The sequence below is a fragment of the Takifugu flavidus genome, chromosome 14 (genome assembly GCF_003711565.1).
Source record: "Takifugu flavidus isolate HTHZ2018 chromosome 14, ASM371156v2, whole genome shotgun sequence".
NCBI lineage: Eukaryota > Metazoa > Chordata > Actinopteri > Tetraodontiformes > Tetraodontidae > Takifugu > Takifugu flavidus.
The window spans coordinates 2786932-2908827 of NC_079533.1; the positions used below are offsets into that span (position 1 = coordinate 2786932).

Below are 121896 nucleotides of genomic sequence, written 5' to 3' on the forward strand. Positions count from 1 at the left end.
TGTTATTAGTTCATTCTTGAAAACCCAACAGGGAGATCTGTCAGTCAGAGCCACTGGAAGCATATTTCTCTCACTGATTAATGTAAATTGACTATTTTAGTTACTTACTGGTTTGATCATTTCTAATTCATCAGCTGATCCTCCGCTGGTTACAGTGCAGGTTCTTGAGTGCCTCCTTTGTCCTCAGACCCACACCAGCAGGGAGGTCCAACACCTATAGCCTCGAAAAATATATATTCTATATGTGTATAACACCTTGCTCAAACCGTGTGACTAAATAGGCCAGACCGGCTAAAGAGTGCAGCATCAAATCTAGATAAATTGTCTATTTAAATAAATGGATCATAGATTTGACAGTTTTGTGTAATGTTGAGTTACAGAAATCGGTTTTATACATTTTGTTTGAGCATAATTTGCATCGGCCTATTGCGTGTGTGTGTGTGTGTGTGCGTGTGTGTGTGTGAGTGTGTGTGTGTGTGTGTGTCATATCTCCCTTGGGCACTAACTGTAACTATGGCTAATGACTGTGTACCATGGAGTAAATTTTTAATTGCTGTCAAATAAAATTGAAATGCAAGCTTCCAGTAAAGTTGGCAAATTATTCTAATTTTGACATTTAGACTTCCACACGAGCCGCTGTCAGTGAGCGACTGAAGGAAAGTGAAAAGCAACACATTCTTCATCCTTCATTCCTGTCTAAAAACATTAATGGATAAATACAAATTTGAGCAGAAAATGCCATTTTAAAATTCTTATTAACATTAATAACATTAATAATTTGAAATAATTATTTAAAATAATAATTTCAAATAATTAAATGCCTCGTTCTCCCCTCACCTCCCTTTATTAATTGACCATTTGAAGGAAGGAATATCAAAAATAGTCTTCTCATCGAATGGTCCTTTAAAAATGTGGACCATTGTGATTTTTGAAGTCATTTTTGTTAATATTTTATAGTAACAAATAATGTGTGATGCTTTCAAAGACCAATCCTGATAATAAAATCATGACCATGCTGTTTTTATTTGTGTGTCAATCATATCAAGAGAATCAAGAGAAACTTGCATCTATCTGTCAATTCTGAATGGTATTTTCTAACACCCCCCTAGATTCAGAGGTCAAAGGATTTTACGGGCAGACAAAACCGCGGAATTATGAGCTGAATAAAACTGGAGAGTCCGGTGACGAGATGAAGTGAGCAGCGTAATGACAGGATGCTGAGAGCAGTGGCGGAGAGTGACAGCTCAGGAGCCTGATTAGCATAAAGCTATTTATTAGGCTAATTCTTAGTCTGAGAGCAGCAAGAGAGACTGGGGAGAAGAAAAGGTGTCCATTCCACTGGGGAAGAAGGCTAAGGATGGAAAAGTGTCATGGAAACAGGCTGGGGACTGATTTGAGAGAGTGGACATGCATTTAAACGGTGAAGGAGGGGTTAAAGGTCACAAATGAGATATAAATCTGGTGTGCAGACTTTTAAATTTACTGCAGGGAGGAAAGCACTGGTTCTCACAGGTGCCGTCCAGTGTGTGTGTGTGTGTGTGTGTGTGTGTGTGTGTGTGTGTGTGTGTTGGGCTGGCTCAGTGGGCGCAGGTCATGATAAAAGAAAGCCCCCTCAGTTGAAATGTTTGTGTTGGATTGGAAGGGGCAGAGCAGGGGGGTGAAAGGTCACACCCTCACACGGTGACCCCGGACTCATCTGCACACTTAACCTCTCATTCAGCGTGAACTCAGCCGTGTGTGTGATGAAGAGGAGGTGACGGAGGAAGGCCACCGCTCTTTGTGTGTTCATCGTGTGTAAGTGAGCCTTGTGCGACTCTATTGACCGGATTGATTTACAACCGAGTATTCAAACACTCGTTAGCACGTTAAAACGTGGGCATCTGCTGAGAAATGGACCAAAATTTATACTCTCAACGTGCACATAAATAATGGTTACATGGATAAGGAAAAGGGCGCTGTGGATAAAAGGGTTTAGATCTTTTAAGGATGGTTTTGGTTTATTCGTTAAAGGTCATGTGACCTGTATTCCATTTTTATGCTAATTTTCTGTGGGAACAATAAAACTGTGATTTACTCTGCAGACGTTCAGCAGTAATAAGCAACACGATTAAAAATGGCTGTTCAAGTCATAATTATAAAGAAATAACCTAAACTGATCCACTGTTCAGGGAAAAAGCTTTACAAGATTTCCAGGATTTCCAGGATTTCACTTCATGGTTTTGCATCTTTAGGATGTAACAATAACATATATCATCATGTTTCCCTTTTTGTTACACATTTAGGATTTCACACATGATATCAAAGAGAAGACAAATGTGACACCAAGGAGCCACGTGGATGCGAGGAACTGCAACCTAGATGGGGAGTTATCATCTCTGATCCGTAATCCCGCCCTGTCCCCTCACGTTCTTATATCTTCATCATGTCGAATCTCCTCCTCAGCTGGACAAATCCTCTTCATGATAGAGAAACGCGGCCATTAGCATACTGTACACAGACATTACAATACGCTAACTGTCTGCTGCCGACAAAATAGGCTCCCTGGCTCGACTTCTCTCTCTCCCTCCCTCTCCAGCCCCTCACCAGATGCGTCCTCATTACCATTCCGCTTACTTATGTACATAATTCTGCATATTATCTCTGACCAACTGAACGCTCAACTGAACGAATCATTAAACATTTCGTAGAAAGATGTTCAGTTATTCAGTTATGATTCAGTTATTCAGGATAACTGTTTAAAGAGTCAGTGTCATTGAAGAGTTTTACTTGTCATTGTGAATGTTACTCTGTTTTAAGATATATATATAATTTTTTTTTAGTGTCATTGAAGAGTTTTACTTGTCATTGTGAATGTTACTCTCTTTTAATATAGATATATAATTTTTATTTTACTGTTACAGTGAGTATTTATAATTTCTGACACTAGAATCAGAACAGGATCGTTGTCAGATTATAGTTCTGAAGAGAATGAATAATTGAACAACAAACCTCGTGTACTACTTGAGGCTGGGCGTCAGAATGTTCATCTGCTGCTGTATCTGGAGCTGCAGACACGACCGCCGTCCTCCCTTCGTGGAGAAACTGAGCCCCTCACAAACATTACACATTCTCTTTCTAGCCGACCACAAAGCCAGAATCATAACTACCCTGCCAGTTTCTTCATCATCACCATCATCGGTGCTGATGATGGTCCAGCCATCGCAGCTGGAAACACAACAAAGCCCGTTTCTGTGATCCTGCTGGATTTGAATCAGGGCAGATCAAATTTCAACCCTGTGACGGTCCTTTAACAAGATACCTCAAAATATCTGCACTTGCCAGGCCAGTAGGTGGCGATAGAGACCCAAACCAAGTGATTCCACTCTTTTGGTGTAGGTTCATTAGATGCTCCTGATTGAGATGAAACAATCACACCAAAAGTCAAGTTAGATTTAATGCCTGTGGGTCCAAACATACCAGAGAAAAGCATTTGGAGAGTAAGATGTGTAACAGTCAGGCCACAAATATGTGGATCAAAGTATTAGTTTATTGCTCACTTGTAAATCATAGTGTGCAACTGGTCTTGGACTCAGGTTCCATATATTCCCCTCTGCACGTCACTGACCTGCACAATCTACTGAGTTTCTCAGGACATCTGCTGATCACATCTGGCTATGAATAAAGATGATTGGCTCTCAGAGCGATGCTGAAACATCTGCACCGAGGATCATTTCATTCTTCCCAGTTTTCTACAGAATAAACAAGTTTGAGTGCATAAACATGTGTGTGTGTGAGAGAGAGAGATAAAGATAGAGATAGAGAGAGATAGATAGAGAGAGGGGGAGGGAGAAACATAGAAAGTGGATAATTGCTGCATATTTAGAGGTATGTATGGTTCCAATATAACTAACTATTGATTTACATTCTACATCTCTCCACAGTGCCCCAAAAACATTTACTCTTTTTGAGAACATTCAAAACTTGTCTTTATATTTTAAGTTAGCTATTTGTTTCTTTTTTTATCAAGGACATTTCATTAGCACTTAGTTAAGATTTTTAAGTTTTGTACTTAAAATGGGAGGTTGTTGTTTGCTAGCTCATAAACATTAATAAAATGATTTATCTTTGACTTTGGCCATAATGGCAAAAACAGCAGTTTTCAACACTTTCGTTGTTACGTTTGCCTTTAGCTTGGTGTTTGGTGAATGTCTGTGATCAGCCAAGCAGGAAACGTCTGATGCTAACAGGCCTGCTGGAGTCATGTCATCACGGCAGAGTCCACCTTAACCGGTGAATTGATCCGTCTCCCACGTGTGGATCAAGACATGGACGGTGGTCCAAGGAACTGCCGCAGGACAGCCATGTCTCACCTCAACTCCCTATATAAATGTCATTTTTTGGTCCACAAGCACAGCAGACCGTCAATAACACCAGTCACATGACCTTTTTGGTTGTTTTTTTTTCCTCCAGGTTATTTCACATCCAGGACTTGGTTAAACTGAGTGAACAAGGCTGTTGCCAGTAATCAGGTGATGGTGAGTACCTGTCACGCATTCATTAGCAGTCGATAGATAAAAATTTTGGTGTTGACACCTTACAGCTAGATAAATCAACTGTCTCTCCTCTCTTTCAGCCAATTGACCATTATTCTCCAAATTGGTTATTGGCCCGCATTGATTTTCCCATTGAACATCCCCAGGAGCTGCAGGCCGACCCACACAAGCTGCTGAGCTGCGGAGCTTCTCGCATGGATACCCACGGCTTCACAGCCTCCCCCCACGATGACTCAGCAGATAACAGTCAGTCAAATACGTCTCTATTATCACAACCAGTAAAAGTGTGTGGAGTATCAATCAGGTCCGTGCAGGGATGATGAAGCCAAAACAGTATTGATGGGTGTTGGTCTTTGTGTTTTCTTTAGCTGGTAATGCCGCGTGTGATCGAGCGCTGATCAGAATCTGTCTTTATGAGCTGGGCCTGCATTGATACCGCCGAGGTTAACGTCGAGGAGACGCCTCGGAGTATATGAAGCCACAGAGACAACGGGCACGTCTTTCCGTCAGCATCTGCAGCACATGCCTGGTCCCTGCTAACTTTCTCATCAGGCTGCTGTGACGGAGGTGAGCAGGGAACAATCTGCACTCCATTAGAGCTGCCGCAGGACGGGAGGGCGCGAGGACAAAAGACAGACGGCGCGAGAGGACAGGACACTGCTGCACACGAAGGTGCTGAGCAGGAACACACACCGACACTCGGAGGACACAAAAAGACTCAACCTTGGCGAACAAAGTGTTTGTTCAAATTTCCTCTCAACTCATTTTTAACTGTTAAAAAATCAGACTTTGTATTAAGTAAATCCAAAGTAAACACTTTGTCACTGTCGCAGTTGGACAGTTTATAGATTATCGCCTCCTCAAACCAAACTCTCATCATTTTTCTACGTCACATAGATGAATTAATCGTTTCTGTTCTCAGACTGGAACCTACATTTTTGTAGTTACAGAGCCTCTTATGGTAATATTTTATTTTACAAATACAAATAATAAATTAGAATTCATCTCATCGTAAAACCACAATTACATAACTCAAATAAATAAATGTAAGTAGGAGTGAACAACCGTAATATGAGCAGGTGCCTATTTATAATAATAATAACAAAAATAACTATATTAACTGGGTGTTACCTTCAAAATAATGTCAGCAAGTCATGGCGTAAAATGAACAATACAAATTTGAAATGAAAACCCAATAAAATAATAGAAAAAATCGAATTTTACGCTAACAGAAATGTTGATAATCCCCATCTGTACTCCATCTATCAACACTCACATGCATTGGCGTAGCCAAAGAGCAGCGCCGCGACTAACGGCGTTTATGTGACAGCAGACAGCTTCATCGGACCCCCTCACATGAGGGCCCAGCATGCTGCCCCCCTCCCCACCAAGGAGTTTTATTTATTGAACTTTTGAAGACTTTTTCTTTAACTGTGCAGCTTCAGCCCCACACGAAACATCAGCGGTCTGTAGAATCATTTCACTCAGCCCTCACCTCACTTCAGACAAAAGTTTGAACATTTTCTTTCCAAGCTGCATTCAAATGTCTATCAACATAACAAAAGAACCCCCCCACATGTGTCCACAAGCATCCAGGAATGATGAAAAATGAGTGTTCCTACCGTTGAAGCCAGAGAAGTTCCCCCACTCGAGCAGGGATGCGTTGAAAGAGGGTAGAGATGCGTTGAAGAAGGACTCGCTTCCATTGGAGGGGTTCCGGATGGTGTCTGTGAACAGGTTCATCTGCAGAAGGGTCTTGAGGAGGTAGCGCAGCATTTTGGTGGACCTGCACCCCCCCTCCCTCACCTGCACACACCTGGGTTTGGTTTATTGTCCCGCTCGAAGACTCGCTGAAGTAAAATCAAAGAGTTGAAACTCTCAAAACGCTCAAAGCAAAGTCGCTCAGAGGAGTCGGCTGGCCGTCGGTGTCGGATTGGGCCGGGGGAGGGGTGGGTGGGATTCTTCCGTCCTGCTTCCTTTTGTTCTGATCACATAACTTCAGTGGGCTGAACCACTGGAGCCTGGTTTCGCTGTGTGAAAGAATCCAGCAGTGTGATGGTGACCCCTCTGGATCTGCTGCTCTCCTCTCTCTGCAACCCCTCCCTCTGGCTCCTCCTGTGTCCCTCCCTCGCTCCCTCGCTCTCCCACTCTCCTCCTATCTCCAGTCATGGGGTCTCCGGGGGGTGTCTACAAACGAGAGAGAGCAGGTGCTGGCGGCAATAAATGTTTGATTATTAGATTAATAATCATCCCAGGGGAGTTTGATTTGGAGTAAAAAGAATGGAATTTTGTCACAGAGCGCTTTTTTGTTTGTTTGTTTCTTTATTTACAGTATGTACACTGTGCATGTTTCTGATTAAATCATTCTAGTGCGGAAGGAAGCTGTAGATAACAGGATGTCTTCAAAAGTCTGTCTGAATTCAGATGTTAATGTACAAAAATGACGGGAAAATGGGAATTCTAAACTCTATGGGTGCCGCTGTGGTTGCCCTCATATTCTAATGTTCAGAGTTTATGTTGTGTTTATTAAGTGTAACACATTTAAATATTCTTGGTCAAACTGTAGTAAACTAGGAATGTGCTTGCATAACTGCTTTTATCCTATTAGTATGTGACAGTGAATATTTATTATTGATTAATTACTAATAAACAACATTATTTACTGTATTCAAAGGTTTTTGATGTAGAAACCATCCTGCAAATGTTACAGTGTTTCTGAAAAAGATTCCTGAACAAGCTCTAGCCTCATTTACCTGCATGCCTTCAATCGTGCTAAAGCATTAATGTGCACGTATCTACATATCATGGTTCTATGGTCACATGTGGCAGCCTCAGTGTGACTCCCATTAGCCATGCCCGTCCCCCATCAGGACCCTATCCCCCTGCTCCATCACGGTGACAATGGGAGCACCCCATCGACAAAGTTGCCGTGACGACCCCCATCCCAGGATCAACTCCTGGGGTCCTGCTGCACCTCATTTCAGAGGGTCTTTCATTCATGGGGTAACTGTGCCAATGGAACATGGATGGAGAGTATGGACGGAGGGAGTGAGGGAGGGAGGGCGTCCACAGAGGACACCTCTGTCTCCGTCATGCTGCTCTGCGCCTTCAGAGAGCAGCACTAGTGATGCGCTCCGCGTGTGAGTAGAACTCGTGTCAAGCCGTCTCCTCCTCCACTATTCGCATCGCGACCTGTAAGCAGAGACTTTCCGCACAATTATTATTGACCAAATTTCCTGAGAACTCTGGTATTTTAATTTTAATAAGGTTATAATCTTATATAAATATTAATAATGGGTCCCAGTCCTCCATCTCTATATCTGTCATCATATCAACTGAAAGGTTTGACCCCTTTTATCAGTAAATTATTAAAATTTTAAGGAAGCCATTAATCCTTAAGCTGCTTGTTTTTCCAGCACAGCACTGATTGGAGCATTTGTAATTCAAATACAAAAGCACGACTGTCTGTGTTTATGGGATGTTTATAGACTGATTACATCCAGTGACGTTGTACTGGGAGACGCAACTTATCACAACATCATCAGCGGCGCAGGCTGACCATAAAGCAACAATAATGAGGCAGAGCTGAAGTGCTTCTCTAAAGATGAGGGAATGATTGCATGCTGCTCCGTTTCTGTCCAAAAACACTCTCAGTAATCACCCTCCTCGGTCTGATCATTGTAGCAGCAACTCCTCAACTCCTGGTTGGCTCTTCTGCATTTGCAAAACTTCTGCATAAACATCCGGCAGCATTTTCAGTCAGTTGACTGATAACTAAAGATATGCGGAGCATTATTAATGAGTAGTTACTTGTGGGGACGCAGTTGTTCTAGCTGCAGCTCTTATATTTCCTTTTTGCCATTGATATGAACACCATTGTCTGAAGCATGGAAATCAAATTTCATGCAAATCAATCAGCAGCCTGGATGGTGGCCTGTAAGTCCAAATGCAGAGGCCCCATTTGTCAAACAATGTAATAAATGGATGCCTGTCACACGTGTTTAAGTGTTTTAACCGAAGAAGCTGAATTCATCTGACATTATGTTCTCTGATTCCTTTACAGTTACATCTGCACTCATAGAGAACCAGACACAATCATTGTAAAGATTTCCACATTGCCAAATTCATAAACTATTATGTTGGATTTTCATTAATTACAAGAAGCTCCAGAATCTCAGGGGCTTAACAAAAGATAATTTTCTTGTTTGTGCTTGCTGCTACCTGCTGTTAGACCAGGAAATAGAACTGAGAGTGGCAGGCTGGTCAGTCTGCAGATCATGGAATGTGCAGAATTCATTAATATTTTGATGACTAAATGGCTCCTAAAATGATTTGGCTTGGAAATGACTTAGTGTTTATGTATTTTAAACAAACTTTAGGCTGATAACTGCTGGGAAATTTCAAATTTAATCTTTTTGGGGTACTTAAATTTAGAGTCAATCAATGGATACACAAGATAAGAAAATGCTGACCTGGATCGATACGTTACATCACCCTGAGCTGAGAATCGGAGCTCGTCAGGCTTAGAAAAACAGATTTGCAGACATCATCAATACTGAACTCATTCAAATTCACTTCATGTTCCCACAGTGTTTCTGGAAGCAACCAATCTGCGAAGTTTCACATTTATCTCGCTTTCAAAGACAATGTTGAAAACACGATGTGCTATAAAAAAAAAAATGCGTCAGCTATTGACACAAGCATTAATGTTCCAGAGTTGAAACTGCTGAAAGTTGTTGAAAGTGCATCCTTAATGAAGGAGCTGTAACATATCATGCTAATGCTATGAGCATTTTAGCCTCATTAAATTTGTATTAGAGCTGCGCAGAGCATGCATGTTTCATGACTGAGTGGGTTTGTCTCATCAGAAGCATTCTGTATCTAAAAAAGGCCCTTGTTGACTGATGTTGATTCTTCCTCTTTGTGGGAATAGAGAAAAAGTGATCCACACTTCACATGTTGTTCAGCAGAAACATCAGACAGAGAGTCCTAACCAAATCAAACAGACTTCCCGTCGGAGCTGATTATCTGGCTATGACAGAACCCGGGAAAACCGTCTGCCTCCATTAAGTGTGGCGAACGTCTGACCTGTCCTGAGCGCCGAGACCAGAATCATGCCAACAGTCTGAAGACCACACGATAGGCATCGATGTGACGTTCGCCGCCACGCCAAGCTGGGGCGGAACATCTGTGCCAGGCTCTGCTCATGTGCACTTCTGGGAGTGGCTGCTGCACCCCTGGGGGTTTCAGAGCCGGACGTCAATCCAAGCCTTCACATCCCAGCTGGAGAGAGGAGGGCAGGCAAGCAGCCAGATTAGCAACCCAGCCCGGCTGCAGGTGTAGGATTCCCCCCCATTTGGTCTTTGTGTAGTGACATACAACTGCCATCCAGACAGGCAGTGACTGGGAGGGTCTTTTTGGCAAGTACCAGCGACCTGGACTGGCGAGCAGTTGGCAGGGTCCATCATTAGAGCTGGGTCCTCCCTACTGCCCATATGCTAAAGAGCCATAATTGGCGTCTCCGTCCTATACTTTTACTGCGGAGGCCAGAAGGATGTTTCCCCTGAGCAAAATGGTTCCTGGCTCCCTCTGGAGCACTGTGTCCAATCACGCCGCTCACAAACTGTCTCTCCAGGAGACCCTGCCTACCATTCCCTCATTTCCTTCAATTGCCTCAGAACTTCAAAGGCAACTTCACAGCGTGCGGACCGCCTGCTGACCTGCTAAACCAAGAATAACCACGCCTCGGTCAAAGTAAGAAGCATCCCTGTGTCTCCTCTATAGCTGCTTTTCACGTGGACAGTTTTACCCCAGCATGTTAACAGCCACTGACGCAGTCAATATGCTTCAGTTTGGGGATTATCCCGTCTCCAGAGGCCGAGAAGAGGAAGCAAAACAAAAGCACGAGCCGCACCCCAAAGCCTGATTTTCTAAGCCCTGAGTAAACTCTGGATAATTGTCCAACAAAAGCACAATTAGTCATGACCTCATGGATATTAAGTAGGAAAAGATGGACCTGTCATTTATCCTTTCAGATATTTGCATCTCATGAATTTTCCTGCACACTATTTCATATTGTCTGACTTCCATTTTCAAGTGATTTTATTTTCAGATTAATGCAGATAAATGCAAAGCATTGTTTAAATATGCATTTTTGGAGATCTTCCTGCCTTCTTAAATAGAAGGTGGTAATTTTTCGAGACCCCCCAGACTATGTCTGGCTCCTGAGGTCAAACCATTTCCTAGACCTTCTCAACAACTGAACCAGACAACCAGGTTGGGGATGAAATGAGGTTTGCATCCTCCCCATCAAGCACAAACCGTCCAAACTGAGCTCATTCCAATCAGAGCTGTTGAGAAAGAACACTACACTGAAGTGGTCTGCATCATATTGATTGGAGCCAGAGACAGGTGAATTATTTGTCTTGAAATCATGAGGAGACTCAAACTTCAGAGCTTGATTGCTTTCCCACAGGCACCCATCTTCTCGTGTTCCAGGAGAAAATCAATGGCCACTGCCGCTCACTCAAAATAAGCTCTAACCAGGATTCATCTGCGCAAAAGGTGCAGTATTCACTAAATCTGGCTTTAATAACATGTCGTCTTATGCTTCTTTAATGGGTGCATTTGGCATTTATGGGATAACACTGACACTTTCCAGTTGTGTGAAATGTTTTCAGTTCGAAAGTTTTACAGTATCAACAATTATTTTTCTAATTAATCATGCTAAACAGCAAAATAAATACATGGTTGCAAAACTGCAGCTCTCCCCTTCAACAATCATTGGCCTGCTAAAACCACTTCAATGATCATTTTGGGTTTTGCTCATAAAAGATGCATAATATTTCCATCTGTATAAAACCCAAACAGTAAAATCTACAGCTAATTTGTTCATATGGTTGATTGATATATAATATAAACAACTTTGCACTGGAAGCTTGGATCCACTTGGATCAATTGGGCGTTTCAACTATTAGACTGATAAATATGCAAAATGTCTAAAACATCATCCTTAATACTTTATTTATCGATAGTTCAAAGTGAAAAATTACACCTTTACTACTTACTTTCAAAAAGGACAAGTCGGTCATTTATTCCAATATAACTGGACAACAATAAATAAATCTATGTGGGGGGTGTTTAAGCACCAGTGCCACCAATATGCCTTTCATCAATTGAGCTAAAACAGATTTGACAGTGGTGACAAACATTAATGCAAAGTTTTTGCGAGTGTAATGATCTAATTTAGGGTGGCGAATCAACCATATGGGCGCAAGGGATATTAAGCTGTGAGGACTCTTATTATATGTATAAAGTGTGTGTTCTGCCTATAATGCCCCGAAGGCTACTAAAACAACTGCATCATGCACCAGTGGACTTCCCCATCTAAGTGCCAGCATGGAACGGCCAGCTGGGCCCTCCTCCTCCCCCCCGATCAGAGGTTGATGAGCCAGGCACTGTAACAGGTAGACTGCCCAGGTGCTGAGACCTCCTCCTACCTCACTAAGCTAATGCACCTCGGCTTGGCAAAGCTGAGCTTAATTAGCCAAGGGGGTTGACCAAAATGCACCATGGTGAGAGTGCTGTCATAGCATGAAAGAATATAGAGGAGGGGGATCGAGGTTTTTTTTTTTTTTTAAGTGTGTGTTGGATGGGGGTCTACAAATTATGGATTGCAACCATCTGGAGCTGAAGGAGGGGTGTGGACGGTGAAATGATATGCCTGACGGAAGACTTTAACAAAGATGTGGCGAGAGAGGGGCGTGCCCAGATCACACGCTGAATTATTGCTAGCATGACAGGGCTATTGTGTGAGGTGATGGGTTGGTTATTCACAGCTGGGGCAGACCAAATTGTTCTTTTATATTCTTTTATTCTGCTTTATTGAAGCCAGAGGGGTTTTGGAAATGATTAACAGACCTCACAACAAGACAGCGCCATTGTCCTGCCTTCCCTCTCAATTAAGTCCATCCATTTGTTTACATCACAGTCTCTGTCATGCAAATGTCCGAGCTGGTTAACTGCCATCACTGGTCTTCCTCCACAGTAACTACCAATTTAACATGACCAACAAAGTTCTTTGGGATTTCCGAAGCTCTCACCACAAGCGTCGCTTCCGCCTCAATGTCTCCAGCTGTATGTCAGCCAGTCAGTCAGCCAACCTCCAGCAGCTCTGCCTCCTAGTTATGCTTTTCCCATCTGGTGTCCATTTTGCAGCTCACCTCTCCAAGCCTCTAGGGGGTGGGAGGCCAAAGCCAGCTTAACAAACCCTCTCAATGGGCACCAGTCCCTCCTGCCTCTCTATAAACACAACGAGATGGAGTTTTCATAGCAATTAGGCCAGCGAGCTGAGTGGCTCTTTTCCAGGCACCCGCTGGCCTTCCCCAGCCAAAGCTACCAAGCTCACACGTCGTTCGCATGATGCCATTAGTGCGACCGGCCTGCTGGCAGTGACTAATTACTGGCCTCTCAGGAAACGACCGTGGATCTGATCATTAGAGGCTCCGAGATCACAGACTGTCTGTTTAGTGGAAGCGTTAGGGACGCAGCAGATTTTAGGTTTATAAGTTTCAGACACCATCATTACAAGTTTGTGCTACCGACCTTTATTGTGGTTTGCTTGTAGTAAATGGGTTAAACAGATCCATCCATCCAGCTAAAAAGGTAGTTGTGCCTGGATCTGCCCACATGTATTTTCCCTGTCAAGTATGTACTTTAACATGACGCAAATTTTAGGTTGTTTTTTTTTAAGGTACTTTAAACGTGTTTTTTAGTGTTCCTGAACAGAGTTTGGTTGCAGCAGCAGCTGTTGGGCTGAAATACCTACAAGCAATAAATAAAGAAAATTAAATACAATTAAAACCTTTGCAGGGTGTAAGGATGAGAACTTGGCTGAAGAATTCCACAGCTTCTTCAGTGTCTGCTTTGAGCATGGGATCTGAAGTACCCCTCATCACTCCACACATTTGTCTCATTAAATCACTAAAGCATTTGAGTGACATCATTATGATGGTCTTGTAGAGATTTGATGCTCGATCAACCACACTGCATACAGATGCACTACAGCAGATCTGTACAGCATCACAATATGAACCCACAGCTGAGCTTTAATCTACAAAAGGAAGATGATTAATGACTCCCGAATAAAAGAAGGGCTTGTTCATTCGCCTTGTGTATTTTGCATTCATTTGGTGAACAGACGCAAGTAAAATTTTAGGAAGAACCCAGGAATCGTCTGCCGCCTTCAATCAGCTGCTGGAGGCTTCAGCATTCCCACATTCCTCATCGAATCTTTACTTATCAGCAATACTCCTGAAGAACTTACTGAACGCTCTGGTTAAACTGGTGTGCTCAGTGGGAAAAGAAGAGCTTGTGTTTGTCCATTCAGCTTCACCATACTAAGCTGTGAGCATTACTGTTCATTGGACGGGGCAGGCCTTTAATTAGGCAGGCATCTCTGGGGAGCCATTACTATAGGGGAATCTTGCCCCTCTTTATTAGCCAATTTTAATATTGACTGAGGAATACATGCGCAGAGTGGGGCAATTTGGCTTCCTCAGATGGAACACCAGCTCCTGTGAATATGCATGCTGAGATAGAGGTTGTTGAGGAGTTGGGGGTTACCAGGAGGCGTGACAAGGTTGATGGACGACGGTTGTTGGGCATCAGCTGGTAAAAGAACAAAAGGTTTGCGAGTTCCATCGGACTTAATAAAGTGTGGAAATGCAGGCCCAAACAAAAGGCAGATGCAAAGAATCCTCTACTTTCTCCGAAAAGAGCTCCTCTTGATGAGCTAACGCTGTTCCAAAATTGCCATTTAAAGTTTAAAAACACGTTCTCATTGTGAATATTAGGGAAAAAAATCATGGCTCGCAATAAAGGACCCGCCTGCAGAACTAAAGTTATTCCTGTCAAAGTCGTGCTGTTCTGTAATAGCTGAATGCATCAAGGTTGAGAAGGAGAGAATATCTCCTCACCTCTTTAGTTTTCATCCCTTCCCTTCATTGAAAGTGCCTTAGATTGAAAATCACACATTTGCCTCTTTGTGGGGCCATTTTCAATTGCCTATTATTGTTCCCAGACTGCTCATCTCATCAAGTGACGTCAAATCAAGAGTCACATCACAGCGAAGGATTAATTAGCAGCTGCACTGCATACATTTGAGTTAGTTCATTTTGAAATAGAGATTAGAGAAAACAGGGAAAGATGTTGTCAAGGTGCAACCTCGGCTCATATTTGGCTGCTAATGTGGCATCAGCGGCATATCAAGCCTTTCAAAATGTAATTATAGCAGGGGATTATGTCCCGGTACTTCACACTAGGATAAACCCAAATTAGCCACAGTGTGTGTCTAAGTGTAGGATTGTTGTATGTAGAAGTGGAAGAGGCTGTTATGGGCAGCTGATCCCCCACTGCCTCCGTTTCATCACGCATCAAGTTTTCAGACATGTGCATACAGAACATGGTGTGAAGGAGAGATGCAATCTGTCCTTTACTGGTAAGACTTAGTCATGGTGGAAGCTGGTAGAGCAACAACTGATTAAATTGTTTTTAAAAATGCATACAAAATCAATTCCTGGTTTTGCTTTTGACTGTAATTCACCACAAATTTTATGGACATCTCTAATATATAAAATCTCTATATAAAGTCCTTCGACCAAATTTAGTATCTACTTCTGCTTTTAATGACTGTTTAGAACTGCTTTATCAGGTTCTCTGTGTTGTTATATTGTCATAGCTGAAAATTAACAAATCTTTAAAATCAATTCAACTTAATTCTTTTGAATAAATGATTTGCTCAGTTGAGCAATAAATAATCATGTTACCATTATGTCAGGTGTGTTGCAGATATTCTTCATTATTTATCAATGGGCTTATAATGGTTTCATCAATACATCATAATAGAGATGTACAAATATTGATAATAGATCTGACAACAGAACAAATATCATTATTGTCACTTGGTGTATTTAGTTGCATTCATTTTGGAGTTTTATTGGAGTTTTCTTTAGAATAACAGGCAATTCTGACCTGCCAAAGATTCATTTTGATAATGTTTTAAACTAAAAATTGTTCTTGAAAAATAGGCTATTCAAACACACTTAAAATACTGAAATCACCGCGTTAATATTCAATCTTGATTGTTTGATTTTCTACTGATTTTTCACAAATCTTCCGGGCAAAAGAGCATATGTGAAGCATGTCTGGTTGGGGCCCCGAACGTCGCACCAGGAGAAAGAACAAAACCCTAAGTCTACGAAGGATTATACAGAGAGTGTCTGAGGTGCCACATTAGGCAGTGAACATCACAGGAAATGACAGCTCATTTTGTTTTTAATGGTCATTTCTGTCAGCCTTTCCAAAATCCAAACTTTAAGGGAGAGCAGAGCTTCATATGCATAAAGAAAAAAGAAAAAAAAGGCAGAGCCGGGTCACATGTGCGGCTGTGATGGAGGGGCTTTAGTGCTGCATGATAATCAAAGCACAGAATATAGAGGGAGGGGGGCAAGGACCCTCTGCACCCAGGGTCTTTTAATTAGGCTCACAGCAGGATGTTTGAGCACGACGTGTGAGCACGCACGCACGCACGGACGCCATCACGCAGGCACACGCTCACACTCACACTCACACACACACTTTCTGTTTCATTATTCCACACATGTGTCATTTCCATGTCTTGTCGGGGGTGTCAGGTTTTGTTCTCAGGTAATCCTACTACGGCAGGAGCTTTTTGTCTCGCAAAGGGATTATAGGTGACATGTTTGTTCATAGCCTCAATTTATGACCTCTAACTTAGCAGGGTCTTTAAAACACAGAGAGACAAAGAAAAGCAGCTAATTGGTATATTTGCTCTTTCTGTAATAAGTAGATGTGAGTTCTTTGCTTAATAAAGTTTTTTTTTCTTAAAAATCCATAGTCCCATCTAAAGCTAATAGCTAATTTTCATTTTGTATTAAAGCAAATTTGCAGTACTGTCAGATTTTTGTGATGGATAGGCTTTATTATTTCTGTTCATTAAATGTATCGACAGGATCAATTTTTACTTTTGAAAAAAGTGAAGCGCAGCTAACCATCTGCTAGATTTCCCGCATCTACTGACATTTAGTTAAGTGACCTCTAACCTCACAAGAAATGTCGTGACACCCAAAGTCACCCAGAACATCAAGGGGGAAAAACAGTTCGGTGCACTGAAACAGTGGTAGAGTGAGGCAGAGACTATTGGACATGAAGGTCAAAGTCATGTGTTCTTACATTCTGATTAAAGAGGATTTCAGACCAGAATCCTTTAACAGACTCTTTCAAGGTCATGTCTTATTTGACTTCTATATACATGTATGTGTTTGTGCGTGGGTGTGTGTGTGCGCGCGTACACACACATATTTTGTCCTAAAGTGTCACTCCCATTTTTCACCAGCCTCATCCCATCCTCACCCAGCACCTATTCATCCTTCCTGGATTTAAACTTTCATCAAGAATAAAGTCAAACATGCAGCATAAGGAAACATAATAGATGAATTAGATTACAGAAACTAATGTGGTTCATGGAAGTTTGTAATGTTGTCCTTTTATCCACGGGAGCAGTCGACGGTCAGCCGCTGTGGTGGGCTGCTCAGGTCGGCCTCAGAGACTAATGGGCTATTGAGCTGGGGACAGACTGCAGGTCAAGAGGCTCAGGTGGTTCAGCTGCCCCACACCTGAGAGCTACGCATGGAGATACGGGTGGATGATGCAAGCACTCCATCATGCAGCGGCGCAATTATCAATCACTGTGTCCATCACTTCATGAATGAACTGACAGTCTCTGAGGGCGCTGGAGATGACCATTACCACCCCATCATTCTTTAGTCTCCTTTGTCCTCACTCAGATCTCATATAGGCTAGTGGGAACCTAGATGGACATGCAATTAAAACAGAGGCTGGACATATCATTTGAGTGTGTGTGTGTGCGTGCGTGCGTGCGTGCGTGCGTGCGTGCGTGCGTGCGTGCGTGGGTGGGTGGGTGGATGATAGATAGATAGATAGATAGATAGATAGATATAGATAGATAGATAGATAGATAGATAGATAGATAGATAGATAGATAGATAGATAGATAGATAGATAGATAGATAGATAGATTTGATCATTTTAAACCACGTTCGTCACATTTGGGCCTTGATCATCCAAGGCAAGTTCTCATCATCTTTGGAGAAAATCTGCTCCGTCATTCTCCGTCAGTGGTCCTGAACTTGAATTCCCTCACTTTTCCTTCCTCATGGGTGAGTCTTGACCCTGACCTCCGGTTCTACCTGCATGTTTTGTTTGGAGCAGCTGGAGATCAGATGTTTGTGGTCATTACACCATCCCTCATTAGGGACTCTCATCTCAGCAAGCTAACCTAATGAGACAGTGTTTAATGTCCACTGTCCCTCTTCAACCTCTTATGAGAAGGTGTGTGTGTTAGAGCGCGTCTGGCCAAATTACCCCAGTGTTTCGTTTGGATGTGGCACCTGGGCCCCCTGGTTGCTCGGGGGAGGTTAGCTCAGCGCAGTGGAATCCACTGGGGGAAGGCAGCCGGGCCCAGCTGGAGGAACTTAAAGAGCTAAATGCTGATTGGAGCGAGGGCTTCGATCAAAGAGGCATTTGAGTTTGGACATCAAGAGAACCCATGTGGGACTCATGGAGGTTCTTTTGTTTGAGGACAGTTTATTTGTTGTGAAGTTTTATGATAGAATGTCAGAAATTGCAAAGATGTCAATGAACTAAACAACCAAGTTAAACACCTGATAAAACGACCAGACGGCGGATAAATGAAACATGCTGATGCTTCTTGAATGACCAAAAATGTCTGTATGTCAGTGACTGTTGTCATTCAGCTTAAATTAGGTCTTCCTTCAAGATTCAAGATTCAAGATTCAAGAGTACTTTATTGATCCCTTTAGGGGGTGTCCATCAGGGAAAATGTGGGTTCTGTGAGCTTTCAGCTCTGACTGACCGGGTTGGAATCCCTGATATTTATCCACTGTGCTGGTTTATTGACCACTATTGTTAGTTGACATCTGAATAATCTGGGGGAGGGGGTTAGTTCCAGCTCAGACGCTCTCACGGACCATTTTTGTCCCAGTCCAAAAACATGCAGACAGTCAATCGGAGACTTTGACCTGGGGAGTGTTCCCTGGAGAACGCTAGGATAGACTCCACCAACTCTCATCAGGAAGAGGAGACAGTTCGGAGACAGAAAATTTACAGAGGAACTTTCAATATTTTAACATCATTGTGAAACCCTCTGAATACTAGAAATGACTGATTTGTTTTTTTATTAGATGTAAGTTACAACATAGTAAATGCTGGAAATAGTATTCTTGGTGACAAACTTGGATTTTGATGCTAGAATTGACAGACAATAAGACAGAGGTAAATTAATAAATGAGATAAATGGAGAATGTTTATCCTTCTGATGAGAGTTAAAGTTCATTTTAACATCAGTTAATGCTTAATCTGGTTTGGGATCAAATAAAACTGGGATCACTTCTGCAGTTCGACTCTTGTTGTGACTCTTCATCCTCACAGCAGATGCTGCTGAGACATTTCATAAATTTATAATCTTCCTTAAAAATGATACGTGGTAAATTAACTGCAAAATCTGCATAATGATTTAATGAGATCATTTTCCTCACATCATGTTGGCTTAATAATTAATAGATTTCTTAAAATTATAACTAGAGGTTGATAAGAAATAAGAATAACTAGAGGTTGATAAGAAATAAGCAAACACCCTCCATGATGTGCAGTATTTAAAACTCTCAAAATAAATATAAAACAATGTTCTATCATGGAGGCAATTGGAGTCCTCTATTGTCTTGGATGTCCCTGCACAAAGTGCAGTCAGTCCAAGGCCATTCAGGTCTGGAATTTTCTTTTGGTATATCTGGATTCTTGGTCACTGCAGACAGACGGTATCAGACTTTGATCTCCAAATACCTCATCAGAAACACAGATGAGTGTTTGGTGGTCACATATGAGACTTCCAACAGCTTGCTATCAGCATCATCGTCATCTGAGGACAACAACCGGCAGAAAATAATGCTGTAAACACCACCCTAAACTATTTTTATGGAAATTTCTGTCTTTTCAGCCAACAAGATGCAGCAGTTCTTTGCCAGGAACTCTAAAAAAATGAGGAGGAGTTTTTCCAGTAAGGAGTGAGCTGAATTTGTTATGACATGGAAACTTCCAAAGTGTGCACAGATGCGTTACCTTTAAAAACACATGGAAAAGGACAACCTGTTCAACTTGTTGCTGTACATTTCACGCGGTGCATTAAGCCCAAGATGACCCCTCAGAAGGCGCAGACTGCTGCTTCTATGGACACAATATAGAGAAAACAGAACTGGTAGGACTATAGTTTGGATTGTCGGCACCACAAGGTTCACCAGAACATATAAGAAGAACAAATATAGAAATAAATCTCACATGGGGGAAAATACTCGCCTGAAGAAGAGTTTCCACTGGGCCAGAACATTATACCTACAATAAAATCCAAATCAGCCAATGTTGGACATTTATATTTCTCAGTGTGTTGGTCAATATGAGGGAGAGCAGAGGATGGTGGGTGTGGTAATGACTGAAGGGGAGGACTGTCAGGAAGTGGTGTGTGCTCGCCGTGGGTGGGCGCTGAAGATGAACCTTGATGCTGCGTACCACAGCGTGTGCACGTGAGACCGAGACAGTGTCAGCAAAGTGCCTGCTATGCATGATCATCAATAAAGACCTCGACAAAGAAGAACGTGTCCAGCGTGTCTCTTCTCCCTGCTGCTGGAAGCAGTTTGTTCTGGGCCTGACTTCAGCTCTAGAGGCCAATAAATCGTCGCTGTGCTCCTTGACAACACGTCTGGGGGTGAGAAATGGTGTTAACACTGTGATGTAATAGAAGAATAAATTAAATACACTGAATCATATCACAGTACTACTACTACTATTACTACGGATAACAACAACAACAATAATAATAATAATAATAATAATAATAATAATAATATAATAATAATAATAATAATAATAATAATAACAATGATAATATAATATAAAAACAGTGCTTAAGTTATGCACACCAGCAATCATGTTAAATCACTGATTAGGTGTGTTTACTTGAATATTAACAGGCAACTTGGACAATTAGAAAGGCTGCAGTATTGTACTCTGGATTTCAATCAAGAAGAATATTTATATTTTAATTGAACCTATTATGTGCAGAAGAGTTCAACAGTACTTGTTTTTCAGTCTTTATCTTGCGATGAGCAGAAAATGTTTTTTTGGGGAGTGAAATTTGCAAGCAAAAAAGACATTACTAGTTTTATTTTCAGTATTTAGCACAAAATGTGATGACCATAAAACCTATAGACATGGTCAAATATCATATCCAACAGCTTTGTTCATACGGCCATCAGCAGGATCTCTCTGTGACCAGTCCTGAATAATGATGTTCTCAGCAGCAGCACCTAAGAAAGCCCATTAAACACATGGTGGAGTGGATTTTATTGGAGAATTAAACAGAAACATTGATGAACTGTAGTGAAGAGGTGTGTTATTATAGCAGTCACCTGGAATGTTGATACACTGGAAGATATTTCAGGTTTCTCCCAATTTAAAAAGACATTTAAAAAAACAATTAAAACGAATGAACTGCTGACTGCTATTGCCCGCCTGTGTCTAGTCTAAAACGGAATAGAAAGTCCTGTCATTTTATAAAATCATCCACAGATGTTTTGAGGATTAACCCAGACTCCTTTGAGGACTCTACCAAATGCAGGTATCAACTAGTGACAGCAGGTGGCGTAGTTTACCAGGATTTACCTTATAATGACAATCATTTTTAAAAATCAAGTTTCAAGTCTATCTATCTATCTATCTATCTATCTATCTATCTATCTATCTATCTATCTATCTATCTATCTATCTATCTATCTATCTATCTATCTATAGGTGATAGAACCTGTCCTAGTGATTGTCAAATACATTTTAGTTATATCATTGTTGTACTAACGATGAACAGATGCCAATCAGCACGACTGCAATGCTTTAGTTAGTTAGTTAGTTGGTTGGTTGGTTAGTTGGTTGGTTAGTCAGTAACGGGTAACCTTAACTCCACCTCCGTCACGATCCACCCCGTGTTTTCCTCACGTCGCTGTGGCGTCACATGCACGTTCCTCCCCTTAGCAACAGAGGCAACATGGCGGCGTCCAGCCCTGCCGAGGGTTCTCCGGAGATCTCGACACAACTGAAGACACCAAAGACCGAGGTCCCGTCGCCTGAGTCTGAGGACCTCAGTGACAGTAACCAGAACCATTCCGACGCCTCCACACCCAACCGCTTCTCGCCTCTGAATGTGGGCTCTGGGCCGACGAGCCGGACGGTGGTCCCTTCTTCCTCGAACAGCTTCACCGCTTGCCGTGGGATGTCATGGACCCCATCCGAGACGAACGCTCTCATCGCTGTCTGGGGGAACGAGAGGCTCAACGAGGCGAGGATGCAACAGCTGGAGGTGGCCGGTACCGTGTTCTCTGGAAAGGCCCCCGGACCTGCCATGTACGAGCGGGTCTCCAGAGCCCTGGCAGAGCTGGGCTACGAGAGGACTCCGTCCCAGTGCAGAGAGAGGATGAAGGTAAATCCGAATCATGGTCATCCTCCAGCGACCCACAGTTCTCTACAGGTTATTTTAGCTTCAGTCAGAGTTGTATCTGCAGGTGTCATGTAGATGAGAACATGCATGATGGCGGAATGCATGTCAATAGCGACACAGTAAGATCTCTACTGTTTGTAAGAGTCATTACAAACCTTCTACAGAAGCATTAAATCTCACATCATGCACACATAAACTATGTGAGACCTACTTCCATCCTAAGTCTGGGCTGCCAGTAATTCAACAGTACATGCAGAATCATGAGGTCCATCATATTTTAATGTTGACAGATGGTTTATAACTAGTTTTATAACGGTGTTTGAAATGACAAAACCAGCCAGCTATCATATGGCCCATACATTGCTCTTTACTATATGTATATTTGTTGAAAATGAGGAACTGTAAAGTACAGAAATCTTTCACTCACAAAAGTGGCTTGATGCTGAAAGCATTTGGGAAATTTAGCAAGAATTTTTCTGCACGCCTTTTGCATCTCACATTAGGCCTTTGTTATATTATTATACAACAAATGTTCAGAAAAGCTTTTGAATTCATACATGAAAATGTGCTTTGAACTCTCACTGGGCAGTCTTTTACATCTGAATAAAAGTTATTTTCCAGCAAAAAAGGGAGTATTTGCCTCTTCCAAACAATAGCAATGCATCCCATTTTCATTACAAACTCAAATAAGCTAAAAAAATGCTTGAAGATGTAGCTTTTCTATATTACTGACCTGACATTTAGGCGTCTAACTGCGTCGTGTCTGTGTTGCATGGAGTTCTTCCACCTGTGAACGGGGATTGCAGCCCAGCCCATCTCAACTACATTCCACGATTCCTCTTGTTTTGTCTTTGAAACCACATTTTTGATATTTCCCCACATGTTTTCTATGTTCTGTTTCTATGGCTGGGCTGGCCCCTCTGTAACAGTAATCCTCTTGGTCTGGAACCAAGATGCTGCTTCCTCACTGAAGGGTCTGGGGAATTGTCTTGTTCGAACGTTTTGTCTTTGGAATAATGCAACGTGACCCCTTCAAGCATTTGCGTGTATTCAAATCGATCCATGACCTTGGTATGTGAAAACAGGCCCAGCACAACAGCCCCAGATCATCATGATCCACGGTCTTCACAGTGTGGCTTGAATTCTGGGTTTGAGGGTCATCTGATAAACTGCCTGAAGTTTTGTGATCTTGTCAAACTGTAACCGGCCCAGGAACTTTCATTTCTCCCATAATAAGTTTTTACAGGAGCTTCTGACTGATAGCTTATCTTCACGGGGCTTTTCTAGCTGTTACAGTAGTAAGAGGACACTTTAGACCTTCTTTAATCACTCAGGAGCAGATCGTTGCCTCAGTCTTTGCTATTTCTGACGCAACTTTCTGGTTTACGATGCCATGTGGACGCACTTCAGATTATTTTTAACTAAGTAGCTTTTCGTTGTCCACATTTTTTTTAAAAGGAATTATTTGAACCCCTCACTGCTAACTTTGAACAAGAAAGCATCTGATTTATTCACTTTTCTCTAAAATGATGTATAAAATGATGGTTTCTTTTCATCTTTTCTTGTTTTAGAAAAAGATACGCAACGCTCCTGATGTATGTGTGTGTGTGGATTCTACAGAATTGAGAATTTTGAGCTTTATTTCCTTTTTTATTCACGCTGCTCTCATTTTGAGCACAACTGTAATCTGCCTGTCTGTCTGTCTGTCTCGTGTGTCTGTCTGTCTGTCCGTCCGTCCGGTGTGTTATGTCATACAGACGCTGCGTCGTTGCTACAGCCGAGTGAAAGAACATGGCATTGGCAAAAGGAAGAGCAGCTACACCATCGAGCAGCTGGAGAAGGTGTTTGGACAGGGGGGCTGGGACTCCCAGAGCTGTGCTCCGGTGCTCATCAACAGCAGCGGGCTGTACCAGGAGATGGAGTCTGACAGCAGCACACTGGAGGACTTTTCCCAGGAGGACTGGTGCAACCAGGTCCTGGACTCAGCCTTCCAGGAAGGGGACATGGAGACTGGTGAGTGGCACAGTTCATCAAAGATACATCACATCAGCGGTGACTTTAAAACTGACACTTTAGTTTACTCGCAGAAGAACTCATGGTCCTGAAGAACCAGGCACTGCAGGTCCAGACTGAACTGTCAGAACAGAGCCAGTAAGTCATGCACCTCACACATCGTCAGGCAAACGTCGGTGTGGTGGCATCACTGGACACATCTGTCTTATTTCACATTGCTACACCCGATCCAAAACCAGCCATGTAACGTAGATAAACTTGATTTTTTTAATGAATTCAAAATGAAGTCCGAATCGGTGGAGCGTTCTTGTACACAGGAATACAACAATGCAAAGAAAATGTGGAAGGATGTCACATTCTTCGTCCGTTTTTGCTCAGGAAACGAGACATGATGCAGACCGTGATCCACATCCTGGAGTCAGTGCAGCTGAAATGGGAGCACTTCCAGACATGGACAGAGTTCTCACGGCTGCACCTCTCGAACAAACTCGCCATCTTCGGTGTGGGCTACAACACCCGGTGGCGCGATGACGTGCGCTACCACTACGCTGAAATCAGCTCCCAGGTGCCGCTGGGGAAGAGACTGCGTGAATACTTTAACCCCGAGAAGCCCGAGGGCCGTGTCATTATGACCAAAGTGCAGAAGATGAACTGGAAGAACGTCTACTACAAATTCCTCGACATCACCATCAGTGAGGCACGTTGCCTGGAACTTCACATGGAGGTGGATTGGATCTATGTAGCTCAGTCCAAACCAGCAGGCTGTGGTGCGGGAACTTCACATTACCTCCTGCCGACAGACATCCCCAAGACTTATGGACTGTACGCCATTGGCTACGAGGATCTGACACCCTGTAATGACACCAACCTGACCTCAGATCTTACACTCGAGGACCGCAGCCCACCCCCGCCAGAAAACGGGGCTCAACCGGATGAAGGCTGCAGGTCCGGGGTGAAAATCACGTACTGTTACCTGGGTGTGGCCGAGCACAGAACTATCCAGCAGTGCCTGTTCCAGCACTTCCAGGGTCCTGGAAAACACCACATTCACGGAGAAGCCTCTGGTGTGACACGGTTACTGCAGGAGAACAGCCGCCTTGACGGGGGCCAAAGCCCGTCTCAACGCGTCGCCATTTACATCAAGTTCATCGAGGTGGAGCTGGACTTTCTGTCAGCGGGCTCCCTGGTGGAGTGTCTGGAAACGGCCGTCGGATATTCCCTCAAATACAACAACAAACACGCGTCGTAACTGTGGCTTCGAGGCTTGAGGCTGAAGAGAGAACAGTTTTGGTGTTCTCAGTGTTTTACAGCTGGTTCATCACAAAGTCTCTACATGACATGGTAGATTCTGTAGTTTCAGACCGTTGTGCACTATAAAGGTTCCTGCTACTGTTTACTGCGCATCAATACTCCTTTAAATCAGTTGGTTTTGGGTTTGTGTGATTGGGAGGAGGTTCCACCCAGAACTAACAGCTGGTGCGCGACCGGTATTTCCTTAGGTTAAAGAGGTTTTTACTGGAATTGTTTTGGTTCAAAGAACCATTTCAACATGATATTTAATTAAATTCTTTACACCTTCTGATAGAGCTGAGAGAGAAATGTCGGAAACTGTTCTCAGGAAGATGTTCTTGGATTGTATTGACATCAGTTACGTTGATAATATGTGTTGATCCTCAGAAAACTCAATATTTAAGGCACCATATTAAATATAACTTTAGCAACTCTCATGTATACATTTTACATAAAACCATTACGTCGTAATAAAGTTCTGAATGGAGATCCTGCAGCTGAAAGATGTCAGAACATGCGGAAGATGTGGAAAGTGGAAACTGCTAGGAAGGTTTGGGACGAGATTCAGCAAGAAAACGGTCCATAAATGATCCTCTATAGAAGTCCTGATACCGCTACTCTAATTTAAGGTAAATACCAATCCAACGTCATTGGAAAGATTTCAAAAACGGGTCAAAACACATTTCAGTTGACTTCCTGTCTGATGAATCAATGCCAGATGTCGTTGTTAGTTGCAGGTGAGTATCAAACAAATGTGAGAGTATTGATATTTATGGGTATTTGGAGCGCTCTGCTGTCTACCTCAGTGGGATGTGTCAAACAGCAGTGAGAGAGCAGAATGTATATTTATTGTGTATTTTATGTATCTGCTTTTGTTTTGTGGGTCTTACAGCCGCAGCTGTTTCTGTGCACATTAGAGGGAAACTCAAAGAGCGACTGCAGCTTGGGTGATGTCGAATGTTCATGTCTATTTTGATAGTCTTTTTACAACCAGCCAATGTTTATCTGCCCCCAAACTTTTAGTCATTATTCAGCCTTTAAATTCACTATTGGGTGATTCTCAGAATTTCATTTGGTCTCATCGCTGTTACAAACTCTCTTTTTTTTCAGCTGCAATTACAGGAGTAGCTGTCAAATCTGGTTGTTGTAGCACAGTTGCATGAAACGAGATCCATGTCAGGCACCAACCACGACTGCACGAAGAGGGACACATTCCTCGTTGGGAATACGTCTCTTTTCCGGGTCACGCTGCAGAGATGACCTGCTGACAAGTCAGTGAAAAGGCCATTGGAGAAGGCACCATGGGAAAGCTCATGCGTTAGCTATGTCAGTGGTATCTGCCCAAGTGTGCTCTGCCGTGCACAGTGTTCTTGCTCGTGATCATGAAGTTACTGTTGTTTTACCTCTGTGTGTTTCTGTGCCAAAAAGAGGAGCTTGTGATAGTGGAGTAATCTGTAACTGATGGTGGTTGCACAGGCGACTCACACCTCCATCAGAATGCTTGTGTAGATAATGCATATCTGCACCGCTGGCGTGACATTATTACGTTACAGCTGTATTTTTGAGCTTATGTGCAATGTTGCAAAACAAAGGACTGGACTAGAATCCTCACAGACTCAAATTGGATAAGTTATAGCAAGAAATATTTAAGTGTTTTGAGCAATTCTAGCTTTTACTCATCATGTTGATATTTTTGGGTTTACTATATAAAGATATTTTACATGTTGACGCCATCTCTTGTATGTTGATTGATCGAAGGTCTTGTATGTTTACATGTTATAGATAATAAACAGACAATGGCTAATGTGTGTCACACTGAAAACGACTGAATGTATTTGAATTTGAGCTGATTTAAACAGGGACTCCTGTGGCGTAACAGTATTAATACTAATGTTAAGCATTATTATCAGTGCTGATATCAGTCACCAGGAGAGGGAATGTCCTGCATTCAGGTTTTTTCTTTAATACAATTTAATAAAGGTGAGGAAACCAAAGATATTCTCAATGCATTAATATGATTGCATACATGAAACTCGACTGAGATGGTGGCAGTAATAAATGCTTCACATCATCCCCAAGATCTGGGTCGGATATAAAGTTTCAGGCCTTGTAGAGATTTATTTATGAACATTTTGTAAAACTTTTCCATGGAATTCTTCATTTCATGTTTTACATAAACGCGCTCCTTAAAGGTGTAATTTCCTCGTGTGCCAGGTGGGGGCGACAGAGGGCCAAAGCTAACATTCCAAAAAACTCGTGCGTTTTAGTGAGGCACGTGCGGAGACAATGCTGCCGACCTTTTAAAAACTGACCTTTGGAAATATAATAACTTTTTTTTCTTTTTCCCTGAAAAGGAAGTCTGAACAAATGTGAGACATTAAGATTGAAAACAAGAGCATATATAGCAACAACTGATAACTGAATTTGCTCTATTTCTGGCATAGAGAAATCACTGAGACACAATGTGATATTGTTTGGAATACTGTCTCACTTTATGAATTTATTATATTACACTTTGTCTTCTAAGTTATTTAAATTCTAGGTGATACAGATGAATGCTTCAAAGAAACAAAAAAGGTGACGTATACATAATAAAAACATTAATCTTGTACAAAAGCATTTCTCATGTATATTTGATAAGCCTGTTTGCCTTTGTTCATATTCACATGTGAAACATTTTCATTCATGGAATTAATTTTTCACATATGAATTAATCAATTTTAAACCTTCAGTCAGTGCTGAAATGTAGGTACTAGCCTGAGACTTGAAGATGGGTGCATGGAAACCTTTTCTCCATTAAATTAGGAAGAAAATTAAGAAACAAAGAAATGAAGACAAATCATTTAAATGGACCACTTAACCAGAAAAGGCTCAGTTTTAATGGAAACAGGCTGGGCCGGTAGGTAGTGTCTGTTTAATCCAATTCCTCTTGAACTTGGATTATAATAAATGTGTCAGATAAACCAGTGGTGTATGATGTGATAATCTGATCATAAAGACGTGCATTCTTCTATTCTCTGGGAAATAATTGTATTAAATAACAAATCCCAAAGATGTGGTATTGACACATGAAACAATGCAGTTGAAATAATTAATTCATTGTAATTCCAGTGTTGCCCACTGGAATTTAAAAGATAATGTCATTGGAGGCACTGTGCAAATTTGTGTCTTTTTAATTTTATGATTCATTATAATAGTGTTAATTGTTTCCCAGATTAATCTACAAGAGAGATGTGATATTTTTCTGTGGCAATGATGTCATCAAACCACTGTTTTAAAGAAATAGGTGGCCAATCTCAGTGAAATTACATTAATCTGTACATGTTAAATTACATAAAAGCAGCATTAATTCCAACTCCATGTGAATATTGATGGCTAGTGTGTTATTTGAACTGTGGACTCAAGGTCTGATCACACTGGCTGAAGAAACGACTTTTAAATGAATAAATTATTGATCAGATTACTGACAAAATAGCACAGAACAAGACCTACATATAAATTACAGCTGCACCAGTCTTGGCTGCATGTGGTGCATGGACAGATGTTTTAAAAAGGAATAGCTTTTATATTCTCTTTGTAAGTCCAGATCATCTTAAAATGATGGTTAGATCCTGACAGAAAAGGTTAAAGTCCACCTGTAGATGAAGGACAAAGCAGGGCCAAAGTAGAGCCAGATATTTTGAGAAGGATGTGGAATTAAAGTAAAACCATTTTATAAGCACATAGGGATTATTTTATCAAGAGGAATATTTTAAAATATTTAATGTATTACTTTTATGTGTTAGTGCTGGTCACATAATCCTGTGCTGTGGGGTTAGACGGATAAGAAATAAAATAAGATACATTATTACCATCTGTTCATCTGCTCAGACTAAAACAAACAGAATTGATTCTCCTGAGGTTTGCACTGAATGCTGCAGGTTTCTTCAGGAACTCCAACGGCACAGACATCCTGAACCCTGTTACTTTGGATTTCATCTGCAGTATAACCCTTGCTCACCTCTCATAATTGAGCAATCCTCCTGCGTTAGTCTCAGCCTTGTTGCTGAGGCAACAGGGCGACCTCAGAAAATGAAATAAAGGGGTCTGAGCGCATCAGGTCAGTCTATGTTATTTCCATGTCTGTAGGGGGGAGTGAACCCACCTGGGGAATTCACATCAAGCTGAGTCCAGCCCGCCTGCGTGCTCAGATCTTGGCCTTCTTCTCACACATGACAGAGCAGCAGTCACAAACACTTTGTTTGTGTTGTTTTCAAATGTTCACAGTGCTAAAAATGCCTCTCCATATTTCCAACGTCCGCTTAACACCTGCAGAATGTTTCGAAATAAGGTCACAGCCATATTTAAACTGCAGATACACCTATTTAATTGAGAACCTTGCACTGACGATTATGGCTCTCAGAGCCACAGAGTGTATCGATACAAAGAAATATCAGCTATGGTGTTGAAAAATATGTAAAATTCTATATACATTTTTAAAAAACAGAATTCTAATATATTTCCACGATAACCTCTCGAAAGCCTGGGGGTTAATATCAGTAAGTTTAATGGATATAAGTACCACATATCCGTTTACACCCCTTTCAAAATAAGATGATAGGGCACAAAAAGCGCTCACTCATCAGTGGTGACTTTTATTTTTAAACTCTTGACCGGAATCTATTTTTATTATTTTTTTAATTCCACACGCCAACTTTCTCCTCTCTCCTTCCCTCTCCCTTTCTCTCTCCTTCTCCCCTCCTTCCCTTCCTCTCTCTCTCCTTCCTCCCACCTCTCTCTCTCCTTCCTCCCACCTCTCTCTCCTTCCCCTCCTCTCTCTCTCCTCTCTCTCTCTCTCTCCTTCCTCCCACCTCTCTCTCTCCTTCCCCTCCTCTCTCTCTCCTCCCCCCTCCTCTCTCCTCTCTCTCTCCCTCTCGCCCCCCACCCCCTCTCTCTCTTTAGTATCCCTGTATTTGTTGCTCGCTCTCCGCCGTCTCTCTCCATCAGCAGAGTTGAGCGTACACGCGCAGGAGCTCCAGTGTCGGCGGCGGCGGCGGCGGCGCACAGTTTCGTTACGGACCCCCACGTTTCCTCACCTGAAGTGTCGATTTCCCGCACCTGTCGAGCAAGAGGAGCTGAGGAGGAGCTCAGAGCAGCAGAGAGCGGTCCCACAGACGCTAAAGGTGCCTAAAGCAGTGGAGAGCATGATGGAGGTATGCAGGTCATGGAGGAAAGTAACTCTTCTCATCCTCACCTTCCTGTCAGGTCAGTGAATGCATCAATTTATTTTCATGGTCGCGACAGACTTTGATCACGTGTTTCCAGTCTGAGAGTTTTAAGCTGTAACTTTTAATTGGACATTGCACTGGTGCTGATATCCGTTTTCGTGAATGGGCAGAAAAAGCGCTTGGTTATTTTAGAAAAATCTGTTTTACTCCTTGTGAATTTGACTGGAATCGTCCTCCGTTTGTGGAGTTCCATCCTGGTTCCACGATAGGATTTAATGCTGAAACACCTGTTTGTTTGACACAGGTGTTTTACACATGATTATGTCTTCCAGAGAAGAGTAATCTCTTTATGTCTGCTGTAGCTTTGCCATCACTCTCTAGTAAACCTACTTTCACTGATATCAGTGCAGCAAACACACACACACACACACACACACAGTGTGGATGCGTCTACCATCTTTTCTGACTGAAAACTGGGGCAGGATGCAGCAGCTTGAGTGGTCTGAAAATGTGTTTAAGTCAAAATTGTTTCACACCTTATGATTTGTCTGTCGATAGAGCTGATCTTAAACAATCCTGAGGCCCTAAAGTGGAAAGTAATTCGACTGGATGCATTAGCACCGAATCAATGTCTGTAAATAGCAACAAGGGATTTCTCAGGAATTGTGAATTTCATTGTTTGTCTTGACTTTACCAAACCCTGAGCATCAACAGAGGCAGCACACAGGTGGATGGTGGGTCTGAATGCTCGTTGTTGAGTGGAAATATCTCATTCTCGTGTGGCTGAGCCGCAGATTTTTATTTATTTAGTCAGGTAGCTCCATTTCCGGTGAGTCTCCTGTTTCAGATGAGAGTGTGTTGGCAAAGTCCCTAAAAGTCAAGGTAACAGTGTCTGCGGCATTAGCCATACAGGTCTTCCTCCCAGACAAGTAGTCCCTAGTATACCCTTTAATAAAGATTATTAAGACCAGTTGAGGGAAAATGAAATTATTCCATTTGCCAAGGATAGTTTGCTCATGTAGATTAAATCTGAATCATAACAAGTTATTTTAAATAGATGTAAAAGAGTCAAAGCATCAAAGTGTAAGTTTGGTTAAAACATGTGACTGAACAGTCTGTTCTGGGTAGGTTAATGCAGTCTGACATTAGTCTTCACTTCTGAGTTTGTGGTTCTCCTTTACTGTTGCCAAAACATCACCTGTGCTGACACAGATGATGTGAGAGGGAGGGGCATAACCTGAGGAGACGGAGGTGAGCGGCGCAGTCATGGATCAGGGTCATGGCATGTAGTCAGTGTTTGCTGGCAGGTGTGTCCTGAGCGCACGTGATGGTGGAGATCCTGACAGGAAACATCCATGAATAGCAGTCTGTGCAACAGGAAAGCTGAGGGTTCCTCCAGCGTGTCAACAGGAAGTGAGCAAATATCCTCTGCAAAAGGAAAGAAGCCCATTTATATTGTTAGTTAGAGTACTTCAATCACAAAAAGAGAGAAAATACTAATTTCCTTCTAAAGTTATGCATTCAGAATTCTTCTCTGATATAGCAACCCCCCCCAAACAGACACACAAACAAGTGCACAATGAAAATACAATAAAGAACAACCACAGCAATGAATAAAAACAATAAAATATGCTTAAAGCCCACAAAGGTTAGACACTACTAGCCACATACCATTCATTTACAGCATTAACCTGTCCATCTTAGTCTACATGAGTAATCCAAATTAATCTGTGGCAATTTCCATTTCCAGAAAAGCAAAGAAAGGTCACTCAATTCTCATTTAAATGATTTTCATTTCCGGTTTAGCGTGTGCACCCAGCTAATTGTGACATTAAAACCTCTGCCCGTGCCTGTGCTATCTTCACACAATTATCGCTCACTTTCTCTGCAGTACAGTTACATAAATTTACCTGTTATTTGACTAAACTTGCATGAAGCCATTAAGACTGGCTCAGTAAAGTCGTGTTTGGATCAAATGATTTGAATAGCTTAGGTTCAGTGTGTCCACCTAACTGCTGCGTTCTCCTCATTTTTGAATTGGTCCCCCTGTTCTCTTCTAAAGAAACTAAACTCACTTATAATAGCCTGGGAATAATCCACCCTTTTATTGGCAGAATTACACTTAAGACCAGTCCCTGTCCTTAAAATGATAACCCATAAATAAAATGTTTAATCTTAGTTTAATCTATCCCTATAGATTATCTTATCTTCCCAGTAGAGCGCCATTGAAAGGATAAACACCATTGTATGTGGCATTAGAAAAACATTTCCATGTATGTTTGACCTAAGAATCCATTTACACAGAGTAATCTAAAGACCAGGTCCATGGCATTAGTGGGTTCTCTATTATTTTTGGACAGAATGTTGTAGCAGTGTCCTGAATTCCAGCCCCACTTTGAGACAAAAGGACATCGTCACTGGATTTCCAGGTAGCTCTCATTGTGGATTTTACTTATTCAACAAGGTCAGTCCATGTAGGCTTCAAAGCGCCTGTTTGGACGTGATCTTGATTCTTCCCGATGTAGAACAGTAATTATTAAATATGGAACCACCACCACTACCATTATAACGCCACATGTGTCCTGTTTACCCTTGATATCACAACATGACTCATACTGATTAATATAGAGCAATCGTGGCCTTTCCTGTATTATTACTGTCACTGTGGCGAGACGCCATTACTAAATATTATGATGTGTCCTTAAGACTAACAAAGGGAGGACCGTGGTAGGCAGTGGGCCTAACGAACAACTAATGCCTTATCTCTAATTGCCTATTTCTTAGAATAATACCAAATGGATGTTGAGCAGATCCCCTCTCCACTTTGAGCTGGGATTAGAGCTGGAAGCCTGTATGTGTCCCCAGCAACTAGTGCAATTTTGATTGACCATGGAGATTGAAGGATTTATCGGTACACACGTAATGACTAGGAAATACAACTGTGTACTTTTTCATCTCAGGCCAGGAATTTTACTGTCCAATCGTAAGTCAAATGTGCCAAATACCTCTGATAATCCATGTATATATACCCAGCCTGTTCTCCTGACCACGAGGTTCAGGAGAACAGGAACCTGAAGGTGGTTTAGTGCAGGTCCAGATTCAGTGATGGGTAAGGACATTCTTAAAAAGGAAGCAAGACATCAGCTTCTCAAAGAGTAGATTTAGAACCTAGACGACAAACTTGCATTTTGTCTCATCTTGTCTTCTTAAGCTTTATCCAGAACCGGGTTGCAGGGGCAGCATCCTAAAAGGAGGTTCACCTTGTGACTATGTTCTCTCTTCACCATGACGGTCTGGTACACCGGCTTCATAACTGCAGCGGCTGCACCGATCCCTCTGTCAGTCTCACCCTCCATCTTTCCCTCACTCATGAACAAGACCCCGAGATACCTGAACTGCTCCGCTTGAGGTAGAACTTCTCCACCAACCCGGAGAGGGTAAACCCCCCTTTTCCGGGCCAGAACCACGGTTTGGAGGTGATAATTCACATGGCGGCGGCTTCGTACTCGGCTGCAAACTGACTCAGGACATGCAGGAGGTTGATGAAGCCAACACCATCGGCAAAAAGCAGAGAAATCATGTGGTTCCGATTCTGGACTCCCCCCGGCCCCTGGCTACGCCTAGAAATTCTGTCCATTAAGCTTATGAACAGAACCGGTAAGACAGGGCAGCCCTGGCGAAGTCCAACATGCACCGGATGTTTTATGAATCTTTACATTTATTTTTAATGCATGTTTTTTTTATTATATTTCCATTTAGAAGTACCGTAGTAATTTTTTAAAAAAAGGGTTCTGTGAAAAAAGCAACACTTCAGTGTCAGTTATGCAGATTCTTAAAATAATGCAATTAGGCCCGGGGGCATGTAAATACCTTCATCTAATTATATTACCTTAATTAAAGTCAGATTCACAGGATTACTACTCTGATTAGAAATGTGGAGCGCTTCAGTATTAGCTGGGTATTTTAAAAGCTGCTTTGACCTCCAGAGACCACATGGGTCTAACCAGAAGAGCTGTGACATGCTGTAATTCCTGCCCCACATTCACTGAGTCAACTGACTCACTACTATTTTTAAGTGTACACAAACAGTCATATTTTAGTTCCAATGTGAGATCAGCTGTGGGAAAAGAGCTCAGGGACTGTGTGAACATACACTATGAACGTGTGAAGTTCCTTTAAACCTGATGGAGACAGACAGAAAAACAGTCAGACAGAGAGAGAGAGCGAGAAGATGGACAGACAGTCAGACATGGACCCACGCTAGAGTCTCACACGGGGAGGACTGGTCAAACACAAACAGAGACACACAGAACTTATGGACAGCAACTTATGGATGAAGACTACACAGACACACCTACAGACAGATGGACAGAGACGCTCAGAGCGTCAGTCATGTTTAAACAGCGATAAACACAGAGACAATCAGAGACAAATACAGACCAACAATGTCGGAGACAGAGACGATCAGCGACAGCCCAAGAGAGGCAGTCGAAACAGTTGGACGGACAAAGACGGTATCGGCGTTTCAGCAGAAACATCCATGTCAGGATGTGGAGGAAGACGTTCGTGTCGTTGCTGGACTTCCTGCGATGTTCCGTCTCTATCATGGACCCCTCAGGGGTCATGAGAAAGGCACTGGGCCACTTTCCCAACATCAGGTCCTGGCCTGGGGACTCTTAAAGGCACAGACACACATGACCAAATTTTCCTCTTCCTGACTGAAACATCAGCGTTGGCGCAGCTGGACCGACTGGATCTGGATATTTATAATCTGTTGTTGAGTGATTAATTCATGTTAAAATGCCTGTAAACTGAGATACAAGTCAGTAAACATGCACATTGTTTTTCAGAGTTATTCTCGGCAGATGGTAGTTTCCAGCTTCCTTCAGTGCCATGTTTAGAAATGAATGAATCGTATATAATAGTATATTTATAGAGGCATTTTTGGAGATCACTGGGTTCTGTTTCAACTGGTAATACTATAGTGCTGCCTCTCACCACACGAGACTCCAGTGCTGACTACACGCCTATTATACACATTACGACAGCTCATTTAGGTGGTGAGCCCCACTACTCTAAGTAAACACTGGCAATCTCCTGGGTAATCACTATTTTCCATCAACAAATCAAATACCATTATAGAAAACATGGGCTTTAAAGTCATTTTGGAATCTAGAGGCGCTGGTGATGGCAGGGTTTCTCCTTCCTGCTCCTCATGTAATAACAATGCCTTTTTATGGTCTGAGCATCTGAGTCAGGTGATGGAATTAGAACAAGGCTTCAGACAGTGGTGTCAGATTGATAAATTCTACTCTACGTGAATGTGTTGGCTTGCTCTTATTTTCTGCTGAATCTCTTTTAAAAAAAATGCAAAAATGCACAAAAATGTAATGGATGCCGTGGGGAAACATGAGGCGATCATCTGGTTTAAATGAACTTTGCCTTTGAGGTGAGAACCGTGAGCTCAAGCTCTGACCTCCACCTTTCAATGCACTTTTTGCACTTGTTGCACTGTAAGAATTTATTTTCAAAAATCAATAAGATGACAGAAAATGACCTGCACTAAATTAACATCTTGAGATTCTGGTTGAACTGGTAATAGCACCAACCCAGTGGCACCTTCTCCTCTGTGTGCTCCATCCTGTTAGTATCAATGTTGTCATGACATCAGATGATTAGCATGTCTAAATAATTAGTAAAATAAGGCTTTAAGAGATTCTGACTGTCAAGTATTTAGGATGTTGGTGCAAGAAAACATCATCGCCTTCTGTTTACAAAACACATTGAATCTGTAGCTTTTTTATTTTTGTGAGACTTTAAAGCTGCAGTTGGGAGGATTTGGCTGAGAAATGCCAGGAGTTGTCTGTATTCCTTAACTCTGCCTCATGTCATTTCACGCTCTTCTTCATACTTGAGGTTATTTTTTTGCCAGTGGTATTTACTGATATTTGCATGAATAGACATTTTTTTTGTTTGTTTTTTTTGGGAGGGGGGGTTGTCATTGTATCTGTTGACATTGCCTTTGATAAGCTCCTCATGCTTTTAATAAGGATTCCCACACCAGATGTGACTGAGACTTCTCCAGGCTGAGTTGACGTTTGATTCAGGACTCATGGATTCTTGTAAAAGCCATCAGAAGGAGTGGGCAGGTCCAGAGGAGCTGGGCTATTCTCACAGATGCTGTGTCTCATGTTTTTGTCGTAACGGTCGTTTTAAAACCACGGCTCTAACGTGACTTCAGCTGTTGCTTTTCTGGCTACGTTTATTCCCTGGATTGATATACAACATTAGGATTATTCTGACTGATATTATATTTCCGATCATAATCATTACTCATACTACTTCTCACATTTGCTCACATTAAAAACTCCTTTTGGGTCCTCATGATTTCTTCATTATTTTATTTGGTTGTTTTTTCCCCAGTTGTTTGTCTTCCTTCAGTTGTTTACCTGCATTACTTATTTACATTGTGGGGCTGCTTCCATGAGTTCATTTTTTTTCACTCCATTGTCACAGTACTTTGTGGATCCTGTTTTCTTTTTTTCTATATAAATAAAGGACTCATTATATAGTACATATACAGAACACTATGCATTATTCAACAAAAGACCCAAGTACTTGATGATAAGTTATATTTCCGCCTAAGGTCAAAAGAGCTTAGTCAAAAGCAAAGCGTGTGATGTGCTTAATGTGCGCAACATATCGTAATACAAATCGCATAGCATGTGTTTGTATGATTCATAAGACTTTCATTCTATTCAGAACATAAATGTCACTTTAATGAGGGAGCGCTTTACACGGAGAGGTCATGAATGATCCTGAGGACAGTATAAGATAACATGACACATGCAATGATCAGTTTAAGTCCAGATGTCGCAAGCTGTAAACAACTGGATGTGATCATATATCCATCTGACTAGCATAAAAAAAGATGTTATCTGCCCAAGATGTGGACAGACGGGTATTGAGGCCATGGGCGGAGTCTTAAATTATTCCTACTTGGAGGTACTTAGGTGGGAGTGGGGGTTGGGGGTTTAGAGCCTTCAGGCACATTGACATAATCCTGGCTTTCTTCTTGAAGTGTTTGGAAAGCTCATAATGACACTCTGCCAGTCAAATATCTATCTGTGAGCTGCTGCTGCGTCTTCCTGTAGTTATCGCGGAGTCTGAGTGATAGACACATATCATATTAATGCGCTCAGAAATCTGTGACAGCGTGACTATGGTGACTGAAAAACTGTCCCTCTTTTGGAGGTTTTTAAGTTTTATTTTCAGATATCACACCAGGGGCCACATTAGTCCGTCCTTATTACTGTGAAACTGTGATCAATCGTTCTGATCAAATATCCCCTTAAATTTTATTTTAACCAGCTGTGACTTCTATTTGTGTTGAGCTTTAGTTAAAAATCTAAACTTGTGTACAGTTCATGAAGTACTTTATTGTAACCCTGACGAGCAACAGCACAGATATATTGTAAATATTATTTTATTTTGTAATTATTTTCTGTTGTTTTCACATCCAGAGAAGTTAGACAATAGTTGCAAAGGCTGATTTGCGACAACTTTCTTAGCTATTTCACTGAAAATGTTCAATTATATTTCATTATTTTATTTCTGGTTTTTGACACCTGTGTGCAAAACTGTAATACCTGCAGCCCAGCGAGAGACACATAAAGTAAATGAGCGTAAAGAGTTGATAGCAGGAGGCAACAACGTGGAAAAAGTCATTATTGTAGAAACTGTTAAGCTGCAAATTGAAGTTCATCATTGTTAATGTTCTTGTGAGGCAAACCGTAGTTTGAAAATCCTAAAAATCCTAAATCCTAAAACTACCCACCAGTGTGGATAATTATTGTGCCTATTGGTCAATAAAAGTTTGTAAAATAAATAAGTTAATTTATTATTATTACATATATCTTAGATTTCTTTGAATTGATGCTTTTATTATTCGCTTTCTTCCTTTCAGGTTCATTTTCCTCTTCCTCTTCCTCTTCTCAGCCTTTCTTCTTTATCCCTTTTCTCATGAGTGCGGCAGCTCCAACATCTCATCAGCATTAGTGTCTCAGGTCAGCAGGGAGGGCCACGTGCATGTCTGTGCGTGCGCGCACACGTGTGTGTTGGAAAAGTTCTGCCTTTTGTGTGTTTGGACTTCATCATTGCAAATGATCTCTACTAGTGCTGGATGTAATTATGGAGTTAGTATCTATTATCTATTTTCCGTCACAGGCGGCTTCACTCTGGAGAATGCGCGGGTGATGTCATTATCTCCGTAATGGCTCAGAGGTTTCACCCCCTCATCATTGCCCCCCCACCCCCTAGCCCATATTCGGGTATAATTACTATTTATTGAAAATATCACCCCTGCTGTCTGCTGAATGATGCAGCACCTCAGTGTGGGGGAAGGCATGGCGTAATTAGATTTCTCTTTTCCGTGTGACAGCAGCCCTCAGAGAAAACATGGCTTTATCACATTAAGTGCTTTTAAGAAATTATTCGCATGCTTTCATGTTGAACACATGAAATGATTCCCGTTTCCCCAAATCGCAGCTGGAAAAATCATCCGTAATTACGAATGATTATGGATGTTACGTCTCCAGCAACGTTTTGACATTTCCTCAGAACATGTAGACAAAGATAATGATCTGCAGATAAATTAAACCCGAGGCGTCGCAACAGCACATGTTGACAGATCATCCTGCTCCTGATAATCCCAGGATCATTATTGAGGTGAGGTAAAAATAAGCATGAGAATCAATACTCTCATTTGGATGTCGAGGTAATTTTAGCTTTTCGGTGAGCAGGTGAGGATTGAGCCATGTCGAAATGATGCTGAATGTGATACCACTGCAATGTTCTGTGGGGAAATAAAAAAAAATAGCACTTCTTATAATAACCAACACACTTTGTGAGTGTTTATCTGTAATTGAGCAAATCTCATTCCACAGTCAGCTGTGTAGTGACATTTTCCACTGATTAGCAGCTCTCTTGCTCCTTTAAACATTTGAATATATGTTTGATGTTTAAAATATGACTAAAATATTAGTAAAAGTAGAATCAATGGTTAAAGGTCAATAAACCTCACAGATGAACAATAAAGCACTACACTGTAGCAGACATTACTGGTAAATCTACAAGAAAAACCTGTTCCTGTGGTGTGAACATGCCAAGAATTGAGTACTTGTAATAAATAGTTGTAAGAACTATTGAGTGCCAGCCTTCAGGTGACAAAGATCGTTAACTTTGAAATGATTGCATTGAATTTTGTACACAAAAGTCTGTTTATCTTTTGACCCAGCTTGAAAAACACTGACAAGCCCATGTCAACATGAGTAGTGGTTTTATATTTACCTGTGGCCTCTCACCACTCTGCAGCTCTACATAGGTGAACCTGTAGTTTTCCATCAGGGCGCTGCCTTGAGTATCCAGATCATTCACTCACATTCCCCTCAGCCGACTTACACCTTCTTTACCCAGTTGGGTGATACTTTCCTTTCGTTCCATCCTTTTATATCAGCATTAAATGATAATGGCACATTTGTAGGTAAACTCGAAATTAAGTTCAATCTATTTCATCATTTAACTACTTGCTGTAGTTTTTATCTGATATAATTGTCTCCAAGACTAAGAAAGTTTCTAGTTCAAACTCTTTGTTGCCTACACAATTGTTTATGAAGTGCAACCATTGAAATCAAATGTTAGAAATATTAAATCAAAAGTTTATCAAAATTCTTTGAATATACTGCAGAAAAGGAATAATGCTACAATGTGTCAACAGACAGGTAGTTCATGCTATTAATAGGTTTGTGATCCAGAAACTCCTAACACAGACGTGGCCACGTGAGGTCAGAAAGAACCAAGGTGCCGGTGCAGAACCACTCCCAGTCTGACAGTGGGTGTAAGGATTTCCTGCTCGTGAAAAACAGCAGTCAAGGTGCTTCTGTCCAACATGTGGAGATCTGTACAGGCCTCCAAAGACACACCTACCCAGATAATCACTGACCCACCACCATAGAACATCAGAACACCCTCCACACCGTCACATCATGTCCTCAGGATGAATCTGCTCATCCATGAAGAGAATTGTAATGCTCAGAAACTTTCTGTAGATGCTCAGAAACCCAAAGCCTGACCTGATAAGTCAGCTTTTGACAGTTTAGGGAGACCGATGCATAGAGTTGGCCTGTTGAAAGTCATTTTGTAGCTCCCGCCTGCTCCTTTTATACAAAGCAGTAGATAGCAATCCTGCTGCTGGCTCATCTGTGTACTTCAACCCCCCCTTCCCCCCTTTCCTGGTGTACTGGCCTGTCTCCTGCTATCTTCCCCATGGGCTTGACACTGTGCTGGGAGACAGAGCAAACCTTTGACCACTACGCATATGAATAGAAGAGCGGAACAACCTGAGCAAATTCTGGGAGCAGAAGATACATCTTTTACTACAACTCCTCCTCTTACAGCTGCTGCTGCTACTGCTATACTATTACTGCTACCAATACTACCAGTATTAATAAGAACAAAATATAATAATGCTTTTGTAGAACCTTGTCTTGCCAGATTTTTGTCATGTATTTATCATTCAAACATTACATTTCTGCTCCTCACCGGGCATTTTTATCTGTCAGCCACTTTCAATAGAAGCATTGTGTTCCTTGACATCAGTTTAAGTTTCCATCCAGAACAATGGACTGTGAAGAGTTGTGTAAAGAGACCAGTGGAAGGCACCAAAAAAATGATAACTTTGTGTAGCGTTGAGCGCTAGCTTCTTCCAAACATCCATATAAATCCCCCTTCATCCACGGTTGTATCTGTATGCAGCAGCGGCGCTGTGCACGATCATGGGCTGTGCAGAGGAAAGCCTCCATAATCTCCACCACACATGTGTTTGAAGAGGTGGAAGTCTTTCTGCTCAGTGTTAAACAGGATCTATTAGGATTAAATTTTATTGCTGACTCTGTTTTAGAGTAGAAGTGTGGAAATTCTCACAATTTGAAGTCACACGTCTCTTGCCTGCAGGCTTGTGCTGTATTTTTACAGCCCGTAAAGCTTCCAGCCGAGGATCATCATTGATGCTTTGGTTCTTCATTTGAGACTGGTCATTATGTTGCCTGATTTCCTGAGGCCAGCCATCCGCACGGGCCCATTAACCTCACACATTAAGACTAATTAGGCAAAGTGCTCACTTTAGGAGCCAATACTTTCACTCTGTGGCTTGTTTATGTGGATGCACACACAATATACTGATGGTACTTTGACCACTTATCAACTTTGGTAAATTTCCAGTGTTGTGATCCCCACATGTTTTTTTTCTGTCTAGCAAAAGCTCTTTTTCCATCACAGAAACCCAGAATTTGCACCTTTTCACCAAATTTACCTAAGAAAAACGTTCCAATTTTTTGTCCTATAAAAGTACCTAATGGTGGTGGTGGGGGGGGGGGACTTTTCATGTTCCCTTGAATTCTGGAAGGCCAGGAATGTGTGCTAAAGAATGAGTAGCCTTTATTTAATTCCTACAAGCTTCACGTGCTTGTTTCACCATTTCAGGTGAGCAACACAATGTGGAAACAGGATCCATCAGGAACAAAAGTCAGAGGGAGGGATCCAGACAATATTCACACTGAGATTAAAAAAGAGATAAAAGGATATATTGTAAAACTAAGACACAGTTTAATACTTGCTTAATAATTGAATATCTTTAAATGGAAACTGCAACTTTGTAGCCATGATTGTAAGTCAATTTGCTTTATGGTGTATTAATAAGTAATTCATAATTTATGACATTATATGCCATATTATAATTCATACTGTATGTACATATATAAAGACAGGGGCCTTATTTAATGCCTTAATCATGCTGTCACATGAAATGAAACTCCTCATTTGCTATTACCTTTTTTCCCCCTCATGCGACCCTCACTGCCCACAGCCAGCACATTGCCATCCATTCCCCCACTGGAAACATCTTAATTATGACTCTTCACACACACACACACACACACACACACACACACACACACACACACACACACACGCCGACTCCTCTGCTCTGTTCTGATCTATAATGGCTCTCTGGAGTCCCTCCTCCTGCTACTATCATGATGATCAAAAAAATAACGTAACAGAGTTTAATAGTCGCATTGACTCACTCTCAAACCACAGAGGAAAACTAGTCTCATCACTTCCTCTGACACTTTCTGTCACATCAGAGGTATCAGGCGCAGGAGACACCATCATAACTCCTCGGAACCTCCCAAACCTGTCCCTCATCTCTCTTCTACCTCCTGCCTGTGCTAAAAATAGCCCACGCTGTCAAGTGCATCCACATTTTTTCCTTTCTGTCACTCTTTCTATATCCTTACTCACTTTCCCCAGTTATTTATAATTGACGACTGCACTTCTTTTGCTCTCTGCAGGTCATGTGACACCATTGCTGACAATTATACATGTCTACTCATCAGCGCAAGCACATTGTGTTTAAAAAATAAGAATAATTTATAGGCGCCTCACATTCAAGGATACTTAATGTAATATTAAGTTTCTCTTTTAAACTTCATTTAAACTTTTTCAATACGCTTAGCATGTGGATATTAAGTGGCCCCCTACACCTTTTTTTAACCTAAAATTCATCCAAAAATGACATGTGCATTTTTGCACATGTGCATGAGTTTTCTGGCCTGTATTGCAAATAAAGTGCTGTTTGATTTTTTTTTAATCTGTGGGTTATTTCAACATCAAATTATTAAAAATGGATGGAAGGAATTTATTCTGTTTTAGACTTGCACTGAGGAGGATCATGACTGAGACTCGGCAATGACAACACAAGGTCATGAGCATCCTATGAGTGCTTGGTGGTGCAGTGAAACCACAAACAAGAGTCCTCATAGCATTTGAATTCCTGATCTGATGTCTGTCTACAGAGTTTCTGATGTCCAGACTCCCTTCCCACTCTTTTCTGAAGATCCATGGTCTCCTTGAAAAGATCCTCCTGTGCATATAATTTTCCCAATGCAGGATTTCTGTTGCATTTGGACCAAAGGAACAAACGTTGCCACCAAAGAGGGATTTTACACATTTTGACACAGAAGTGGAGCAGAATACCTAAAGTACTTAGATCTCTGCTGGTGAAGATAAAAGAAAGGCTGGAATCTCGAAGAAGTTAATGGAAGAAAAAAATAGAAGGAGATAAAGATTTTTTTTTAGCGTCTGGATGGTAGAAGGGTGGGCAGAGAGGAAGAGAAGAAGAATGAGGAGAAATGAAGAGTGAGATAGTGAGCTGCAGATTTGGCTGTTTAATCGAGTCGGTGAGGATTAGAGTCGGATTATAGAGCAGCAAATTAGCCCGGTAGCTTTAATCTGAGAGGCGGGCAACATATTCCACCAGACATCCATGTGTGTGTTTGTGTGTTTGTGCATGTGTGCGTGCCATGCTATTAAAACAGGCAGAGGATAAAACATTACATACATACTGCTCCAGTTTTGAGAGAAAAACAAAACACTTAATGGTAAGGTTGCTTATTTCTATGGATACATTTCTGTAATTAAGCAGTGACAAAGGTCATTTACAGGCAAAGGTTGGACGTCTAATTCTTTAAAAATGACTGAATAAGAAACACATTTGCACAGTGATCAATAATGCAAATGTCAGCCATTTTTACATGAGTGCAAATGATTTTGCTGCTGTATTAGTGACGCTCTACATGATACAGCACATCAACCTTTAGTCTTATTCACATTCACTTGAACATTTTGTAATAAATATGAACTTCTACTGGAGGTCCAGCTGCTGTGCTGTAAAGCACTGACCTGTAAAGTGAGCAGACGGAAGGAATTATTGTCCAGTCTAGAGTGAACTGAAGTGAATGCTTCAGTTCCCTGAACAGACCAGCCTGGATGAAACCTGATCGGGGCAGGTAGGTTATGCACCTGTGAGTCCCCCCCCCCCCCCCCCCCCCCCCACACACACACACACACAGAATGGGAAAAAGATATGAGCACTACAGCAGCTAGTTTATATGAGCTTTACTGAGGTTGGCATGTGGCATTAACTTTACACATCTGTACATTAGAGATGATGGTGAGGAGAAGGTTGAGCATTTTTGTTGTTTGTGCACGTGCATGTGTGCTTAAGCGCGCACGTGTGTGTGCCTGGGTGACATGAATGAATTCTCGAGCCTCCAGTAGCACCTTGAAATGTTTAACATTGTCTATCCATTGGTGGAAGCCCTCAGAGGGATTCATATAGGCCTAAGAGGAAGAAAATGTTGTTTTTCTCACATCAGTGAACAACAGTGGCAAAACATGCTAAAGGGATAAATCATCTCATATTTGCCAGGACAAACTTATGGTGCTTGTGGCTTCGGCTTTTCCTAAGACCATGCCAACACACATTTTTCACTGTTTTTTTTTTTTTTTGCTCTTGTAACCTATTTTTCATTTCCTGCTGTAACTGAGGAAGAGAATTTCACAAAGATGAGAGTCAGTTTTCATTTTAGTTTAGGTTGAACTGTTGAATATTTGGACAGTTCTGGGAGTTTAGGGATGTATTTTGTTCATATTAGACGTTAGGTGACCTCTTTTAAGGACATTACCGGTACTATCAGAATAATGTTAATCAGTGGTGACAATATACATACATGAAGAACGCCTGCATAGTGCTGGGACTCCCCAGGTAGATCACCTCCAAATGAGTGAGCTCTGTGAACACACTATGGCTCTGATAGCTGTCCTTAATATGATTATAACTCCTTCTCCGATGCCACTGGTCCACAAAGGGACACATAGGCTGTTTCTCTATATGTGGACTCCTCAGTCCTTCATTATGAAGGTTCAAATCCAAAGTTCACAACCTGCCAACAATGCTCAGTGTTTCCTGGAAGCGTACTTGCTCCACTCGTTTTGCTAAGTATGTGAGTTGTGCTGATTTGGGCCGTTAGGTATCCCACAATGCATTTCACCTCAGCCAAAGGCAGTAGCAGCAGCAATGGTGGAACATACGCACTTCAGGTGTTCTTATACAGAAGATCACAAGAGAGTGCCTGTGTACTGTGACTTGAGAATGGCAATAGGCTGTATGCCACCAAGGCCCATGACAGTCAAGAAGTGACATATTTGGCCTTGGCTACTCCAGAGTGCTTGTTTCAGAGGAAGAAGAGAGTGTTTGCATTATACATGCTGGCTGTTATTTTCATCACACGCTGCTGTCAGGCGCCATTGTCGTTCCTGCGCCGTCAGCACAAACTGCACCATTCAGATTGTTTCTTACCCTTCCCTCCTCCTCTCCCCCCATTTGTTCCATACTTTCACTTTATTCCATGCCTTATGGAAATGGAGTTGGAAGCTCCATTAACTGTTCCTGTTGTCAAGTTCCTGGTTGGGGGTGGGAGTGGGATGTACTCCAAAAGTCCAGCTGCTTGTTGTCACTAGACAGGAAAATGGCTGTAGAGCTCCATGCATTATTTCACACAGCAAGTGACACAAATACCAGCAGACACCAGGGTGTCAGCCAGAGGTGTGTGTGTGTGTGGTGTGTGTGTGTGTGTGTGTGTGTGTGTGTGTTGTGTGTGTGTGTTGTGTGTGTGTGTGTGTGTGTGTGTGTGTTTGCATGCAAGTGTGGGTGTGTGAGAGAGAAAGAGCGAGAGACGCAGTGGTAGGAGATGTTCACAATTTTTGTTGTCATTTGTTAAAAACAAGTAGTAAGTAAGTGATACAATAATAGTGAGTACAAGAAGAGTCCTTTTAAATACTCATAATCTACACAATCAAGTAAAAAAATTATTTATTTTGTACTCAAAACAATATCAAATATTTGCACCAAAATCGCAATCAGAACAAACTCCAAATGGCATAAAATACTGATAATGATTTTAAACACACACATGCATGCGTGCAATCTTTGTACAACACTCATGACAAATAAAAAAGGGGGAGATGTACAGGTAGAGGAGAGACTAGGCAGAGATCATAGAAATACATAAATTATATTAAGTATAATAAACTATTATTATAAACGATAATGATAACAGTATGATAGCAACAGTATGATAGCACAGTATCATAGCAACAGTATGATAACAACAGTATGATAACAACTGTATGATAGCAACAGTATGATAACAACTGTATGATAGCAACAATATGATAACAACAGTATGATGGCAACAGTATGATAACAACTGTATGATAGCAACAGTATGATAACAACTGTATAATAGCAACAGTATGATAACAACAATATGATGGCAACAGTATGAGAGCAACAATATGATAACAACTGTATGATAACAACTGTATGATAGCAACAGTATGATAACAACAGTATGATAACAACTGTATGATAGCAACAGTATGATAACAACAGTATGATAACAACAGTATGATAACAACAGTATGATAACAACAATATGATAACAACAGTATGATGGCAACAGTATGATAACAACTGTATGATAGCACAGTATGATAACAACTGTATGATAACAACAATATGATGGCAACAGTATGAGAGCAACAATATGATAACAACTGTATGATAACAACTGTATGATAGCAACAGTATGATAACAACAGTATGATAACAACTGTATGATAGCAACAGTATGATAACAACAGTATGATGGCAACAATATGATAACAACTGTATGATAACAACTGTATGATAGCAACAGTATGATAACAACAGTATGATAACAACAGTATGATAGCAACAGTATGATAACAACTGTATAATAGCAACAGTATGATAACAACAATATGATGGCAACAGTATGAGAGAAACAATATGATAACAACTGTATGATAACAACTGTATGATAGCAACAGTATGATAACAACAGTATGATAACAACTGTATGATAACAACTGTATGATGGCAACAGTATGAGAGCAACTGTATGATAACAACTGTATGATGGCAACTGTATGATGGCAACAGTATGAGAGCAACAGTATGATAGCAACAGTATGATAGCAACAGTATGAGAGCAACTCTCTGAAAACTGAAAAGAAAATGTTTTTGAGTTTAAAACAAAACAGCCTATGCAGGATTCCGGATAATTACCCCGAGAAACAAACTGAAAACGAGATTACTACGAAAAAAATGGATTTTGAGACAAAGCCACAGCCTTCCCTCTCCTGACTGGTTTCAAACCAGTTCTCTTTGACAGTCAGGAGACCTTCAGCTCCACATTGCTGTGATTTTCATATCAACCCTTTTTCAATTAATATAACTCAGATTTTGCTCCCTTATGTAGACAGGAAACCACGAGGAATGTGGGAAGAAAGCAGGTTGATAGTTAAGGCAGGAAGATGGGCATCATTAATCTCAGGAGGTTTGCCATATGCTGGCTTGCGCTCGCTCCGATGTGCTCGAGTGTTTGTGTGCTCCATCCACACCCTCTTCCTCTTCCTCTTCTGACATTCCACTTCCCATCACAGCAGCCTGCCGCGGCCAGATAAGGCCTCCCAGAACATTGCGCCTTCCCGTCGGCTCGCCGCTCCATCCAGCACCAATTCCACCCGCAGCGATCACTCATTCAGATAAAGGCCAGATAAATACATAAATAAATACACTTTGTCTTCGTCCTCTTTCAACCTAGGGTGGAGAAACAATCTGCGTGTGGAGAATAAAGTTACAGCTTCAGCTGTCCCTCTGTATCGGATGCCGACCAATCACAGGGCTGCTTTACACCATTTAGGTCGGCGGTGTTAAAATCTCAGTTTTGGACTCGTGTTTATTTTGGTATTAGCTTCTACATCAGTTACGGAACCAAGGTGTACCTACATGATGTTGTCAGTGAGCTATGATGGAGACTTAACAAAAGAGTTTGGTCACTGAACGCCACGCCCGTCCTTCCTGATCTGATTCCTTGCAGAGGCAGCAGGAGCGGATGGCGAGGTATCGGGAGGGTCGCTCTTTCTGCTCATTGGCAGGGCTTAATGCATGCGCTGTGTAACTGGAGTCGGGCCTCATTGTCCATTGTACTTGGGGATTGTGGGTAGTGGAGCAGGACACACAAAGGTTGGCTTTAGAGGCTCCTACCTGGGAAGTGTTTGCTTGTCCCCAAGCAGGACTGGATTTAACAGAAGCAACGTTTGGCCTTTGCAGGACAGTTGTGATAATTGTGTTTCTGAAATGGATCCCTTGCTTTGTTTATTACTGCCATCCACCTTTGAAACTTTGAACTGTCTGACATTTGAATTAACATTTTACACCGAGTGTAAACGCGGCAACACTGGACAAAAACGACTTTTCCAAATCCAATTTGAGCAGTCGTAAAGAGAGGAGGATCTCGCTTTTAATTAATGTGGCTCTTATTGATTCTAGTCTCTAATTCATCATTACTGCGACAATCATGAGTGTTGACAACATGCGTTAACGTGAAAAAAGCCAACATGAATGCTAATATGATCAGAAAATGTTTGACAGAATCTGTATTGGAAGGTCGAGTTTAGAGTTTAACGTCCTCCACATTTTTCAGTTTTTCTAATATGGGCGTAAACATGTGGGATTAAATATATCAATTGATCATTTGATCAAAATCCATTTAAACCAGAAAAATCCTTACCTTTTCTTATATGAGTATTTGCTCTTATAAGACAAATATCAACTGTTTTACACAGTTTTTTGTGCATCATTTCAAAATAACCTTTTTTTATATATTCTAAAAATAAGGTTAGTCCCCAAAACAGCTGTTTCTTTAATTCAAACCTTAATTACACCTTATGAAATCTATTCTGTTTACATTTTATTATGCCTTTGTTCATATAGAGTTATCAGAATGCTTTAAATATCACAATAGCATTCATGCATGTTGGGTTTCCCAGCAGAATATTGCCCAAAGCGTCCAAACCTTTCAACATCTTGCGTTCCTCTCATAATGCATCCTGGTGCCACGTGTTCCTCAGGTAAGTGACACACATGCACCAGCCGTCCACGTGATGTAAGATAAAAAGGAAGAAGGGGAACATGCTTGTCTCCATCCGACTTGTAATCATGGATTCATCTCCTGACAGTTGGCCTCATCATCAGCACCAGCTGGTTTTCACCATTGCAGTATAGCAACTATAGATGCGAGTTTGAGTTCCATCTGTCACTGCCTGCAAGAGAAGTAGCAGGTTACACACTTGAGCAGTTGGGTGTTGGTGTGTTGCCGCCATCCTCCAGCCCAGCTCCAGATGTGTCTGCCTCTGTGGGGAGTCTTACCTTTAACTCTGTCTTTGAACACTGATAGGATTAGCAGTGTTCAGGCTTAGCACACAGTCGTCACTGCTTCGCCATCTAACCCAATCAACTCAGAGTGCAATGGGAGCGCACACACACACACACACATGCATGTTTTATTCCCTCTATCTCTAAATCTGTCTCCATTCTCTTTGTGTTTACATGTTTCCATACATGGGTTGTTTCATATACACATTTGCCTGTGGGGTAACTTCCAGGTAATGATTGGATTTTTTTTGAAGATGTATTTAGACAGTAGTTAAGTGGGACATTTCATTCATGCAGTCCTACAAGCAAACACCAGCGCCAGTTCAAAGAGTAGACTTTCAGCTTAGAAAATTCCCACCAGAGTGAAAAGTCCTCCAAAAAAAATTGAGCTCCTCTCCTGACAATCATCCATATTCATCCATGTTGAATTAAAACAAAACGACTTTACAGTTTTACTTTATTTCAGGAGTGATAATCATCAGCATATGCCATGTTAACTTTATTTGAATGACTGTGTGGAAGCATTTAGTCTCACCAAAAGGATCTGAGACAGCAGAGAATAATCAGCTAGCATCAGCTAGCATCAGCTAGCCGAGACACCCCAAGCAGCAGTGTGATTCCATTGTCCGCTTTCTTTTTCAGGACTGATGCATTTAACTCATTTGACAAAAATGTCCCCACTTTTACGTTGTAATTTTCAATTATGGCATTAAACGAGACTTTGCTAAACAGGATAAACCTGTAAACCCTAATCAGAAGGATTCAGTCTGACAGAAGCCAATATAAGCTTAAAACTAAGTCTTAATATAAAAACTGTAGAAATCTGAGAGCACATTTCTCTAAGTAATTAATTGGAGTCTCTGGACCCTGTGCTGTGCAGAGGTAGCACCGATTTAGCATTATTATTATTACAGTGACTGTCCATCTCAGTAATCCTTCTAAAATCAGTCACAAACGAGGGGAGCTCCTCTGTTCCCTAACTTTCTCTTACAGGCTAATACTCAGCAGACAGTGATGCCATCAGCCAGTGTTTAATGTGCTCATGAGCTCAGTTTTTTTGCTGTACTCAGAAGTCACCAGAGACTAAATGGAATCTTTTCTCTCCAGAGACAGGAAACTTCAGAAATGCTTATTTGTGTTTGTTCGCAATAACACGAGGGCTCTGAGGGATCAGCTCAGATCAGATCATTTAAAAAAAAATAAAAATTGTATTGTCACAGGATGCTGATCACTGTTTAATTGAATAGTTACCAGTCAGGTCATATTTATCTCAATTACCATGTTAGCTCATCTTTTCCCAATGGCCAAGCGTAATATTTCATTGACACCCCAAAGCAGAGCTGCTGCTGTGCATTAATCTAAGCATTTGTTCATGGAGACGGAGCATGACACACATTTAATGGTTGACCTTTGAAATGTGACTACAATCAGCTGTGGCTGCACCTGTGACAATGCTGTACATGCTCTGAGCCTCTTTAACGTGGTTAGCCAGTGTAGGAAAGCAAGTAATGCTAATCTTGTTGTCTCCTGCTGCAAAAGATCCAACCTCTCCAGTTCCAGCTGTAAAGATGAGCTTCTTCTTAACACGTTTGCATTTTCAAAGAGGACAGCTTCCCCAGTAAGAATGCTTCCAAGTCTATATCACAAACTCTATTAGAACTTCACCACTCATAAGTAATCTGTTTTGAAGAGGTTTGGATTAGTGTGTGTATTTATTACCATCACTAAAGAGTTGTGACGCACAATCCACTGCCTTCTTTGAGCTGTGATACTTTTCATCTCAAATGTCTCTCATCTTCTCTTTCGCCTTTTTCTTCTGCTGCAGTTTGCTTCCGAGCCTGTAGTAAACACAGTCAGGCAGCTGCGGGGAGATCCGTGACATTTCCAACCAAGGACACAAACTTCACATCACGTACTTTAGGTCAAATTAGCATCTTGGGCTTTACTTCTATTTGCATGTTCACACCAGACAACCTCCTTGTGACACAAACCTACCTTATCTGTGTTTGTGCCGACACCAGATGAATGCCTCCTCCTTCCTTATCTCTGACTCTCTCCTCACCTCTCTCACCTTTCAAGGGTGTGCATGTCTTCGTTCTTAATTATAGACAAACTTTTTTTTTCTCCGTCGTAAGATAAGACTCAATCAATCTATCCGGATGAGAGAAACACTTTTAAGTTGCCACTCTCGATTCCAAAAATATTCCGATCCAATATTAGCAGAAAAAAGCTTCCTGATGGTCAACTCCAGATGTAAATGTATGCAAACATCATTACTGACATCTCAGAAGTTTTAATATCACCGAGTGGAACCTATATTCATCAATATCAGGGAAATGTTTGTCCCCCTCGCCGTGAACATCAACACAAACATCAACATCTGCTCCTGTTAGCTTGCAGAGTGAAGGGGCGGGCCCTCAGTGGCCTGTGCAGTGCATTATGGGAAGGCCGACCGTGTGGCGGTCATTATTCATATTCAGCCTGTCACAGACGTCAAAATCAATCCTCAACATCAATCTGCAGTAGATGCAGTACAAAGAATAACCAAATAATCTAATTATTCTAATTATTCAAACAATGTTCAGGATCATTTCACCGTTGTTTTGAGTTTGCTGCCAATATCAGTCTCCTTTAACCCCAGCAGGCCCAGTATATTAAAACGTGCTTTTTCTCCTTTATTTCTTTTTACACAATAAAATTAACCCCCTGAGAAAGAGCCAGAGGTTTGTAGAGCTTCATATTGATCCTGTACCGAACTCTACATTTAAAAGAAATCATTTGTGTGTCCATATATCTGCACCAATGAGCCACAGTAAAGTCATTAAACCAAAACTCCCGGAATTCCTGGAGGATCCAGCTTTTTAAAGCAGGATTAATCAGGTAGCTTTTGTAGGCCGAGCTTTTCAGACATGGTTGGTTCAGAGGTCTGAGCTCAGCTGCAGTAGCACAGTTGCATGATGTGTCCGGCGTGCTGCCAACACACACACAAACACACACACACACACACACACACACACACACACACACTGGTGTTGTCAGAGTCATATCTCTCCATTATCTCCATCACTGACTGTCTGGATTATTCACATCTTTGTTGCACCTCCTTAAGTGTGTGTAAGAGAGAGAGACAGAGACAGACAGAGAGAGAGACAGAGACAGACAGTGAGAGAGTTATTAGAATTTATTAGAATATACACAATTCATTTATTTAATTATTTTCATTTTGAAGTTTAAAATAAGTAAATGAATTCGTAATATGATAATTACCAAGTGTCTTTGGTTTTGTAGTTGTACATTATTAGTGTAAGATCATGTTGTGTTCTATATATGTCCTGTATAGAAATCTAAATAACTCAATTTGCAAAATATAACATTTGGTTTCAGTTCTGCTGCGGGCTGGGGAATCTGCCCCAGATTTAACTCCACTTTGCAGATGAAGATCACAAATCTATGGTGGTGTAACAGAAGTCCATCATCCAATCACAATCATATATGCCGGTAAATCTGAATTTTAGATAATGGTGTGGTCAGACCCCGTGTACGTTACTGACCTTTACTTCCTGGATGACCTCACTGCTTAACTTCAATTTATACTGAAACTAACAACAAAACACTAATCCCAAAAAAAGCTCCATCATATCAGGAAGTCCAGCTTTTTCCTCCTGTCGTTGTCTCCACAATTCACAGGAAGAGTGTGTGTGTGTGTGTGTGTGTGTGTGTGTGCGTGAGTCTGTCATACTAAATGCTTTTTTTATGTAGTCGGGGAATTGGCAGAGTGGACTTGAGCTGTGCAGTTTTTTTAGCATGGCTCTTTTGCCTAAATCTGGATTAAAACTGAGCCGTCATTGTTTCTCTGGCCTGATAAGATGGATGATGTTGGATGGATGTTTTTTTCTTTTTTATCAGAAGCGCTCAGTAAGCGTCTGGTGCTATGTTGGCTGGCACGTTCTCAGCAGTTCCCATGGTGTCGCCATCAGATGGACGGCAGCTCTAATTAACCCAAGAGCTCTGATCTCATTGAAGTGTGATCACTCAGGAATATGAATACAGCTGCATTAGAATGTGAGAACTGTGGGATCTGAATGAGAATTAAAAAATACTTAATAAGTGTCAATTAAGAACAAACACGCTGGAGGGGTCAGAGAGAGATTGTCTCAACATGTAACATGCATGTGGAAGAACAAACACGGGACTAACGTTCACTCATTTAGGATTTTTTTAATCATTAAAGACAATCAACAACATCATGTCAGCATAATAAACCAGTACATTAAAAGCTTCTTCTATGTTGGCCTCTTTGCCCCCATGTCCTTTCTGCCGGATAATGTTTCAAGGGAAACACACATTGATGTTTATCGTACTTGGTGTATTAGGATCAATTAGCACTAGAACACAGGAAGGATTTTGCAGCTACAACGGCTGTGCTGACCCTCAGTACTTCACACTATCTCTTCCTCCAATTAAACAGGAGCTTCCTTCTCTCTCACCTCTGTTCATCTGGTGGGAGGCTGGCCTGGCAGCTGGAGGACAGAGATGACACATTCAACAGATTCTCCCTGTATTTCTCTTTAATTACCCTGGAATCAGCAGCAGAGACACAACTATCAGAGCTCTGCTGAGGCCATTGACTCCCCTAAACCAGAAGCTGTGCATTACAGTAGTGCACTTCTGCCTTTGTGAGGACATAAACGGTAGCATTCAGAACAAAAGCAGGTTTTTATTCTCGCTGAAATAATGTAATGTCATAATGTCACGTGTGCATCGATATCAGGTCCACTTGGAGAGCGGGTGTGTGGTTTCACCTCTGGCTTTGATCTAGAAAATGTTCTTCAAGTTATACTGCTAGTCAGAGAGTGCATGTGGGTGTGTGTGTGTGTGTGTGTGTGTGTTATTTTGCAGTGACCGCATAGTGACTGTGGAGGAGTGCTAGAAGAGTGATGACTTTTTTGCATCTGTGACCTCTGAAGGTTCATCTCCATGTAGACTTCCATCTAATTACTATCAAAAGGATGTCATTCATCTGATAAACACATCTTTTTTTCATGCCATGACAACAGAGCGTCCTGTGACATCAGGATTAGTCCACCCAGGAGCCTGTAGTCATTTATCTCCATCACATCTCCGCCCAGCCTCCAGAGAGGTGACCTCCATCTTCTCAACACTGATGATTGGATCACAGTTGCCCCCGCGGTTCTGTCGTTAATGCTCCTGTCATCCATTCGCTGTCTAATGTGTCTTCTGAAGATCCCTCCTGCCATGTCGAGTGTGTTTGGATGTCGAATGGAAGCCATTCCATCTTTTTGTGCACGTCTCTGACAGTTTACTCCCAGTAGCTGATAGCAGTCAGGAAGTGGCCGGCCCACTCCACCCATCTCTGTAGCCAGTTCAGATGGTCCTCATCAAAGGCTGCAGCTTTATCTTACAGAGAGCCCTTACAGTAAACAGGGACAATTTAAAGACTTTCCTGCAATTAGAACACACACATACACACACACAGTCTCTGTACGGTGACTCTATGTTGCTCGTTAATGTGTTTTAACACTCAGCAGAAGAATTGAATGTAATTTTTGTGTCCAGTCAATGCTGATTTGACCTTAGTTTGTCTTGCAAATTAACATAATATCACATTTAACCAGTTTTTGGCCACATCGTACCCCATCATGCTCCTCCAGTTTTTAGATAATAGGTCTAATTTGAGAGGAAGTGTTATGAGTAGATGATGAGTTTATGCAAATGAAGCCACCATGTGACTTAAATTTGCATTAATTTGTATTAGTCCCACTTTGAAACCGGACCTCATTACAGCTATGTCCTTGTTTCTACTGAACCAGTTCACTCCAATCATCCATCTGTTCTACCATCAGTCAACATGCACTATTAAAAGCTCATCAGACCTGCAGAGTGGATTTCTGCCGCTCTGCACAGTGAAGAATAAACTGAGGCCATGCACTCGAACCATTCTTCCATGTCTCATCAATGTGGTCATCTTTTCCTCCACACTGTCATCTGTATCAGGAGGATCATTAGGAAATTTTAAAAGTTCTTGGCAAGAGCTTTCAAATGATGTACCCGACCTTGTGCAGTCAGGATAAATAGGTGAATTAAAGCTTGATCTTTCAACCATTTTCTCTAGGTAAAATACTGGTGGTCACATATCAGTATTACTTCATCAAACTCAATCAAATGATAAATGTTTCCCTTATGCATCTTTACCAATGTTTAGGCATACAACTAACGTGAATCTACGTAAAGTGCAATTACATAAATCATTAAATCAGCTGTTCTATATTGTTTTGTTAAAAGAAAAAGATTCCAAATGTGGTGGACAGGATCCAGCCTGTAAAAGTATACATCCATAAAAAGCACTAATGCTGCACTGTACATTATTTAATAGCCACGCGGTCAGTGCCCACTGATGGTTATTCCCTCACAAATCTTGGAATTGATGCTTTGTCTCATTTTCCAGATCCACTTGTGTCATGAACTTTTAAATTCTTGATAAATTGTTTATCAAACAGAAATCCCAAGACATTTGTGGGCTCATATGACAACAGGCAGCATCTGCAAAAGTCATGACATTCAGCAAGTTTCCTTTTTGTAGAGTCTTGCTGGTGCAGGGGTGGTGAGGACATGTGGCTTTGCATCTGGACAGAAGCACATTTGATGCCACCGACTCACACTGTGATCTTTCATATCATTGCATCACTTCCCGTGCATGAGAGTAATATACTTGCAACATAAATAATTCTTAATAGGAATCATAGCCTGCAATGGTTTAGCCAAAAAATCTGATATATTGCAACAGTGTAGAAGAAGATTAAAGACATAGAGGAAAACGCTATTTGATGACATTATTTTCTTAATCTTTTCAATGCTGTTAGACTTTGATCATTGTTTATTAGATGTTAATGACCAATAAGTTCAATTAGACGACTGATGTTGTAGTTCTGGAACTTAAATGACTTTAATTAACAGTGATTATTCCTTTCACACCATAAATGTCAAACATTGGTCATAATTGATCAATTTTCAATATGAAATATCCAGTTGCAGTGACGTCCATTCTCTGCTGCCCCCATCTGGACACTTACGGTCACTGCACATTTTGATGCCGTTATCATTTACAGCACGTCACCATATTTCGTGTTACTGTCGTTTTTTGTTTTTTTCTCAATTAAACATCTCAGATGAGTAAGTTTAATGAAGTGTAACACCTGCTTTCTGCTGTGCCTTCTTTCATCCAGACACATGGGCTGAAATCATAATTCCTCAGACCAGTATAGATGTGATCAAGGGGGAGATGGTGGTCCTAAAGGTCTCGTACAGGACAAATCCAAACCATGACCTGAGCACGGACACCATCCTCTGGAACTTTGTTACCAACAAAACGCAGCTGGTAAGATTCACATTTAATATTATAATCCTAACATATTGATAGTGTCTCGGAGGAAGGATGTAGTAATGTAAATTCTCTCATTTAATACATATTTAGATATTTAAATATATCCATCATCTGCACATACAATGTGCTAATGTTAAAAAAGGAATATCCAATAAAAAGTTAACCACATGGTATGTGTCTACATAAACTCCTCATTGATTATACAATGACAGTATTGGACCAAAGGTAGGAACATTAAAACGTTTATTAATATTTTAGTCCATGTGAAGGTGGTCACTAATCCAAAATGTTGCTTGTCTTTCATGTCTTTTCAGATCATCTCCTACACCAAAGGCTCCATGAGCGTGAGCAGCTCCCAGTTTAAAGGCCGGGTGGGCTTCAACAGCAGCATGCCATCGTCTGACGTCTCCCTGTACATCAACAACACCCAGGAGAACGACTCTGGACGCTACTTCTGTCAGATCATCATCCCTGAAAACCCTGACCTCACCGCCGAGCTCAAGCTCGACGTGAAGGGTAACACGCTCTTCCTCGGGAGTCTGATGGAGCCTTGCCTCATCTAACAGAATGATTCTTTCCCCAGTTCCTCCTGCTCCTCCTCGGTGTTCTCTGTCAGGGAAGCCGGCGCTGAAGGGAAACGTGACGCTGAGCTGCACGTCCAGCTACGGCAGGCCGGTGCCCATGTACAAGTGGAAGAGGACCAGTCCCACATCTGAGGTCTTCTTCTCACCCATGCTCAGTAAGAACTTCATCACAATTACGTCAATGGAGGCCTCATATCAGGATGAATAGTTAAAAAGCAAATAAATAGCTTCATGTCATTCTACACATTGACTCTTTTATCTCATTGGCTTCCATACGATTATCATTTTCACTGTCATGATTTTGACAGGTGCCATGTTACCATATTGGTGACTTTATAATATTTCTTGGATTTAAAAAAGTTAATTTTTAAATCAAAATTTAGTGCTTTTGGTTTTTAATAATGCCAGTTTTATACTCGGATTGTTTTTCTGCTGAAAGTATTCGAGTATTTATGCTGAGCTGTGTTTTGGCCGCTTTTTCAAATGGAATGCAGCAGCATTTCCTCCTAAACTCATCACACAACACCTTAAATTTTATCTACAAATGTTACATTCAAGTTTGTTGTTGCTGCTGTCAGCAAGAGACAGCAAGTCCACACCGTGAAGGTGGAGATCTTACTGAGCTACGGCCAGACTCCATCATCAATCAGAACTCTTTTTCAGCCATATTCCAACAGCATGTTGAACATCGAAGCACAGATGGTGTCTTCAGATGTGAAACGCTCAACAATACAAGCTAAATATGTACTTTAAAAACAGGCCTGCTGCCATTCCGCTCCCTTGTAATCAAAAACCAGGACTTGCATTGGATGAATGGATGGTTTATATCGCTCGCAGTCTAATGTGATTGCTCACGTTTTCTCCTCATGTTGCAGATGAGAAAACAGGAAGTCTGAAACTGAGCAACCTGAGCAACAGCATGGCTGGGACATACGTGTGCACAGCCAGCAACTCAGCTGGATCCAAGAGCTGCAACATCAAGTTGGACATCATCACTTGTATGCCACAAAATCATATTTCACATCTGTAACCAAAACGTGAACGAAAAACAGCAGAAATCTAAACATCTTTGAGTACAGTCAGAAAAAAGGGCTTTTGATGACACGTGTGTTCCTTGATTCCTGCCTTTAGCCAGCAGTGCAGGGGTGATCGTCGGCGCCACTCTGGGTTCGGTGTTTGGCTTCATCTTCCTCCTCGTCCTCTGCATATGGTTTGTGCTCAGAAGGAGGAGAGACAACGAAGATGACTTGGCCAATGACATCAAGTGAGTGAAGTGTACACATTCTGAATAAAGTGACGTTCAAACACAGCAGCGCATCACAAGGGTCGTAATGAGGTCGTCACTAGCAGACGTTTAATGTAGAGAAAGTGGAGTAAACCAGAGTGATGTCCCGTCCTGCAGGGAGGACGCTCAGGCTCCTAAACGTGTCTCCTGGGCAAAGAGCGGAATGGGCCCTGACATCATCTCCAAGAACGGCACCTTGTCCTCCATTGCCTCCAGCCCCCACCACAAAGAGCTGTATCACCACAACAACCACCACCACCATCTGCAGCAGTACCCCCAGCGCCCTCCTTCAGACACCGCCTCCATCATCACAGCCACGGGCAGCACAGCTGGCTACCGGCCGTCCCACCACCAACACTTGCACCACCACGGAGCCTCCACCCCGACCCCCACCCACTACAGCTACAACAACAGCAGTTTGCCTCGCGGGCCCCTCTCCTCTGAGACCAGCACCAGTGGGAGCCCCCTCCCCAGACCAGAGCGGAACGCCCAGCTGCCCCACGCTCAAGTGCTGCCGCAGACCTACAGCCAACCGCAGGCTGCCCCCTCCCCACCACCACTGCCCACCTCCACAATCACCACTGCCAACATCACCCGCATGGGTGGAGTGCCCATCATGGTGCCTGCACAGAACCAGGCAGGTTCTCTGGTGTGAAAGCCCGCAGAACATCTTCATCATCTTGTGTTCACCAGATTGGACTTGATGAAAAGACTGTTTTGTTGAAGCACACAGACACACTCAGACAAACATGTTCCCATTAATTTTATCCTCTTTTTCACTCAATTTGTATCGGTTAAATAATTGTACTGTGTGTTTAAGTGATGGGTGACATGAATTAGGAAAAGGAAGATTATTCCGGAATAACTCAGTGCATGACCGTTCAGAGGACAGCGGCGAACATATGAACACAGGGGAAACATACATGTAGTATTAAAATAAATAATAGAAAAGTCCTCATTTTCCTCACCTCAATTTGTGGCCCAATCTTTAAAACTCTTTAAACAGAGGGGAAATAAAGTCTAAAGCTGCACCGCTGACTTTGATTATTCTGTCCACACTTGTCTTCATTAGAAGATGTAATTATCATTTCTTATGCCAGTGTGGAAAATTAACACAAAATGATAATACACGTAGATACTGAACCAAAGAAAGATGAAGGTGAAGATGACGACAATGGATCACATGATAATGTCAATATAATCTTTATATTTTATTAAATATTGAAAATTTATTATTATTTCCCCATTTAAAACATTATACAGAATGTTGTATTATTAGCTATAATGTAAATCAGCATAATTTTGAATGAACTATGAGAAATACTCATAAATATGTAATTGCTAGATAGAGTTGTAGCTCATAATGCTGTATATAAATTTCATTCGATGTCATGAACTTCAGATTTCAGACTGAATGTACTCAAATGGCCACAAAAAGGATCATTTTTACATTCTCGCTGTCAATGTATATAGAAAAAACTATGTGTTGCATCAAAGTGATATTTCTGTTGTCATTTTGTGTTGTTGTGGCTTTCTGAAAAATGCCTATTTAACTTGAGAATTAAAAGAGGAACATTCTGACTATGCTGATAATAACCTGTTTTGCTGTGTTGTCAGGACACTGGAGCTTTTATTTGCATATTTTTGCTTTTTCACATCAACGTTATGATGAAACAGATTCTTTCATATGAAGTTTTAATCTCTATTCCAACTCTTTTTGTTCTTATTAGAACCATTCATAATTTCCATTTTTAAAACTTCCAAGAATAAAAAAGTGCTATTTTTCTGCAGGATCATAAACAGACAGATATTACTGATGTTAAACCTAATATGTGAAGGTTTGTGGAATGGCTATGGTTGGTCTAAACTCTGGATATTCATGTTCTCCATATTTGTTTGGAAACGTAACATTTCTATAATGTTTTCAATAAAAAAAGAAATGTTTTTTAAAGTTCTATTTTTGTGATATTTTCCCCCTCAGATATACATAGTAATTAAAATAATTCAAGCCAGAGGTGCGAGGTGAAAATATCACATTTACAATAACACTTAAAGATAGTATCTTCGTAAAGTTGTTTTATAAATTCAGTGGATTTACTGATTTTTCAATCAATGTGTAAATGAAAATTTATACACAGCATTTTCTGTCTTTTTTTTTTTCGATAATTCATCTCATTTCAATTTTGACATGTTATTATAGAAGCCATATGTGAAAATATATTTTCCTATAGGATTAAAGCAAAGCAAATGATTCAGCCCCGCCCTCTATTGACCATAATGGGTCACTACAGCCTTTATATTTTTAACCCGAAGTATCAAAAGGTCCAGATTTTGAAGCGGGTCTGAGTGGGTTCACTTATTTAACCTATTTTGTTGCAATTTAACAGGTTAATTGGAAAATTTCCTTGGTAATTGTTAATGTATTTTACATCCTGTATATTATAAAATAAGTGCAGTTTTTGTATTAAAAAAACAGCAGGGGCAGTATATATGTTTTGAGGACGTTTGTCACTGTAAAGGTGAAGAACACCATGTTGACAGTGTCATGTTCATGATTTTACATGCTATCAGAGCATCTGTGCTAACTACAAAATTGATCAGATGGATTAATGATCGGATGAGTTTGGACATGAAAGCCAGGTCAAGTTGTAGTTTAAGACAGAGAGAAGAACAAGTTTATTAGAATTTCAGATTAATGATGAACATTCATCTACATGGAGGAACGGAAGTATGCGAATATCCAAAGATACAAGCCTTTAATGAAATGAGCTTATCTACTTAATGACTGATTCCTCCATGATCCACCTCAGCCGGGCTGAGCCAGGTACAGCACAGAGGCAGTAAATTAAAATCTATTTCTGATGTAAGGAACCTTTAATATGTTTCAGTAACTACAATACCACAGTTTTCCCACAGTACCACTTCGGCACTACTGCAGTACGTGGGCAGACGGAGGTGCATGGCTTTTGTATTAGATTGTGAAGATATTGCGATTTTGCCTGAATGTACGAGGTCAGAGTTCAGTTTACTGTCACCCTTAAAAATAAAGAAAAGAAGGAATGTATGAAAGCCATGACAATGCTGTATCCCTGATATGTCACAGTACGTCATGCTCCGTTGGAAAAGTCCCTTTAAACTCATGCTTTTGAAGAATTCTTCAGCTGGCCGCCATTTTGGTTGCGGCCAAAACGTTCCGGTATCATGGTCAGCAAAAGGCAGCAGTCGGAGTCAAGGTGAGTAGGATGATGAGGATGGTGAGGGTCCATGTTGAAGATCATGCAGCTTGGTCAGAAGGCCAAATGGGGCGGGAGTTGGACAGGAAGTCTGAGAATGGCGTCGGCCTCGTGGTTACGTGGGACTTTAGGTAGGACAGAGGACTGGACAAGGAGGACAAAGGGATCAAGAAATGAACTTCCTGTTCTATAAACAGTGTTTTGGTATATTTAGTGTAACTGACATTAATAAGTAAGAGATTAATACTCCAGTCCAATAGTTACCTTTCAGTATGTAGTCAGTCAGCAGCACAGGCACCTTCTCACTGTCCTCCCTCATAGCATAAAGAACTGAGGCAAGAGAAAACATGTATCAGCTTTCTGTTTTAGTGATTTATCATTGCTGAATCAGCTGTTTGCTTACTCTTTGTGATCATCTGCAGGTCCTCCACAGAAAGAGGGCTGCCTTTCTTTTCAAATGGAATAACTGTGTTCAGATACTGAAAACAATATCACATGTTCAGTTGGACCTCGTGGTTATATGTTCTGAATTTATGTTTTAATACATAATTCAGTGTCAAAACAACCAACAAAAAGACAATTCAAGAAGTCACCTTAAACATTATTTTGTGGGTCACACCTTTGTCTTATTTATCTGCCTGACATTTACATTGACGCAGGTGAGTGTGTGACTGTGACTGTGTGCTGTGGTTCACACAGATCAGATTACACATTGATCAGCAGGAACAGCAGGAACGGCAGCACATGCAAACTCTAATATAATTTATGAGCCTGGTTCTCTAAATGTTTCGGATACAAACAGACCATGGGAACACACTCCTCAGGGGCACCAGTGGAAGAGAACATTATGTCACCTGTTTCTCGTTGGCTGTACTTCCAAATGTCTGCCGGATGCTGGACTGCAGGATGTTTGAGAGGCCTTCCATGCTAAAACGCTGCAGGTGAGAAGAAACACACGCACATATTTCTGATAGGGTTAAAATTGCAGATGTGTTGATAGATTTTTTTAAAATACATAGTCACATGTAGGACTTAAGCAGCTTAATGTTGATGTGTACACTTGGCTAGCACATATAATAAAGCAGCGCTGCTAACAGGAAATCCATTAGATGTTTGTCTGTTACTGAAGATGTTTCCTGGAAGGTGCTTTCGCAGCTAATGGACCTGAGCTGCATTATAGGAACAAACATGATAGGAGGAAGAGGAGTGGGGGGGGTTTCACCTAAAATCTGATAGAAGCAGCAGATCTGCTGCAGATCTATATATACACATACAACATGTGGAGAAGGACGTTCTCTACATTTTGATGCAGAGGATTGCTGGATTTTGACTTGACTCTGAGACATTTGAGGTGTATATTTGTTGATTTGCGTTTGAGTTGATTAAATAAGACAAACGGTTGCTGCTGGTCACCTTGGTGGGCATGCTCCCAGTCTTCTCTGTTGAGTCCGACCCTCCACCCTGCAGGCTCAGCGCCTTGTCCCGGCGCCGGCGTTTGCCACTTTCTCGTTGTTCCTTCTGCCTGTTCTGCACCTCCATCAGGGCTGTGATGAATGTATTCTTCACCTCCTTCTCAAACTCCAGCTCTTCACGCCGGGCCAGCTGACTGATCAGCTCCTCGGAGTATTCACGGATGGCAGACTCCACCCGATGCAGCAGTTCCACAAGTGCTGAACTCGGCATCAGCATCAGGCCTGCAGAGGAGATAAATCGTTAAACTCAATCAGGGCTCATCTTATAGAGAACCTGAAACAATTCCACCTAAATATAGGCCTGAAACCAGTCAGCAGATTCTAAGATCCACAAAGGTCACTGTTTGACTTGACTGTACTGTAACTGTTCTTTATCTCATGGATGCTGTGAAGATACAGTTTAGATTTACCTTCATGAGAACAGTTGTTATTAGAAGCCTGAGACAGCTGCTTGATCTCCTCCAGGAGGGAAGGGTTGGTCCTGGAGGAGCAATGGCTATGTTCCTCTTCATCTTCCTCTTCGGTTTCTCCAGGATCTGGAGAGTTCTCCATCATCTCCACAATCTCCTCAATCACCTTGAAGAAAGAAAATGGCACAGATGGAAAAACATAAACAAGTGAGGTCTTGAGGGATGCAAATGAAACATGGAGAATGAAGTAACACCTGTAGGTTCTCGACGTCTTATCTTGCCCCAGTTGTTAAAAAAAAGTTGATCTAAAAGTCATTTAAGAATCTTTAGACTTCACACTCTTTTCTAAAATGCTTCAGTTATTGTTATTGACTCAATTTTACTGTGGCCTGACTTTTGATATATGTGGCCGAGCACACACGGTGTTCCTCAGGGTTCTGTTCTCCATCTGTTAACATATTAATTATAGTAATTTTGAATTCATTTAATCACCTGATCAGCTGAGATGAGAGGTTCCTCGCTCAGGCAGCTGGCATTGTCATTCTTCTCATTCATCTCCTGTTCCTCTTTTTCATGGATCTGCAGAATATCAGAGGAAGTCTGACAAAGCACATTCAAAGAATTTCTGCAGGTTGTGTGTAAACATATTGTATTTCATGAACCCATAGTCCTTGAAACTGCAGCGTTCATGTTAGTGTTAAAGCGATTTATGAGGCGATGGAGATGTGCTCTGTCATACTAAAGATTATGAATATTAATATTAAGGATTAAGAAGGTTTAGAAATGGCCAGTTGAGAGTGGTATCTGTTGTATACAATACTATTGAGCCCAGATTGTGTAAAGTGATAGACTCCATCTAGGAGATGACTTTGAGAGCATTTATATATGAAGTTATGCTCTGGACATGCGATTGACTGCTGGTAATTGTTGGCTAATGGTGAAAAACTGTGCCGGATGCCGCATCCATCTGAATATGCACAGCGGTCTCCCTCCGGACAGCTGCTTCAGCCCTGAGCAGAAACATCATGGCCTGGACTGCTAAGTAGCTGCAGTCCAGCTACATCTGACACCCAATTAGAGTCTACGCTGAGCAAAGACGAGTCAAGGTTGGTCAAGTGTGTCTTGAAGTGTCAGCATCACCTCAGTTCTCAGAAACAGCGACCCGCTTGGCCTTTCAGTCCACCATTAGTACTCCTAAAAAGCCAGCTCTTTCTATTTTATTGGTTTTGTCTTCTAACGGATGGTGCAACAACTACAAATTCGAAGGAAGACAAAAAAAAATGTTCCAAGCGCATACTGGACCCAGATACCTCACTGTCCATCAGCTGTTTTATTCAGTATACCAATTATAAAACTATTATGATCTCCACAGCTAATATGAAGAAATAAATCTCAAAATACATCAACACAAGTTGTTTCACACCTTCTGTAATGTAGTGGGGGTTTTATTGAAAGACATTTGGAATGGTTACCTCCTGATCAGAAAGATTACCGTTGAGTCCCTCAGCGTCCTGACTGTCCCAGGTGGAGATATAGTTGTCAGTTAGAGCATCCCACACACTAAAACACACACACACATGGAGCGACAGAGATGAGCACAGTAAGACACAAAGACTATTTCTGTCCTGTCACAGCTGTTTCAAGCTGCTACAGTTAGACTGTTATATAAGAGAATTGCTGTTAGATCTCTGTAGTTAAAAGTCAGATCTTTCTTTAGCAGCAGCAGTTAATTAAAGATTCCATCATTCTACCAATTGGAAAACTCGACTACTGCTGTGTAAAGTGAATCCTTGCACGGCTGGCTGCTGATCTGACTGTGAGCTGGTACAAGAAAGAGAATGACATCGCGGGAGACAAGTGTCTTTGTGCGTCTGTGACACTGAGAGCATTCAGCTCACAGTTTACCTCCCTTCAACTCAAACACCAAGCATAGCTCAAACAAGCACTCTGGTCACTGACAATATCAACCGCTTTATTATTAAAACTGATATTGAGCAGTGGAATGACAGCATTTCATTTCCATTCCATTCCATTCCTTTATATTTTGGGTGTTTCTCAACACAAATAAATCTGATCATTAATCTTGGCACTATTCAAATATAGATCCAATCAAGCACAGCACACAGGTGCATGCTTCTTTTTTGTAACAGTTGTTATTTCAAGTATAGGTGTGTTAATAGAGTGGAAACTAAATAGAATCAATTGAAATGGAAGACCAGTGATTATAGAAAGCAGGGAAGGTTAAGGAACCAATCAGAAGCTAACATTTGGATAATTACCCTCCCGCATAGCTTCAACCAGCTTTCATTTTTGAAGAAAAAACTGATTTCTGTCCAAAACTGGCCTTTTCTCAGCCACAGACTATTTTTGTCCCTCAGCTGAGAATACGAGGATCTGGCAGCCAGTCGGAGATGACAGAGCCGCCTGCGTTCAACATCACTGCAGCTGAATTATTCAGGATGGAGCCCACCTCCTGCTGTGGGAGGGTGGGGTCCTGCTGCTTGTTTTGGGACGGCTGTGGAGATGGTTTGACTGCCTCGACTGTCCACATCCTACCCTCCTATCATCGGAGGTCATTTCACTTTCATCTAAACCGTATTAACTAGCATTTATCACCATTTACATTTACACTTTAATAAATGTTGATTTTAAAGCATATTTACGGATTACCACTACCATTTGTGTTACCACCACAGCAAACACCAGAGCTCCCAGTTACCTTTGCTGCTCAATCACTGCACTAAAGTACGTTTGCAAAGTTTGAGCTCACCTTTCATTCGTACTTGTGGAGCATGTGCAGATTATGTTTATTGGTTTATCAGCCCAGATTTCCCGCTATCATTACTTTTACAGGAGGGAGGACATCAATGTCACATCGTTCCAGGCTGGACAGGATCTGTGTCTTCTAACTAAAACTGCAGACCAGCTAAGATCATTTAGAAAGGTGTAGTAGTGGTGCACTCACTCTTCATCCTGCAGCCTCTCCTCATCCTCCTGGTTGTGTGACTGGTTGCGAATAGGCGCTAAAACCTCCGTTTTGGTGTTGTAATTGTGGAAACAGACATTGAGCTTCTCATCAAACTCATTGACAAGGTCCTCCATGGACTTGAAGCTCATCATCTCAGAGAAGTTCTCCAATTCTGAGAAGTCCTCACGGCTGATGGTGGCCAGTGGGACAGTGGTGGTGGAGTAACTGGAGTGGCTGAGCGCCGGGTGGTCCAATTCGTCCATATGGCATGGCCGCAGGTCATCAAACTCCTCATCTAGACACACAAGAGGGGCCTCCATGGTGTCCGTGGTTATTCTGCGTCCTGCACAAACACAGTGGAGATAGAATGTTATAACTATTTAATTATTTAATAAATCAAATCTACAACTGCAGCACAGCAGGAATCTGTGCCCATCTGGTAGACGGAGCTATTCGACACCACCTCAATCACTTCATGAAGAATACAGTCATGTTGTCTAGACAAAGCGGAGACAAGGTGCAGAAGGGGTCCAGGTCCCACAGGGAGCCTCACCAGTCACCACTGTTAATTAAACAACTCTGCTCAAAATGATGAGGAGAGAATTTTAGAGGAACATTTGTAGGTACATTCAGGTGTTTTCTGTAATTATGATGCTGCTCTGAACATCTTTAAAGCCTATGCAGTGATTTATTTTATCTCATTTATCCAAAAGCCATGGATGGAATTAAAAAAGACATTTGAAAAACAATTATAAAAAAAAATACCATTACTAATACCACTTACACTACTACTACTACCACTACTACTACTACTACTACTACTACTAATAATAATAATAATAATATAATAATAATAATAATACTTTATTATTATTATTATTATTATTATTATTATTATTATTATTATTATTATTATTATTATTATATGCCTTGAGCTGATCCGGTTCTCTGAAACAGCAACCAGGCCTAGAATTATTCCTTTGTGCTTTCTGGACAGCAGCCTGATTGTGAGTGACTGAGCACAGACATTTAAAAACAAGCCTCCACCTTACCGCAGCACTCTGCAAAGTGCAACAACAACAGGATATTGTTTTTCAGGGTCTCCTTCATCCTGCAAGGTTTTGTCTCTGGTGTCTTTATTTTGATTTCTGACATCTCTGTTAAAAAAAATGTTAAGGCCAAGAAAAGAAAGTGATGCCCTGATCAATGCTATTCAGCGCCATTGCATCACAATTAGGTGAGAGAACACAAATTCATTTACCACTTCTTAGTCAGACTGCTCTACGAACAAACACAAGCGTGGTAGTTGGGTGTGCACGTGTGTGTGACCTTCACATAGGTGTTGGTCTCAGGTGTGGTCCACTAAATACAGGTATAAAACCAGCCAATCACAGCAGCTGATCAGGGTTCATTTGGAGATAAATCACATTTTACAATGTGAGGGGAAAACGCACAACACAACGACAACCTGAGGGCATTCACAGCCCAGTTCAGATAAAGGTATTCTTATCTGTCAAATCATTGTCCGTGTCCTACATGAATTAGGAGTCAAACGGATTAGGCACCAAATTGTTTTTAGATGGTCCTGCCGAAATGGAAATGAAGCAAGTGCATGTCAGCATCTCATCAGAGAGGAGTGAAAGGAAGTGAGTGGGGGAGGGATAGAAGAGAAGAGAAGAGCAGAGCAGCAGGAGATGGTGGAGGAAACCATGGCTACAAGGATGGAGGACAGAGAGAACAGCAAGATGATCTAGTCCAGGAGGAAGATGGATTACCTGCAGTTGCTGCTGTAGTATAGGGCTTGATCTGTCAACTGACCCTCCAGAGGAAGAGTTCACACGTGTGTCTGCTGAAAAATCCTGGGATGAGCAGCTGCATTAATATTCATTCTACAGAGATACGAAGAGACGGCGGTGAAGTAAAGATGGCAGCGTGTTCCGAGCTCCCTTCCCTTTCACCCGACAGCAGCTCACAGCCTCCCTCTTCTCCTCTGTTCCAGTCAATACACAGATCCGTCACACTGCGTCTGCGCACTGGCTTCCCCCCACCTCTTCATTCTGCCTTTGTCCATGGCTCCTCCCTTCCCCCGTTCACACATTTATTCCCCAATATTCATGAGGACAAGAAAGGGACTGGGCCCGGTGTTTCTCTGGAACCCTGAACTGGAAGATTTACCAGAGAACCGATACAATACAATTTGAAACATGCAGCAGAGCATCTTGTGAAATATTAAAAACACAGAATAAATATTTGAAGCATTAGAACAATTGAGGAAAAGAAACATGCATGAGTTAATTTAGCACTCACCATCCACTGCACATGTTGAGAACCAAGGTCTTCACAGTTGGACCACTCCACCAAGGCTCACAAGGGTTCTAAGAGGAGCTAAAGTCAGATTATTTCTTATTATTTAAAAAATGATTTGGAATTCAAGAGTTATTTAATCCTTGTAATCTGAGTAAGAATCTGTATTTGGAACACTTTATTTTCTTTAATTAGTGTTATGATTCACTCTGGAACATTCTGGAAGCTGATTCTGTTTCCTTCAGAAGGCTGGATGTAACTCAAAAACAAGTTTTGGTTTTTACAAAATGGAATCTATCTATCTAGCTATCTATCTATCTATCTATCTATCTATCTATCTATCTATCTATCTCTATATGTATGTACGTATGTATGTAGGTATGTATGTATGTATGTATGTATGTATGTATGTATGTGTGTGTGTGTGTGTGTGTGTGTGTGTGTGTGTGTGTGTGTGTGTGTGTGTGTGTGTGTGTGTGTGTGGTGTGTGTGTGTGTATGTATGTAGTTGCAAGACCCAAAGACAGAGCACAGCCAACTTCCATGACCCAGTAGTCATCACCTTAGCAGACATCCAAACACGATGAAGAGCTGGACAGCACCAGGGCCCCTTAGGATTCACGCCTACTGGTTTAAGACTGCACTCCATGAAAGCCTGGCAGCACAGACGAACCAGCTGCTAACATCAGGGAACCCCCCAGAGTGGCTAACCCAGGACTGTAGGATGCGGCACACCAACCTGTGCACTGCCTGGATTGATTACAAGAAATCTTATGACTCAATGCCGCACACAAGGATACTTGAGCGCCTAAAGCTGTATAACATCAACAGGACACGAAGAGAGTTCATCATGAACTCCATGAAGCTGTGGAACACGACTCTGGAGGCCAACTCAGAGCCAATTGCATGGGTGAGTATCAGATGCGGTATATATCAAGGAGATGCCCTGTGCCCCCTGGGGTTCTGCATAGGCCTAAATCCCCTCAGTCAGATCATCACAAAGAGTTGCTATGGGTACCAGTTCCGAAGTGGAACAACTATCATCCACCTCCTCTACATGGATGACATCAGGCTGTATGCCAAGCGTGACATTGACTCCCTGAATTACCTCACTAGGATCTACCGCAATGATATCGGGATGTCATTCGGACTAGATAAATGTGGGCGGATGATATCTAGAAGAGGAAAGGTGATCGCAACTGATGGGTGGGAGACACCCCCGAAAATGCTGGAGAACAAGCAGGCCAAGATCCTGTTGGACTTCCAGATCCAGAATGACAAGATGGTGGTGGCCAACCAGCCTGACATAGTGGTGATAGATAAACACCAGAAGACAGTGGTGGTGATAGATGTACCAATCCCAAGTGATAGCAACATCAGGAAGAAAGAACACGAGCAGCTGGAGAAGTACCAAGGGCTGAAGGAGGAGATAGAGAGAATATGGGGTATGAAGGCAACAATGGTCCCAGTAGTGATTGGGACACTAGGGGCAGTAACACCCAAGCTGAGTAGATGGCTCCAACAGATACCAGGAACCACATCAGAGATCTCTGATCTAACCCAGGAGGGCGACGAAGAGATTTATATATATAAAGAAAGTGCCAAATCATCTCCAAATTAATATTAAAGTGTCCCACATATCCTGACATTGCAGGAAAATCTGTATTAATCCCTGTTTTCGGTCTGAGGCCAGTCATAAATTTATTGCAGCAAACACGCAATAACACAGTTAATACATTAGTTCACAAGTTGTTATCAGGCCCAGAGTGAATGTTGATCTCAGATATGAGGGAATGTGACAGATTAGGAGATTAATTTTAGAGCCTGATGGGTCTATAAGAACTGAGAGTTGGGTCAGGATTAATTCATCAGACCCTGTTTTGGAGCCATTTCACTGTGGATCCACTGATAAACGTACCACATGACATCATTTTTATATGTTTTGTAGATGAAAACAACACGAAAACATGTTTTCTATACCAGCTGATCCATGAAACAGCTGCACAAAAGACAGATGAACTCTGTCTTTATTATCTCATGCAGCTTCTCACTGCAAACATGCTGGCTGCCATAGTTACGGGGTGTGAGTAAAAAATGTCTGGACAAAAAGTCTGTGTTCAAAGTTGAAATCTTGAATGTAAAAGACAATATTTCAATAAAGTTGAATTTATTTAAATACTTGTGTATTACAGATTAAATCTGTAACAGATGTTATAAAATACACGTCTATCTTGTAACATCTAGTTATTGATGAGTAAAAATATACATTGAAATATTTAAAGCACTACTTTAAAAATCTTAAAGAGCATAACTCTTTTAAAAAAGCTCAAATGTGAGTTTCTGCATTTTTACACAGAATTTTCAAATTCTTAGAAGGAAGGTTTTTTTCTTTAAATGCATCCATTTAGTGTGACTAATTCTATCGAATTCTGTTCAAATGTTTTCATTTGAATCAGGGTTTTTCCTAAAATACAAGTAAAAATGGATTCTGTTTTGGCTCTGATTTGAAATATCTAAAATATCACAGATAAATAAGCAAAGCCAAGGCTCTCAGAGACTATTGGTGACATTTAGGGTGCATAAAATATCAGAGCTTTTGCATCCCCCTGCATTGCTCAGCCTACCATCATAATGATGTGGTGTGCTTACTTTTGATTTGATACTATCACTTGATAGTTAATGTATATAGTAAACTTGATACTATCATTTCAATAACATTCAATCCATACAAAGTTCTTCTGAAGCAAGTGGTCTGAAGAACACCACTCAAATTTGACAACAAAAATCAATCTTTATTATTCAAGCCTGGATTGAAATCATGATTGAAAAGGACAAGAAATCAGCTCATGAGATCAGTAAAATTGTATCAGTCATCATCTCCTCATAGGATTCTCAACTCTGAAGCCTCCTCCGGTAAAGTTGGACCTGTTGTTGAGGGGGGGCAGAGCTTCCAGCTGGTCCATCTGTGGCCTGGTACTGGACCTGTTTTGGCTGATGACACACAGAGTGAACACAAGAGTCTTCCTGTCCCATAGAAATAATGGATCAACATCACCTGTGAAGCTTCTTCTGACTCAGGTACTTCTTCTTGACATTAGTGAGCTCATCAGCCAGCCTCTGATTCTCACATCTGTACTCACTCATCCTGCGGTCCAGTACTCTCACCTGTGCTGTCAGTGCCTGCAAATATCAAAATCTAGCCGTGAATTATTTTTTTACTTACCTCAGTTTATGAAGCCATTGATATAAGGACAATTATTTTGGACTGTAATATTCTGCCGGGTGACCTTCAACTTTGAAGCTTTATCTCTGAGCAGCCACTTATGCTGCTGTAGCTGTTCAGCTGCCTCCGGACCGGGCTGGCGGGCCAGAATCTGCTTCAGTTCCACGTACAGCTTCTCCTTCTCCTTTAGAGTAACAAACGTACAGTGGTTGATGATGACCGATGCAGCTGTAGTTCACTTTATCTCACTGCTAACTTCCAGACCAAATAACAACCTGAACTGAGTAGAAATGTGGTGCATCTTTAATGCATTTAATGGGACTTGTAAATTGCCCTACATTTGCATTCATGGCATAAAAATGAATGCTACAGCAATGATGGGATTCTAATCAAAAGTAATCTAGGTGTAATTTCTCTTGCTAATCGAGAGCAGAAGTAACTGAGCAGAGAGAAAAAACCTACAAGAAGAATTCACTTTCCCACTTGAAACTTTTGAGTATAAGAAAAACACATCAGAAACCATTAATATGTATGGATGTGCTAGCCAATGCTTCACATTCTGCTTAATATATGATACATCTGCCTTTTGTCAGTTATCTTTCCAACCCTACCACAGTCAATAGACAAATGTGTAATTTATTGGCGCATTTGTAGTCGTGATTAATCCACAGATACGCTGTAAACAATCTGATAACAAATGTTTATCAGCCAAACAAGCTTTTTTTGTATCTAATCATGCTAAACCTACTTGAACTTTGTTCAACTTTTCCAAATTCTTCAAAAGACCTTGTTAGCTAATACAAGAAATGTGCATGACAGAACTGGAGAAATGCTCTCATTCATCCACTCAGACAGTGTGTAGTGTTTGTGTGTACACCTGTAGAAGGAGTTCACGTTCCTCCAACTCCTGACTTTTTGCAATCAGTCGCTTTTGTAGCGATTGAATCTTCATGATGAGCTCATACTTTCCGGGGTCACTGCCCTGGAAGGTTGATAAATATTAACTCAGTCTTTAGTCGGCATTTCTTTCCTTTAATGTAGAAGCACAAACACTATGGTGTCACCTCCAGACATCTCCATCTGTGAATGTTGACGGGTTTTCTCTGCTCCAAAAGGACACTGTTCCTCGTCCTCTCCCTCAACAGCTCCCTCTGCAGGTGGAATAGTTCTCGTCTTGTAGATGCAAGCAGAGCACAGAGCATAGAATATTACTGAATACAAGCAGAGTACTTCTCCCACATAAACATATATAAGTTTGACATTAAAATAAACACTGGTGGATCCAGGGTGAAGGCAGTCGTTCATGTTCTGTGGTTTACCTGAGGTCCTCTGTGTTGGGCACAGTTTTGTCCAGGATGCTCTTCTTGCGCTGGAGTCTTTTAACCTCCAGTTTGAGCAAGTGGATATCCTCCATCCTCTCTTTGTAGTGGAAGTCACCTTTACTGAGGATTGACTGCTGGATTTTGATCTTCTCATACAGAAGCTTCCGCTCCTCGTTGCGGTGAAGCAGCTGCTTGGCCAAGTTGTCCCGCTCTCGGCCAACCTTTAAACCGGTTTTGTCAGTGGTCAGTGGGGAAGGTTGTTACCTTTCCTCTCTACACCACAGCTTCTCTGACTTTACCTGTTCCATTTGCTTTTTCTGCTGCACATGCTGAGCGTCGGCATCGGCTATAATCTTTTGCAGGTTTTGCTGCTCTGCTTTTTGACCGTCAACACGCTGCTTTGTTTCTTCAAGCTGGAGCTTCATCTGTTGCAGCTCCCCCTGTAGAAGCACAAACAGCCGTTTAAACAGGAACAACCATCCTTAAATCACCAAATTTACACATTTCTATTCTGTTTCAACTCAAATAGAGATTCATCAACGGGCAAGACCTGATCCCAATATGAACAATGTTAAGAAGCCACACTGAGAACCAATGGCAGTACCTTGAGAGCCTCGTTGTCCTTGTCTAAACGCTTGCGTTCCTGCTCATCCTTCGCCAGGGCCAACTCCTTCCCACTGATTTCATCTCTCAGTCTGGTGACCTGATTGTTCATGGTTTTCATCTTTCTCTTTATTTCTGCAATCTCCTCCTGAGACATGGGCACAATTACAAGGATTGAAAGGAAAAGAAAAAAAATCCACGAATCCATGAATCTGTCCTCGAGCATTTGTTTGTCAGACTGATCCTGTACAAGCTGCACCTGAGCCTCAATGAGGTTTCTGCTGTACAGGTTCCTCTCCTTCACTGTGCACTCCAGCAGGTTCTCCTGTTGTGTGAGCTTGCACTCCACCTCTGAGACCGTCTTCCTCCAGTCAAATAGCTCCTTCTCTCTCACTTCAACTTCACTCATTTTTTGTTGGACCTGTGAAGAAACCAGACATGAGTGAAAAAACATTAAAAGAACACACACCTACCAGTTAGTTTGAATGATAAATGTGGACAGCTGCCTTCTGCATTAAGCTGTTGGTCTCATTGATGTAGCGGTCACGTTCTTTTTCCAGCTGCTGGATGGTCTTTTGCTGCCTCTGAGCCTCTTGACGGTGTCCAGTAATCTCATGTTCCAGGGTTTTTTTGTCCTGTTCAAGGAGCTTTACGAGATTCTGCTGCCTCTCCGTTGATTGGGTGGATTTGACCAGGTTCTATGCACGATATCGTAATTTTGCATAAATATATCATCTTAGTAAAAAGACTGTTTCTTAAAACATCATATGTATATTCAAAACTGGTCAGTAAAATTTATATTATGGAAAAAAAATGTAGAAAAGAAAATTTGTGTCACTGATATAGTATTATTTGTCTCAATGACTTATAGTTTATGCATCACTGTCACATGTACCTTATTTAAGTTGTCTCTTTCTCTGATCAGCTCATCTATGGCCTTTTTGTCCGTCTCAACTTGTTTGTGACAGGATTCTAGATCTACAAAGCAAGAAAGGATGGTTGGACGCTGCCATGAGATATTGTTTACTAGTCACACCCAAGCTCGCCACTAGATGGCGAAGTAAGTTCTGGCGGAACTATGAGCAACCCGGAAGCAAAACACAACTGTTTCCTCTTCGTTTTTAAATCGCAGGCGCGTTTTATAGTCCTCACATCTGCATTGTGATATCTCAGTATAAGCGATAATAGTGTTACGAACCCCTTTGGACAAGTTTGAATGTATAAAGTCCAATCCAGTCTCCTGTTATGGGTTTATATAAAGATTTTTAGCACAGAGACGCGGCTGGTGGAGACCGGGTACAGCGGGACAGTCGCAGCAGTTCTGTTCTGATCCACAATAAACTGAATGTTTGAAAGGATTTTTACTAAATTTTTTAAATATAATTTATGTTCCGAATGTATTACTGACACGGCCACCTGTCGTTAAGATGTAGAAACTCTAAATATAGTAACTTTTTATTTTTTTAATTATAGGAATTACTGAAGAAAATGTGGTTGCATGGTTCATAGCTGTAGTTATAAATCAGGTCATTGATTTGAAATGTCCTGTACTCAATATTCACACTGATCTGAGATGTATTTACACTGCCGCTGCTGTATCGTACCTTTCTCCAGAGCAGGGATCTGAACTTTTAGTGTATCTCTTTCCACCTCCACATCAGCTTTCTGCTCCTCCAGCTGATGGAGCTTCTTCTGCAGGACTTCCCGCATTTTTGCTTGTTTTGAAATCTTCTGCCTCATCTGGGTCACCTCCTCTTCTCTCCTCTGAAGCGCGAGGAGTCACAGGAAGAAGAATCAAGACTGAGAATACTGCTCACGCTTTCCTTCGCAACTATGATCTTTTGATGAATTCTCTGCTAACAGGATTAGTAGTGTTATCCCGAGCAGATGGAATCATGATGTTCCAAACACACTGAGAGGCAGAGGTGTGTTTGTGTGTGTTCACCTTAAGCTCATTCGTGTTCTGAAGATTGTCCAGAGAGAGACGTTCTTTATCAGCTGAGACTTGCTCACAATCCTGCTGCAACTTGCTGTTCTTCTGCTGCATCTGTTCCAGCTCTCTGCTGCAGCGCTCATTCAACAGCTGTAATCCAAAATATCCCACATTTACAGATACACTCATGTCAGACTTGACAGGCTTTAACATCATTGGACACACACTTTCTTTAAACTCTTATGGTTTGGGATTGAATAGAAATGACAATATGAATCATAATGTCAATATTTCAAAAAATCTACAATTGCAATGTTAATTAAAGTCATTTGTACCTTAAGAAAGAAACTGTGATGAGATGAAAGATGAAAATTATCATTTAGCCATAATCTGGCATGTTTTAAGGTAATTTCCTTTTAATTGTGTTCTCTCTCTTGTCTGTATTCACCTTCAGCTCTTTGAGCTGCTGCTCCAGCCTCTGCTGCTCCTCTGTGGCTCTCTGGAGCTGCACAGTCAAAGCCCTGATGTCTCCTGCCTTGGCCTCCATGTCTTCATGCAGCTTCTTGACCTCCTTGTCCAACTTCTCCTTCAACCTGGTTTCTCTGGAAATCTCATTCTGTTGCTCTTGGAGTTGTTGCTGGAGCTGCACGATGAATCACAAGTAACTTGCTATTAGAAAACACTAAAGAAAAAAACTCTGACAGTGTCAGCACACACACAGTGTCAGCATCCTAAAATATACAGTAGGTAACCCAGAAATTCAAGTATGAATCACATGGAGAACTGACCTGAGCTATGTTCTCTAAAGCTGCATCTCGCTGGACATCAATTTCCTGTTGTTTGCTGATGGTTTCTTTCAGTTTTTCTCTCAGGTCCTCAGCAGTGGTCAGCAGCTGATCCCTCTCTTTAGTCAACGCCTCAATCGGGTTTAATAGATCACTGTAAAGAAAAGTGGCATTTTCCGTCATCACAGGTGATTATTTACATGCTGAGACAATTTCAGGGCTTACATCTGCTCCTGTTCTGCAGATGGAACACTTTGTTTGGCCTGTTCCATGAGCTTGGCTATCTCATCTTTTAAATTCTTGATGGCCTCCTTGTCCCTCTTCTCTTTATCATTAGCAGCATCAACCATCTTCCATGCTTTATCTAGCTCCTGTAGGTGAAACAGGGGAAAGACAGAATCCCAAACATGCCAGGACCACCTGAACACATCCATGCGACATGTGTTATATCTAATGTACCCTCTTTAGGGAGGTTATGGTGGTCTGATCATCCTGGGACAGCTGGAGAGCAGCCGACACTTTAGTGGAACTGGACACGATCTCTGCGTTGAGCTCTCTGCATTTAGACATCAGCCTCTTTTCATTCTCTCTGGACTTCTTCAGAGCCTGGATCAGCTTCTCAAACTCCAGTCTGACCTGGTCAACACTCTGGTCCCCGACCAGTTCATCCAGAATTGTGTAGAACTCCTGCATGGACTCAGACATGTGCTCCTCTGCTGTCTCCTGAAAAGCAGACATGGGGGAAACAACCAACTCTCGATGCTAAAGATAAGGCTATTTATATAAATTTACACAGGACACACGATGTTACTTTAAATATCCTAAAATGAATCAAGCTGCGTGGCACTAATGGCGACAGACGAGTTAATGAAATTGAATTTATCAGACAAATTCATTTACCTCCATTATATCACCTGAAAACACAGAATGGAATCTGTAAGCCTTGACAAATACCAGAAAATAGATTATTTTTTTCCGCCTCAGTAGTATTGTTGACTGCGTTACTAAGCAACCGCGGTAGTCGGCAGTAGTAGGGATGTTGTCGCGTTTGTGTAATGGCATATTTTTGCCACTAGAGAGCAATATTTCACAAAAAAACGGAAATAGGAAAATAAAAAATAAAAAGGAAATATTGTCAGCAACGTGAAGAGTTATCAAATATACATGTTAGTGAGGTTGAACCAGCGTTGGCTGTATAATTAGCATGTTCACCCGCATGACTATGTGATTATTAAATGTGTCATCTGTTTTATATGTGCTATGTTAAACACAGGTTAAATTATGAGAAATACAAAATACATGCTTCTATCAGCCTCAAAGTGAGGCAGTGGCAGACAGGAGCTGGCAGTAAATCTGTGTAAATGTACCATGGTGCCATATTTTCTTGGAAGATTATTTTAACTGTCAGGGCCAATTTACATGCCCCCCTGCTTTATTTTGTAGAGGACAGACTGCCAGTGATTTGGCTGAAGGCAGGTGCTTTGCACTAGCAGCGAGCCTGTGAGCTTCCACTGACCTGACAGAGCAGTTAAATCACTTTCACAGGGCTTGCTGGATGCTCCCTGTAGGCTGAGACCATCATTTGAGCGTTTAACAAAAGGAGAATGTGTATTCTGTGCCGAGCGGGGAGGGGCCTGCTTTTTTCTCTCTGGTGTTCAGGCTGCGAGTGGCTGAAAACAGTGGATTAAGGGAAGGGTCGTGGCCTCGTTGATGGGATTTTTCTGAAAATATAGCCAAAGCCTGCAGTGGTGTTTTCCTTTAAAATAAATAAGTAAATAATGCCTGACATCACGGCAACATTAGCAAAAGTGTAGGAAAAACTGTTTAAAATCTTTTTTTTAAAAAAATGCTTTTATTAAAACCCCTAATGTATCTTTGACAGAATACAACAGAATAATCAGCAAAAAAAAAAGGATAAGAAAAGCACAAAAATTGCAGGAAAGAACATAATTACAAAACTGAATAGTTACAAAATTAAGGCATGTTTATTTTAAAACCTGCCAAATAATCCCTACCTCAGCTCCATCAAATGGATCTCTACTTTGTCCTGTAATTCCTACATATTCTGGTCTATTTTGCAGGTTGTTTTGAGATTTAAAGCTGTGACTTTGTCCCACATGTGATCAGAGATCTGACAGAAACTAAAACTGTAAAGATGAAGGAATCCCCTGGAGTCACCCTCGCAGATCTGACTGCAGCAGCTCTCAGGACCGATCCTTCAAACTTCAGTCGTTAAAATGTTGGTCTGCAGAGGAAACACCGGTGTGATGTGTAATCGCGGCAACAGACTCATCAGAGCAGGACACTTAAATGGCCAATACAGAATATAAAGGAAAATATTTAAGTCAGTAATGCCGTCCAAACCAGGCATGAATCTGCTAAATATGCATCGTAACAGAATGATGAATTTGATTTCATTTAATTGTATAATTAACCAATAATGACTCCTTTTTGTGCTGATTTAGTGAGACATTATTTTTAAAGAGGCTTACTTATTTCTTCATCAATTACATAACTAATGTTTAACATCAAAGGATGCTGTAAAGCCATCCCACCTGTTTCAACTGTTCACAGCAGCTGTTTCAACATATAAAAAGAGCTCAGGGAAACATCTGTCACATCAAATATTAAAGACACTGTTGAAAAGCTCAGTCATAACAAAGGAATTTGCTGCCATGATTGAATAAGAATATTTTTAGATTAACTGCCATCTGTTTCGTAATAATACCAATATATGATGGTCACACATCGGTCATCACTTTAATATTTTAGTATTTCTACAGTCACCATCAGCATTTACTTTGATATTTGTAGAATGTGAAAACACATTCTCTGGCTTATTAAATAAACTTAAATGGTCTGTAGAGAGAAGGAACAATCTAACTTCTGGTCAAAGTGTCTGGAGCTAAAAATTGTGTGGAAAATCCTCTCTGGATCCTCGTTGGAGACTGGTGTGCACCGCCGGCATTCCTGCATAATGTGGAGCCCGAACACACCCTCAACATTTGTCCACATTCACTCTTCCTTTCTGCCGCAGACATGCGCCTCCGACCTGATCATCCTCTCCAGTGGTATTCAGTCAAAGACGGCAGCTTGTCACTGCTGCTGCTTTAGGTTAGAGCGGTTTCAAATGATCTTATATGAAGTGATGGACTTCAAAACTGAGCACAAACAGGTTTTGGCTGCGATCGGGTAGCGGACAGATATCTGTGGACAGAAATAGAAAGGAATGAGGGAGGTTAAAGGAACAAACCTTCAGGGAAGTTGAAATACTTGTTAAAATGACTGCACTAAATGTAAAATATAAACAGTGTTGATAAATTTAAGATGTTTTCTGGGTGAAGTTTCCTTGATTCTTTCCAGCCCGACCCCAAAATATCCCATCTTTATCTCTTTTCACTGTCTGTATTTTATAAGATGATTAATTAGTAGACAGAAATAATCTGTATCTTCAGTGTAAATTAAAAGGTAGGTCCAAAAACAAAACATTGCATTTTTTAAAAATATTTTGCACCCCAACCTGATATGAAAGTCCTCACAAAGTTAGAAATACAAGGATGTGTGTGTGTGTTCTTGTATTACTAAATTTGTGAGGACAACACATTGACAAACGACCTTACGTGTGAGGACATTTTTACTTGTGAGGACATTTTCCATGGAGTCTCCTCACACTAATCTAAGAAATAGATTTCTAACTCTAAAGAGAACATTTACCTGAATGTGGGGGAATCTGCCTGTGTGGTGTTTGGATGTTCTCCCCGCATCCATCTGAGTTCTCTTCAGCTTCCTCCGCCAGTCCATAGACGTGCATTTGTGGGATAAGTGAATTGGCTCCTTTAATTTGACCTTAGGTGTGAAAGTGAGTGTGAATAGTTGTTTGTCTCTGTACGTTAGCCCTGCGATAAGCTGGCAACTTGTTCTGGGTGTACGCCGCCTCTGGCCCAGAGGCAGCTGGGATAGGCTCCAGTCCCTCTCATCTCAGCTAAATACAGCCTTCAATCGTTGTTCACTTGCAGCAGCTTTCATTCCAGTATTCGGACAGTCTTATCCTCTGCACATTGTGTCACAACATTAAGCGTCATGGTGTAACACGCCACAGAAGAGGAGGGAAATTACCTCATTATCTGTGCACTCGGGTTCACGTGTGAGACACAAACAGGCCTGCAGAGCCAATGAAATGTGAACACATTGGTGCTGACAGAAAGAGTCTGTTTTCACTGGAAGCATTTCGCATACATCTGTGGCTCCTAATTAAGCTCATTACTAAGCTAATTACTTGTTATGCTTGATTTTGGTTTAATTATCTCTCTACACAAGAATGTCAGCATTTTTATTTTTAGTAGGCATGTGTCAAAAATAAATTAATTTACAAAATACCTTCATCGGATAGCTTTGTTATTCTTCATAAAGGTAGCTGTTTTGAAAAAATTGTTTATTTAAAGATACATTTTGCGGAATATCTTTATCATTTCAGAGTATTCAGGACCATTAACAGGCACAGGGGTTGCTATGGTTTTGTGCGGTAATATTGATTCTGAATATTTAAAAATATCTACAATAACTATTCATTACTTTTCAAATGATCAGTATCAGAAATTACGTCCTGCCACCACTCAGCTGTTTGGGAAGGCTCTCCAGGAAAGGCACCGCATTCTTCTGCAAAGACTAAAACCAGGAAGAAATCTGCTGAAATCCATCCCTTTTATGACTTTGAAATATACACGCACACACACACACATGCACACACACACACATAGTTTTGGGATTTTTTTCAGTAAATCACATCTTAATTAGCGTGAAAAGACGCCGATGAGATTGTTATCTCATGACATTATCTGCTCGGATCACCTTGGTGATAAAGTTAAGCTTTTTAATGGAGCGAGAGAACAGCATCACAGAGTAGATTCAATCAAGACACAATCCTGGTTAATTAGCATTAGCTTATTGCGCAGTACGCCCTGTCCTGGGTAAAGGGATGGGGCACCAGAGCACACGGAGGCTGATGCCAGCAGTGTTTGCTAAAGCTTCTGGGAGGATGGCACCCGGCCCATTTGTGTCCCCGTGTTGCTAAGGCTCTCTCCTGGATTTCTGCAGATGTTCACGAATGGAAACCTCGCTGTCAGGTCCACAGGCAGGAGAAGCGGCTTCAGGCCACAGCAGAGATGTCTACATAGCGCTCCGTCATTGGGAAACACTCACTCAGACCCAACCAAGCAGGCAAATGCTTGGCCTGTATGTCCATGCATACCAGGGATGCTGGCATTTGTAACAGCTGTGGGCCCAGAGAAGAGACATTCGGTCAGTGTTGGCAACTGGAAATGAAGGACAGGTGGAGCGGAGCTCATCTGACTGAGTGCTGCACGCGTGTGTGTGGTGGTGGGGGGGTGATGTAGCGAAAGTCATATTATTATCATAATGCTGAAATCTAGTACACAAGCCCTATTAGATATATTATGATGCCTTAAAAGAGAAAACATGCTGGAGATGTTCCAACCAATAAGCACACATCATGAGAGGGAATTCAAGCTGGGAGCTTTTTACTGCAGGTCTACAATGTTTAACTGGACTTGAAATACTCATATGACACCGTACGAAACAGGGATTTTTTTTTAAATGTTCAAACCTGCTACACAGCTGATTAATTCTGGCCTTGGTGCTGCATCAGAAGGATTTTATTCATCCATTTCCATTCCCAGAATTCCTCAGGGTTCCTCTTTTAATCACGAGAAAGGCTGAAGAACAATTAGTTCTGCACTATCTCTGTAATTGTAGCTTTTAGATGTAAATGGAGGCAACAAGGTTTGTCGTAGCGCTTCATACCTTTTTCACTGTTGACGTTTTCTAGAGAGAAATGAGTTAAATGCCTCATGGGAACCTTTGGGCCCTGTTTCCTCCCACACACGGCCCAGATTAACTGATATCTTTGATTCATTCTTTTCTATTATCATCTTTAATTCATTTATGATCCTTGAACTGTTGACAACTACATGGAAACATGCAGCATCCGTCTATTTGTTCATTTTAGCATATAAATTAGCTGGTTTAAAAAATATTTTCTTATGTTTGAATCCATCCATCATCCACCCACCATCCATCCACCCATCCACCCACCACCCCTCTCCATCCATCCATCCACCAACCATCCATCCATCCACCCATTCATTCATCCACCCAACCACCCACTCATCCATCCATCCATCATCCACCACCATCCATCCATCCATCCATCCCCCCACCCCCACTCATCCATCCATCATCCATCCATCCATCCATCCACCCAACCACCCATCCATCCATCCATCCACCCACCCACCATCATCCATCCATCCATCCATCCATCCACCCAACCACCCATCCATCATCCATCCACCCACCCATCCATCATCCATCCATCCATCATCCACCCACCATCCACCCATCCATCATCCACCCACCATCCATCCATCCATCATCCACCAACCATCCATCCATCCATCCACCCATCCATCCATCCATCCATCCACCCATTCATTCATCCATCCATCCATCTATCCACCCACCCATCCATCCATCCATCCATCCATCATTCACCCACCATCCATCCATCCACCCATCCATCATCCATCCATCCACCCATCCATCATCCACCAACCATCCATCCATCCATCATCCATCCATCCATCCATCATCCACCAACCATCCATCCATCCATCATCCATCATCCACCCACCATCCATCCATCCATCCATCCATCCATCCAACCAACCATCATCCAGCCCTCCAGTCAACTATAATTTTGTAATCACAGGGGTGTTGGAGCCTCTCACCGCAGAGGTTATTTGCAGAAATACCCCCTGGATGTGTTATCAGTCCATTTATCCCCACATTCACACCTAAGGCCAATTTTCCATCAATGAACCAAACCAGACTGAGAGGAAACCAAAGAAAACGCAGGTAAGTCTGATGTTTCTCACATCACATGTAACACCTGTTTCGCTTTTAGTATCATATTGCTTTGTTTAAAATAATCCAAATTATAAAGTTATGGGATGATATAATAAAATGTGTCCTTTGTCATACGCTACACTTACAAGACATGGAATGTTCAACCCTGAATCTGCTGGATAAGTGATGATTCCAGAGTCACACTGCCAAAAGCATAAATGGATGGAAAGCTTCAGAAGGGATTTTATTTGTTACTATGTATAATTGCTGTATTCCTACAGTATCTAATCTGATAGAAAAAAATCCCACCAGTGATCATCATTGGATTTCGATCTGGGGCATGTTTCTCATTTTTCTCATTGCCCTGCTTTGTGTCTGGAGAGAGCAGGAAAGAAGAAAAAAATAGCATTATTGAACAACTGCACTCATCATCATCATCATCATCACACATTCTGGTGAACTATTTCTCTTTCATCTGACATTACTTTACCTTAATAGGAAAAGCCACAAGGGTTCTGCATTTACACATCCTAGATTTATTTATATGTTAATCTAACAAAGGAAGACATTATAAGAACACCGCTCTCCGAGGCATTCGCTGGCTGTTGTGATGTTGGTTGTAATTGCTATTTGTTCTAGTTTTGTACCCTGTAATTTGATCTTCACAAATTCTGGATGTCTGGATTGGTAAATCTTTGTGTTTAGCTTCTCGGGACTTTTCGTTTGGCTTGCTCAGCAAGTTTTAGCTCTATGCTGATAACTGGAATGAAACATTGTGTCAAAATGAAGGAATTTACTGCAATACTTTTCCATACAGAAGATGACAGATGTGAATGACTGATGTCCTGATGGGCAGATTAGTCGGGTTTGCTTTCTCTGCTCTGTGTGTGTGTGTGTGTGTGTGTGTGTGTGTGTGTGTGTGTGTGTGTGTGTGTGTGTGTTGAGGCTGAGCTCGGCCTGAACTGACCTTTTTTGCTCAAACTGTGTTGGTAAAGAGATGGTGAATAAAATATGGGGCCAAAGTCCGTCTTTTTCCTCTTCAAATGAACAATTGATGTCCATCCCGTGCACAGAAAACTGCTTTCACCCTGTTTGTCCATGTTTCCCACTTGTATTCCATCCACCTTTTAGTCAACCTGGCCTTAAAGTTGACCTTTTATCCCTGTGAACACCTACCTTCACCTTCCAGAGACCCTGAGCTAGAGAGATTCAGAAGTGCAGCTTGTAAAGTTTCATCAATCTCTCTGTGTTCTGGCTGGGTCACGTCTGCTGTCAGTTCTCATTACTTAATTGGAATTGAGATGCATCTGGACTGCGTTTTGTCTGCACTGCACTTCTGATGGAGATAACCCACACTCCCCCACCTCATTCCCTTCACACACACGCACACACGCGCACACACACGCTCTCTATCCTTTTGGGAGAGGTTTTATATCCATTCACATGTACAATGAGAAGATCACATCCAGAGCAGGAAGGCAACTCCTGCACATAATTACACTTAATAAGAGCACTGTTTAATTCATGAGATCTGTCATGCTACAGCAGCTTCATATTCACTGAAAATGTCCAACACCTTCCATATTTCAAAGTCTTCTGTCAGGATCAGTGACAGTGCACTTCTACATCTGTGATCAACGATGACATTTCTGCAGCCACATTTGCATCCATGCAGTGTTGAGCATCATCAGGCTGGATGTGATGCATCACCAGACACGAGAGCGCCTGAATCTCATTATCAGCAGTGATTTTGTCTCGGCCGTAGGAGATGTGGATAAATGAACTCTGCCTCTGTGGGAGGAAACATAAGCAGCTCATCACATGAAAATGGCTTATACAGAAGCTTGTTAGTATCCATTACAATAAAAGTCTTGGCAAATCTTCCCAATGTAAAAGCTTTTTAAGACATGTACCTAAATATAAGGATGTGTGTGAATTTGGAAAAATTAGTTTATATTCCCTTTATTTTCATGTAAATTGTGCATTTGCCATTTTGTGCGACAGTCCCCCCCCCCCCCCTTCCTAAAATACAAATACTGGTAAATGAATGTGAAAAAGCCACAACATGTGGGAGATGATTTCACAGCCTGGAAGTTTCTGTACTCTCTGTACTGACTGAACTACGCCATCTTTTCTCACTCTCCAAATTAAAGATAAAAACTGCAATTATTTGATATTTTTACTTGAGTCAGGAGATCGGAATTGTTTATCTTAAAAGAAAGCTGGACATTTAGTGCATTTCAAGCCCTGCAGTGAGTAATGTTCAGTGCTCAGGCTTGAATGCAGAGAGGGGTAGCAGATATCTCACTCCCATTCAACTGAGAATAAATGTGGAGCTGTGCATTGTAACAAAAGACCAACATAATTTATCCGATGCAAAAGGTTGAAGAGAATCCAGTGAGGCCCGCAGAGCACCAAAACATCTCCCATTTGGCAAGAGCAGCACATAATTTTTGTCTGTTTTCAGGTGCCTGTCTGCACCCATGCTATGTTTTAAAATTCCTTTTGTCAAATATCCTTTATTTAAAGTCTTATCAGGGGGCATGTCATGTGGACTTTCTATTCTCTGAGTTTAATCATACGGAAGAGATACAGATGGGGTGTTGTAAATGGAAAATGTGTCTTATCTACGAAGCTACGAACAATCTTCAAACGCGTGCAGAGCCCACACAACAAAGTGGCAGAGAAAACGACCAAATTCAGCCAAATTTATATGAATTGAAAACATAGTTTAGCTCATTCAAACATTAGAAACATGGTCATACCGTGTTTACTGCCAGGAGCTGTTCTTTCTGGATAAATAAGAGTACGTATTGGTGACTTATCATACTTATCATACTTAGGGGGTCGTCTAATCGTTAGGTCACATCTTAGCTATGCTGTTATAGGGCAAGGCTGCCGGGGTCCAGAAACATGATCACCTGACAGGCCTCTGTCACCCCACTGGGTCATGGTTTCCTCTCCTCTCCTCTCCTTTCCTCCTCCTCATCAAGCAGACTAGTTATGCTGATTCCTGTGTAGTTTTTCTGCTCCCCCCCCGTATTCATTTACAGGTATCACCGCCTTCGGAGCTGCATGACGACCTCCGGCCCCGCTGACCTGTTGTATAGTGTATTTTTGTGCTTCTGCGCTCTGTGCCTCTCCTCTCCTTCTCCTTCTCCTCTCCTCTCCTCTCCTCTCCTCTCCTCTCCTCTCCTCTCCTCTCCCTCTCCTCTCCTCTCCTCTCCTTCTCCTCTCCTCTCCCTCTCCTCTCCTCTCCTCTCCTCTCCTCTCCTCTCCTCTCCTCTCCTCTCCTCTCTCTCTACCCAGCCGGCCATCAGCAGGAGGGTCCCCCTACATGAGCCTGGTCCTGCTCAAGGTTTCTTCCTGTTAAAGGGGAGTTTTTCCTTGCCACTGTTGCTTGTCTGGGGTCAGGCCCTGGGATTCTGGAAAGCGCCTTGAAACAATTTTGATTGTATAAGACGCTATATAAATAAAGATTGATTTGATTTGATTTGACTTGTTCTATATGTTAGCCTCGCTGACCTGGTGACCTCCAGGGTGTACTCTACCTCTCACCCACTCCACTGACCGCATGAAGGGATAAAGAGGTAGATGATAAGCGACGGGTTCAAGAAATGTGGGCATTTTTTTCAATTTTTATGTATTATTTTTATTATATATCAATAAAAATAAGAAGAATGAACTTGTTTCCCTCTGTATCCATCCATCTACAGGTATCACTGGCGCCATAGCTCTGCAGAGACCTGCTGACCTCTGACCCCACTGACCTGCTCATCTCTTATACTGATAGTTTGTTGTAATTAATGTATTTGCATGATTTTTGTCTCTTCTCTCCTTATCTGTCCTCCCTCCTTCTCCTCCCTCTCTACCCAGCCAACCATCATCAGGAGGGTCCCCTCATATGAGCCTGGTCCTGCTCAAGGGTTTTCCTTGCCACTGTTGCTTCCTGGGGACTAGGCCCTGGATTTCTATAAAGCTTTTTAGATTCTATATAAAGAAAGATTAATTTAACTGATTTCAATGGTATTTTAAAAAAAAGACTTTGTCTGACCATTCCCTGGTGAAAAAACGTATGTGCATACAAGTGTACAGAGCGCTTGACTGCAACCTGACCACGACAGCTCGTCTAAAGCCGAAATTCCGCTGATATTGGCCCCATTTTTCTCTTTTTTCATTGCCATGGAGATGTCGCATTTAAGACCGAATGAAAATGGTTTATTTTCACTGCCAAGTTACTGATCAAATGTCTTCCAGACAGAAAAGTGTAACACAACCTGACACCGGTCATCAAGTTTCCGCTCAGCATTGCTCTGCCTCCTTTTGGCTCCCCGGGCTCCTCGTGGTCTCAGTCTGCTGACGGACAATTTCTTCATTTTCTTACGTCGTTTGTCAAATTGAAACTGTTGACAGAGTCGGGTATTTCCCCAGCTTTCCATTTGGCATCTTTCCCCTGGGAATCACTGCCAGCCACTTCCAGGTGCATCTGAATATATAGTTCAACCTGTTCAGGTGGTCCTGTTCTCAGAGACCTTTTTCTTTCTTTCATTCTTTTCTTTTTAAGCCCTGTAGTTTGCCAACCATAGATGAACTAGAAAATATGTATGGAAGCAGTTGGTATTATCAAGTATGGCACTCCTGTGTTCTTATGTAATTGTTTTTTTTGTTTACATAATATATGTGTAATACATATGTGATATGTTCCAAAAGCCAATTTCCATAACCGAGGATCGGACCGCCAAGGCCCCCGTCTTGGTCCGCCGCCCAGTCCACACTGCACCGGACCCTTCATGCTCCTCCTGCGGGTGGTGGGTCCACTGGAGACGGGAGTGTCCACATAGCTGGTTCGGGCTGGGCCCAGCCGGGCCCCATGGACGTAGGCCTGGCCACCAGGCGCTCACCATCGAGCCCCAGCCCCAGGCCTGGCTCCAGTGTGGGGCCAGGTACGCGGCTTCCCGTTTCGATGTTCCATGATGGGTCTTGTGAACCATTCTTTGTCTGACCCTTTACCTAGGACCAATCTGCCTTAGGAGACCCTACCAGGGGCAAACTGTCCCAGACAGCATTGCTCCCAGGCTCATCAAACTCCTCCACCACGATAAGGTAATGGTTCACGGATGGACACCTCACTTTAGAGGTGTCGCCTCCCTTTAGAGGTGTTCCGGCCATGTCCCAATGGGAGGCGGCCTCGTGGCCGGCCCAGGACTAGGTGGAGAGATTATATCTCTCGCCTGGCTTGGGAGTGGCTGGGGGTTCTCCCGGAGGAGCTGATGGAAGTGGCCGGGGAGAGGGCTGTCTGGGCATCCCTCCTGAAGCTACTGCCCCCGCGATCCGGATCCAGATAAGCGGGAGAAAACGAAACATATGTGATATGTCCAGGAGCAGTAATTAGGGATTCACCATGTGCTTGCTCTTAATGAAAAAAAGGCAGCCAAAGTACACATAGGAAATTAAATTCCCTCTTTCTTGCAGTATAATAAAATATACTATATGCTATTTTGATTTTTGTCTCACATTAAAGCCTGGACATGTCTCTTTTTTTATCACTGCATTGTACATTGGCACGTGATGATTTACTTTTCATCATGTTTCCTTCCTTAACATAAAAAAGAGAAAACAAAATCCATTTGATGGTAATGAGAGTGGTGAGGAAGCTCCTGCAGAAAAGACCTATTAACATTCCTATCTTCTACGATCTAAGTTATAGATGTAATAAAAAAGGTGGTGTGCGTATACAAATCTTATACAAATCTTCCACATTTACAGTTAATTGCCTTTTGTATTAAACCATTGCATCCTTTTTATTACTTCCAGTTTCATCTGTAGCTAATGTCTGTGTAAATTCTCAGTCATCCAGGTCATTGTATCCAAGGTAGTTTTCTCTGTCAACTGGACTGGGTTTCTTCTCTTGAAGATGTTTCGCCTTCTATCCAGAAGGCGAAAGTGAACTGAAGAAGCCTTCTAGATAGAAGGCGAAACGTCTTCAAGAGAAGAAACCCAGTCCAGTTGACAGAGAAAACTACCTTGGATCTGTAGCTAATGTAACATTCTTTGTAAGACATGTAAACAAATACAGAGCAGACACCATAAATGTGAATTTACTCTTATTTACAGTATTTGGCTATATATGCTATGTTATAAGGGTCATCTTCACACTGAAGTCATGTCATCCAAACACATACTCTCTCCTGTCTGTTTCAGCAGAGTGAGGGTTTCTTCTTACAGAACATTTCACAGTAAAAACCACTCAAGGACAAACTTCAAATCCTGTAGTGGGTTTTTATTAACAGGCAGCTACGTGTCAGAGGAACAGTGCATCACCTAAATAGTATAAGAGAAGAAAATGGCGTTCCACATAAAAAAAAAAAAAAATTCTCATCCCATCAGTAATACTAGTACTAAGTAAGGTCTACTAACAGTGTCTGTATCAGTGAGGAAAGAGGATAAAGGATGCAAAATATATAATTGGCTTTGAGCTTAGTCCCAAGGTTTAACTCTGCAGAAGCAGCTTAAGGAGTAGAAATAGTTTGAAAAGTTGTGAGAGGGTTAATCAGAGGTGTTCAGACAGGACTGAGACATTTAATGGTTTAACACATATTGTTAAATGTAATTTATTTATTTATTTGTTTGTTTATTTTTATTTTTATTTTTTTTAACCTAATGTGTAAGTAATTCATACAAATGCAGTAGACGGTTAAAGACGTGCAACTGTGAAGGTTATTTTAGGAAGTACCACTTCTGGTTTCTGTTAGAGGAATCTATTTATCCAGAGTCCAAGTTTGCGCAAGTTTCCATTTTCTCACTGCTTATCTGTGTAACAACAGCAACACACCTGCTCTCCGGGGTCATGATCTAAAACTCTGCTCTCTGGCTTTGCTGCCCACTTTTCTCTCCATTTTGGTCAATGCAGCTAATGATTTTCTGCTAATGAAACATCAAATCAGGTTAAATATATGCTTCCCAGGCAGATTTGAAACATGCCAATCTGTGATAAAGGCTTTACTAAATACCAGAACGAGAATCTGGCTATTGAGAGATTTAGTTGGTTTTTGTTGAGGTGCTGCTGATTGATGCTGTGGATAAAGACTGAACTGATCACTCTCGGTCAGTTCACAGGTTGGAGGGAGATGAACCTCCGAATAACCTCTGCATATAGTATAGATGCATGTAGTTTAACCACCTATTGGCCTGGAATGCCCTATTCAATGTCCAGGATCGAAATGTTGTGAGCGACTGCAGGTTGCTCCAGATAAAAATGGTGCATTCCTTTTTTATGATCTTAGGAGTTGCAACACTCAAGTCCTGAAAGTAAAACTCAACATGTCTTCTTTCTCAGCAGTAACGACTTGCTTTGTGTGAGGCAGTAAATGTGTTTGCGCATGGATGATCTCACGTAAGCTCACCGAGACGGCTTCACCCTCTTTATCCTCACAGACCACCTCTGATAGAGCCATCTGGCACCCCTTTCAAGAGGAGACATAGTCTGTATCTGCTTATTTATCCGAGAGGGTGTTTACACGGGTGACGCTGCCTGTGGGCAATGAAGCGAGCATTTTTCCAGTGTTATTCATGTAAACACTGGTGTGCCATGATTTATTAATCTCACCTTTTTCTCTGTGCACCCTCCGCTGGTCCAGAGGAGAGATGTTTCCCCAATCTATATTTGTTCATTTGTTGGGGGGATTCTGACAGGTAAACAAATGTAGGAAATCATCCCATCCCTGCAGACCTTCTATTTGTGTCCTATGATCAAAACATACAAGCAGATGTGCGTTGCTGAATATTTTATGACTGTATAAATATTTGCTGAAATTAATCACTCTCGGCTGATGAACTGCAGTTTGAATGAATATCTGAGAATCTAATAACAATTAGGAGCTTTAGTTGTGGCCGTAGTTTCAGTCTTGCATGAAAATATCCTTCAAACAATAAAAGCACGGCTGTTGTCCTAAGTTCTACCTCTTCACACTCGGTTTACTAATCTAATTTTAGCCCTGACTTGCCTTTTTCCCCCTCAAGGATCAGATTTTGCCTTGGGGTTTAAGGGAATATAAATAGTTCTGAATACAGTACTTACTGTATTATTACTGCGTGGTAGTGTCACATTTGATGTGTCCATGACAGATTTGCTCAGCATGCGAAAGGATTAATCTGGACTGTCCTGCTTCTTTGATTTCAATTCTTTTTATACTTTCTATTTATTTTCCCGGCCCAAGCTTTTCACTCCTTTAAACCCGACATTACGGACTCGAGTGGGAATTACCAAGAGTGGAAAAAAACGATGATTAACTCATGAAAATCCACGCGTCGCCTTTATGCTGCGGCTTATTTTTCCTTTTTTTTTGTTATTTTGGAGGAAGAGGTTACGGGGAAAGATGCCGCTGTGGAGAATTTGGTGTGACAGAAGCTTTCAGTTGGCCTGTCTCTCACTTCTGTAAGATGTGAGACATGAGGGATATAAATACACAACCGAGATACCCTCGTCTCCATCCTCCTTTCACACGCTTACTATGATTACAAACTGCCCACCTCTTGTGACTCCTTATAAAGGTTGGCGATCCAGGTCATGAGAGTGTTTCTCGCCCTATTATGCTGATAAAGACCTTAAAAATAGCCTCCGTCCCCTTTTACATCGGCCACAAACTGATGGGACAGTTTTGTCTCTATGTTGGACTCATTAGAGAAAGTCAAGCCTTCAGCAGATGTGCGACATTGCGGCCCGGCGATATTTGCTTCCGTCTCTGTCCGCGTCTCATTTGCTGGTCAAACATGTAGACAGCTGAGCTGAACAGCAAACAGAGACGCAGTGACCCAGATCAGACACCTGCGGCCAGGATATAGACCGCGCACGTATGTGAGTGGGAACACAACAGAAGTTCTTCAGTCCCCTAATGAAGAAAGAGCAGGTCAAAGGTGCCAAAAAACTGCTCCACAGCAGGAAAAAAAATAACACAATATATAGTATAGTATATATGAATCTCTACAGACAGTAGTATTTAAAATTTAAAATCTGTACAACTCCAAAAAGTTTGATTTTCCTGACAGACACACTGCAATTGTGTAATTACAACTCGTCATTCCCTGATGTGTCTTGCTTTTCCGACATTCCGCCTCCCGATGAGTGCAGGGAAAATGTTTGCTTGCATAAGTACGGAAAAAACAAAGATGCAGTTCCACAAGGAGCCAGTTGCAAGACTTTCAAGTGAACAGTAAGTAAGGAGTGTGTTTTAAGTGCTGGAAGTAAATCAGAGAATACAATATGTCTCTGGGCACTTCTATTATTCAGGAGAAACAGGATAGACAACAAAAACCAGTGTAGGAAAAGAAAAGGAGCATGTTGTGTGTATTGACGTGGATATGTGTGTGCTGTATAGCTCTTCTCCCCATCACAGTGGAAAGCTTGGTGAATTTGGTGCATAATTTATCTGAGTTCTATCTGCACTCAGAGAGAGAAGACGTTTTTTTCTGTGGCTGAATATCTGCGCTCTTACAATCTTGATTTTGTTTTCTACCGGCTGTAACCTTCCAAATACATCGGTTCCAGCATTTGCCTTAAATCACAGGCTGTCGTGTAAAAATGAAGTCCTTCCACTAAATACATTGATCAGAAATACAGTAGATGTGCTGTGTTGTAGGGCCATTGCAACATATGCAAACTGTATATTATGTTTGTATGCGCTGTACACCTTTTTACTATATATATGTGTATACTTGATATTTCAGTTTGATATTTCAGTGTGTTTTTGTTTGATTTTTTCTTTTTTATGCAGGTCAGGTCTCGCAGCAACATTGGAAGAATGTGCTGGTTTTTCCATGCTTATTTGTCCTCATTTGACAGTGTATGTGTGGGGATGTGAGGGACCTGGGAGAACATTAGTTAAGAGGTGTGCAGGGAAACATGTCAGCTGTGGTTTAATGAACAACATTACTTTCCCATCATGGTTTGTAGCATATCAAGGTTAGAGGTGCGGGAGCGATGTGATTCACAGCCAGCAGTTAATATTAAACATAACTACAGCAGAAAAAAATGTATATGCACGAAACAAAGCTTAAAATGCGAAAAAAGAACAACAAACTGAGATGTAATTTATCTGAGGTGTGTGAGTTTTCTTGTAATTGCTAAATTTTGAGTGCCAGAATATTAATTCTACTAACAAAGTGAGGATATTTTTGTCTGTGTAATACAAAATGATTTCCTAACTAATCAAGCCAATGGCCTTGATGGGCTTTACAATCCCTGTGATGAACCAAGATGTTTAAATCCTCAAAAAAACCTCCGAATCAATAGATACAGAAAACCAGTGAAGAGGGAAAGAAGCCAAACCCTCAGAAAAAGATTAGGGTAAAGGATCATTTTGAGGGAACAGGACAGACCAACAGCCAACAGACACCGTCCACACACCCAAACATGTCTCCAAATGTAAAAACGTCTCAAGCTGTCGTGTCTCTGGACATTTTATCACTCGCATGAAACATCAGGCAGCGACATAAACCTGCAGAGATGAACCCCACCACAACAAAGTGGTTTAATCTCCCTTGAATTTCTGATTTACATGCGTTATATAATGCAAATCCATACAGGAGCAGCATAATTAGACAGAATTCTAAATTTAGACATAATCAGCGTTTTCATTATTTCTTCAGCAAACATTACATCTTCCATTTTCATGCAGCGCACAAAGAGCACTATAATCTTATTATAAAAAGTAAAAATGGCGCCACGTGTTGAAGACATTCAGGATTCATCACATGTCCTGACAAATGTAAATCTGCGTTCAGCGAAGGCAAAAGTCCAGAGTACGTCTCTGACCTGGGATCCGGAGTGTTTGGATGTGTCCATCTTGTGTGTCTCACCTGTGTCTCTCTGCCATCCTGACCGACCTCACGTCATCTGTCCGTCACCTCTGCTTTGTCTTCCCCCTCCTCCCTGTGTGTCCTTCTGTCCTTCTGTGTTCAGTATCTGGTTTACAGGTATCAGATTACAGGCTGTATCTATATAAACTGTGTATAAAATTGATTTGTATAAATAAACATGTCCAACCTTACAATATATACTTGTTTCCTTTAATTGTTGCCTGAAAAATGTGTTATATTCCACTGACGCTAAAGCTGGTTGGGACACAAAAGTGCTATTTCTGTGACCTCTAGCTCACCACTCGCAATGTTTAAAAGAGATTTTGAATAAAGTAAGAAAGGTGGAGATGCAGCGTTGCTGCTTCTATCCAAACATAAAAGCCTTCAGTGATTTCCAGCTGCTGCCTGTATTAAAAAACCTCCCACATTGTGTCAACTATAAATTCTCGTCTACGTGAGCGATGCTTTCGGTAGCCATGGAAACATAATATATGCACCCATCCCCCCTCCCCCCCGTCTCCCCCTCCCTCCCCTCTCTCTCTTTTCTCCTTCTCATTGGCTGTTTAAGTCTCTCTCCCTCTCTCCATCCACGCCAAAGCTCGTCGGTACTTTGCGCATGTACGTCCGGTCCAAGCCAACATTGCATCAAGACCAAGATGGCGAGAACACGTCTGGCTTGTCTCCTGACTCTCCTCTCAACTCACTGTAAGTACTCAAACCTACCAAAAGCTGTTGAGTTCTCTCAGAATTTGCGCTCGTCCGTGTTTAGATAGTTCTGCCTCTGTTTGCCGGCGTTGACGCGCAGCGTTGCTGTAAAACGAGTTGGTGCGCCAGAAGAAACCCAATCTGGCAACTAACGGTAAACTCCAGACACAGTCCGATCGGACAGTCGGAAAGTAAAAAGGCATCCAGGGATTAATTGTTCTCTTATCCAAACGCAAATCGTCGCCATTCTGCTTCAACTTTAAGAGGAGAGTGTTTGACCTGAGCTGCTTGGACGAAGCGATTCTCCTTCTGTTTTCGCTCAGTTTATGTTTGGGAACCACTGAAGTGTGTGGATGCAACATGTTAGCTTAGCAGGGCAGATTTGAATCAAACACTCCGCTTAATCCAGCGCGTAATTCTTCCTCGTTCTTCTCGTGGAAAAGTTTGACGTTGTGAAGTTTGGCCAGATGGCTCCCGGTTTTGGAACCGGGCGGGCTTTCAGGTCGCCCCGCAGCCGGGGTGCGATGACCCTTTAGGCTGTTCTGGAGGAGAGATTTGGGAAGAAGTGATGCGGAGTAACGGTTTTCCAGCCCTGCGGGGTAGTGGAGCGGGCTGTCCGCTGGAGGAGCCACCAGGCCGGTCAGTGTCCCCCACCTCCGCTGCGCTCTGCCCGGCAGCACAACCCCCCACCTTCCCCCAGCTAATGACGATGGGTTGCGGTGTTTTTTGTGTACATAAATAATAATAATAACAATTATTATTATTATTATTATAATTATTTACCTTTATGTCAATGTAAAGATGCGAATATTTTTTTACAAATGCTTTATTTATGTTTAACGATAATTGAAAACAAATATTTACTGTGAACATTTGATGAAGACGCGTATATATAAATACTGCACAAACACACACGCACGCACATGCACACGCGCACATGCACACGCGCGCACACGCACGTACTTGTTGCTTGTGCTCCAACCAGAGCGCTGGAACCTGTAGCAACATTATAGTGACTGTTCCCTCTTTCCATCCCAGATAAAACCAGTGTTCTGTCCTAATGGTTTAATTTAATTTCATTTAACCCCAACTCATCCTTCCATCACCTGGTCTGTGTTGGGTAGAGCCGTCAACTATTGTTCCTGTTGATAAGTTTTATAGCTCCTTCAGCTCTTTCAGGCTGTCTCGCAATGGAAGTGCATAAAGACCGTGTTGTGAGAATGTTGCGTTGACTTTGACGTCAGTCTACCGAACTGTTTTTGTTGCATCTTCTCTCACAAACAAGAAATGGTTCTATTGACACGTGGGTTCATCCAAGCGATGGCAGTGTTTGGTGGAAGCTGTTTGTGTGCGTGTGTTCAATTTTTGTTCACAAAATTGAAAAACTGTACTGAATTGAAGGATTGGAGAATTCTGGAAGGATGGTTTTAGAAGTCTGATCAAAGCAAGTGTAGAGACACGAGGAGCTTGTGTGATCGGTGTGCGTGAATAGGCTCATTCTCTTTGCCTTAATTAGGAAAAGCAGTGGTGAAATCTGTTGCTGCTCTATCAACACTGTCTCTCTTGACACGTCTTTAGGCTATGGGCTCATTTGTATTTTTTTCCTTTCGCTGATAACATTTGAAAGTCAGTAATGATGTTAGGGTTAGGTTAGGCCCTGAGAAAAGCTGCGATGGAGCTTGGGAGCAGAACAATTGGCAATTTTTGGGGGTGGGCAGTGAGCTGGCACAGATTTAAGAATGTCTTTTGTCTTGCATGGAGAGGGTTTAACCATGTGGCTGACTGACTCTCAGCCAGAGTCACCACTGTCTTTAAATACAGGACTAATCTGACGAGACCAAAGCTGCCCGGGGCCCCGTGCTGGATGACCCCTTTAGGCTATTGGTGCTTATTAGTATTATTAGGCACCATCTTTAATTAGAAGGCCTTTTTGTATTTTGGAAACTCTGCCACGATGTTTTTATGTTCCAAAGTACGGGATGAAATTTAGAAAGCGGTGAGCGCGTTGACTTAGTTACATTTCCGTGCATGTGCGATATCGTTATTTTTAATTAATGACATTCTTTAGTAACGAGTGCAGCTTCCTTAATGGGCATGTCAGCGCCACCATTCCAAGTGAAGGTTAAACCTAGCATGGCCGTGCATAGAAATATCAGCTCAGTCATCTGACAGCAAGATGTGAGCTCCATTGTTATTTTAAGTACACGGCAGAGTGCATTCTCATTTAATGAAATGCATTATAATGTTCCAGTGCTGACTTTACCAACCTTGTCACTTAATGTGCTTCCTACTAAGGTGTACGCACGGGGACGTGTCAAAATACTCCGCATGACCTAAATATTTGGCATGTTTTAAATGTTTTAGATATTAATACACACATCTGCTTCAATCCTTGACACCGAATTTAGTATTTTATTTTACATATTTTGAATTAAAAATGGTCAGAGGATCTTAGCTTTTGAAGCAGGCAAAGTATATACAGCCTAGTAAAAAAGGGCAAACCTCATTTTAGAGATATCTCTGTCCTGCTGTCAACGTAAATCATGTTTATCTGACTGGATAAGATATGGGAGGAAGTGGTCGTCTCGTGTGTTTTGTCGTGGAGCCGCTGCATCCACCTCACATAAGTCAAATGTCTATTGGCTGATGCTAGCCAGGGCACTCTTTGACTGCTTTGAGTGTCGACACGTTTGTCCTGGTTGGGCATATCCGCCATAGCTGATTGTCATGGCAGAATTCGGTGCACCCCGAGATAACTGTGGAGAGCGGCTCCCCCAGGAGCTGTGTGTTGTCAGATGTTTCTCTACACACCCAAAGCTCGTGAGCAAATGTTTGGAACACTTACTGAATGGCATCCACAGGCCCGTGGGCAAGTCACACACAGTGACATTTTACTGCAGAGACAGAAATGGCAGAGTTAACTGGGAAAGACAAACAGGAAAGCCTCCCTCACGGCAGAGCATTTACAGTTTGGAGTCCAGAGTCGTTCTCTCCTGTCTCTCAGAGGTGCCTGCAAAAAAACACCTTGTTTAGAAGGACCACTCACAACGTAAGTGTTAAAACCCATGAACATGGAGTACAGCTGGGTCTGTTCCAAAGCAGATATTGTATTCAAATTCATGTTTGTGTTATATAAGTGAAAATCATGCTGGGATTAACTGCGTGTTGGTTTCTTTTCTTTTTTTTAGTAAATATGTATTCAGCTAAAAATATAAAACCATCTTAATCAAGTAACATAAATGGTGTTCAAAATACATAAATAATAAATCCTCACGTGAGAAAGGAAATTTGGCTTTTGTGGACTTAAACGCATGTGGCTGAAGGACAAATGGATTTTCTTAGAATTTGAAAAATGTTAAGAATTAGTCAACACATAATCTCTCTCTATTGATCCACATATTTCACCATTTTCCTAAATTAATTAATTTCCTTTTTGACTTGAATAAAGAGAATATAGTTCATACTTTTCTGAAATATTCACACCACTAATAATGTGAATACGATCCATTTGAACTTTTGTCGTTCACGTTAAAACTGGGCAACATTTTCATTAGAACGACATTTTGTTCACTCGTGCAGATATCAGAGCAACAGCAGGTCGTGGGATATAGTTAAACTGTGGAATGACCTGAAACAGCTGAGCAGGCGTGGGTGGTGGTGTTTTGATCAGCGTCACAGGCGTAACCAGAAATATCTGCTGTGTCCCTCCCAAACCTGAGTGCGTGTTAGCAAATGCAGCATTCCAAACAGAAAACACATGGAGGCAGGAACCTCCATCATATGTGCTCGGCCTTACAATCATAACCACCTGTTTTCCTGAGAGATAAAAAGGATCCTGTGGATGGGCTGGCTGAGGTCAGAGAAAGGGAGGGGGGGTTGAAGGAAGCTCAGCTGGGTGTGACGGTACATTTGTGAAAAAGTAAGCCTGTTTTAAGCTCACGCAGAGAATTTCTGTTCTGCATTTGTCCTGTTTTTCAGCAGATTCTGGGAAGTGCTCAAGTTTTGTAATTGTGCACGCTTCAATTGCCAATAAGACCTTCATCTGAAACTAGGCTCAGCCTCCACATTTTGTGCTAAAAAACATGTATGAAACTATTTTAGTCATGTTGTTATGGAACAGGGCTCCCTCCCGAGAGTCAAATTCCTAATTAGAGACCCACAAAAGGGAGGGTTCCGTGAAGAAATGATCCGTGTCAGTCGCAAAAATCAGGTTCAATGCATGTTTACAGAGAATTATGGTTGGTTGTTTAGGCTGCAGATGAAGAATACCATCCGTTCCGCCTCTTTTTTGGACTTCTGAGCTTAAGGCGCCAAGAGAGAATTCCTGCTTGATGATCTCTATCTGTGATCACGTGGCCCCTGGAGGGAGGAAGCGCCACAGAAGCGCTCATGCTCATTTGTGCGCAGGACACCACCGGAGACCATCAATAGGTCAGAAGAGACCAGCATTGATCAAACATTGGGACAGTGTCAGCTTAGTGAAATAATTATAGGGTTCATTAATGACGTGACAGTGAGGTACGTGTGGCTGTGCTGCTATGAGAGGAAAAAGCTGGAGGCTGCGCTCCCACTGAGAGTCATGACCAGATAATCGTTCTACATTCATCTTTGTTTACCAGGCTGTAACAAAAGGGCAATTACTGCCTAAAAATAGCCACAAGGCAGTAGTCATCTGACAACCTCAGGTGTTTGATCATCATAAAGCACTGAGCCCACCATTAAAAAATATTCACTGTGTGGACAACTCATATTCTGTCTCAAGCAGCACCGTTATTAGCTTTGTGGAAAAGTGGCGATAAGTCATCCGCAGGGGGCTTAAAGAAATGATAACACAGAACCCAAATGGAAGTGAGTTAAAATATCCAGCTAAAATATTAAAGTCAGCTCGAGAAGTAATGTGTTTAAGAGCATTTCTATTTCTGATTCAGAGTGGGTGAGAGGCAGCAGTGTTTTTGAGTTTGAGAAGAACAGGTTCTTTTTTCCCTTTTTTCTGTATCTGAGGTTTAATCTGTTCTTGTTCTGAATGAATCAGTCTCCTGTGATTGCAGCTTTTCGCATTGGAGGTAAAGGGCTGGTAAAGTGCTTGTTATTTTTGACCACAGGAACCTTCCCTGTTAATGAGAAGGATTCATGCCTGAAGCACTTTTTGTTATATCTGGTAGCCTGTAATTATGTTTCCACACCTCTATTCACCATGTTCACCACCTCCAGGTTACTGTCAGGCTGCAGCGTTGTGCTCTGGATGCACCTGCCATGTTATTTTCTATGCACAAAAAACTTCATAAAAGGTCTTAAATGAATCAGAATATGTATTTGCCATCTTAAAATGAGGCTATTTAGCTGCTCACATTGATATCTGGTAATAATTGGTATTTGGTACATAGAAATAGTAACTTAAATTAAATTATCACCCTGTGTTTAGACAAAAAATCCCATGATATTTTATTACGTATGAAACTACAACAAGTTGGAGACTCAGAGAAACATTATTGCGAAATAGAGACTGAAATACTTTAAGCATAGGAGAAACTTCAGCCAGCGCATTAAACTTTGATTTATTCATATGAGCAGTGACCAACTGAAACTCGGGTGTAGAATTGTCCCTATATTAACACAAAGGTCAGTGGTTTCCAGGTCATACATACATACACACCTACTTACATGCCCAATACTGAATTTGACTCATACTCCTTGTTTGAGAACGTTCATCCTAAGCTAATGCTACTCTGAGGCCACCTCTATCAATGGGGTGAATGTGCCAATGCAGACTTTGAATGTAAGTGACCTGAGTGGTAAAAAGCGACTTGAAAAAAGCTCCGTGACTACTGTCCCTTTGCATAATCAGAGCCTTTTTTTGTGCACAACAAAAGCTATGCTGAGCTATGCTGAGAAGCACTGCTGCCATGGAGCACCCTCTGTTCTGTCAGAATGCCTACAGCTGAGCAGTCAAAACAAGCTAGCATATTGTAACCAGATCATCTGCCCATATGGTGTGAGGTCTGTCCCCTCTGGTTGCTCTATTACTTCTTACCAACCTATATTTTAGCAAACAACATGTTCACGCAGTAGTCCAGGCTGCAGCGTGATCCTAAGAACCATAATTTCTTCTTTAAAAGTTCTTGTAAAACTTGTTAATCAGTTGAACAGAGAGCTGTTCTGTTCAAAGGGTCTTACCGAGGAACAAGAATAAATACTTAAAGAGAGTGTAAATGGTTGATATCCCTGAGCATTAATGGAATTTCTTGATTCTGTCAGAATCAATCATGAATGCTTGGATCACCCGTGCTTTTATGCTCCGCTCTGAATCATGTAGAGGCTCCGTGCACATTGTGCCACTGCCACATGTGTGCGAGGGCATATTTTCAGTAAGTACGTGCTTCAGATATTTGTCAGGATGCCTGACATAGGTGGCGAGCTTGTAACAGAGTCTGTGGCCCCGTCTGGGCTTCAGTATAGGAGTCTTTGCATGTGTGTCATAGAAAGCAATCGGGGGAAAGGGCGGTTTGGGTAGATTTCAGTGTGACTCAGAGGTTTCTCAGGCGCCGGTCATCACTGTAACAGGTCACTCCAAATGAGTGGGCCCTGACAATTTAAGCTCCAAAATGTTTGTAGAGACTAAATGAGACTAAATAACTGATTCCCAGGCAGTGACAGGTTTAATGAAGATAATCAGAAGACTTCGGAATGGGGCTAAATGTTGATGAGGTTCCACAGCCCATCTGTGTCAAGAGCTTTCCTGAATTCTTTGAAGATTGCAATTAAATTAAATGACCAGTTCCTCCACATCAGACCTCATATCCTGTAAGAGTCAGTCCCAAAATGACCATCTTATCTACGCTGTGGTTTTCCTCCCCGAGAATTCCTCTGCTTCTGAAGTCAGGATCCTACTGAAACTCCTCGTGTGAGCATATAGTGTAAGGAATTTGGTGGGATTTTCAGTTTAAAAGAATTGTGCAAGAGCTAATGTGAAACACCTTATTTTGTGCGTTCCAACATATCTGATTATTTTATTAACTAAACAGATTATTGTCTCAGTCAATATGCATCAAAGACATTCGATGTTTTAAAATATGCAACTCTTGTACGTGTCTACATGTTGGATGCATAATTTAAATTCGATTCTCTTTTTTTTGTAATGCGTGGAAGGTAGGTTGAGTTGCTGGTAAGAGGAAGATGAATGAAGGCGAATAAAGAAATGTTCACAGAGACGGAGCTTCCTGTGGGTTTGGGTTCGGAAATCTGAAACGATCCCCAGACATTCTGGTTGCACCTGTCTTGTGTCTTGATGAGCTGCGGATCTGCTTCTTGTCCTCCTCGTCTCACTTTAAACAAAGCTACATCCGAGAGTTATGTTCTAGAAGCCGAGGATCTGGAGAGCACAGATGTGTACTTCCTAAAATATTCAACATACAAAAGCAAAGAGCAACAAATAATTTATTGTGAAAAAATAAAACAACAGCAGAAAACAGGAGAACAAAAGCTCTTTAGTCCGCTATGGTAAAGTCTATATGGTCCACACGCCAGGCCTGGGATTACATGTGTGCGCGGTGAACATGCAACAGCCCACTGACTTGTGCACCCGCCACTCTTCCCAGGTTCGGCACAGCAGGGGTCCCACACAGCCACTGGTTCTGGCCCATTCTGAGTAGAATCAGAACGATGGTGCTGCACTTTCATGAGATTTCTCCCAGTTTCAGAGGGATCCTACATCTCAGTGCCAGAGAGCATCTCTGTACACACTCCGGCCGGCCAGTGCACGGTGCAGTGAATCCCCGACTTACACCCCCACCCCGCCAATGTCCTTTCCTCACCGCGGTCGCTCATGCAGAACCGAGCGAGCGTACAGTTTTAACTCAAATCATCAACACTCAAGATCATCAGCGCTCACATCTGTGGTCAGCTTCCTCTTGGGCAGTTCTGAGCATTGTTCAGTGAGACATTCATGTCTGCGTTGAGGGATGAGCCCTGAATGACCGTTGCACGGTGCTGGGCCTCAGCCCGATCCCAGTATGGGATCCTTCCTGGATGGAAATGTATTAATACTGTTGTTTCTATGTTGAGATGATGTATTTAAGCTGACCGAGACATGATCTGTCATGGGCCAGCCTGCAGAGCACACACCAGAAAATTTAGCACAGTCTAGATGCTTCTTACTGGCAGGCTGATGACTCCTGTTTCTAATTAACGAAATGTTTTCTTTGCTCTGACTAATGTCTCACTCACATCCAAATCATTCCCAAACTATCTGCGTTCTCTGCGAGATTTGGACAGTAAAAATAAGACAGAGATTTGATTTCCTTGGTAAACTCGGTGCCAGATGTGTGCAGGACATTTTTCTCTTACGTTGCGTGTTAGCACCAGGAAGTACACTGTAATCTTCTTAGTCAAATATTCCTGTTTTTCTAAAGACTTGTAATTGAATTGTGTTGTTTCTGTGTATGGCTTTAACCTTTATTGCCATCGTGTGTGTGTGTGTGTGTGTGTGTGTGTGTGTGTGGTGTGTGTGTGTGTGTGTGTGTGTGTGTGTGTGTAATAAGCAAAGCATTGACTGATGATAAAGATGTATCGGGTGACTGAGGTCACCAGCTGTCTTCTGCTTTACCATAAAATATATATTTTTTAAAAGTTGTTTTAAGGGTTGGACACTTTTCAAACATACACACATAGAGTGTGTGTATGTTTGTTCTTGTACATGTTATGCCTTGAGGGCCAATGTGGCCGGCCCTCACAGCTTCAAAAGGTCTATTCGGGGGTTCAGACTTGCTTTTAAGTTTAAGGTTGGAACCGGGTTAAGGTTGGGCTAGGCTGGGCTAGAGTTAAGGTCTGGAATTTAGTTGTGATGGTGAGGTGCTGGGGAATGTAGTATGTCTACGAGAGTCCTTTCAAAGATAGAAGTGCAAGTGTGTGTGTGAGGGTTGGGGCTCATTTGGCTGTCTCGTGCCTTTGTGCCTTTGTCTGGTATTTCCCACGGAAACTCATCAAGGATTCCTCCGTGAGCAGGTGATGGAAGCGTGGCTCCATGGAGGGGTGGGGGGTCAGCAGCAGGACCCTCAGATGGTTTCTCTGCTCAGCTGTTGTTTCAGCAACATTCTCTGTCAGCCTACGCAGACATGAGTGTGCTTTTCTGCACATTTGTTGTCTGCGGGGGCAGCTTGTTGGCAGATTTGTGCTCGAGAGCTGCTCAGTTCGATATCTCAGCTATTCCAATTATTTCTTAAACAGCTACTCACACACGTAGAAAAAATGTGGGATATTAAATCCTCCTGCTTTCAATAGTATCAAACTGTTGTGTGATGTTGAATATTTAGCAAATCCCTCATCTCTGCCAGCTCAGTTAGCCTGTGACATCTCACACACACACGCACACACACACACACACACACCTTTTTCTATTTAATTTCAATTAAAAATGTACAATTTAACCTGGTCTGTTTTCTGATTAACTTGTTTAATAGCTTATAGAATTTGAAATTACATACATAAATGTCTAACGAAACTGTTCAAAATCATGAAAATACAAAGTAAAAACTGAATTGTATATCTTAAGTTATGGCCCACATGAAAGTAGCTTTATTATAAAGTTCATTGTTTTCTCCACCAGCGATTCATCTAAAATCAAATACATTATTTCCAGCTGTCCTTTAAACAGGATGATTATGTTTCTTAAAAAAAACAGTAAAAGGCATTTAGACTGTAGAAGGTCTGGGAACAGCTCTGCCTGCTGTTTCAGAAGTGATAGAATCATCACGACTGAGCTGAGTACTGCTGGGAGGCCTGATTATAAAGACTTTATAAAGCTTCCTGCTGCTATCTCACACATTATCCCTCAGAGTGCCGGAAACATGCAACAGCTCAGTTTCAGATATGAGTGCATTTGTCCGCACTCTTGCTGTGTCTTTTTAATATTGCAATTCTCTGCATTACAAAAGATGTCAACAATCGTATAAGAAGCTACATTTGTCGCGAAAAGCTGCCCATTTTCAATTCAGCTCTTTTTAGCCAACAGCACCCATCCTTGGAGCACGCAGGAAGTGAGGCACATTAAACCTTTTGGACCTGTTAAGTCAACATATGTCTGCTGTGTGCTGTTCTGTTATTGTTCACTTGTCAGTTGGGCCTTAGCTCATTGTGGCCAGCCACACACACCATCCACACACTTGGCAGTGATTGGCTGCCTCTGCAGGCTGTGGCAACAGGGCTCATCTGGCCCCACTATCACCAGACAAACGAGCATTATCAGGTAAAGGAAATGCTGGCTGGTCAAAAAGGCTCATTTACACACCCCAGCATGCTGATTAACTTGGTATCTGTTGGTATCATGTAACTAAGCATCATGTGTAAAGTTGTGGGGGAGGTTTTAATGTGAGGTTTAACGGACAGGCGTCAGAAGGTTATCCAGAGATTTGCGTGTATGTATCATTGGCTAATGATCTGATGAATGTTGACGCTCACAGAGGACATACAGCAATTTATTAAGCAGTATCTATAGAAGCTACTCTGCTAATCGGCTGATATGACCATCATTGAACTGTTGGAATCATACAAAGTTAGATCACGCTGAAGGTGTGCCATATAAATGTTTATTTTCATCATGCTTGAAAAAGGCCCGTGTGGAAATTGCATTCCTAATTAGGATTAAGGAACGGGTCGGACAGCATGGACTAGAATGCGAAGCATTTGCAATGAGCGCCGCTGATGCCATCTGTGCGGAGCGTGGTGACGAGCTAATTCTGGCACCGAGCGTCGTGTGCTTTCACACAGAAGTGGTTCCAATCCAAGCAGGGGATGGGATTGGGACTATATCCTAAAAAACTGTGTTAGTAAGTTGAATAAGCCCTTATCCCCTTCTGTTAGACCTCCTTAAAGCTGCCACCATGAGCTCAACAATTCATTTGGACATCCAGCATGTGTTGGATGTCAGATTGCTCGCATAACAGTGAGCTGAGCCAGGGGAGGCCCGCTCACCCTTGTGGCCTTCTGTTTCGATCTGTTTTGCCGAAGCCACGTTGCTGTCTCCCTCAAGAGGATGACCGAGCTGGAAAAATGAATGGCCAATTATTTCATCAGTCTTTGCTTGCAGTATTTGACGGTTGCCTGGGAGAAGGCAACCAAAGCTACCTCTGCTCACATGTTTTGCCGGAGAGGGTCTGAGACAGAGACCGATGCTGATACTAAATATAAGTGACCAGGCGTTTATATGTTAAACATTTCTTTGTTTAACTCTTTGGAGAATATTAGCACAGTGCTGCACATTGTTAAGCTGCAGCTTGCAGTTGGAACTGGTGCTCATTTATCTCCATTCGCAGCCTTCCTTCTCTTTTAAAACTTAGAGGCGACACTGTGGAGAAAAGGGACAAATTTGAATATACTGTATCCGTTACGTGGGGCTTGATCTTCTGCTTGATCCTCTGATTTAACTAGCTTAAAAATGGATATTGAGCATCTTTTGTGAGGAGGTAAATTCACTATTTGAATTAGACAGAGCTCCACCCACAATTTCATGCCCATGATTATAGGGCCTAATTTGCCTCTGCACGCTTGTGTGTGTGTGTGTGTGTGTGTGTGTGTGTGTGTGTGTGTGTGTGTGTGTGTGTGTGTGTGATGGATTGTGGTCTCTTCAAGGTGTTTTCCCTCCTCAGGCTTTGAGAATGTTGTTTTAATTTTTTTTTGATTTCTTAATATTTTAAAGACTCACAGCTCGTGTAAAATTTGACACATTGATTATCCTTAAATTAGGATTGTTTGTATATATTTATATATATATAGTGTCATCATCTCCAGTCTATATTTCCACAGGCTGTCCATGATAACTGTGCGCTCCTAGGTCAAACATCCACTATTGTTCTGATTAATGAAGCATTCATTCCCTCTTGCCGCCTGAAACTGTGTCACAAAACAAAGGTCTCCATTGGCATGTATGTGTGCTGTGAACACAACAGTACTATTTTCGTACAGCGGGCCAGATATGATTATCTTACAGCTTTGATAAATGAATGACTGATATTTTAATGCAAGCTCAAACACTCATTATTAATGCCATTATAGTCGTAGAAGCAGATTTACCTCAAGTTTTGCATGAATTTTACTGAAACATTGATTTTCATCATTTTCTATACACATGGAGAATATAATAATTATTTTCCCTTTTTAAAATAATTTGTTGTGGCTTTATATATTGCAGCAGTGGAAGGAAATAAAACAACATTATGCAGCGAACAGCCTGAAAGCATTTATTATAACTGCTCGGGTTTTCTTTTCTTTTTATATTTTGATGGTAGGACTCTTTAAAATAGAAATGCTTGAATTAAATTGGAATTCAGAGATTCTGGTGATGTGAAGTGATGGTCTGCAGGCACCATGGTAAGCGAACGCCACTGTGAATAAGGTGGAAGAGTGAAAGTTGCTGTTCTTACTCTGTGGTCCAGTCCTACGAGTTAGGCATACTTTGCTTGAGGTGAAAGTGAGTGCAGGCCAGATGTAGAGGCTAACGCTGACACAAAGTGACAGGTTCCCAGGCATTCAGTGACACCATCAGCTCCTCCCTTACCCCGGCCACCCCCCGCATTTTCCCCCTGCATCCTCTCATTGGCTCAGGCCAAGACTCTGACCCTGCCCGGATCAGAGGGCTGACCAGCAGCAAGGCACATGGGTTGCCCCAGTCTCACCAGGCTCACAGATCAGGCCCTGCAGCAGGCACATATGTAAATGTGGAATAAATGAATACATAAGAAGCCCTTGTGGGGACAGTTGAGCCGCGTTTGTATACACCTGGAAAAGATAGGATGCATTTGAATGAACTCCTGATACCAGGATTATCCAAAAGAACAAGTTTATCTGAGTCCACAACTAAGTTCAGACTCTTAGCCCTAATTTTTGAGGTGTCATCATTTAACATTGTCTTGTCTTTTTCACCTTCACCAGGTTTTACTTCATTTTTAATTTTGTTATTTTAAGTTTATTGTAGTTCTTTGATATTTTCATTTCCTAATATCTTTTACAGTATTAAGTCGACTCGCCCTCACTAAATTGTGATATCGAATTATGTCTCACGGAGGAGTTGTGGCCAACCAGACCAGCTCCGTAATGTTTCCTCACCTGGTTCCTCAGTGCACTATATATATTTATATGTATCACGTTTTAAAGAGCGTATGCTTGCGATTGTATGTAAATGTCTTTTAACCTTTAACCTGTTCGACACTTTACGTTACCCTCCTTGTACGAAAGGTGCTATGAAATAAAGATAAAGCATGTGACACATTTCAAATAAGCAATGTTGTCCAGAGTGGGTTAGGCCTCTCATTTTACATCTGGTTCCTGGTACTGACCTCAGCTCTCCTCAAATGCTGCATATAAATACTATCTCGCTGGTGGTGCGGTCCTCACGCATGAATAGAAAACTTTGAACAGAGTAGCTGATGTGTTATAAGCACATCTATTAATGCATGATGATACCTGTCAACATGTAGAGGGAAGACAACTAATCTCCATAGCAACTAGAATGCACACAGGCACCAAGAACTTCAAAACTTGTCATGTTTGTTAAATTTGAGTCACATCAGCAGGGTTGTGTATATTAGTATTCTTGTGCAGCTGCAAAAGCATCTGTTGCAAGTTGCAATTGTTCTCATTCCTTGAGTGTAATTTAAGAATAACAATTTATTTCATATGTCAATGTCTGTTGCTCTGTTTTTTGAGTTCTTCCATGCTGATGAATTTTACAAAAACATTCATTTCACCATCAGTCATGAACTGACTCATATTACTTTTAAATTTCCATAATTCAATGTCACAATTTAAGAAGCTGCTACATGACTATTTCAATCCATGACCCAAATACTGCCATGATTTTAAATTATGAACTTCACAGAGCACTCCACACCCTGTCCAGCACGAGATACATTTATAAGCAGGTTTAATATAGCTACATATCTTACATACAGTGCTCTGGGTCCTTAAAGGTAGGGACTTTCACTTAGCAGCTGACAGATCATTACACACTCTTTATAAGGTAGGCTTTTTTATTGCTTTAAAGGGACTGCGTGTTGTTTTCCCTTCTCTTACAGCAGTTTTCATTCAAAAAATGGATTTATCTGTAAAAGTAAAATAGACGAAGACCACCAAATAGAAAATAAAACTTTGTACTGCTATCTTAGATCATGTTTTCATGAACTTCAAACAAATTCTTTTCCTCAAAGCAGTAGTGGGATTTCCCTAGTGGATCAAATACAGAGATTATTCCACCCCAACCTACTGCCATGTTTGTTTTATCTCGTGAATAGGTCCTCTGTGATAATCCAAATCCATGCTTTTCCACTACAACACAGGCACTGTCCTGCAACTACGGCTTATTTTATTAATGACAATGGGGCATATTCTTTTCACAGTTCTTTTTGTTTTAAAGAGTCAGTATATTAAAGAGCCAAAAGCACTGTCTACAAATCTTGTAAAAGTCTCTGGACGGCTTCCTCAACTCTCCAGAGATACCTTCTTATGCATCAGGAAGACTAAAAGCTACGTTCAAGAAGCTGCAATCATTTAACAATGACACTTTTTAAAATATTAACTTACAATCAATTTATTTTATAGCGTGGATGGTTTCTCTGACTCTGAGCACAAACAGAGAAGTGGAAGAAGACCTGAGGAGTGTGAGGGGACGATCACAGCTGTGATAATACATTGGGGGTCGATCTGCAGCCCGATCCACCAGCCCAGCCCTAAAAGTTGTCCTTCACTGTTGTTAGAACAACACATCTGAGGTCACCACATTTGAGCTACTTTCTCCACCACACCCCCGAAAGCAGGAGGGAGCCTGTCTCAGTGCTGGTCTCCAGTGGGAGGAGGAGGAAGTAATGCAGCGAAAGAACTAGTTACTATGGAAATATTAGAAAATCGCTATGGGAACTGGAGCAACGCGGCACACTTTGTCTAGGATCCAGCTGTAATCGTCTCTCAGAAAGAAGCTTATGGTAATATGTGATGCTCTTATGATTTAATTTGTCAGGCTTTGTGTCCCAGCTGACATCATAGAGCAAAGTCACAAGCAAATTAGTGTTTCCCATGAATTAAAATGCAGTTACTATATAGAAATCAATAATCAATCATTTTCCATTTCTTTATTAGTGACAACTTCATTGAACTACAACAGTAGCTGTGTACATTTTGGGGGAATTCAGTATGATAAAATTGTCTTACTATATTTGGAAGAGATTTATTTTTTCAGCTTCTTCCTTGGAAATTACTCATTTTTTACTTGGGTATTCTCTGCTTCAGGCTCATGCTGAACTTTTGAGCGCCGAGTCTCAGCCGTCGTATGCACAGCTAGAAACACTCACCTAGATTGTGTGAGAACAAGTTTATATCCACTTCAACTCACACGTACAGCAGTACAGCATGACGGCTTCTGTCCAGACCATGATGTAAAGGAAAAGACAGCATTATTTTGATATTGTCTATCATGTATTGTCACGTACATCCATTCAGAGAGTCAATCACATGGCTGGGGTCCCATGTCGGGATTCCCTCATCATTTTCTTCACTGAGTTTGATTTGCTTGTGCTTGCTTCTTTGTTGTTTCCCTACAAATTTATTTCAGTAGAAAAAGCTGTGCTGAATATGCATCAGGGGTATCTGGGGCATGTTATGCATGTAACCAAAGCTACAGGCGGTGCATATATAGCATGTGCTGTGTGCTTTACACGTGTGTTGGGATGCACATGCTGACTGGACCCAGAGATTATGCTCGAGCAGTGAAAATGTGTGTCCACAGTATATTGTAGGTGCTAAAAAATAAATCATCTGGAGGCCATAGCCTTGGCGATGTCAGAGATGATAGGACTCACTGGCCTGCAGCAGGCTGGTCATTTCTGTTAGCCTACAAAGAAAACCATGGATCAACCTCACATTTTTAAAGTGACACTGCTCATTTATGCAGATTGATGAAACCTAACCTTCACAATAGTAGACAAGAGAATAAAAAATAAAAGAATAATAAACTTAACAGCTGTATTGGTGATATTGTTCTGGAAAAGCCAGTTTATATGCGCAGACTGTGCAGATGGAGCAGCATGTAAATACGTGAAGCGTTTCTAAACAGCAACTGGTTGATATGAGGCAGAACTGGGTGTAAAAGTATACTTTGATGTCTGAGCTTCCAGAGGGGCGTGGGAATCTCCACGGGCACAAGGCGGAGGTGTTCCACAGGGAATATCACGAGGCTGTTTAATTGAATCTTTCTATTTATGATCCCAGGCTCACCTCTCTGGATTCACGGAGCTGCAGTACAGCAAACGAACGCGGTCTCCCAGGGGAACAACGGGAGGAAGGAGGGATTCATTACACAGTGCAGACTTGAGAAAAATACCAGCTCCTCTCTGCACTGTATGTTCTTCAGTGATGGAAAACCTGGGGGAGGAGAGAGGAGGTCATGGGGGCATTACAAAGATTACAAAGAAAACCCTGCGCCTGTCCTGGGAGCTGCAAGGAAGATTAAAAAAACTTTAATGCAGATTTTCAGATTACCAGATTTGATACAGCTGTGTCCAGGAAATAAAAGAAGATGTGATTTTCACAGCATATATACAGTGGGCCTAATATACATCACACACATTCCACATCCCTGCCTATATTTTAAACAATAATCTAAATACAAACATAAAGACAAAAATCAAACCAGGGCTCCATATTTGTCTTTGACTCTGCTGGAAAGTCAACGCCTATACTGAGCGAGACTAATAGATCGAGCAGAGATTTTTGAGTTACAGCTCACACACGTTTACCTCCCTGGACAGTACAGCTGTTTCTTCTTAGAAATGTAATGTAAATTTTAAATAACTCTTTATTGTGCAGCGTCTCGTTTTTGTTTTAATGTAAAGATACTATGCTGTGGTTTTTAGATTATGAGGGTTTTGTGCGTTTTCCTGGACAGCTGTATCCATGGCAGACCTCTCAAGCTTTTTATCTCCACATTCAGCTCACTTAGGCACCTAATCTGCACTAATACTCTCTGAATTAAGGAAGGGGGCAATACTGTCCATTTGCTCTGTCAGACTAGAGTTGAAATATGCAGCAAGTCGCTCTATTGAATAAATCACCTGCAATTATTTATTGTTAGCCTCTGTTTCAGTGTTTAGGCTTTCTTGGATTTTTTGCACGCAGACAGGCATAAGCAGCGACATGCCCAGCACGCGCGCACACACACACACACACACACACACACACATTTTTTCAGAAGGAGCAAAAATAACTTCTTTCCTCAGGTACATGAAAGAGTGAGATGAAGAGAACTGAGCTTCTACCCTGGTATGGAGACATGGAGTCAGTCAGAGTTTAGTCTTTCTTTTTTAAAGGGCCTATAGATATGCCTATAGATAAAGCCTGTTGTCACTCTTCTCAGAAGAGGCCTAACATTTGTACACTCGTGTGGTGACAGCAGCAGGAGCTCTCAGAAATGCTCCGTATTGGAAAACATGTCTCCTCTGTGTGCAGCTTTTAATAGTTCCCAGAAAGCAGCAGGAAAAGGTGACAGGCTTTCTCTGGATAGGTGATGTTTTGACTCTCTAGTTTCAGATAAAAAGGTGAATGTTCTTTTCCTTACTCCTTTGCGATTCTATCTTCAAGTTCTAACTTGGAAAAGTTCTTGTTATAGGTTGTCGGGAACTTTTTATTGGCGCTCTGTAGAAGTAAACTTAAATCCCCTGGGAGTACATTTCACGGTGTTGCTTTTGTTCCTCATAAATTCTCTCTCTTTCGCGCTCCCTCACTCTCGATCTGTGTGTGAATGCCAGCTATCTGACTGAAGACTTCCAACTTTAACTTTCTACAAATTCCCAGAGGTTATGTAGGTGTGACCTAATTCTAACCAGCAGACAGCATCATGACTCAAGCTGAAACAAGCTGTTGTCTTGTCTTGATCACCAGAAAGAGTGTGGGCTAATCAGCTTACACCGTCTGCTTTAACAGGTGACCTTACACACTTGCGTCCACTGGCCACACAAATACGTTATCTATGTTTGGGTGAAGATGAATAACAGAAAGAAGCTCTTTTCTTTGCTGGAAGGACCCAAGCAATCTAAATGGGCCGCAGCATAACTGAGCCACCCTTAACTTGATCAAAGAGGGGTCGGTTTAAATGCGTTATTAAATAAGGTTTAATGATTATACAGAAGAGGAGATAGCAAAGATTCTAATGTTCTGCAGCAATGGAGATTATGAATGGATTTTGGGAGCGATGAGATCGCCTGAATGAGCAATGCTGAGTTAAGACATTAATAAACTCACAACAGAAGAAGAAAGTTTTAAAGGAATAAAGCACAGATAATAGAAATAATCATTCACAACACATTATTATTATTATTATTGTTATTGTTATTATTATCCTAATCTAAATAATAGTAAAATGATGACAAAATATTTTTACATGTGCTTATTGTACATCATGTAAAAGTCTGTCTTAAGATTTAGAGGGGGCATATTATTCTTTCACGCACATCAACATGGTTCCTTGATGTCTGAATGATATGTTAGTAATGTGCTGTGGTCAAAAAAAACTGAAGGAAGCACAGTTGGACCGTAAAGACTCCAGTTCCACAGCCTGGCTCTGAATGGCTGGTTTGACTTACCCTCCAAATCCCAACGAGCAAGCGTGAGTGGCGCCCAATGGCAGATCCTTGCACAGGTAGCTGGGGTTGTATGGGAGGAGACCAGCACAAGGGCAGGGTTATTCAAACCACCGTCACTGTTACATAAAAGATATTCCACATTTTACATATCTTTCTAAACATTGACTTAGTTTCCGAACCTGACACCTATGGGATGGGGAGGCACTGGGGATATGCAAATATATATACTAAAGCACAGAAAAAGGGAGTTTTGCATAACCTTTAAAAGAATTCACTGACCCAGCCAGACTTATCTCCTTGAGCAGGCTGTTCCAAAGCCGACCACAAAACCTGGTTTTTAACCTTGTGTAGGAACAAATACATGGGCCCCACGTAAAGATCTCAGGCTGTGGGCTGATTCAGACACAATCAGCACTTCAGCAGGGCAGCTTGTAGCAGCGCTACTCTATCCTGGGGGAGATGAAGGCGTGGATGACTTCCTTCAGGTCATGGCAGTGGAAGCCAGAGTGTGAAGTGTCATTTCCTATCCATCTCATGTCATCTGTTTTGTGGAATAGCTTTTTATTGACTTAACACTTTAAATTAAAGTCCTCAAACTACTGTTTTAAGTACTGGTTATAGGTAATTGAGCGTTTAGCTCTCCCCTGAATCTTTTTCAGACTTTCAAAGGATCATTTCTTTTCCTGAAAAAGTTATTTCGTCATTTCGTCATCTGTCCTCACTTTATCTGCATTTAAGATCTGGTTGGCATGGCAACTTTTGAACTTTTACTTTTGTTTGTTTTGTCCCGATGATTCAGCAGTGTCCCCTCACAGGGTCGTATCTCTCCACTACATACCAGTGCAAATGTTTGCGGGGTGCTATTGCACTGCTAGTCCTACATGAGCCACAGCATCAGGCCTGAAAAGACATAGAGAGGGAGGGGAGGGGGGGTGGGGGGGTCAGCAGGCGATTGAACCACTGGCATGGCGAGCCTGCCCTGAAAAGGGTACATGCCTCCTTGCACAATTATCCACTATGCATAGAAACAACCTCCATCATCAAAGATGCAGACAGTGGTTTGATCAGCACGTCTAAAAATGGAAGCTGGTCAGTACAAGAACATAGAGTCCATGGCCAAAGCACCACCTCACTAGGATGACTCAGATTTATCAGCACCTTAATTCTGTTTGTGAAATTTAAGATGAATGAATGTGTTACAAACATCCTCAAGGGGAGCCTTAAAATAAGCATGGCACATCAGTGGATGTCAGCTGGTATTGTGCATGGAGTGTGAGATCATCGTCGTATCATGAAAATTCATGCTCACGTTGCTCTGCCCGGCCTCTTTCCTTTTTCAGGCTATGTCGGCGTGTTGGCGGTGGTCCTGAGAACAAACGATAACTCACCATGGACCGATGAGTTTGACAGTAAGGGCGACCGAGTCAAAACCCTCCACGCAAACTGCAAAAAAAAAGGCGTGTTGAGGTTAATATCGCTTTGTCTCTGTCCCGCAGAGATCGAGTTATCGTGTCTGATTGAGTCCATTTCAACATCCAATCCCAGAATTGAATGGAAGAAGATTACAAATGAGGGGCCGAGTTATGTGTACTTCGAAAAGAAGATCTCTGGTAACAGATCACATCTACGGCTATTTCATTGTATAGATGATACACTTCATTTATTTTATTTTCTATTCCAATAGGTGACCTGGAGAACAGAGCTGTAATCAGAGAACCTGCCACGTTATTGATAACCAACGCCACGAGATCAGATACGGCCAAATATCGCTGTGAGGTCACTGCCGCCGATGACCAGAAGTCATTTGATGAGATTGTGATTGACCTTGTTGTCAGAGGTATGTTAGTGTGTGTTTTAGGTCAAAGAAAAGTGGACAATATTATGTCCTTAAAGGGAAATCTTTCTTATTGATTCACATGCTAAATGCTGTAAGATGACACCATGTTGTAAGTGGCCTTTGGCATACAGACCGCGATGTGTCTATGACCAGACCCACCCAGCTGCGAGGGCGTGTCCTGGGCTATAAGAGGAAACCTCTGAAACTGCATATGCTCTGAATCGCAGTGCTAAAGAAAGCAAGCCCTGCATATTTTGGTGGCACAGTTCCTGTGATGCAGAGACAGAAACAGCCATATACCCAGAGCATCATGAACCATCAGGTGCCTGTTTGAGCGTCACTGTGATCCCCCCCCGTGGCGGCTCTGATGAAAATGTCGTGTGTCTCTGCAGTTAAACCGGTGGTGCCAAAATGCAGCGTCCCAAAGTCAGTGCCTTTTGGGAAGTCGGCCGAGCTTAGCTGTGTGGAAGAGGAAGGTTTTCCTAAATCTCACTACCAGTGGTTCAAGAACAGGGAGGAGATTCCTGATGACCCAAAGACCAGCCTCAAGTTCTTCAACTCCTCGTACACGCTCAACTCAGAAACGGGCACTCTGGTTAGTATGTTGGCTCGTGCGTTTTGGACAAGGACATGCATGAGCAGTAAAGGCGGGGCAGCAGGGATGGTGGCCTGACGCCCAGGGGTGGGGGCAGATATTTTGGGGAGACAGTTGATGGTGCGAGAGGGCGAGAGCCACGAGGGGAATCTGCTGTCCTCATTTGCACATTCTTCAATTCTCAGTCAGTTTCCAACACAGCTCAGTATGCCCTGCCTCTCACCTCCAACGCTCTGACAACCTTCAGGCTGGCCTCGAACACGTGATGCAGCAAAGCATATATGTAAAGTCTGTACATCTGTATGTCTGACACCGCATCGCCGAGTTTACATTCATGAACTCGTGAGGGTCCTTTACTGTCTCCTTCTGTTATTTTTAGAGTGTTGACTCTGCTGAACTCCTTCTGAGGACATTGCACCCATCAACCCATGCCCACAATTTCAATTACACCGGATTGTAGTTGCTTAAATCAAATTCCATTTGACAATTTTTTAAAAAGTTTTTTTTTAATCCTTTAAATCTATTTTATTGATATGCCTCATAAAATGAAAGCAAACTAATATGAAATCTTCAACCCACAGGCAAAATATTTCCCAATAAATGTATATTTTCATAGTGATTCACAGTGAGCAGGCCAAAGATTTTACTTTGACCATGCAGTTTCCTTAGTCCTTAGAAGGTTTTATCGGATCTCTTCATGGATGAACTCGGTTCATGGTTTTGTCCACTCTAGTATCTAAAACTGTTGGAATGGAATATCACTTGTCTGTTATCAGAGATTGTCTTCTTCTGCTCCCTCTAACTGTGACCAAAGTCATTTCCATATATTCTGCTTCCGGCCTCTCTGACTATTTACAGTGTATTTTAAATTGTATCTTTCCATTCCACATTCATTAAACAATATTCCCAGATTATATTTCTTTTTTGAGCCCATTTCATGAACAGAAATCTATATGAGTCCTTGAAAAACAGCGCATGCCACGGTCAGTGTGTGCAAAACTCAATGACATTTCATCATAATAAATCTGCATTCCGAACGTGCCCGTGCATTGCAGAAATTCGTCGCCGTCAGAAAAGAAGACGCAGGCGAATACTACTGCAGGGCGAAGAACGACGCAGGATACGCCGAGTGTCCGCCGCAGCAGATGGAGATCTGTAAGTGTGCCACAGACACAAGTATCCTGTGTGTAAAGAAATCGGCAAGATCGAGCCGTGCTTTGTAAACCACAGATGACATCGACGTTGTCGGGATTGTACTGGGAGTGCTGGTGGTGGTGGTGGTGCTCTTGTGCATAACAGCGGGAATCTGCTGTGCCTACAAGCGAGGCTTCTTCTCCAGCCAAAAACAGACAGGGAACAAGTAAGGCTTCATCCCACCGATCAATGAATTCCTGTTCGTGTCATCCATCAAACATAATACCCCCTGTGTGTTGCAGTTACAAGGTTCCTGCTAAGGGAGATGGAGTGGACTACGTCAGGACAGAGGATGAGGTTGGTAGTTCAAAGTACAGCCCTGACAGCTTGCGGTGCTTTATATTTGATTTGAATCAACACGGTCCGATAACCTAAAAATAAATTAGAAGTAACAGTCTTGATTTTGTTGAAATTAATGATTGTGCGTAGGTGAACAAGCTGTCTTTGATTCCACTGAAGAGGGATGATGTGAATTTAACAAAATTAGCCAGTCATACACACACTTTTTAAAAAAAATATCAGACAATTGAAAAGATTAAGATGAAAAAAGTGTCTACCCTTAGATCCATTTTGCATATGGAGTGAACATTCTAGGAGAGATATTGTATTTATATTCATTGTCATTTTGAAATAAGGGGTTAAAAAAACAACTTTACCCGTTGTTTCTAAAGCAGCAAATGTTGATATAATTTCCTCATTATGGGTCTGTGTGTGTGTATGTGTGTGTGTGTGTAGGGTGATTTCCGACACAAGTCATCGTTTGTGATCTAAGGCAGGGGAGGGCGATGTGGTGACTGGAGGAGGTGACATGTGGGACTGCGCTCCGTGCTGTCTGACCAGGGCGTTGCCGCACTTCACGCTCTGAACTCTCAACGTGATTCAAATACTCGAGTTTGCCAAAGGTGACAGGTTTCCACAGGAAGTGTTCTGGGATTATTCATGTAGGACTGAGATTCATGCATCAAATTTGATCTCCCGTACCTGAAGTCTTTCATACAGGTGTTATTCACAGTTTTCACTTGGTTTGAGCTGAGGTGGAGGGAAATTAAACATTATTGCGCGAGTAGAAAAGGAGACATGACCTTCATCCAGACTCGTCTGTCATCACGCTGTACTCTTCTGTACATTTAGCTTCGAACCCTCTGCCATTTCAAAAAACATTTCTTACACTGTTGAAATATGTCAGACTATTTTTGATGGAATATATTTTAAAAAGCCTATAGAAAAAGGTTTACTTTTTTAAATATTTGTAAAATACTAACGTGTTTTTTTTTAGTTGTTGATTTAAAAAATACCAATTTTCATCAAGCTGTCTTTGCAATCAGAGAACGAAAGACAAACGAACAGTAGAATCATGTATTATCATATCAAGATAGTATTCTTGATGGTGGGTCTTACATATTTAATGTGTTCAGCCTGTGTTGGGAAGCATTTTCATGTTTGTAGATAGTGATTTTGTAAAGGTTTTGATGAGTGCCACTCACATGTTGTGCAAATCTGTTCTCAATCAGTGCTGCATTTTCTTCATTTCAAGTGTCCTTCAATGCCTACTCTTCATCCTGTATATAATGAATTTACTGTCCATGATGGAGATAATACTGTCAGTATTACATGATAATAACAATAAGATGAACACAGGGTTTGTTAGTTTGCTAATCTTCCAGACCCAAACAATACAAGAAGAAAAACTGTGTTTAAATTCCAATGCATTGTCCTGTTCCAGAGGACAAATGACCCTTTTTTTTTATTATTATTATTATCACCACAATAAACCGCAATTACTGATCTAGTTTTTAAATCAGTTGGGCCAATTTTGGAACATGTTACTGTGATAGTTGTCATTCTCCCACTAGAATATACAGCAAGGTCTGTATATATCCATGTGTTCTGATTGTATATACAATATTTGTTCTTTTTTCCCTCTGAATGCTGTCTAGAGTGTTGAAAAAATGAATCCTCTTTGAGGCAGTATGAAACTCTTTCCATGTACCACTGAAATGAGGTGACAATTTACATCATTTAAAACATGAACACGCTGCTTAAGACAAGACATTTTAACCAGATATTTGATGATTATTAATTATTGTTTAATTTGGATGAGGGACTGCTGGCTATTCGTCCCCTCTTTAAAGAATTTCTAAGCAGCTTGTTCACATGCTATGAATAAATGTTTTAAATGCGGACTTCAGTCAGTTCACTATCAGTCATGGAAGAGAGGATCTGCCCGGCGTTTGCACGTTTAAGAAGTGGTCAACGTTGCTCAGATTATAAAGGTCAGTTTCGCTCAAAATCAGAAAGAGTTATAGCTCCTAATCCATTGTAACTCTGTTTATCCTTCACAGGGGGTGGAGAAATCAGCTGTATGTCAGTTTTATTCAAATCTTAATTAGGCAGTTCATTTGGAAACATGGAACTTTGATGTCTGCAGCCGTGACCTGTAGAAAACCACCATAACCATAAGAGAGAGACATCACATGATTCCTATAGCTGACTGCAACAGTGCACATGGAGGAAAACCATGATATCTCTATTAGTTTGGGTTCATAAATTCTTAAAAGACGCATTACTATTGAACAGGGCCACATCACAGAGTTCCACTTAATTGTAGAGCAGACGGAATTCTCAGCTGATCCCTCCAGACCTCACACTAGAACTCTGTAGGTGGTTATTGCAGAGCACCCATCAAGACTGCTTTTACTAACACGATCACAGATACAAACTCTTTTCGTTCATTTTGACAACTTTCATTCCTCTTAAGTGCCTTAAAGAAGTCTGTCCTAAATTATGCATCAAGGCTTCGTGATTTTTCTGACCATGTCACCATGGCGTTTGAGAGGAATGACACTTTTCCACCTTTCTTTACGTGTGCGAACATTTGTAAATACTTTTTTTCATTGATTTGAAGGTGTAGATATGTTGAAGTAGTCATAGAAATATATTAGTGCCTAAATATAGAGGGGATTATTTTCCAGAAAGACACAGCATTATGAGACACAAGACAAGGATGGACAGTCGAAGAGCAAGGACGTTCCCTTTTTGAGCTGTGCTTTGTAACATGTTTAAAAAAAAACGCATTGTGCTGTTGGGTAATCTAATTCTTTGACTGTATTTCATGCTGTTATAATAAAGCTGAAATGGGGTGTTTTTTTTAAAGCAGAGTGTCAGAAACATCATTTATCCTGCTGATATTTCTGATCACAGACGTCATCCGACACCAAAACAATGTCGACATTTAAGGGAAGGACGGATTAAGGTAACTGATCATTGTTCCCGCTCCATCGTCTAAAGAAAATTTGTGAAATAAACTCAGACATGGTAGAATTTGTTTGGAGCCAGTATGGGCTGTTTTTCTTTCTCGGAATCTCTCAATTTGTGATCAATAAAACTCACTTCTAAGATTTCTGCAGACTTTTTCTTTTGTCTGTATGGGTGGGTAAACACTCAGGGGTGTTTTTCAAAAGTTAAGAATGACTTTAAAAGTTTGCTGCATATCCTGGAATTCTCAAAGTCACTAAAACAATCATTATTATAACAAAAAAAGATTTTACTTTGATATATATTAGACAGACAGAGTGGAATTAGTATTTTTTGCCATTCAATTTGATCCTTCAAGGTCCAATTTGTTTCATTCTTTCTATTTTTTTTTAAAGTTGATTTTAATGTGTCCTGTGATGGTCAGTCTTCTTTTATTGGCTCATAAATAGATCACAATCAATCTGGCCAAAGACCATCATGACTCTAATTT

The 121896-nt window shown here is 41.6% G+C and overlaps 5 protein-coding genes and 2 long non-coding RNA genes across 7 annotated transcripts; 3 read left to right on the forward strand and 4 right to left on the reverse strand.

Moving 5' to 3' along the window:
* Positions 1-18524: 18524 nt before the first annotated feature.
* LOC130537704 (uncharacterized) lies at positions 18525-20470 on the reverse strand. Its single transcript, XR_008953681.1, has 2 exons — positions 19797-20470; positions 18525-19680 (listed from the first exon to the last, which is right to left on the reverse strand). It is a non-coding gene; the product is annotated as an uncharacterized LOC130537704 (long non-coding RNA).
* A 1226-nt stretch (positions 20471-21696) lies between these two features.
* On the forward strand, positions 21697-27316 carry LOC130537811 (myb/SANT-like DNA-binding domain-containing protein 2). Its single transcript, XM_057054853.1, has 4 exons — positions 21697-22173; positions 23949-24204; positions 24279-24342; positions 24583-27316. Exons 1-4 carry the CDS (start codon positions 21709-21711, stop codon positions 25451-25453), a joined length of 1656 nt encoding a protein of 551 aa, XP_056910833.1. The 5' UTR covers positions 21697-21708; the 3' UTR covers positions 25454-27316.
* Positions 27317-30441: 3125 nt separating this feature from the next.
* Positions 30442-61128, forward strand: esama (endothelial cell adhesion molecule a). The gene is made up of 7 exons (XM_057054267.1): positions 30442-30738; positions 57147-57298; positions 57619-57820; positions 57888-58043; positions 58764-58886; positions 59020-59152; positions 59291-61128. Exons 1-7 carry the CDS (start codon positions 30678-30680, stop codon positions 59826-59828), a joined length of 1365 nt encoding a protein of 454 aa, XP_056910247.1. The 5' UTR covers positions 30442-30677; the 3' UTR covers positions 59829-61128.
* Positions 31482-35290, reverse strand: LOC130537434 (uncharacterized). Its single transcript, XR_008953619.1, has 2 exons — positions 35142-35290; positions 31482-32129 (listed from the first exon to the last, which is right to left on the reverse strand). It is a non-coding gene; the product is annotated as an uncharacterized LOC130537434 (long non-coding RNA).
* A 691-nt stretch (positions 61129-61819) lies between the features above and the next one.
* fez1 (fasciculation and elongation protein zeta 1 (zygin I)) lies at positions 61820-69286 on the reverse strand. Its single transcript, XM_057054269.1, has 10 exons — positions 69032-69286; positions 67254-67599; positions 65761-65848; positions 64781-64867; positions 64289-64454; positions 63820-64100; positions 63261-63341; positions 62810-62885; positions 62671-62736; positions 61820-62550 (listed from the first exon to the last, which is right to left on the reverse strand). Exons 2-10 carry the CDS (start codon positions 67574-67576, stop codon positions 62534-62536), a joined length of 1185 nt encoding a protein of 394 aa, XP_056910249.1. The 5' UTR covers positions 67577-67599; positions 69032-69286; the 3' UTR covers positions 61820-62533.
* Positions 69287-72330: 3044 nt separating this feature from the next.
* On the reverse strand, positions 72331-79081 carry cfap58 (cilia and flagella associated protein 58). The gene is made up of 18 exons (XM_057055215.1): positions 78326-79081; positions 77885-78148; positions 77651-77796; positions 77429-77579; positions 77089-77283; positions 76653-76790; positions 76312-76471; positions 75603-75685; positions 75214-75405; positions 74967-75128; positions 74709-74855; positions 74404-74544; positions 74102-74325; positions 73847-73955; positions 73660-73764; positions 72847-72966; positions 72615-72739; positions 72331-72550 (listed from the first exon to the last, which is right to left on the reverse strand). Exons 1-18 carry the CDS (start codon positions 78485-78487, stop codon positions 72433-72435), a joined length of 2742 nt encoding a protein of 913 aa, XP_056911195.1. The 5' UTR covers positions 78488-79081; the 3' UTR covers positions 72331-72432.
* Positions 79082-95777: 16696 nt separating this feature from the next.
* Positions 95778-121549, forward strand: LOC130538091 (junctional adhesion molecule 3B-like). The gene is made up of 9 exons (XM_057055338.1): positions 95778-95908; positions 115866-115934; positions 116022-116135; positions 116210-116362; positions 116755-116957; positions 118013-118112; positions 118188-118317; positions 118394-118448; positions 118887-121549. The coding sequence occupies exons 1-9, from the start codon at positions 95860-95862 to the stop codon at positions 118920-118922; spliced, it is 909 nt and encodes a 302-aa protein (XP_056911318.1). The 5' UTR covers positions 95778-95859; the 3' UTR covers positions 118923-121549.
* The last annotated feature ends 347 nt before the right edge of the window (positions 121550-121896 follow it).

Excerpts from the sequence above, each read along its gene's own strand:
- LOC130537811 (XM_057054853.1), top strand. The coding sequence starts at position 21,709 with ATGCACGTTCCTCCCCTTAGCAACAGAGGCAACATGGCGGCGTCCAGC. Across the intron at positions 24,205-24,278 it reads GGAAGGGGACATGGAGACTG|AAGAACTCATGGTCCTGAAG; the intron begins GTGAGTGGCACA and ends GTTTACTCGCAG. Across the intron at positions 24,343-24,582 it reads GAACTGTCAGAACAGAGCCA|GAAACGAGACATGATGCAGA; the intron begins GTAAGTCATGCA and ends GTTTTTGCTCAG.
- esama (XM_057054267.1), top strand. The coding sequence starts at position 30,678 with ATGATGGAGGTATGCAGGTCATGGAGGAAAGTAACTCTTCTCATCCTC. Across the intron at positions 57,821-57,887 it reads GCTCAAGCTCGACGTGAAGG|TTCCTCCTGCTCCTCCTCGG; the intron begins GTAACACGCTCT and ends TTCTTTCCCCAG. Across the intron at positions 58,044-58,763 it reads CTTCTTCTCACCCATGCTCA|ATGAGAAAACAGGAAGTCTG; the intron begins GTAAGAACTTCA and ends CTCATGTTGCAG.
- fez1 (XM_057054269.1), bottom strand. The coding sequence starts at position 67,576 with ATGGAGGCCCCTCTTGTGTGTCTAGATGAGGAGTTTGATGACCTGCGG. Across the intron at positions 64,455-64,780 it reads CTCTCATCTCAGCTGATCAG|GTGATTGAGGAGATTGTGGA; the intron begins GTGATTAAATGA and ends TCTTTCTTCAAG. Across the intron at positions 62,737-62,809 it reads CCTGCAGATGATCACAAAGA|TTCTTTATGCTATGAGGGAG; the intron begins GTAAGCAAACAG and ends CTCTTGCCTCAG.
- cfap58 (XM_057055215.1), bottom strand. The coding sequence starts at position 78,487 with ATGCCATTACACAAACGCGACAACATCCCTACTACTGCCGACTACCGC. Across the intron at positions 75,686-76,311 it reads GATCCCTGCTCTGGAGAAAG|ATCTAGAATCCTGTCACAAA; the intron begins GTACGATACAGC and ends CTTGCTTTGTAG. Across the intron at positions 75,129-75,213 it reads CCAACAGCTTAATGCAGAAG|GTCCAACAAAAAATGAGTGA; the intron begins GCAGCTGTCCAC and ends GTTTCTTCACAG.
- LOC130538091 (XM_057055338.1), top strand. The coding sequence starts at position 95,860 with ATGGCGAGAACACGTCTGGCTTGTCTCCTGACTCTCCTCTCAACTCAC. Across the intron at positions 116,363-116,754 it reads GATTGACCTTGTTGTCAGAG|TTAAACCGGTGGTGCCAAAA; the intron begins GTATGTTAGTGT and ends GTGTCTCTGCAG. Across the intron at positions 116,958-118,012 it reads ACTCAGAAACGGGCACTCTG|AAATTCGTCGCCGTCAGAAA; the intron begins GTTAGTATGTTG and ends CGTGCATTGCAG.